Consider the following 144,179-nt stretch of genomic DNA (forward strand, 5'->3'; position numbering starts at 1 on the left):
ATTTTCCCCCCATTTCTGTTTCTTTATTTGGTGTTTTGATGCAATAAATTGATTAGATAGACTAGACATAGTTTCATAATCCTGTTCTGAGCTTACCAGAATTAATTATCATTCACATAATACTATTCAGGAAGTATGTTTAAAAAGCAGAATCCTCATTATGATATAATTTTCAAAGATGCCATCCACATGGTATAATTCTCAGCAGTTATGGGGACTGGTTCTTGCATATTGCAGAAGGGCAAGATAGTTAGCAGGTGGGGAGTTAGCCAGTAATGCCAGTTGGTGCAATGTGTGAGGCTGTCACAGCATAGTTCTTCCTTCTGCCCCATTAGATTAAATTTCACCTGCCCTGGCTACAAGTACCAGTATTACACCAATGAATGTTGATGAGGTTAAATAGCTAAATAACAGCATTTCCACTGTCTTTAAGACATTTGGTGCCTGTACTTCAGCACAGTCCTTTGCACAAGGCTTATGACAGTTTTGATCTAATTCCCTAGACTCAAATAACACAAAGTCAAAATAAAAGGCATATGAAAATGTATTTATCTGGAGACCTCTTTAGTGTTGCTGTTTTGTGAACAATTCTCAGCATCCACAACTGAAGTAAAGTGACAGCTGCACTTACAGACTGTGAAATTGTAGTTTCCAATTCATCTTGTCCAGCTTACTTTTAATACTGCACTTTTATCTGATGTGTCCCTCAGCTAAATAAGGGAAAAACCTCTGGTCTTGTTAATATACAAACACAAGCACATTCCACAAAGCACTTAGCACACTCAAATCTTTATGATGGCTAAATTTATTCTCTAGATGAATGCAGAAGGGTTTTCTTTCACTGAACTCTCTTTATGCCCTGAAAGGTAGCCATAGCATCCTTTCTATTACAACATTCTCACTAAACTTATTATGTTTATCAGTGAGTCAAGAGAGTACTTAACGCACCAAAGCAGTACAAAAATTCTGAGGTTAGTACAAAAGGAATGATTCCTCAGGATGATCTTTCTACAACAGATGGATTTAGTGAGTTCAGAGAACCATTTCAGTCCTGCAATTACAGAGATAAACTTATCTAAAGCTTAAGCTTGAAGATTGGAAACCCTTTTCTAGGGTTTCTTCTTCTAACACAATTACATTTGCAGACTTTGCTACTCCTCATACAGAGAAGTGATCATAGTTGTCCCTATATGGACCCTGCTGTTGTCCTTGCAATGTTTTGGTTTCTGTAGTAATACACCTGGAAACACACCTGTTACACACCTGAAAAACTACACAGCCGTTAAAGATGGAAACACTTTAAAATCATTAGAAGGGATGGGGTATACAGATCACTATTGAAGGTGAAGTCGTTCTCGCAATAGTGGTGCATAGATAAATGTAAAAAGATTTTCAGAATATAGATGTTGTACCATAGAATCACAGAATCATAGAAACACGAGGTTGGAAAGGACCTACAAGATCACCTACACCAACCATCAACCTATCACCAATACTACCCATTAAGCTATAAAATCGTATCTTGTAGCACCTTTTCTAGGTGCTTCTTGAACACCGTGAGGGATAGTGACTTCACCACCTCCATAAGCAGGCCATTGCAGTGCCTGACCACTCTTTGAGAGATTTTTTTTTCCTGATCTAAATCTCCTTAGGTGCAATTTGTGGCCATTTACTCGAGGCCTGTCATTAGCTATCTGAGAGAGAGGTTTCATCACAACCTCCCTTCAGGAAGTTATGGAGTGCAATGAGGTCTCCCCTGAGCCCCCTTTTCCCCAGACTAAACAATCTCAGCTCCCTCAGCCACTCCTCGTAAGACTTGTGTTTCAGAGCCCTCACCAGTTTTGTTGCCCTTCTCTAGACATGCACCAGGGCAACCCATATTGAACAAAAGTAAATATGTGAGTTTATATTTATAAAGGAAATATCACCATATTGAAGAAAGTAAAGTTAGACAGTGAAGATTCATGTCCTTTCCATCAAAACTTAAGAAATGGATACAGAAATTATATTGATTTTCATGAATATGCCAGTAGATCTGAAATCTGAAAATTTAATGAAATGCACATGTAAATTATGGAATAGAGAGCATGTGTGATGATCTTATAATAGGAGGAAAAATCCATTATTTAGAGAAAGTATGCTAGACTTTGAAAGTTTATTTTTACACATTATCACAACAGGGTTGCTTTTGTTAAACATATGTTGACAAACTTATTGTGCCATTAGGATTCTCTGAAGTCTTCACTCTAACCATAGAAAGCCCTAATGTGGAATATCTAATTTGTCACAAAGAAAAAATTGTCATTGTGAAAGTAGTAATGTGAGAAAGGTAACTTCAGTCAGTGCAACAGAATGAAGAAATATAAAAGAAAAACTAAGTATCTGCAGTTTTTAAATAAGAAGTTGACAATCAGATTCCAGATTCATTGCTTTTAGAATCATTAGGTGAAAACAGTTTTACCAAAAGAGATAGAGATTTTCTACATAATAGTTCCCTCTGAATATATTTATTTATTTATTTATTTTTAGACAATATGTCTCCACATATTGCTATTTCTAATAAAGATTTATTCTAACAAAATCATTTTGTTTTGTTATAAAACAAACATGAAACCTTTCAAACTTGTAACTCAAATACTTTCGTTTTGTTTTGATTTTGCTTTATTTTACAAAAAAAAAAAAAAAAAAAAAAAAAAAGACAATATTTTTCCAAAGTTACTTTGGTTAGTTTCTATAACTACTATGATAACCACCACAATATATTATTAATAAAGGTCTGAAGATGGAAGGAGACCATCTTGGTTATTTTTATCTATGTCATAGAGCCAAGTCACAAAGCTTAACTATGGAAAACAGTCAAGCATCAGAAATCCAAGTGTTATGTAGAGGTCGAGAAGATGCAAAATGGTGCTTAACAATCTCCTTGTTTCTTGAACTCTGCAAACTGGTTGGAGAGCTCAAGAAGGAGCTTTTCCATCTTTTGACAACAGCTTGTTTTTTACATTGAAGTTTTTACATTGAAGTTTTTACAATGAAGTTTTTACAATGAAGTTTTTACATTGTTCATTTCTGTTTTATTTCTCTTCCCTTCATGTCCCCAGAAGATGGCAGTATAGGATGCTTAAGGAAGTAGTAGTAGGTCAACGTTTTTGTCCAATTTCCATCAGAAAATGTGTATTTTTTCCATTTTTTTTCTTTTTTAAATTAGATTTATGTCATGAATAAATTCATATGAATTACAGAGGAATAAATTCATTTTCCAGAAAGCTTTCCTCCATTCTCCAGAACCTTGGAAATTTCATCTACCCATACACACAATGTGCATTCACCTGGGAGCATCAATGAAGATATTTGTGGAATATTACTTCTGGTAGTTCAGCTCTCCTAGACACTCACCCTATATTAATGCAGACCACACAATTAAGACTCAGCTTCCCTCAAGTCAACAGGCAACTCTGGACAGATCATGTGACTCAAGACAATCCTGGTTATGGCTCCATAGGCTCATGGCAATGTGGGACTTATCTGAGATGTCTGGGGATTGTTTGGTTACATCACATCAATCTAGATCAAAAACATATGGAGTCAATGTTATTTGTAGAAAGAAGATTTGCAAGTCTTGCATCATTCAAGTCACCATGGAATCTCTCATTGGCCTCAAGGCAAGTAGGATAAGATTTGCAACACACATGAGATCATAATAGGATACTTTGAGAATTTGCAGTTTTTCTTTGGATCAAAAAGTTATATTTAAACTGTTTGGATGCTCAAAACTTTCTAAATACAGTTTCTCCTATAATAGACAACTGAACAACTCATTTCTAACCTTTTATTTCAAGATGTGGAGTGAATAGACAACTGGGGCAGAACACTTAAGGAAAAACAAGAAAAATAAAATTTTAATTAAAATTCCATTTCCATTCAGGTATTCCTACAGTACTACTTGCAAACATTTGCAAATTCTCAGTGATTATAAAGATGGCTTGTTTTTAATTTATTTTCCTTAATATGCTTGGGAAAATTTTTGAAATACAGTGCCTTATTGTAATTTAGCTCACAGCTTTACTGATGGCTATTAACAATTAGACCAATCCTTTCCTGAGCTAATCCAGCACCATGACATAACTATAGACAATTCTGCAAACTAAGACCACAACTTCTAAGACAGTTGCAGTGCAGACACTTGGCTGCAATCCCTTTGTCCGTTTCACTAAGAAACTCTCTCATGTTTTCTGTATTAGGCAGCTGGAACAGCCACAAACACTAAGATGTTTTGCATTTAATGCTTTCATCAATTTTGTTCCCTTGTCAGAAAACAGAAATATACACCTTGTATATGCTAAATGTTTTTCTTTCGTTTATGGTTAAATAGCCTCATATTTTCAGTGCTGTTATAAAGGAGGATGTTGTTATTAGCATTCCCTTGCTATAAGGAGGAAAGAGGACCAGAAAACTGCATGCAACAAACACTGCTGGAATAGAAGTCATAACAATAGAGGATATTAAAAACAAACAAAAACAACAACAACAACAACAAACAAACAACAACAAAACAACAACAACAAAAAATGGTGTCTGAAGGAAAAGAATCAACAAGTAAGAGATTATGAAGTATTGGAATGGAATCATCTTCTTCTGTGGAAAATTTAATCCTAATCAGAAGAATGGTTAAGCAGGATGTATGCAATAAGGAAAATCAAGAAATCCCTAGATAAAATCGGATGATTTTGTTGGGAGTAGGATTGGTCAACTTTATTGAATAACAGAAGAAGACTGGTCTCGTGGTAAAATCCATGGAGAATCTACAAAGGAAAAGGAGAATCTACAGAGAAAGAAGAGCAAAATAGCCTGATATTCATATTTTTGGATAAATAGGGATGGGAATATGGTAGCAGTCGTTATGTAGTTAACAATCACAAAGATACATTCCTGCTCCATAACAGATACATACCCCATACCCTGCCCCAAAACAGACACATTTGTCATCTTTTAATAAATCGTTTAATTGTATGTTCTCACTTTTCAGCTTTCCTCCCCCCCCCAAAAAAAAAAGCAACCAACCAACCGAACAAACAAAAACACTTAAAAATTTGGCAACTACTCACAATTAACCTCTTGGCTACAGTTAAGTTAGGCAAGCTGTAGCAGCCTAACATTCCTGATTGTATCAGATATGTCTTTAACTCTCTCTAGATTCCAGCACAAAGACAGATATATGACCTAAATGAAATGATCAAATTTTTCAGTTTTATGACTGTAACAGCTTACATGTATACAGAATATAGGAAATAATAGTTTTTTTTGTTTGTTTGTTTTTTGTTTTGTTTTGAGACAGGTAACTGTGTTTACAGCACTTGATTACTTTATAGCTACCATCACTCTACCTGGATAGTAGGGTGTATTATACTCTAATATCTAACATATATATATGCAAGTATATAATTTATAACAAAATATTACTTTATATTAACATATTAGTACAAATATGTGTGTAAGTATATATATGTACATATAATACATATTCTATAACTCTTGTGGCAGCTTAGGTCTCCCTAAAACAAAGTATTAAAAAAAAAACACATATTTTCAATCTTTTTCTCCTACTGAAAAAAAAAATTAATTAAACAACAACTCTAACAGAACATATAATAATAATGTGATCTTTCAGAGATGAATGTTTTTTTCTTGCTGCTCTTAGGAACAATCCCAATTCATATGAGCAGTCCTTCTGAAATCTGAGGCTTTGCAAAGTGCTAACCTGCATGAAGTTAGTAAACTCCAAATAGACTCACAAGTCTGATTTTATACTCACTTTTAACCATTTTTGTTCTATTTTAATATAATTACTCATTTAATTTTCTTTCACTGAGCTATGAAAAGTAGCTAGCTTTTAGTGTTGGTTAAGTAGTATATTTACTTCACCAATGTGTTTGTTAGCAGGATTTTGAGAAAGAAGAGAATCCAAACACATTCAAGAGATTAAGTGTCCTTTGGGAAGGTGATTGCAAAAGGCTAAGGGTAATCATCAATTATCTTGCCTTGTGGACTAGCGACATGGTGAAAGCTTTGTCAGTGAGACAAACTCTGCAGTTTTGCTATATATATTCCATAATATCTGAGTTGTTCTACAGCTAGTTTAAAAAACTAAAAGTTAAGAGTTTACACCGCATGCAGAAGAATAGCCAGGTGATGTCAGAAGGAACAATAAACACTGAAATAACTTTTTCTGAAGTGAGTTTCCTCCAAGAGGACATGAAGTATTTTCCATCTCATCCACTCATGGATACATCCTGTCATTTGGCATTCAGCCCTGGTTACCTGAAGGCATTCCAAGTTTGGAAACCTACAAAGCCATGGGTCAACTCGTGCAACACAGATTTTGACAAGAATCATTTTAATGAGCAGATATCCTTAAGGTATTCCACATATTTAAAGTCAGTGTATGTATCACATAAGCTTATTACATAGAGCTTAAATTGTAGCAAGTGTAACTGGCATTCTTGGCATGCCAGTATTTGTTTTTGCTTACTTTTAGCTAAGACAAAATCCCCAAATATTTGAAGTATTACCCTGGGTGACATACCCTCTTGCAATAAAATAACCTTTGCCAAATATTCTCTAGGAACAGAATCCTGTCTTCTTTCTTTCTATAAAGCTATGCAGTTCTTTCCAAGATTTTACCAACCAATTTTCCTAATACAATCGAGGCTTTAATTCAATGACATAGTTTTGTGAGATTATCCATTGTTCTCCTTAAAGATGAAGTAAAATCTACTGATCAGACTTTCTAAAGGATGATTTTTTATTTCATGTTATCTATTAAACTTGTTGTTTCAGTTTTTTTTTTTTTAATTATTTTATTTTATTTTATTTTATTTTATATTTATTTTAAAGAGATTCTCAGTAAGAAGTTGCAGGGAAAAGGGGAAGAAAAGAAAGGAAGAAAACAAAACTATTTAGAGGAAGTAACATTATCAGACAGTATTTCTGGCTGAAGCTCAGCTTTGGACAGAAGCACGAGAGCCAAGACTTCAGAGTTCCTGGCATCCCCCGTATTGATTAGGCCTCATTGGGAATGCAAGAACTGTAGTTATATCTGGCATTCCTGCTTCTGCAACGTAGGGAGGATCACAAGATAGCTTAGCTATGTGAAAAAAGATACCAGTATATCTTGAAGAAAATGAATTCTGCTTCCTGCTGAATCAGCCACCTTACCCCCGCAGAGTCTAATTAGCAAAACATTTGACAACTGCAACTGAATTAATCCCAGCTCTCCAGGAATTAGAGTCATGAAACAGTGAGGAGTCACTGACACCCTATTACCACCATCTGAATTACTGAAAGTTATGAGTCCATGGTAGTTCTCTGAATTGAAAAGAGATCTATGACGAAGCTACCGCTTATTGGAGAAGTAATCTCCCAAGGTATATTTAGCCGTAATAGACCTCGTGTCTGGAAAACACCACTACCTCAAGAGAACAAATCCATGGAGATCACTTTTTTTTAGTGTCATATGTTAGGTTAGAATACCAATACCATGTTTGGTTCAGCCTCTTCCAGAGCTTTAGCATCACAGTTTCTTTGATTCTGGTAAGAGAACTAGATCATCTTAATGGGCCACAATGTCTCATGTTTCAAATGAAACACTATAAGGCCAGTAAAGGAGGCAGGGAACACCACAAGTATGGAAATGTATGCCAGAAATGGAAGGTGATCATCTTACTGTGGAAATACTGAGCATTTTCCTTAATCAGAGCACAAAAGTTTAAGTGTGTTTGGAATAACAAGTCTATGCTTTTGCCTTATTTGTGGCTAGCTCCCAACCAACTTTTGCAAGACTTCTGGTTAGAACAAAGCCAGAGCAGTGAAGGACAATTTCATGAAGGAAAAGTGGTGGAGAGGAGGGTTGTGTGAATGAAAGGGACGATTGGAAACAAGGGTAGAACCACCTGTTAGTCTTCAGTACTGAAGCCTGAGAAAGAGGATATGGGAAACTTCTCATAGAGAGGAATTAAAGATCTAATGGGAATGAAGTCCCTAATCTTTATCCTTCATTTTCCTGGGGCTCTTGTCTACTGTTTGACTACAGCCTGCAGAGTAGAGATCTTGGCCTCTCTCTCCCCAAGGCTGGCCCAGAGAAGTCATGCTCCAGAGTATCATCCTTCCTCCCAGGAATAAGCAGAGTTCTTTCTTAGTGGAAACTTGGACTCAAGTGACAGAAGATCAAATCAGATGCCTGCAAATGAGGATATCATAAGCTGGGAGGCAATGTAAGATTTCAAGCTACCAGCATTTGAAACACCAATAGGGAATTGCAGGTTAGAGATATGGGGATTTCTGACTTTAGTTTTTATATTAAGGACATAGGCCTTGCCAGCCTGGAACTTCAAGCAAGATTGACAAATACTTACTGCACCACATGATTGTAAGGTGACCTTCTGGTGTTAAGCCTCTTCCTCTAAGGAACTTTGGACTGACCCTTAAAGAAGGAAAACATTATTAACTCAGGAACCAGTTTTTTTTTAATTTTTTTTTTTATTTTTCCCAAGTAATATTGGTATTGCTGGCGAGAATGTCTGGATCAGAAAGGCAGCAAGAAAAGCTTGAAATATCAGCTGCTGACAACCAAATGCAACAGCATCTGGAGCAACACAAAACAATTTACGCATATGTGTATTTCTGATTTCCCTTTCCCTTTGCTCTTACATTTCTGCTATATATGATCATGACACTCCATAAATGTACAGTCTGCACAGTCCAGCCAGCAGAGATGTAAGAAATCATCTCTGCATTCACAGGCATGTCTTGCACAGTGACTGCATCCAGCCTGACTTTAATTACAGTTTTGTATGTTTTGAGACAGTGTGCAAGGTCTCCTCATTTTCCCTCTCTGTGTCATAGGCAAAGACATTGGGTAGGCTGACTAAGAGATGTGAGCTGAACTGTCCAAGCTAGGAGGAACAGACTGAAACTCCTAGTTTTGGAATTACAAACTGCCAGCATCATCATTGTCCCCTTCTTCTTCTGCCTCCTGGAAGAGACAAAAACAGGTGCATTACAAGCTTCATAACACAATGCTATAAATTTGGTGAGAGTTCTTCCTAACAAACTAAGTGTTTTGCTCAGAACACATTAAGAAGCAGAATAATGCTGTGAAACAAAGGTGGCTTTTTTTTTCTTTCTTTCTTTTATTTTTTCCCCCTTCCCTTACTCCAGTGAAGACATGCATTAGAGTTACTTGGGTCATTACAAAGTTGAGACATTGACAAAAGCAGACACTGAGTGACGGGCAGGATTTCTTGTTCTACTTAAGAAACACTAAGTCCCTCCCAGAGAAGGGGAGGGAGAAGACATCCTTACACTCATGGCTGCCTGAGTACTCCCACAGCTTCGGCTGACAAGTCAGGTTCCATGTCTCAGACCTAGGAAGCAGCAGATCTAGGAAAGGAAAATAGGTGTATTGGTGGGCTGAGATGAAAAAGAAAGGTGTGGCAGGGAACAAAAAAGGTTCTGCACTTGGCCATGTCATTGCTGCTAAAAGGAGATCAGCCTTAAGGGACACTACGTAATTTATTTCATATCATTAAAGGGCATATGGAGTGCGATTCAGATTTATCAGGCAGAGTATGCGCTGCAGCCTGGGTATCAGTAGAGTTAGTGGACTCTGGCACCGAAAGATACTTGTGTTAATGCTCACAGAGTTATCACATTAGGGTAACAGGATAAGGAGCAGAAGAACAGAATAAGCATTAGTAGACCTGAGAAAAACAGAAGTACACTGCAAGAAGGTGCTTAAAAGGAAACAACTCTGCATGATCAAAACTAATATGTGGTACAAACTTTGCCTCTGACAGCCTAGACAAGCCTTTCAGTTGTGAGGTACAAATAACTCCATTGGTAAGAAATAACCGTCAAACACAACCCACAGCACAGTTTCTGCAAGTGAAATATGGATGTGGAGGCTGCCAGGCAACCTCTATTGTTGAGCAGGCCTAATAGCACTCAACCTTTAATGATAACCAGATCATCCTTGAGTCGCATTTTCTTTTCAAATGTCTGAAAGCAGCTGAAAAAGGGAGCACGAGTGTGTTTGCCTAGCAGTCATGCTTGAAGGAATAGATAAAGGTGTTGGGGAGAAATGAGACTGTGACTAAAGAAGTATAAGATAAAATCTGTCTTCCCTCTTGCATGGTTGCAGATTTACAAAAGCATTTGATGGACATTCCTAACAAATCTGTCCCACTCAATTGTTCTTACAATAGTATTTAAGAGTAAGCAAGAAAAACAAGGCCTGAAAATTTGATGAGTAAATCCTGTGACATTTCTGAACATACTTGCTACCCAGAAAGTCTACAAAACTTCCAAACTACGAAGATTTTGATAAAATACATGAGTGAAAGATGAAATTAGACAGTCAAAAGGGTCATAACAAAACAGAAACGTGTGGTTTGATTCTGGGCATGGCTTATATAAATAGTTCTGGTATCTGTGATATATATAGAGACTCTAGCATCCAAATGAGGTCCCATCTTTGTCCCTGATACACAGGGAAAACAGGATAACACAGTGAAAGAACAGTATTAACCTCAGTACATCTATTCTCACAAATTTGCAACACAATAATAATTAGGATTTAAGTTCTCATTCAGACAAATCAAGTCAAGACATATAGAAGCTAGTGTTCACTCAAAGATACATAACAATTTCCTCTAGTCGAGGCCACCAGGTCTTTGAAGCTGGACACTTGCTAGGCACTAGCTGCTTTCTCTGAGAGGACAGAGGAAGAAGTGGCTAGAGATTTGATTTAACTGCAGATTCTGATGAACCATTATTTTTAACCAGAAAGACAAATTTTCTAACAGTTTTTACTTACCTCTTTGCCTTGAACATGTTTTTACAATAAAGCTTTGAAGCTATAAAAATACTCATCTAGGTAGTTTAAAACAGGACTTACTGTCTCAGTCTGGGACAGAAATACTGTTCACTTAGAGTTGATATTTTGCATCTGGTTTGAGAATCAGGCTTAATTAACATGCATAGAATTTCATTCCCCTGTTATTCTGATCTAAATCCAAAAAACATTAATAAATTAGGTGTGTAGCCATGAAGAATTTGCTGTAGAAAAGCATATTACTTTTCTAGATACAAGATATAACAATTTAAGAATTTAAAAATTCTGGGAACTCACAATTTTTGTGCTAATATGTAAAAATATTTTGTGGCCTTTAAGAATGTCTGTATATCTAAATGGTTTTGTTCATTTTTTAAAGCTACTTCTGCTATATATTATATCTAAATGGATTATAATCGAAGGAAATTAAATTACTTTGGTCCTCCTTGGCAGGACTTTGTGTAACTGTCAGTCGTACTGCATTGCATGTACAACCACGATGGTATTTTGCACTGTGCTATGCAGAACTATGCAGAAATACCTGAGTTAGCACTGAGTTAGCTGGCTTCAGAGCTGGATAGATTAATGGGGGAACTGTGGCATTCTAACTGGGCACTGAGTTATCATAGCACAAGCTAGCACCTCTCGCTGTCCCCAGCTGTGCAGACTGCTGTCTCTCAGGAAATTCTAAACCACACTGGATTGTGCAGGGCAGAGGTACACTTTTGCGCACTTGAAGAGAAAACAAAGTACATTTTTTTTCTTCTCCCCTTTTCTGCTCCTCTTTTTCTTTTGACTCACATCAGCTTCAAGGGAAAATGGTACACCGCATGATAATGAAGGGGCATAAATGAAGTTTAAGATTTCTCTAATCCTTTCTCCCCTGTAGTACATCTTACATCTTCTCAATCGTTTTTAAGTTCTGTACTGAATTATTTTTCCATAACTAAATAATAATAATAATAATAATAACCATTAAAAATATAATGCTATTATACTACCAAGAAAATTGACAGGGGAAGCTAAGTAGCTTAAACTGTTTTTGGAAGCTAATGGAATATCAAATTTATAGAGCTCTAGCAATGTTATTTGATAAATTGTCCACATGCAAGCTATTGCACAGTAAATGTACAAATGTTTTTCCTCCTACTTTCACTAGTACACTGGATCTCTATAAAGACTGCATCATCTGGGATTGTGGACAAATGGTCAGAAGAATTTTAGATATGAGTGGGTAAACTAAAAAGAAAATGAAAATAATTACTGATGAGAAATTAACAGTGTATAAATGTAACTCATAGTTTAAACTGTACTTCAGGAAACTGAAGTATTTCCTTTCACTACCACTTTGATTTTGATGAAAGAAAGGAACTCATAAACCACCTCAAAGGGATACTATTCCAATGTAGCTTCCTTTTTTTTCCCCTTCCAGGCTTGTTTGAAAATTGATTAGTGATACTAAATAGTACCTTTTTATTTTTATTTATTTTTTTATTTATTTATTTTAAGATTGGCCAAATCTGGTCTTTAAAGCGTTTAAAAAGCAATAAGGAGAAACACATCAGCATTTTTAGATCATAACTATTTACAAATTCATATGCTGAATTTATCTCATGATTTGACCACATTATGGAATATAAACACACAAGCGTACCCATTTTCTTCTGTGATAAGGCATTTAATTTGTCTCAGACTAAAATTTTCTTCAGAAAGATGCCTACCTCTGATTTGAATATTTTGAAACCCTTATGTGCAGCTAAACTACTTTCTTTCTTATTTTGTTTTCCTCCGACTAGGAAATAAAACCTTGCAATGTGACTAAATAGTGACACAAGACAAATGAGACTCTACATTTCAAAAAGTTGTTTCAGGTACATATAAGGTATTAGGATTTTACTCTAACTTTTAATTAACTTATTTATTTATTTATTTATTTATTATATTCTGGGTACAAAACCCTTGAAAACTGCATTGTTTGTTGTTGGTGGTGGTGGTGGTTTTTGAGTTGCAATACTTTCATAATTTGTAAAAATTCTAGGCTGCTACTTGACAATGCCACTGTTGTGCACAATTCTGAGATGGGACATATGTTTAGGATGAAACTGGAGTATCAACAGAATGAATGTATTATGAAGACCATACTTCTGGTCCCAGCATTGAACAATCAACTGTTCCTCTTTTCATCATTTAGAAAGCCCAGATGAATGATGCAAATTATGGAGTTGCCAGGTCTGGAAAGTAATTTTTTTTTAACTGAAAGTGGAATCACTCTTTCCTGAAAAAAGAAATACACTTCAACTACGAAAGAGATAAGGAGACATAGACAGATCAATGAGTATTTTCATACTGATGTGAATTGGTACTCTTAAAGAAAACTCCTCTATGCAGCAACATAGCGCTCCATGCTTTCTTTCTGCAGAAAAGAAAGGAGCAAGTGACTGAAAGAAGGATGAGGAAGAGCCTGGAAAGTTTCTGCAGATAAGAACTATGAAAATGCAATCTCACAGCACAACTGTCTGTATCTTTTTATTTATTTATTGTTAATTTATTTATTTCCTGTGTGATGAGAAATGCAGCAAATATCAGCAGAATGCCAGGAACTGTGACTGCATATAACATTTTGGCTAATAAGCCCACATAAAGCAAGTTAGAAAAAGTGCTGCATAATTCACTAAAGATAGAGCTTGTTTTATGCTTCCCTCTGCATGCTCTTAATTCTGCTGGAAAAGAGATGGTGGTGTGTGTGCCCGAAGAGTTTCTTCAGCTGTGCAAATATACTAGCATTCCATTTCAGTGTTGCTTTAGGAAATAATAATTTAAGACATTTTTGAAGAAGGAAGATCATTTTGGTGTCTATGGCAGGCATTCAACATAAGATTCCCACAAGTGTGTGTGTGTGTGTTCATTCCTTACTATATAATAATACATATAATTTCTGAGACAGTCAGAGACTTTGCACTCTAGAAAACCTTTAACTTTTTTTCTCATTTTCCCCACCTCTTTTGGTTGAGCATCACTTGAGAATTGGGGCAATTCAGTGAAACTTGAACTCCCTCATATTTGCAACACTAGTGTAGGTTACAACCATATGGAGCTGAAAGGCTTTCATTACCAAACTATTTTTTTCAAATTTTTCATCACATTTATTATAAGTTTTTGGTTGTGCTCTTCTCTTTCTGCATAACAGCCTTACATAATGAAAAGGCTGAATCTCAGATACCATGGAGATCTCAGGTAACTTCTCCATTCCAGAACATATTTTTCAGTATGACCAGTCTGATGACGTTGCCCAACATACCTATGGATTTAGAATAAATAAATAAATAAATAAATAAATAAATAAATAAATAAATAAATAAATAAATAAATAAATAAAAATAAATAATGGCATTGGATTGGAAGCCTAAAACCCATGTGAAAAAAAAATATTAAAAAAATCTCATCAGTCAAACAATAACTTTGTTATTAGGAAATACAAAAAGCTGGTAGCAAAGCATAGAAGAACTGGAAAAAATTTTCCATTACTTCTTATAAACTTCATGTGGGTTTTGTACTGGGGACCTGATCCCAGGTAGCTTCAAAGCTGCTAGGAAATCCCTCACGTATTTTAAAATCCATAGTAATCTGAGATGTATTGACTTCAAAACCTGGCTATAAACATCTGGAGAGAAAATGACTTACAAATCAGACGTACATACATGGTCTCTAGCTGAGTTCTGAGAAAGATGAAGTTGACTGGCAAGCCATCAAATAGTTTGCATACAAGATGTTTAAAACCTGTGGTCTATGATAATCTACCCAAAGTAAAAGCAAGCCATTCACAAGAACCTATGTAACAGACTGATGTGCAGAAAGAGTGTGTGACTTTAGAAATCTAGAGTATAATTAAACAAAACCCCTTTGACAACGGGACTCTGGAGGACAATGACTTCGGAGCGGTCCTTGAAGGGTCCCAAAGAGTTAGCACGGAGTGCCTTAGGCGTGATCGTTGCTGCTGTACCTCCCAGGGCAGGGAGAAAAGCGGACTCTCCAGCTCGTGCACCTGCACGTGGGCACACGTCCTCATGTTTAAGCTGTCAGCAGCGCGTTTCTCCTCGCGTCAGCTATCGGGAACACCTACAGAGCCTCCAACATCCCCCCAAATCCACGCCGCCCGGACGGCTGCGGGCGGGGCAGCCGCCCCAAAACCCGCCCCTCTCCCCCCGGCGGGAGCAGGGGGAGCCGGGGGGCGGCGGGGGACGGCGGGGGGCGGTGCTGGCCGCCCTCCCGGCCCGGCCCCCCGCAGGGGAAGGGATAAATCGCAGCCGCCCCGTCCCCGCCGTCTGTGTGCGGTGGTGGCGGTGGCGGAGGCGGGGTGTTTGGGGTCGGGCTGCCTGGAGGGGGGCGGCTCTCGGCGGGCACCGCCGGCATGGGGGCCGGCGGGGGGCTGGGGCTGGGGCTGGGGCATGGTTTGGGGCAGGGGCAGGGGCTGGTGGCCGTGCTGGCGGCCGTGCTGGCGGCCGTCGCGCTGGGAGGCACCAGGGCGCTCGCCGGGCGCGTCCTCAGCGGTGAGTAGCGGGGCCGGGGGTCGGCGTCGAGGGGGTTTCGGCGGCCGGGGCAGTGGTGACAAAGCAGGGGGGGTGCGGGAGCAAGGCAAGAGATACATGAACTTGCAGGCTGGCGGCCGGCTGGTGGGCGTGCTGGTGGGCGAGCGGCTTCGTGCTTGGCCAGCCCGGCTTCCCTGGGGCTCCCGCAGTAGTAGCCCAGCGTTTGGTGGCCCGGTGGTGGACTAGTGGCTGGCCGGCTAAGAGTGACCTCGGCTGGACCAGTGCGCCCAGCAGAGCCTGGACCTGCTGGGATCCCGGCTCGGCCGAGACAGGAGGCTCAGCGGCCAAACTTCTGCATTAGCCTTGAGTTGGCTCCTGGCACCATGGGGTTTTCTTGTACAGTTTTAAGGCTGCCTGCCTGTCTTGAAATGTAGGCACTGCTTAAAACCAGAGCGTGGACTTGCTATGTTGTCGTTCTGAGAAACAGCTATGCAGTGAGATGTGTTTCAAACGACAGGGGAATGTTTCTTCTTTTTGTAACATGGGTGGGAGGAGGAAGTAAACTACTAAGGATGTACAGCATATGTAATTTTGTTATGTGCGGGTGTATCTACAGCTCTCTCAAAGTGGAGAAGAAAACAATACTTCAGAAATCTGTGAGGTTAAACTTAGTGTAAAAGCTTTAGGATCCCATCGTATATTTCCAACACAGAGAAGTATATATGCTTGGAAGCTGCTAAAAGTAACAAAAAGGCTGTTCTCAGTTGGGCTTTGGGTCAGATCCTCCAAGCTAAAGCTAATGGGCTCTTGGAGGTGTGTTGGGCACACAAGCAAATCCAAACATTTATCTTGAAACAAAGATTTACACACTTGGCTGCACTTATCATAGAATAATAGAATATCCCAAGTTAGAAGGGACCCGTAAGGATCATCAAGTCCAACTCCCGGCACTGCACAAGTCTACTCAAAATTTTAGACAATGTGACTAAGTGCACAGTTAATAAGTCATGTGTAAATCTCTGTCTATGCAGGTACGAATGTTGTCTCTTCATAAATTGACTGCAGAACAATGCAATTTACTTTTATATGAGCTGTCTCACAGACTGTGATGGTAAAGTGTCAAGGAAAGTTGTAAGGTTTTTGGTAGTAAGCAGTTGGTTGCTGATTGCAGGCAGTTTCCTTCTTAGTTGCTAATGGAGTAGTCACTGCCCACTGCAATGATGTCCTATTTATTGCAAGTTCATGTGCACAGCTGAGGTGTGCTTTTGTGTGTGAGAGAAATTATCTTTCAGGAAAAATTGTTAAGTAGCAATAGTTTAAAACATTTTGAAAAAGCTTGCCTGCCTAGAGTGTACCCAGATGTTTAATCCCTTTCTGTTAACATGTAAACTGTGTAGTCATATACAGTAGAGCAAAACTCTTAGTTTAACAATTTGAATGAATAATGTACTGCACTTCATTGTTGTAAGTAATAGTGAAGGTGGCTCACCCATGAGATTGCACTTTGCTTTTAGTATTCTTAGTATGTCTGGAGGAAACCTGGACCCTTAATCTTCTACCTGAATCTTGTGCATTTAAGTGACACATACAGCACAATGAACAGAGGTCCAGCTTTTAAAACAGTGTACATAATGTGTACATAATCAAACAACTCCTAGGTGCACAAAAGACTTAAGGTTTTAGAGAGAATACAGGCTATACCCTGTATATCAGTGAATTATTTAAAAGCATGTGATGAGTCTCATGTTTCTCTATTATGCTAGCTAATGTTTGGCTGATTTAATACAGGAGATTTGAAGTCACTTACGGAAGAAATCCTTTATGTACTATTAAATATATTGGCTGAAGTTGTATTCAATAGACAAAGGGAATCCGTTCTAGGCAGTAACTGTCAAAGATATTTAGCATGCTTATTTCCAGAAATACTGGCAGGAAGGAGGACTGACTGTTTCCCACCTGAACCACACCCCTCTCCTGCCACGTGCACATGGATAGGTCTAGTGCAACTACTAGTCTGCACTCTTTCAAGCAAGAAATAGTACTGTTGAATTATTGGACAGTGTTTGCTGTCCACATCACTTCAGTCTAGCTTATCTGTATACAATAACCAACTGTTTGGACTTAAACAGGCTTCCATTAAATGTAGAAGTCTACATCTTATACAGAGCTGATTCTGAAAAATCAGTAACTTAGCCTTCAATCATCATAATCTACAGTAAATGCAAATCTCTCCACTTTCCTAATATGTTTAAAAATAGAATCCCTATCATTCACATTAAAAAAAAAAATAAACTGACATGAGTACTGGTTGAAATTTGTGGAAAGGCTCCCAGTAACTGCAGTAAGTTTCCAGCAGTCCTAGCAATAATCGCAAAATTGCAACCATTTTGCCCACAGAAGCAAGAGGGCACAGAAGAAAAGGTCTACACTTTCAAAATGCTATTTCCTTAGCTAAAGGTTTCCTGTTTCTTTTTTTCCAAGCATGTTAGTCTTCCTGTGGGTAGATTATTTGCACCAGGCCATTCCTATTTAGGCATTATTTCTGTCATCTTTAATTTGGCAATTGCTAAAGAGAAGTTATGCCAGTGTTTTGCAATTCTTAATGTCACTAGGCAGATGTATTGAGCAGTGCTCACAGACTCCCTATCAGAGTATCTAGTCTTGCCAGGGAATTGATTTTTAAAGAAAAGGATCAAAGCAGGCTCAGGAGAAACTGCTGAGTCTGCCTTGCTGTCCCATGACATCATGAAGAACATAAAGTGATGATAATGCAGTTTGCAAAGATGCAATTACTTTAAGTATCTATTGGGCAGGAAAGATGCAAGCTAATCTTATTACTAATCATTTAACAGCCTATGTATTAATCATAAAAAATATACTTTAATGACCACCATTTGCTGTCCTTTTATATTTCTAAGGCTTTTAATTTTTTTCTCTTAACTGTGGCAATGTATCAATAACAGGTTAAGTATTAGATACAGTATTTTAGAGCAGTATGTGTCTATTTTGGTGTAAAAGTAATTGAATATATAGAATACTGAATAAAGTTGAATATTTGTCAGGCCATGAAACAACAATTTTTTCTTAAACTATAGGCTCATTTGCTTCAGATGCCTTTGAAGATGTAGATGTGTTCATTTGCACAGTTTATTAACTGGATTTGAGATAGCCATAAAATCATTAAAGATATATTTTCATGGGTAATAAATTGGATAGACGTAACAACCCCTTTCTCAAAAGGCAAAATTTAATTTAGTTCAGCTGGCTTGGACCGTTTATGACACATGAGTTTTGTCTGGCTTTAATGTCTTTCAGTAGTTTTGGTAGGCAAAACCTGTTGGTTTTAGTAACATGGTCTGTTATTTTTAAGCTACATTGATAGTTCAGAATTTGGAACAGTGTTATTAGAAAAAACACTGCATGTTTCATCTAGAAGAGATATGGTGTTTGTTACACAGCTATCGCATGTGTACTTTGTTGCAAATGTTCAGCATTTGGTTCCATACTGGAAATATATTTTTTTTAATGGAAATGCATATACACGTGGTACAAGATATTTTTGTTTGATTGATTTAAACATAGAATCACAGAATTTCTAGGTTGGAAGAGACCTCAAGATCATCGAGTCCAACCTCTGACCTAACACTAACAAGTCCTCCACTAAACCATATCACTAAGCTCTACATCTAAACGTCTTTTAAAGACCTCCAGGGATGGTGACTCCACCACTTCCCTGGGCAGCCTGTTCCAATGCCTAACAACCCTTTCAGTAAAGAAGTTCTTCCTAACATCCAACCAAAAACTCCCGTGTTGCAACTTTAGCTCATTCCCCCTCGTCCTGTCACCAGGCACGTGGGAGAACAGACCAACCCCCACCTCACTACAGCCTCCCTTGAGGTACCTGTAGGGAGCGATAAGGTCACCCCTGAGCCTTTTTTTCTCCAGGCTGAACAAGCCCAGCTCCCTCAGCTGCTCCTCGTAGGACTTGTTCTCCAGGCCCCTCACCAGCTTTGTCGCCCTTCTCTGGACCCGCTCAAGCACCTCCATGTCCTTCTTGTAGCGAGGGGCCCAAAATTGAACACAGTACTCGAGGTGTGGCCTCACCAGAGCTGAGTACAGGGGGACGATCACCTCCCTAGCCCTGCTGGTCACACTGTTCCTGATACAAGCCAGGATGCCATTGGCCTTCTTGGCCACCTGAGCACACTGCTGGCTCATATTCAGCCGACTATCCACCATCACTCCCAGGTCCTTCTCTGCCTGGCAGCTCTCCAACCACTCATCTCCCAGCCTGTAGCTCTGCTTGGGGTTATTGCGCCCCAAGTGCAGGACCCAGCACTTGGCCTTGTTGAACTTCATGCAGTTGACCTCAGCCCATCGGTGCAGCCTATCCAGATCCTCCTGCAGAGCCTTCCTCGAGCAGATCGACACACGCACCTGCGTGTCATCTGCATGTCATCTGCGAGCTTACTGAGGGTGCACTCAATGCCCTCGTCCAGATCATCGATGAAGATATTAAAGAGGACCGGCCCCAGTACTGAGCCCTGGGGAATGCCACTAGTGACCGGCCTCCAACTGGATTTGACTCCATTCACCACGACTCTTTGGGCCCGGCTATCCAGCCAGTTTCTAACCCAATGAAGCGTACGCCAGTCCAAGCCAAGAGCAGCCAGTTTCTTGAGGAGAATGCTGTGGGAAACGGTGTCAAAAGCCTTGCTGAAGTCAAGGTAGACCACATCCACAGCCTTTCCCTCATCCACCAAGCACATCATTTTGTCATAGGAGATCAGGTTCATCAAGCAGGACCTGCCTTTCATAAACCCATGCTGACTGGGCCTGATCGCCTGCTTGCCCTGCAAGTGCCGCGTGATGACTCTCAAGATAATCTGCTCCATGAGCCTCCACTGAGGTCAAACTAACATGCCTATAGTTTCCTAAGTCTACCTTCTGGCCCTTCTTGTAGATGGGTGTCACATTTGCTAGCCAACAATCAACTGGGACCTCTCCTGATAGCCAGGACTGCTGATAAATGATGGTAAGCGGCTTGGCCAGCTCCTCTGCCAGTTCTTTCAGTATCCTCAGGTGGATTGCATTTGACCCCATCGACTTGCATACATGTAAGTGCTGTAGCAGGTCGCCAACAATTTCCTCGAGGATTGTGAAGGCCACATCCTGCTCCCCATCCCCTTCTACCAGCTCAGGGTACTGGGTATCTAGAGAACAACTAGTCTTGACGCTAAAGACTGAGGCAACGAAGGCATTAAGCACCTCAACCTTTTCCTCATCTCTTGTCACTAAATTTCCCCCCTCATCCAGCAAAGGATGGAGATTCTCCTTAGTCCTCCTTTTCATGTTAATGTATTTATAAAAACATTTTCTGTTGTCTTTAACAGCAGTAGCCAGATTGAGCTCCAGATGAGCTTTGGCCTTTCTAATTTTGTCCCTACACGTCCTTACAACATCCTTACAATCCATCTGAGTGGCCCGCCCTCTTTTCCAAAGATCATAAACCCTCTTTTTTTTTTCCTAAGCTCTAGCTACAACTCTCTGTTCAGCCAGGCTGGTCTTCTTCCACACTGGATCATCTTTCGGCACGTGGGGACAGACTGCTCCTGAGCCTCCCTGCTTGAATCTGTGGAATTGAATAGGGTTGTTAGCACCTATGAAGTGTTATACTTTGGGTAGCTTTGTAGATTTCTTTTAATAAGCATAATTAATTGCTGGGGAAACAGAAGAATGAGTATATATTGTAAAATGCCAAGGAGCCTGTTGCTTGCAGGAACAGCATTGCTAGACCTATGAGAGACAGAAGGGGGGGAAGTAGGTCTGACATCAGTCTTTTCCTCCTTCACATAAGAAAAGGGAAGGCAACTTGCAATTTTTAGGGGGTTGTCTTAGCAACTCTGTCAGCACTTTATGTGCATGATGAACCCGAAGGACAGTGCAACTATACACTGGCTCCTTATCCAAGCAAATGTCTGTCTGCCATGATCACTCCTGTGATATGTACCCACAAAGTTCACATGATCAGAAGAAAGGAAAACAGTTATTACAGGAGAAGCTAAATGGATCTCAGGCTTTAAATTTACAATGTGCTAGATATCTGAAACAGAACTGATGCCAAAAAGTAGGTATGTTTCACTTAAAAGAAAGAAAAACTGTCAGGGCTTTAATGATTTGATGGGGGGAGGGGGGGGGAGAGAAGTGCTTGTGAAATACTTAAAAGATTTTTGTTGCCTATATATCACACAAACCAGCAACTAAAACTGCTTAATTGTTTCATAAAAAGGGATATTTATTTTCTAGTTGAATGCATTTACCCTGTATTGATTCATATAATTGTAATTGTATGTTTTTCTGCATGGATAATTAGAAGCTAATCAACATTTCACCATCCATAATGAGATGGTGATATCAAGCTACTTCTTCACAGCTCTGTTAGCAGTGTACCATGTGTGCCAATGCTGTTAAGCTAACTAGAAGAAATAAATGTGTGTTATTTTCTTTGTAAAACAAGTGAATAAACCTATCACTGCTTGGAGAAGATGACAGCCTTTCATGAGGGCAGGTATTGCAATTCCCAGTACATCTAAAATAAGCTAGTGTCATTTTAATTGTGTGAGCCAGATGGAAAAATCCAGGTGTTAGTGAAGGGGGCAGTTATAACTAATGATCTTTAATCGCCAAATCAGCACTGCCCAATGCCATTTTACAAACAGAACTGTCACCTTCTGATGGCTTGTTTTTGTAAATGTGTAGGTCTTATTTTTCTGAGAGCAGTTGTTATTCAGAAATAACCCATTCAGCTCCCTGTCCCCAAAAGCACTTGGCAACACAACAGCATAAATAACAAATGCTGGTATTTAGAAATTTTTTCAGCAATAAATAAACCAAAAATCAATTCCCATGGCTATAAAGAGGAAAATAAGACCTGGATTGGACTAAGACAAATGCTTCTTCTGTTGCTCTGTATTCTGTTCGATTGTACTGAACTGCAGTGTGAACAGTGTAATGCAGTATCTTTTCTTACAACTTTCCTCTTCCCATTTTCTTTCTGTGCGTTAGTTCTAGAGATGGGTGTTTGGCAGATGTCTGAGGCCTTTATCATCATCTTTGATTCACAGGATATGGAATGGTTAATAGCTGAAGATAGACGCATAGGTAGCCTCTATAAAATGACAAGTAAATTCTTCCTGTTCTTTCTGAAACACAGGCCAAATAATCTATCATTTTACATGCTAAAGCATAAGAATTTGTCAAGAAACAGATTCTATTATGAAAATTACTGTAAAAATTCTGGGTCATAGATAAGTTTTGCTTAAGAGAAGGACAGTCTCTCTTAAGAATCTTCACTTATGTGATAATGACCATATGATAGGCACTTGGACTTTCTGCCTGTACAAATACCTCCCTGAAGTACAGCTACCTAAAAGACAAATGGCCCTCAAATATTTTATATAAATACTTAAAGGGAACTCAGAATCTTTGAAAGGTTTGTTTGTTTGTTTGTTTTTAAATAAACATCACTTTAGAGAAACTGTATTAAGGTATAATACAGTTAAGTTATAAACCCTAAGGTATAAACCAGTTAAGGTATAAACCCTAACCCAGGAAAAAAGCTATACATCAATGAGTGACTATTCTCTCTGCAGACTTAGATATGAAGAAGGTGGGAGGAAAAATGTACCTAATGTGCCAAAAAAGATTCACCAAAAATTGAATTCAGTAGACTGGATGCGTACAAGTATGATGCAGTAAAACATGAACAACAACATATCAAAACATGACCAGCAGCTGAAACAAATCAAAATATGACTAAATGATACAAGGGACAGTTGATGTGATGTATCAGCTTTGAATCAAACTGTGACTAGGAAATTTTCATTGCTTTTAGCCCCTACTGACTACATTCTAAAGTGGGACTTGTTGTGGAACACCCTCTGTCCTGCATACTGGTTACACAGCCTTTGAGGTCAATGTGCTCACACACACAAGTTTAAGACCAAGCCTGGACTTCATAACACAAGGAGAAAAATATATCTAGCCAGTGGAATGTTTTGGTTAATTTACATTGACTTCCATCATGCTATTATTTCATGATCTCTTTTGCAGAAGTCCCTATGTCTTTGTTACTTTATTTTCAGAGGCCTCCATCAGCCTCATTCTGGCCTTTGGGATTCTGGTTAATGTTAAATGTTCCACATTTCTGTGCACCAAATGTTCCTCTGCTTTTTTCTGCTGAATTCATTATCTAGTAAAGAAAAAAGTCAGTATGAAAACAGGGGACTTTCTACAGCAGGCTTTGTACATTCCTTTGTTCACTCTTTACACATGCTATGCACATTCATCTACTGTTCTCTGCAAATCTAGGTGAACACTAATGGTAGCTGAATTGAGCCATGGACTGTAGGTTATTTTATTAGGTTCAAGAGGAAGGGAGATGGGATTTACCAGCAGGGAGCTTGTCTTTTATCTGGGATTTCCAAAACCTCAAGCTGAGTCACGTTCATTACTCAAAATAACCTTTGTGCCCTTCTTGGCCAATGAGTTGTAGATGGAACTCTACATGGGTGAGATGGGTGAGATGGGTGAGATGGGTACTCTATTAGTAATTTTTGTCCTCAGTGACATCATCATGAATTCTGTCATGACGGACCTAAAGGAAATTACTGATTCTGTTTAATGAGGCATCATTATTAAAACATAATGGAGGCATAATTGATCAAAATACCAGCTGAATATTTGCTTGTTTCTCCTTTTCTCAAAGGATATATTTTTTTTTTCTTGCAAAATTACCTACAGAAATAGTTTAACTAAGTATCAAGTATTCGAACTAGATTTGGTTCAATGTTACCAAAACGTTATATTATGGAGCTGCTGTGTGACACCCAAGGATGAAAACTGAGCCATATGAATGCAAAGGTGGTTAGCACTTCTGAGATCAAGTACTTGCTTTCTTTAGCTACAGAGAAGGTGAGACAAAGTGAGAGAAAAGGAATTTAAATCAGATTCTTTGCACTAGGCAACTGGAATTGCTAAGGCTGAGCGGGCTGAGGGAACAAGGCCAGAGTTTTGTTGTATGGCTGGTGTATGCAGGAAAGGGAGAAAAACATAATCACCTTCAGATTTGCTCTCTGATGAGGAAACTGGGGAGACCTAACCTTGCAGTTTTGCAGTGAAAGAATGCGAGGGAAAAAAGGGAACATTCTGTCAATTAATGGTTGCTTCAACATACCACTCTTCCCTCAACAGACTTATTAGAGCTCTGGTGTTGATGAAAAGTTAAGATGTGGGTTTATGTCAGCAAGCCAAGTGCATGTTTTTGCTTTTATCTATGCCTTCTTCTGACTGGGATCTGAGCAGCCCTGCTTGGGAGAGTGAAGGTTGCTCAAGGATTAAGGAGCTAATACACTCCATGCAAAGAAGGGTATAAGTACTCCACATCTACAGATACGGTAGTTTGAAACATCAACTTGTCTGAGCATCTGTAAGGTATAACAGTGAGAATGAATTCTTAGATCTTATTAATTGCATTAGTTAGATCTTTGGTCTCCTGTTCAAGGGAGGAATAAACACATTTACATCTTTTTTTCTTTCTGGATGTGCTGTGATGAAACAATGTTTTCTTTCAAGTTTGTTTTTTCATCTCAGACAGCCTAGGGCAAACTGTGTGGAAGGGTTGCAAAGGCCTAACTTACTATGCAAAGTGAATAAATATAGGTATCTTTTCCTGATTCATCCAATAGACTTGCTTTCAAAACTATTTCTATTCAGTTGTGATAGAAAATTGGAATTAAAGTAATGTTGAAATAGCAAATGTTGCTTTAGGATTAACATTAACAAGAGTGTTGACTGCCATAAAGATATTAGAAAAAGTTTAAATAGCCTAGAGTTAACGTTTCCATACTTATCTCCTTTACAGTGTGGTGCATTCTGTCATTTTCACTAGCAAATTGTTTCTGCTTTGTAGTTCATAAAATAGTAGTGAGACAAAGCTGTAAAAAATGAAGCTTGAAAGCTTGACATCTCAGTGTGCTCTGAGAAGAGCACTAAAATGTTAACTGATTTGCCAGTTATTAATGCACAACTGCAGATTGCCATTAACACATTGAACTAGCTCCACAACAGCAGATAAAAGTCTCCTTTAAAAGAAGAAAGAAAAGATTCATAGAGGGTTATTACCTAAACACAGGAACTAAATTAACTGGAACAAAAAATATTCACAGCTTCTTCCAGAAAGCTTACTACTCTGCATCACACTTCATTCACGCAGGTTAGGTCTTAAGCACAAATATTTCTTGCTGTTTTCCCTGCTTGCTGTTTTCTGTTTTTGTTTTGATGTATATTCTTGCACAAATGATCAGCCTGTAAAGTGGAAACGCTTCTTAAATTTTATTTTATGCATATGTGTGTGTAGAGGGCAACAAATGAAAGGGCACTGTAACAGCCTACCCAGGACAGTGGTCACAGCACCAAGCCTACTGGAGTTCAAGAAGCCTTTAGACAATGCTCTCATATACATGGTCTGGTTTTTGGATTGTCCTGTATGGAGCCAGGAAATGGACTTGATGATTCTTGCAGGTTCCTCCCAACTTGGGATATGATTCTATGAAAGAGAAGTAACTTAAAAGTTAGCTTGTATATGAAGTTTCACTTGTTCAATTTTTTAGTTTTATAATAATGAATTTTAGAGTTAACAATGCACAAATACCTGCAATAACAATATTGTCTACAAAAAAATGGTTCAGATCAGTCTGAATTATATAGGAATAATAGCGTACAAATCTTCACACAGAGGTTTTCACTAACCATTTTAGATAAACCCTTGGGTACGGTCCAGGCATTTACTTCTGTATTCTGGATGGTGCCAAGAAGGCTCAGGGTGCATTAACAGTGCCAAGCTGTTACTGGGCTTCATGAAACAGCATCATACCAAGTGTTGCAGTAGCACCTATTACACGGTTTGCTGCCACTGTACCTGTCTTCCTCCCAGCTCTATACAGTCTCATGTTTTCTTCAGCTTGGTGTCAGTGATGGAGCTGTTAACACTGGTCCAATATGGAAGGTGCATCAGCATACAGTGCAACTTGGAGCTTATGGGCACACACTCTACAGCAGCTCAGAAATGGCACGTGCTAGTTGGCACCCTAAATTTCCTTGTGGCACATGCACCTGACTGGAAGACAAGTACACTGAATAAACCTGGTCAGTTGGCCAGCAAGGACCCATTTCTGCTGTTGGAGATATTTTGTTACCTGAATTTGCTTGTTTTGTTACCTGAATTTACTACTTAATGTCAAGGAGAACATGTGCACCAAATGAAAGATTTCTATAGGAGTTTTTCTAAAAATTGTCTGGGAAATAGAAACAGCAAGACGATGGACAAAGGAACCTCCTTAAATCTGCTTATACATCTTGAATTAAAGCTTTGAATTCAATCTTTAGTTACAGGGATGGGTGTGGTCCACTTCCTTATAAATGATTACTGTTTTACATAATTCAGTGCTAATCTTGCACTCTTATGTACATATGTGTACTCTGGCAATAAGCCATAGTCACTCACCCAGTGATGAGGATCAGAATGTTGAACAGCTCCTTCCTCATTGTGCGCTCCATCCTGTCAATGATACAAAGCTCCTGGGAAAAATAAAGTTGTGTTAACACTAGGAAAATTTGAACTGCAACATTATATATAAATGAGTTGAGCTGTGATTTCATATGCAGCTTTCATTCTTGTACTTCACACTTTTGAGCATTTAGACTTATCACTTTGTTACTTTGATAATAGGGGGTCTTTTTTCATTTTGTTCAAAGCAGTCTTATGAAGAAACACATTATTTTATATGCATCTGTAATGAAGTGCCTTCACCTTGATTCTTCAGCACCATTGCCCAGCTAGGACTATGGCTCTTTCTACATTCAATGTTACAGGAAAATAAATAAATAAATAAATAAAAATGTCTGGTTTATAAGTAATTTAGATAATGTCTAGTAGTTCTTATTACATTGGTATCCTTGAATAATTCTTATTTAGTTTGAAAAAATGTAGGAGAGTTTATTTTGCAATGGTAACAAAACAGACTGGAAAAACTGATCTTTTAAAAGGTGCTTAGTTTATTTCCTTACATACTTTTTAGAACCCTTCCCATGTCCTCCAAATAAACTCACTAGAGTCCAGCAGCAGCAAAGTGAGCTTGCTCATACCACATCTTGTATATGTTGAATAAGCTGTAGAGAATCTCTCTAGTTGAAATTCCATTTCAGAAAAAGGGCATCTGTCTTTCTCAGCCTAATAACTGGAAGGAAAAGACATTATTTCATCATTTGTCTTTTTATTTATTTATTTTTATTCTTTACAGACAAAACTCTGAAGGGCAAGAGAAAACCTTTGTGAATGCAGTAGATCAAGTGATTTTTGAAAGCATCTTAGGGATTTTTTGTGGTATCTGGATAGTACTGCAATATCTGCTAATGTCTGGAGCTTCTGTTGGCTGTGTTAGGAGTGTGGTTGTGTTAGGAGTGTGGCTGCCACCTCCAGCACCTCTTGTTCCTGCTCTTCTCCTGCCTGGTCCTTGGAGTCCAGCCTGGTGCTTGGGGTCCCTGCTGGGGCTGGGCGATGTGGCTGCAGCTGTCCTATTTACAGGTTCAACCTGTAGCAAAGCTGTGTCCCACAGACACACAGACAGGGCTGGTCACACAGACTGCTGCAGACAAGGCTCTGCCTTCAGCAGCACCCACATGTGGGACCCATGTTATAGATAAACAGACAGCTGTGTCCACTCCTCCTCAGGCTCACAGAGACAGAAGGGCCCTAGTGAAAACAGGTGTGCACACACACACACATAGCACTCTTCAAGCTCACAAGCATGCACACATTAGCAGATCTCTCAAGCACCAGTAAGACCTTTTTCTACCCAGCACCCTGCCGGGCACCTGTGCCCTCGAGTACCAGCACAGTCCCTCTGTGTATCTAGCACTCAGCCTGGATCCTGATCACAGACCTTACCCACTTCACAGGCATCCTACTTGCCAGCTGGCCCAGCTTGAAGCTCACTTTACACACTCGTCCCTCATCTACACCACATCTGCAAGTCCCCTTGGGCATACCAGCACTGAACCTCTGCCCTTGCCCTGGACCTAATGCCTCTGCTACTTGTTGTCTGGTTCAGCTTAAAGTTTGATGATGAATACATGTGCACACCCAACCCACACCAGGCTGGGGAAGATACAGACACTTGCACCCCCTAGCAGCTGTCACCAGGTGCACAGGCTGTGACCCGTGGCCCCACTCCAGCTGCCAGCATGTAGCCCTGCACTCGCCTCAGGTTAGCCTTCCCCAGAAGCTGTTTTTTTTTGGGACATGCGCCACTCCTGGTGGTGGTGATAGGGGCCTGGCTTAGAGATGCTGCCTGCTCCAGGAGCTGATGCTGAAAGTATACCTATGCACAGGACAGAGAGTGAGAATACATAGAGAAATAATTAAGGAAAGATTTAATAAGAAGACAGTACAGACTGCAGTCATGAGGTGCAGGGTTCAGTCAGGCAAGCATACTGACTGGCCCCATTTTACACATGACTAGCTGCTTTTATACCCCTTTCTGTTTCCTCCTTGTTCCTCCCCAGTCTCTAACCCTGCACAGTCCCTCCGCAGTGAGCATCATCCCACTGACTCCCTCCCTCCCCCAACATCCTGGTCACCCAGGTTTGCATCCTTATCAGTTGCTAAATCCTGTTTACAGGATGTTTACATGGAGTTTCTTGATTGCCCTGCAGCTGGTGTCCGACAAGTATTTTTTTCTTGTCTTTTCCTCTATTACATTTGTCTGCCAGTTTTGCTTATGTATTTTGTTCATGTCTCTCTTTTTTTTTTTTTTTTTGTTATTCCTTTTTGCACTGAAGAAGTAATTGATCAGGTACCCTTATAAACCAATGCTCTCTTTCCATATACACTTAAAGGTTGTATTTAGAGATGCTATAGTAGAGAGTAGCTATGAAGTCCTTGTAAAAGCAGCCTCTCAAGGTCAGAACCAAGAATGTGTTAGCTTCTTCCTGCCACTAAAATTGAGAAGTTTAAACTTTTTCCTGGTCAAATAGTTTTGATTACCAAATAGAAGTGGAGCTGGCACATTTCAATGAAATAGATACAAAAAGCTACTTTCCAAATCTTAGCTTTAACCAAAGTACCTGATGGTACAGTCATTAAAGAAGAGAATATTTTTCTAGAAGTCGGTGGGAGTTTTCAGTTTCTCAGAGACAGTTTAAGAAACCTTGGGAAGAAAGCCATAGATTCCTATGTACTAGTGGGATATGAGCTATGTTACATTCAAGCTAAGGTTTCCAGCAGTGTCTCTGTATCACCATAAGTCCTTCCACAGAGGTGCTCAAGAAAAAGTCTACTCTCCTTCTACATCACTGTATTCATGCTATGCTGTACTTTTTTCTTCTTCTTCTCATTTGTCATATTTGTTAATATACTCACCCACCCTTTTTTTTTTTTTTTTTTTTTTTCAGGTCAAAAGGTGTGCTATGGTGACTTCAAACATTCTTGTTACAAGATAGCTTATTTCCAGGACTTGTCTAGACGTGTGGGTTTTCAGGAGGCCCGCCAAGCTTGTGAAATTGATGGCGGGGCCTTACTGAGCTTAGAAAGTGAAGCTGAGCAGCAACTAATAGAGAACATGTTGCAAAACCTCACAAAGTCAGGCTCCGGGATTTCTGATGGAGATTTCTGGATTGGGTTGTGGAGAAGCAGTGATGGACTAGCCACCTCAAGTGCTTGCCCTGACCTCTACCAGTGGGCTGATGGAAGTATTTCACCATTCAGGTAAGTCTGTAAAACTGCTTCTTGAGAAGGTTTCATGGAAAGAAATGGAGGGTGAAATGCCTGGCAAGTCTTCGGTAGAGAAAGAAGCAGAAAGACTTGCTGCCCCATGAAGTTAACAGCATGACTCCTTAAATTCTCCAAAGGGGAGCTGGCAGCAAGGGTTTTCAAATTCAATCTGTGAAAGGATAGCATAGTGTAGGTCCAGTCTAAAATTGTCTTTATTCCCATTTCAGACAAATTCTGCAAGACTGGCCTCCTCAGATCAGGCAGGCAGCCAACAAGTAATTTAATGCATGTTATTTAATTCAAATCATTCCAGTTTTACCCTGTCTTTTGATAAAACTTTCATTTCCTTAAGAAAAAGTCCAGAATAACAACAGCTCAGAGGAGCAGGTAAGAGTCAAATGGGAATGAAAATGGGCAAGAAAACAGCAGAATGTTATGCCTGCAGTGATGATTTTGGCCAGATTTTTATTAATAATATTTTTAAGATCCAGGTATTTGTAGCCTAGGCCCTAAACTCCTTTCACAGAGGTGTTGTGGGAAATGCAGCTTATCTTTGTAGATGGTGGGGCCACTGGGGTTGACATTTCTTCATTGATATTAACTGCTTTCCTTGATGTTCTGATGAAATTTATCATCAGCTTTTAACATTTTTATTTATGTGTACTGCCAGAAATTGGTACACAGATGAGCCTTCCTGTGGAAGTGAAGCCTGTGTTGTGATGTATCATCAGCCAACTGCAAATCCTGGTCTGGGAGGGCCATATCTTTATCAGTGGAATGATGACAGATGCAACATGAAGCACAATTTTATCTGCAAGTATGGCCTAGGTAGGTGACACTAAAGTCATATTTCATAAATGTGACCCTTTCTTAGAAAAACAATGCCTCTTGTTTTATGAGGGAAGCTGCAAATGTCATGTGATAACACCATTAGACCTGCCCATGATACTGATTCCTTTACCGTGTGAGTGGTGGAGTTGATATTAATAGAGGATGTTATGTATCTATTTATTGATAATTTAAGTAAAACTACCTGTATGCAATAAGAATGTTTTCAAGGTTAGCTTCACTATCACGCCTTCTCAGGTTTACTTCAACTCATTCAGTAGTTTATTCTCCATTAAGTAAATTAAATGGCCATTTTCTAATTCCTCTGCTTGCTATCAAGTAGGATGACAAGAGCATCTCTTGCGCCTATTGCAAAAAATTAAACCTCATACCTCTGATATTTTATACCAATGTATGTATATGAGAACTATTTCTAAGAGTTTTGGCTTAAAGAAAAAAATAGCAAGTCCAGAACAGCAGGAAAAAAAATCTGCATTTACACTTGTAGATTTGTAGATACAAAAAGCAGATGCACACTAGTTCAGATAGTGACAGAAAAAGACAGATCTTAGGCAATTTGGCTGTACTTTCAGACATGACATAGGTTCTGTATAAGTCAGCAGAGGAAACATGAACTATAACCTAGAACACAGTGCAATCAGAACAAGGACATGAAAAATAATAATTTGTGGTGTGCCTGCTTTTCAAAAACTAAGCTGGAAGTCAGAATGCATTTGAAATCATACTCTTAGTAGCTATTTAGCCCACCTAATTCGGCAGTATTTCCTACTGTTTTCTATATTAATGATCTAGCAGTGATCACAGTCTTTGGAGATGATACATTTGTTTTAGAGATTCAGGTTATTTTCTTCCACCAGCTTTGGTGGATAGAAAATTGTGTCACTGTCTATTGTCTTAATGGTGTTAATAATGGCAATTAATATTGCAAGTAAATACTGAATACTTGGAAGGTTTGATATATTCACACACTTAACACCCCACTCTCTTTTGTTTCTTCTAAAATTATTAGTGTCTATTATTTGTCATTTGTCTTTTGGTGATTGGTGATCATGGTGGTCATACAGGCCATTCAAGGAACTGTGATCTGCAAAATTCTATCATTTCCACAGCTGATCACAATTATTTTGAAATAAGAGAATAAAATAAAATAATAACAACTTTTATTATAAAAATAGCAGAATAGCAAAATTATAACATCCAAAAATGTAAGTTTGATTAAAAAGTCTCAGTTTCAAGCATATTTCAATCTTTAAAAACAAACAAATTTAAGTGGAATAATCATTCTACAATAGCGAACTACTGACCATTCCAGCTGTGATCTGATAAAGACATTAATTCCTATTGCTTTCTCTATCAGAAAAAAAAAGTGTTGGATATTTTGAGTTTCCAGAAAACAAACTGATAAAAGTAACAATGAAAATGAATTTGTTTTTTTTTTCACCATGTATAAATAAATCACTAGTGTATAATGAGGAATGTTACATCAATAAGGCAAACAATAGACAGATTATTATTGACATTATTATGTATCTAAATACACTAATGCAAAATCCTAGCTATTTACTTTTCATTGGAATTGTGCTTGTCAGCAAAAGACTATTCTCCAGAAATATAGTTTTGTATCACATGGAAGAAAAGAATAGATGTATACATGTATATAAACAGGTACATAACATTTCTTTCACTACCTAAAGAAAATACCGCAGTGTAAGAAAATTACATTTGCCATCTAAAACCCAGGAAGACTTAAGAAAGACCCTCCTGTTCTCTCCAATAGCTTCAGTAATAGCTTCAACTTCAACTATTAGTAATAAAAAAATGCAGCCAATTTACTAGGACTGTTATGGTGACATGTGGACATTGAATTTCAATTTATTATCTGAGCGTGTTGTTTTTCACAACATTCCTGTCTGAGTATGATACCAGTCATAGGCCAAAATGGAGAGGTTGTATGTGTTCATGATGTAGCTGCATCTGATTTTATCAGTAGCAAGTTCAGAGTAGTCCTTCATTGGGCAGTCTTACTCAAGCAGCAACTACATTTCTGGTAGTCACTTTCATGTTTAAGCATTTAAGCATTGTTGCAATGTCCAGTCTGGCTTTAAATCATATTGTTCATTCACTGATCTTAAACTTAATTATAGGTTGGTAATTGCAACCACTTTTAGTTCCTGTCCAGCTCCTGTAGGTTTGATTATACAATCAAATTAAAAACTCATCTCCTTTTCTGCTGTCTAGAGTGAACAGCTCAGTTCTTAGTGGTATTATTGTTATCTTTCTTTATATATGGCCAAATGTAGCCAGTTTTTACCAGAGGAGATGAAATAATTGCTTTTGTTCTCTTAGGCATTAATGCCTCTTTGATTTCTCTTAGCATTTTTAGTTTATCAGGACACCTGGAACTGCAGGCTAGTAGCACTATTATATTAATAATAGGATATGGTATTCAAAATATCATGCAGATTCTACTCCTGTGCTCATCCTTTCAATGTGAGGTTATTATTTTTGTAATCTTTATAATTTTTTTATTTTTTTTTGGTAATAACCATAAGTAAACTTATAACCCTCTGCAGTACAACTCAAAGCCATGATTTGGTCCTTCAGTTTCTTATGCATTACAAGGAATATGATACTATCATTCCTATTTTGGTAGTTTCACTTCCGTATGTGATACATCAGAAACCACTGCCCATTTAGGGCTGCCAAATTACATGAAGCTGACATCTGACCTCAAAAACTTGAGCTTCTTTATTATGCTTTATAGCCAACATTCTTTAGGCATTATTTTAAAAATCTGAATAAGACTTAAGTATTAATCAAGAACACTTCCTTTCTTGTACTGTTTTAGTATCAACTGCATAAATGAAACTTTGGATATGTTAAGAGTTTTATTTAGCACAAGAAATTAAGAGATTCAGTGATTAAGCCAATAACCTAGCAGATGCCACTAGGAAATAGAATTTCAATTAACTATATAGCCCTTTTCAAAGGGGAGGGGGGAAGTATGAACTAGAATTGAATTGACACTAGTATGCAAATAGTCTTTGGTAAGAAAACTGAATGCTGAAAAAGGTAAGTAATTATTATTTTGGAGAATATATCTATTTCTGTGATACCACAAGCAAAACAATGAAAGTATCTGTTTTATTACACATTTAACTCTTTAACTATTAATTTCAAATATTGATTTAACAGACAATGTCTTAGAAAAAGAATTAGGAGACAGAGCAGAGCAAGATTACGGTAAGAAATTCTGATACACTGAATTGAATTGCAATAATAAATAACTATAAGGATAATTTACCAGACGCTCCAAAATTACTCACGTTTAACAGACATAGGTTAGTACTGGAACATGTGAAAAATGTATCTTATAGAAACTAATAGCTACAAATATATGGCTATCATTTTAAATACTGCTGGTCATAATTCTTGTTCCAGATACAAGCACAATTTTGCAATAAAATTTACGCACTTATATGCAGCAGTTTAATCCTGGGAAAATTATTTTTTCCAATGTAAATGAAAATGTAATTATGATTAATTTATTAAACAACATAAGAGCTATATATTATACACACAGTTTTCCTAAAAGTTCTGATATTCTTTCCAGGTATTTTTCCAACAGTGCCAGCAGGAAATCCATATGACACACAGAAACCAGAAGATCAGTATCACATTATAGCTACTGAAACAGGTAATGTGCTCATAAGAATTTAGAGATATGGTAAAAACATTAACAGAGGACTCAGTTAATTATTAACAACTTCCATTATTATCTATGGGAGGAAGTAATCTGTTGCCCCAGAGAGTGCCCTGAAGAAGAACACTTTTGAGTTGATTTCAAGAGTCCTACGTGGTTCTACTTGTAACTGTGGAAAGAAATATTTCCATGTCCCCCCAGATTTTGATCCAAGCCTGCAGTTTAGCAGTCCTTGAAATCTGCACTGCTGTCTCTGACGCAGGTGAGTCTCTGTTAGGATGTAAGATTTCACCAGCCCTCATCCAGCTGTGGAGCATTTCCTTCTAGGGCTGTGATAGCCAATGCCTTGTCTCTTCATCTCCTTCCATCTTCATACCCCACATGATAAACAAACATATGGTGCTTATCTTTTTATATCTGATGCCTGGGGATCACAAAGACAGCACAAAGGAATCCTTCCTAACAGACACAGCATGAAGTTTTCAGTTATCTGCAGATTAAGCACCATGTCATATGTCCTGAAATACCCTGTATTTTAACAAACATCACACAAAATCACAGGATGGTTTGGAGTGGAAGGGACCTTAAAGATTGTCTAATTTCAACCCCCCACCATGGGCAGGGACACCTCCCACTAAACTAGGTTGCTCAAAGCCCCATCCAGCCTGGCCTTGAACACTTCCAGGGATGGGGCATCCACAGCTTCTCTGGGCAACCTGTTCCTGTGCCTCACCACCCTCATAGAAAAGAATTTCTTTCTAATATCTAATCTAAATCTAACCTCTTAGAAACCATTACCCCTTGTCCTATCAATGCACTCCTTGACAAAGAGTCCCTCTTGCAATTTCTTGTAGGCCCCTTTAAGTGCTGGAAGACTGGTATAAGGTCTCCCTGGAGCCTTCTCTTCTCCAGGCTGAACAACCCCAACTCCCTCAGACTGTCTTCATAGGAGAGGTACTCCAGCCCTTTGATTATCACTGTGGCTCTCCTCTGGACTCAGTCCAACAGGTTCATGTCCTTCTTTTGCTGGGTGTCCCAGAGCTGAACAAAAGGCTCCAGGTGGGGTCTCACAAGAGCAGAGCAGAGGGGAAGACTCACCTCCCTTGTCCTGCTGGTCACACTTCTTTTTATGTAGCCCAGGATATGGCTGGCTTTCTGATTTGCAAGAACACATTGCTGGCTCGTGTTGAACTTCTCATCAACCAAGACACCCAGGTCTTCTCATCAAGGCTCGTCTCAATCCACTCTTCATCCAGCCAGTATTTATGCTTGGGTTTGCCCTGGCCCAGATGCAGGACCTTGCACTTGGCCTTGTTGAATCTTAGGAGGTTTGCACGGGCCCACCTCTCAAGCCTCTGGATGACATCCCTTCCTTTCAGTGTGTCAACTGCATGGCACAGTTTGGTGTCATAGGCAAACTTGCTGAGGGTGCACTTGATCCCACTGTACATATCACCAACATTAAACAGTGCCGGTCCAACACCAACCCCACATGCCAAGAGTGGTTAAATGCTTTGCTGAAAGTAGTAAAGAAGGTGCTTGATATTTTGCAAATGTATGCCTAGGAGCTTACTATAATGCTCTCAAGTACTTCATTTAGCAATTTATGTCCTGAATTATGTCCTATGCCCTGCAGTTCTTGAAGAGTAGTAACATAGCCTTAATTCAAGGAATGGAACAACTCTAAAAAGCAACTCAGGATTTTACAGGATTACAGCACGGTATTATAGAAAGTTGGCACTCCCTTTCCACATTTGTTGGCTGGATTTGAGTGAGTTTCCCAACTGATGTTCCCACTGTTTGCAACTCCAGAGGAACAGATATATTGATGAACTGTGTTTTGAAATTTATATTACTATTAAAAAACAAAACAAACAAACAAACAAAACACAAAGATTAATCTAACACTAACAAACAAACCCAGCCTTTATCCTTGCTAGTGAAAATATGTTCAGAAGAGAACAATGGGTAAGAAAGTCTTCACAATATGTACCCTATCTGTATAGTGTTATAAAACACAGGTATACACTTATTGAAAAACAGACCCTTTCTGGAAGCTGTAAACCTCATCTTCTATTCTAGGCAGATAATAGAGTCCCAGCTTGTACCACTTCCCACTCCTTTTGCCCAGGAAACTGCAGGGGAACATCTTCATCTCTCTCCACGTTATTCTGGGACAGTTTACATATGTCTTTTAAAGGGAATGGGAAGAGCACAGTTTGTTCCTCTTGTAGTGCTGTGTAGTCAGGAAACCATAATTGGTTTCCTCACCCGGAAACTCACAGCAATTGAGTAGACAGGTTATATGCACTGTAGAAATCATTTTAAATACTTGATTTTTCAATCACAAAATTGGAAATCTTGCATTGCTGCATAAAGAAAATGTCAGAATTTAAATTGTCAAGGTATGCTTTGCATATCATTGGGGAAGTAGTATTTTATTATTGATATTGCTGAGTCATCTTTTTGGAGCTCTTCCTACAGAAGAAATGCATAAATGCTATTCTTCCTTCCTTCCTTCCTTCCTTCCTTCCTTCCTTCCTTCCTTCCTTCCTAAATTCCTAAATTCCTAAATTCCTAAATTCCTAAATTCCTTCCTTCCTTCCTTCCTTCCTTCCTTCCTTCCTTCCTTCCTTCCTTCCTTCCTTCCTTCCTTCCTTCCTTCCTTCCTTCCTTCCTTCCTTCCTTCCTTTCTTCCTTTCTTCCTAAATTCCTTCCTAAATTCCTTCCTTCCTTCCTTGTGTGTAACGTAATGTATTTCTGATATTTTATTCCAGATTTTTATTCACGTGGTCAAGTGTATATCAACATGGGAGGCATTAATGAGAACTTTTTGTCTTGTAGGTATAATTCCAAATCTAATTTATGTTGTAATACCCACTATACCACTGCTGCTGTTGATACTGGTGGCTTTTGGGACTTGCTGTTTCCAGATGCTTCATAAAAGGTAAAATATACTAATTCAAAATGGTTCTATAATGCAAAATTCATGTTTCCATTGGCAAGCTATTCATACTGAAAGACTGCTTACATCTGTTCCCAAATATGCAAAGCACCGTCTTTTCATCTATTAAAATCCAAGTAGTTTACAGCTGTTAGAGCTGAACATTCACCTTCAGACTTTTCCACAGATAAATTAGAATAGTTCCATTTCTCTCAAAGTAGGTTGCCAGTAGGACTTTACCTGTTTCTGAAGATTTGCTGACCAATTGATACACCGAGCTACTGTCAGCACTTTTATTTCACCTCTTCCATCATGATTACCTCCTACATAGCATCTGGGCTTTAGGTAGTAATATTGGGGTCCTCAGTGATACAGGGCAAACTCAAGAACTCAATTCACTTTCTGACAAAAAGGGACGATTGTTCTGAGCAGGACTAGCAGCTGTTTAATGATGTTTCAGTTCACATCCCATATGAACATGATGGGCTACAGGAGCAGTAAAATTGAAAACAAAAAGCAAAATTTAGTTTTGAGCCACACGCCAGTGCAACTTTTTTGTACGTCATGTATCTGTCAAAGAAGACACATAAAGTTAAATAGATAAGCATACACAAATATGTTCAAACAGTCATTATTATTATGCAAATAGGAAACATTTCAGCTTTTGAAACAGGATATGTTTTGATTCACACTTAAATACTTTTGACCTTTTTCCTTCTCAAAATGTGTTGTACCAAAATATGACAATCTATATGCATTTTTTTTCTGAACTAGTCTTTCTGTAACTTTCAAGGATATTTTTCATTCTGCATTCATTTCATAGAGTGTTCTCAAGTTATTGTAGTCAGAGAAGTTTAAACTGAAATATATTTTATGGATAAAATTTATTTTTACAAAATAAAAAGAGTAACAGATTCAGAAGCTTTGTTATCCCTATTCTCTTGAAGTGCAGAAACGCTAGCAGGGAATTTGACATCACTGTTACAGAAAATTAGAAAAAAGATCTTTTCCTCTTTACTTTTAGTCTTTTAGTTTGTGTTTCTCATTTAACCCTTCTTAGTAATATGTCTCATTGAGAGAACTGAACATATAAAAATGGTATTATGAAGTCTGCCATATAAAATACATGTAGATTGTGTCTTAATGATACACATTTCCCTATAAAGAAAAGGAAAATGCATGCTTTCCAAACTCTTTATGGCAGGCAAATTCAGGCTAGTGAAAGGTTGTATGCACTGTAGAAATCAGACCTTGGCAGCTGGACTATAAAAGGCTGGCAACTCAAAGAAAAAAATAATAAAAAAGGAATCTAATGTATAACAATAACAATTATATAAATAACCTAAATCTGGAACACATGTTATAATGGACCTGGATTTATTGGTAAGTATAATGACATATATGTTCATACCGTTTCTGGAAGATTTTTCTGCCTCTGAAAAAGGATTGTGGAGGCTAAGGCTCTCAAACAGTCTTAGGAAGACAATGAGAGATTCACGGCCCACTGAAATCAATAGAAATAGTAGTGTTGACTTCAGTGGGCTTTGATCAGGCCTTTGATGCTATAGCAGTTCATACAGAATTAATTAATCTGAACTTCCAATAAGTAAATATTGCATGACACAGGTATTGGAAATTAATCTTGGAAGATTGTGCTGTTAATTTATTGGTTTGAGAGACTAAATGATACAAAAATTAGGAAGAAAATAGATTGAACCAGAACAAAAACATTTTTTTTTTTCCCCAGACATTTTTTTTTTCCATTTTGAGTTATACTAAAGCTTTTAATAGAGGAAGACAAAATCTTTTTTTTTTTTTTTTCCATTAAAATCCGTCTGTATTCTGATATCATCAAACATTTGTTTGTATCTGTTGAAACAAATCTTTCTTTTTAAAAAGCGTTTCCATGGTTATTTTCAGTTATATTTCCACATATGATCTACCTAACAAATCATTTTGGTTCATCCCAAGTACACAGTTCTTGGGCAAAAAACAAATCAAAGAAAGAGTCAACCACTTCAACTGATCAGCTGCACAGTGCGGAGCTTTAAGAAAGGGATTCTGTCCTGCCGGGAAAGGAGGGATCCCCAATTTTCTGAATGAACCTGATTTCTCATTCTTTTTTAGGCTTCTACAACATGGTGACCTTTCTTCTGAAAGCCACAATCCATGGCCAACCAGGACATGCCTAGCTTGAAAGGTCATGACTAATTTTGCCTGGCGTTGGGCTCTTAAAGGGTAGTAATAAGGCAAAGCAAATCATCTTCCCTGTAGCTAGTAGAAATGATCAGCTCATTCATGCTTAGATGCTCTCCCTTTCATTTCTTCCAGGGAAGCAAGGAGAAACTGCTTCAAAGACCCATCTCCATTATCATCTGAATGCCTTGCAGAAAGTTTAAATTCCAACCTGGTATATGTCTCAGTTTCTATGATTGCATTTGATGGTCAAACCAGCAATATGCTCAACCTATTTATTGCACCTTTCTTACTAAAACCTGTTTCCTGAACCAGATGTATAGCTGTTGGAAATCAGTGTAGGTTCACTGAAGATAAGCTTGTATTACATAGGTATAGTTCTGGCCCAAGTTATTTAGAAATTGTTCCTACTCTGTGGCAAGAACTCTCCATTCAAAGCATTTCACAAGAAATTTAAAAAACATACCTGATTTTGCTCTATTAATCTGAAAAACAGTAGTGAATCAGTTTCTTAAAGAAAGAGGTACTGAAACTACTTGATCCATTGCAATTACTTTGTTTATAGCATTGTGGCCTGATCTAAAGTCCACTGAAATCAATAGGAGTCTTTTCAATTACTCCAATGGGCTCAGGTACATAATGCATTACTTTGTAGGACTTCAGAGGTAAGTCTGGAGGGACTGAAAACTGTTCATCTCTCTCAGAGTGCATTTCAAATCAATTCTGACTCACTTATATTTATATACCAGTAACTGAGTAAAACTGAATGTATAGTACTGTTGGGATCTTGACTCTCAGGTTTCCAACTTACAGAATTACGTGCTGGCGTAAAGGCCACTTCTCCTCCTCTGCTTTTTACTTAATTGGAAAACATATCAGTGTGAAATATTCTGTCCAGTGACTGAAATACTTTTACCAAAATGCAGCTGCAGAGGCTCATAAAGTGCCTGTTCTTTTCAGCAGACTGCAGCGCACTGTCCTCTAGCATGTAAGTGAGGGAAGGTGGTGCACTGTAGAAGTCAGACCAGAGAAGATGCTACCTGTATGGAGAGACTAGCCTCATTTTACAGTGTGCTCCAGGGTTCCCTGTGAAGATTAGAGTGAATGGTTTTGCAGTGTTCCAGAGCAAGTATTTTGGGACCGGTTTTATCTTTTTTACTCAAAACAAAACAAACAAAAAACACACAAAAAAAACTACTATCGAAAGTGTCGAATGAAAACTATGCCTAAGGAAGCTTTCTACTGGTCATTCATTGCTAGGAATCTGACTCATATCCCATTATTTCATTAGAAATGAGGTAGAGCTCTGAAGGGAAGAGGCTTTCTGGTTTACCTCTACATGCTGGCACCCATTAGCGTGTCACAGTCACAGGGGTACAGCTCCAGGATGTGTGTGGGCATGGTTGTGGTAGTCACCCTGGGTGGGTGGGCTTGTGCGTGTTGGACACAGACTTGGGGATGCGTATACTCCTGTCCTCCATGCATCCTTCTATACAAGGGAAGTGATCAACCTTCCCCTGCCCTGCTCAAACAGTGGCCACACAGTCATCCACACCTATTCCTACAGAGTAGTCTTCCAGAGGGGTTTTAGTCTCTGGCCAGAAATGGAGAAGACTATACTGTATGAGTAGGTGTGGATGAATGTGAACTGAAAAATAAAAAATAAATGCTATCCAAGTCACTTCATTGCATGGGAGGAACTCCTTAAGAGGGTGGTCTGGTAATGTTGGTAACAGTTTCTTACCCCTTGACCCCACCACTGTGGCACTGTGCTTGATGCAGCATGGGCATGACCCTTATGTGGTTGGGGAATCTATGGCAACAAAAATGGCCATCAAACAGGGGATGATCCATGTGTGATCACAAACTTGATTCAGGGCCTGTACAAGTATACATGAACTGAAAATAGTTTATATTTTTATTTTTCAGTAAAGGAAGAACAAAAACAAGTCCAAACCAGTCCACACTATGGATTTCAAAGACGCCTAGGAAGGACAGTAGCATGGAGGTATAATGATTTACTGACTGAAAGCAAAGCAAAAATAACATTTTGCAGTCAGGCTGTATTATAATGTCATCTAAGAACATTAGCTTGGAATGGCTTGAAAATGCAAAGGATCTACGAGAATGAACTCTAAGCTCCCCCTTGAGGCAAATGTTCAGATCATTTTTATATACTGTTTGATTATTAATTCAGTAACAAAATATGCCATGCTAAATAAAGGGTATGTGTTTATTTTGCTAAGAGATGTAAGTTAGCTAGTTGTGAGTAATGAAATGAACAGAGCATCGAAGTTTTTATGAGGACATATCTACAATGTGCATCAGTTTTAAGATAGATTGTTTGCAGTTAAACAAAACCTCTTTGTTTCCTTTAGTCTCTCATGCATTGTAACCTAGTTGATGTACTGTAAATGGAACCGATAATTTTACAGTGTAACAATTATTTATCTTTGCATAAATGTTTGATACAAAATATTTGTTTAGTATTTATTTGCATGCTTAAGACAGTTTTTGATCCTAAGGCACAAATTATTTTAGTATTTATAAACCATTCGCACTGGCAGAGACTGCTGCCATGTTATGACATTGATCTGCTGTGGCAAAATTCAAAGATTAAAAGTTGTTTAATGTTATATAATGAATCCACATTGCCGAGGAGTGACCATATCTTCTTGACATATGGTACAAGGGCAACTTAAATCACTTGGCAAGCGATAAAACATTAGTGAGGTGTCCCTTGAATTCAGCCTTTGGTTGTAACTAATTATTTCTTTTTTTAGTTTTTCTGAGGGAAAAAAAAAAAAAAAAGTGTAATTATCCCAATAGGAAAGAGTTTAAGAATAAAATTACTTGTTTCAGTAAGTCTATGAAAAGAAGACATTAAAGATTATTTAAATATAGCTAATAGTTTGATATGAATAACATAACGTTGGATCAAAGAGAAGAAAAATGTCGTGTCTTGGAAGTAGTACTAAGAAATTGATCCCAACATTACTCAGACTATTATCTAGAAAAGTGTTAATTATGTTAATTGATAGATCTAGAGGTAACCACGATGCATTCAAAGTCCTTTTTTTAGAGATATTATTAATATCACTAACATTCATTCTCTCTGGTTCTATAAGAGCTTTCTGTGCCATAAAATGGTTTTAGCAGTCATTAGTACTGCATCTCAGGGTGCTAGTAAAAGCACTCTGGGTGATTTGTTAGTGACAGTTTGGTGATGTAGCAGAGAGGCTAAAGGGTCTTGCTGCACTTTGCAGCAAGAGTTCAAAAGCATGAGTTCACACTTGTCAGGTTTTCTGTTAATATAAATAGAAGACTACTATTGGGTGGAAGTTGGGAAGAGATGGACAGAACCAACAGCATTGGGATGCCTATGCTGTGCTAGCTGATGTTTTTGAAGCTTTTGAAGTAGAGCTTTTGAAGGTCAAAGAGAAATTTGTATCTCTTTTTTTTTCTGAGGAAAAAAAAGCATCTATAAATATTCACTGCCAGTAATACTGATGGTACAATGCTATTGCATTGCTGAAACACTTCTGGAACCATCTTAAAGTTGCAGTTATGCCATGATTTTTACTTCCTCTTTGAAGAAGGCTTTTTCTGTAGTTCACGTTAAGTATTGCCACTCCTCCTACTTACAACATTCTGTATCTGTTTTTCCAATCAGCTTTAACATCTTTCTTTGCGCAGTCTCCTAATTCAGCTCCCTTTATAGTGATTATGAACAGAAAGAAAACTTGATAACCAAGTCCATATATATATATATATATATTTTATTTTTTTTTTCTGACCTAATTATTGCTTAACTCACCTGAGGCCAAGAGCTCCATCTTTCCTGGGAACATCTGGGGTAATAAGAACTTGGTCTTTAAACATTAACTCCCTTAAGGAAATAGGGAGGGAGGGAGAGTGAAGATTCACATAGAACTACAGAGCTACCATTTCTTCATACTTTGAGCTTCTAAAGTACATTGACAGTCAATATTGGGATTAGTATAGCAGAAGTGTCAGGAGTAGTTTCCATGTAGCAATCAGGAGAACTCAAAAACCTTCAGATTTCTTTCCTAAAGGGAAAAGGTGATTGCTGGGCATTTATCAGTGTGGACCAGTATCATTTATGTATCATTTCACCTTACCAAGTGAAGGAAATAGTTTCTATGCATGTATTTCCTTTGCCTAGGACTTGGGTTCCTAAAATACAAGGGTAAAATCTGAACAGTTTTAAGAGTCCTATGTTAAAAATAACAAATGTTGCATGGAATGAACTGTGTAGTCTTGCACCTAACCACAGTTAGTCCCATCTTTAAACTGATGATTCTCTTTCATGAACAATGTATAAATTCTATACATACACAATTTCTTTCACCTTTATTTTCCTATTTCCATATGCAAAAGGGAGATAGGGCTAGTAGTAATAGAGGAAAGGGGGAGAAATAGGTGATTTGCACTTGCAGACTGAACACCTTGAAATTAGACTTTGTGTTGGTATTTCCTTTGGATTTTTGGGGAGCTTAAAGAATCCAGGAAAACCAAAGCTATTTATGTGAAACGGTATAGTAGTGATAACAGAATTGCTATTAAAAAAAAAAAAAAGGCAAAGAAACCACCACTTTTCTGTCCTTCATATTCACATTAAATTCTACAGACTGGAGAAAGAAGCAGTTTCAGGTGTCAGATTTCATCAACTACAGCCACTCTGAATCAGCTCCTTGGCTTCTACTTACAGCTATGGGGTCAGCTCATGGCGACCACATTCCCTTCTGATCACTGGTTCCCTAAATCTCTTGCAGACAGCAGCAGGAGGTGTGAGGCAAGGAACTGAAGGACGAAGAAGAGTAAAAACTTAACTAGGCCTCAGATGGACAGCATGACTTCAATATGGCATTCTAAAAAACTTTGTATTTCCTGCTCCAGTCATCCCCAAGGAATGTAATTTTTCTTTTTTTTCCTTAGTGATCTCGGTCTTTTGCAAGCAAGAAGCATTTCGGAGAGAAAGCTCTTATTTTCTTCTTTAACCTTTTAATCATTTTAGGTGCAAGCAAGTATGTATCAGCATACCCTATTTTGAAGCATCTCAGGCCAAACTCAAATCAAAAATAATCCATGCTGCCCACATATTTTATTTCAGTAAAAACTGGTTTCACCACAGGCTAATATGACATGGGCATACTAAAGTAATGGATGCTGAATGAAGGTTAAAATGTGCTTGACTGAGAAGGTTATGTTGATTTCATCTAGACATAACTGAAATAAATTTTTTAAGTATACTAGTCTACATTATATATATATGTTTCTGTATGGGATTTTATAATAGGAAACTTTTAAGTTTGATGTAATGATTTATTAATGTATACCTCAAAATACATCTGTGCTTTGCATTTTGGGAAGCAAAACATACACACAGAAAGATACTATATTTCTTGAAAGCACATTTACTAGTAACTGGATATGCTTTGAGTTGGCTCTTGTATTTCATTAACAGAATGAAATGCTATTTACAATAGTGATGTATGGTAAATAATGCTGAAATCATGTCACATTTTAATTGTTTTAATGTAATTACTTCATCCGCATCAATTTATACTTGATTAGAGAATGCACTTTATTTTTTCTTTTTATTGTTTTTTTTTTTTTTTTTTTCCAGTGAAGGAGAGGAACAGGAGAAACAGACCACTACTAAATATAAGGTTTTGAACTCTTAATATTTTAACCAACTTTCCACCCCCACATAGTTTAAGAACAGATTAACAATAAAAGAAATATCTGTAGCCAGTTAATTTGCAAAGATAAAAACACTACTTCCTTTTACATATATTTAATCTTGCTTGCTTTGGACATCTGGAAATGTTGTGTGAAGTGGTGTTGTAGGTCTTTTCTGATAGGAGAAGAGATTTTTTAGCATCTCATTTTATTACATTGATTAGCATGTTTAGGTGGTCATCTGGAAAATTAAACATTTCTACAACAGCTGAAGAAGAAAATGTTTGCCTATATTCTAATCACTAATAGATTGTAACTAGTTACCTCTGATCCAGATAGATTATTTCTACCCAGATGGTTTCAATTTTTTAAGGGGAAAAAAAAAAAAAAAAAAAAAAAGAGGAGAGGGAAGCAGCTACTATACTTGGCCAGGGAGAATTTGTAATTTCTGGGTCTTCTTCAGGAATCTTGACTTTTTTTTTTTTTTTTTTTTTTCTCAATAACTGCCAACCTGTGTTTGTAAGCTAGCTTCTGGGCACTTCAGATCAGCATTTAGCATTGTAAACACCGAGCATTGAAACGTCTTACAAAAATCATTGATCTATGTGTATACGTACAGATACATATATCCAGTAAATTAGAATGCATTTTGTATTTTCATGTGGTGCTGCAGAATTAAAAGGCATTAAATTTCTATGCTAGGTTATAAGCAGAATACGTATCACCTTACGCCAACATTCAGACACCACTGAATTTAAGGCATTTTAACAAGAAGAGTAGTGTTTTAATAGAACTATATTTAGACCAATAAGATCAAACAGATTTTTTCCCCATACTTTTTACAATTTGGAATGCTGTTAATAGGCGATCAGGACAGATTTTAAACAAAACACAAAATCAACATTAAAAGTCCCCAGGACAGAAAAAGCATAAACTATCATAAAAGAACATTTTATTCACCATGATCTTCATTATTGTCAGGACTTTAAAAAAATATATTGTATTTTATGAGAAGTTGTAGTACTGTCAGTCAGTGCCAGGGTCTACACAAGTACATATCTGTAATTATTTGAATAATTACCAAAACACTTGCATAAAAAGAAAACTAAAAAGCTATATTCCATCTTTATTTAACTATTAATTCCAAACAAATTGCACCGGAGATAACTTTAATCTTACATTCAAGTTTGTTCATTATAAAGCAAGATGATACAGGATTAACCTTTATGCACAATCTACTAATATCACATCAGAGCTTTTTGTAACAGACAAGTTAGAAGAACTCCCATGAGTCCAGTTTCAACAGATAATGTATACTTTCATTTCAATACATGGCAATTATTGAGAAGAATTGACTATGCATTGAAATAAGAATGCACCTTGGGAAATAGTGTAAAATCATAAACATAGTTAATGTCTGGCCTGAAATTAATAATTTAGACCATTTTTCAATAAAGCATTTGTGATTTGAAAACTAATTTTCTTCCTTCTTTCCTTCCTTCTTCCCTCCCTCCCTTGCCATGCTTTGTAAAGCTCTCTACTATGCATTTAATACACTGCTGTTCAAAGAAACCATTTCCCCACACAGTGGATAGACAGCAGAATTACCTTTCATATAAAGGAAAAAGTAAAATTATAAAACTATTAAAAAGTATAGAATCTGTTTTGATATATTCCTCTCAATTTTTTATAAAGAAAGTAATTTTCAATTATTAATATTTCTTTCCCTAAATTTAAATCCAGACTGAATTTTGAATTATACCTTTTCAGTTTCTCTAATTGTGAGTTTTGAATGCTAGTCTCTTTTGCATTATTATACAGGCTTACTTTCAACCTTTAAATTCAATTTCTATCATTAAAAAATATCAAGGTAATAGATGGTATTTTGTATCCAGTCCACAAACATGGTGACTCGAGTATACACTCCTGGTCGTTCGGGAAGTGCACATTTATAGCCAAATGATGTTACACCTACCAAAACCCACTTGTTACCATCTTCAAACATCAGAGGGCCTCCTGAATCTCCCTGCAATATGCAATTCAAAAGTTAAAAGTGAACAGTGTCAGCTGTTAACCAGAGGCTGTTGGTTATAATGTGTTTTTTTTTTCTTGATGATCTTTAATCATGAACACTGTATCTTTTTATGCCTTGGACACCAGAAATTAGAGTAATGTGGATTCTTCCATATAGAAAACACAGAAATAATCTATTTTAAAAAGTTTATATGTAATCTCTCTATATTTATAATCTATAAATAATCTATGATCTTTTTTTTTTTTTTTTAATAATAAAAAAGGATGTGATTTTAAACTCTCATCAGTCTTTTAGTAGAGGACTGAGTTTCAAAAGATTATTATACATTTATATGTATATATATATTTGTTGGTGGTAAATACCTTCATTTTTCACAAAGCTTGGGTAAATGTGTAGAATTATTTTCCAGATGAGTCTATTTAGCTAAAATACAGTTCTATTTTCTGTCCCCCAACCTTTGGCAATTTCAAATTCAGAGAAAATGATGGCAAGATTGCCAGAAGAGGAGATGTACTTTTCTGCCACCTCTTTCTCAATGGGTTAGCAGATGCAAGAGAGTGCAGGAGATAAATTTAATTCATCCCACAGCCTGAGTGACCTTTCATGTCTTGTTTTGATGAAAAAGAAAACAATGATTATTTTTTGTTGTCTATTCTGGAGCTAGTCAGTTCAACCAGTATTACTGTTGTCTTCTTTCAGTTCTTTGAAGGGAGCTTTAGGGAAGAGTTCTGTGGGGACTCAGTTATTAAAATACTTCTGCCCATAAATCTAGAGCATCCACAAAAGTTCAAAGGCTGTGACAGCAGCCTAAAGGCTGAAGCAGTATCAGGAATCACTTGTTCCTCTTTGCTCATGGTTGAATGGCCATAGATCGCAATGTTGGTCACTTGTACTCTTTATCAACCTACGGCGCTACACTTTTTTTTTTTTTTTTCCAGTTGTAAGGGCAGGAAACAAAAATGTGTTGGCCTACTCTGACTATGCCCTCAAGGATATGCAGTGCATTAAAAGCAGAGCGGGAATGGACAGAACTGAAAGCCCCAGTAAACAGCCTCTCCAAAATACTGTGATGTTCACTTATAAAACATCTCCAGAGCCTACGTATTCTGGGGAAAAGCATCATTGCTCTCTCTCTTTCCATGGGTGAGGTATTTTTGAGATTTTGCTTTATTGGTATTTATTTCTCTGTACCCTGCTTTTTCCTAAATGTGTTCCTTTTTCCTCCATGGAATTACTCAGAACTAATTATTCAAAGTTTTGTTCAGAAAATTTCCAGTCCTCATAGTTATCTCTCTATAAGGTTATGTCAAGATGATACAAAACAGATTTTTATTATAACATGTATCCTAATAAAGTACTAAATAGGCAAAATATTGTGAGTAGAAATTATATTCACAGTGATTCACAGTCCAGGTTTTAATGACTGGAGGATCACTTTTTCCCATAATTAAATGTACCGTGTGCTTGCAGTGAAAATGAGTCACTTATCCTTACCTGACAGGAATCTATTCCTCCTGTGTCATAGCCTGCACAGATCATATTTTCAGTAATACTATATTCTGGCATCCATTGCTGGCATTTGTCATTTAAAATGAGAGGGACCTCTGCTTCTTGCAATATATTTGAAGAGGAACCTGATGAACATACAGACTGCGTTTACTTCCTTCAATAAATACGTACAACATGCTCAGAATACCAATAATTTTTTTCTTGATCCAACATGTTGGGTGGGCATGTTTCCAAACAGTAGGAAGCCCTGCTGCACTGCTGTATTATTCAGGTTTATGCCCCTGAAACACAATCACTGATTAAATGGTGCTCATTAACCGAATCCTGTCTTTCATTTGTGCAATGGGACTGAATTTGGTTATAATTGAATCAAGGTTATTAAAATCAGTGACTATGAACTTACTGTGGATAGGTCTGAGAGCTAATTAAAGGCTTAGAAGCTTAGATTGCCCAATGTTTCCACACTATTCATTGTATAACTTTGACTGGGTATTTCTAGTTTTGATAAAAATTTCTGTTACTGGTTTCCAACTGAAACTTTAATTGCAATTTTACTCTGAAAATTGAGGTGCAAATATTTATAAGCAACCATGGAAGTGAAATGGCATGTTCATTATTTTACAGAGTTTCCAAATTTTGAGAAGGGGATATACAAATAGATTTCACACTACAGTCAGTATACGTGCTTCTGAAGAAAATCATTTGCACATTTTCAGAAACACTGGGCTTTCTTCCCTTCCCCTTCCTTTCCCCTCCCCAAATATCTTGAAATAAGATGTTCATATTTCATATTGAGAAAAGCAGTAGTTGTATTCTCCTAAGTGGGATGCAGTAAACTTTTTCATAATTTAATGGTTGTAGATATGTTTTTTGTTTGTTTGTTTGTTTTGTTTTGTTTTGTTTTTCATAATAAATATGTTGTAACTCTTCTACTTTGTTTTGGGGAAGAAAGAGTGGGTGAGTGGGATAGCTCCAAAAATTCTGTATGGAGTACATCTCTAATCTGTTTTGCTCCTGTGGAATCAGGAGCAGACTTTCCCTCATGGCTTCATGCCTGTTATAATTTTCCCACAGATGACTCACCTCCGCTTGTAGTATCACCCCAGCCAGCAATGAAGCAGCTAGTTCCTGGCAAAAAGTGTTGATTTTTTTCTGGTAAGCAGACAGGTTGTATGTAGTCTGTGAATGTGAAATAAACAATCAATTTCAACCTCTTTCCTGTATTCTGTTTTTTATGGAGTCACAAAAGAAAATGTTCATTAACTCCAATTCACTTTGGGGAGCAAAATAACCAGGAAGTACTGGATTGATTTATTAGGTTGTAAAAAATGTACAGCCATTTCATCACCTCATAGTTAAGAGCTTAGCATAATAGAATAAATATATTTTTTATGATAAAATACCAACTCACTTATTTACCTGTATATTGCACTTTGTACTGAAGATGCATCAGAGCAATATCACTGTCTTTTGTAAGCTTATCGTAATGAGGATTTATAATTATTTGATTGATGTATCGAACTACTGTTGAGGGGTGTGTCATATTCAATTGGTCATGCAAGCCAAGAACTGCCTTCCATTTGGATGGTTGTAAATGCCTCCTAGAAGTTGCAAGGAATATTCACAATTTTAAATGATTAATGAAAGTTCTGAAAAATACGTTAGATAAAATGCTAATCTTTAACCTCCAAGCAATTCATAGCATGTTCACATTTTCTCAAAATAAATATGAATATGTAGTGGCTGTGCTTATAATTTTGTGATAGTAATACCATTTTAAACATCCATATAGTAGAAATATGTGGTTGATTCTTGATGTTAAGCTTATAATGCATTATTTATAAGAATTAATCAGATAGCAATGCAGTGGAGGAAAATACATCAACTAAATTGCTATGGCTTTTTAAACATTGGGAAGAATACTGCTGGCTGCGCATAATGCAATTAATATTGGTCCCAGTTAGAAAATTATTTTGGAGTTATCTAAAGAATAATAGATTTACAATGTTGTAGATAATGCTTCAGCTCACTGACTCAGAAAATTGGTCTCTTAATTTTCTTATCTAAAGTGAAAACAATATGTTTAGACAAACTATGGCATAATCTTACTTATTTATTTATTCATTTTATTCATTTTTTTTTCCCTGGGTTACATATTTGAGACTGTATCTAAGTTAGAGAACTTATATATATTTTTTTTAATCAACCAGTTAGTATTTTCAAAAATATATTTTCAGCCATATCGCATGAAATTGGTTTCTGCTTATCTTTTAGTCTGACAAGAGGTTATCTTCTTCCAAATTTAAGCATTTAAGTTAAATATTCAGAATTAAGGGATGCAACTGGAAGCTTGCACTTAAGGAAAACTACAGCAAAGTCAAGGTGATAAAATGAGATTTAAGTGAAAAGAGAAAGGTGATATAAGTGAAAAGGAAGCACCAAAATACATGTGGACTTATTGTGTGCAAACTAAGAGGGCTTTATCCTCCTAATTTCAATGACTTTGTGACAGGAATATGGCTCTTGTCATACAATGAGGAGGCACTCATATATTGGCATAGTCTGTACAGCATTATTGTTAAGCTATTTATAATTAAAACTCTACTGTAATTTTGAACAGAAATGTTTCTTTTTTGCCATTCCAGTTTCTGGGTGTCTTCTACATAATGTTTCTATGATAGACGTTATGGAGGCAAACCTTAGAAACTATTTTAATATGTATCACTTCTTTGAATGGTACAAATAACACCAGCTAGAGAGCATCCAGTATTGTCTAATCAATGCACATAAATCAAGATTCATTCCAATTACACACAGCTGATCTTGATCAATGAATAGCAGTATAAAAGAGGGACAGGCAACACTGAATATACCTTTCTGAAACACCTTGTCCTTTAGAGCATTGACAGAGACTGAAGTAAGTAATGGGGGCCCAAATTGCTCATGGTTTAAGTGCAAATGCTTGGTATTAATACCATATGTTCAAAATGTAATTCTTCGTTGTTCAGAAAATGTTTCTTAGTTTCCTTGATTCTCTGCTTTAGAGTACAGATTGAGGATTTCCCAGTAGGCAAAAGAGCCTTTAGTCAAGCTCCATGAGCTTCAAAACACAGTAATTAAACAGTGAGCAAGATTTTAATTTTTTGTATCTGTATCACAAGTTATTCATTATCTGATGCCCCCTTAGTGAACCTGCACATAAAAAAAAAAGTGTTTCACCATCGTTCTTAAAATCAAAAAGAAAAGACATGGCATGGATGTAATATGACAATCTCAGCTAGTTGGCATGATGCCCCGTAGTCAGTGGAGACAAAGATACACTTGTGAATTTATATTAATTTACTTCAAAACATCTAATAAGCCTCAAAAAAGTGTAATTCCTGAGTGTTTTCAGTACAATCCTTTGAAAGTATGCTTTTCTCTGTATAGGACTGACTGATGGCTCAGGACTACACTTCAACCCAGCTTTACTGACAGCCACTTGCCATTAGGATACTTGCATGTTGAGGGAGTAATAGCATGTGCTAATTTATGAGTGCATTGAACATTACCCATATACACAGTGTGCTGCTGTCACCAGCCATTCCTCGCTGACAAGGGAGGCTCCACAAAGATGCATGGAATTAAAATGAAGTGAGACTACCCAAGGCCAAGCTTCTCTTCTGGCATCACTTCCACCTACAATCCTTGTTCTATTGTTCTGAGTTACCAAGCGTTGTCCACAAGCTAAAATAACAACAACAACAAATAGTGGTTTACATATGTTTGTAGGGTAATGTGGTACATTTTATTAGAATAGTTAATATTCTTGGAAAAATAGACTTTGTACTACCTGACCTGCTATTCAAAAATGCTATTATCGTGGAGGAAGTCATTTTATAGCTGAAATCAAAATGTAACTTTGTAACTTGGATTTAGATGTATTATCTTCTGAGACCTTGACATTTTTATATATATATATATATATATATATATACACACATATATATATATATACACATATATATATACGTATATATATGTATATATACGTATATATATATGTGTATATATATACATATACGTATATATATGTATATATACATATAAACATATATATATATATATGATTTCTGTATAGACTCAAATGCAGTGTATACTTAACTCTGAAAACAAGTGAAGATTATAAATTTTTCTGTTTATATAATTATAAATACAGCTTTTATAGTCCATTCCCTAACCTTTCAATTCAAACTATAAACATTATGCTTTATGGACTGAACAATCTGATTTCTGTGTTAAACATTCCCAAGGTGTTTGTACTTACGTTTAATGTTACATTGCAGATGAATCACCTGGTTGTTCAAACAGTGTTCTCTAGAATAAAAGTATAATTAAATCACAAGTATCTGCACACCAGGTAACACTCTCTCTTTAATATATATAAGCACTTTAGTTTAATTAGTTTATCAAACTGTTAAACATAGTATTTTGGCTACAGTCCTCCATGCTTTAATTTTTTAATTATAAATACAAAATATTCTTTTATATATAATATTACATGTATATGTTCTTCTTTAATGGACACTTAATTGATGCATGTTTTGGAAATAAAAGTAGATTTCACTTGTGATTTAAGTGAACAAGTCATCTGCTTATGACAGATTCTCAACAACATTGTAACAGGATATGGCAATTTTTTCTGCCTTTTGAGAAGTTTTCAATAACTAACCACTAGAGATCAGTGTAACCAAAGAATTTTTAAAAGGGGTTAGTTTGGTATCAATGTATCTTCTTTACTAAGATTACAGTGCACTATAAAATACATAGCTGCTTATAGAGGGTTAGGAATTATTTAGCAGAGATAAAGCCGGAGCCTGAACAGCATGAGACCACAGATCAAAACAACTTGAGCATTTCTGATACCCAGAGGTTTTAAGATTATCTTCATAGCTTGTAATGAATCTGAACACTTGGGACAGTGTGTGTGCCAGCAATTTAAATCTGATGCACACAGAAATATATCAGAGAAAAATAAAAAAGACTGCCAAAGGCTAGTTCACAGTATCTCTTTTTAAAAGAGAAAAAGGGAAGGATTCTTTAAACATGATGTGATATTATGCATCCCTCACTATGTTTACACTAAAATTTGAAATCTGTTGTGAGGGGGTGACATGACCCAGCATTTTCACAATGGCATAGTGGTGCAAGAAGGGCAAGTGAGAAGAAGTAACCCTCTGCTCCACTACCCAATTAAATCTGCACCATGGTGAAGGTGAGCGAGTGAGATATGCCTCTAGCCTTGTATTGTATCATATGAACTACTTGACATGTTAGATTTGTTCTTTTTTTTTTTTTTTTTTTTTTTTTACACATTGAAGAAGGGATTTGCATATAATTGGGTCAAATGTATCTCCCACCATCACTGCCTACTGATTGCTTTCATATAAGGTATTTATGGGCTTCTGCTTTATCATCTTTTTGGAGTGAGCTCACAGTATGAAAACCACTTCTTTGCCTGCACTTCAGTTTACTAGTCTTCGGCTACCTCTCGGTAAACTCGGGAGACTTCAAAAGGCAACAGAGGCATTCCATGGGCGCTGCATACACATCTTATGTGACCCTCTGAGTGCAATCTAAGGAGCATGCAAGGCAGAAATCTAAAATACATGGGACATCTGTGATTCTAGTCTTCACTTAGGAATGGCAAAAGCAATTATGCCTGTGGCGTCTGCTCATGTATCTTCAAGTCATGATTTTGACCTGTACAAAGCTATTTTTTGTACAAGAAATACATTACCTAAAGGCATCAGAGAACAGTTATACTGTCTGCACCACAGCTGAGGATCTGTGCTCTCCTTTACTTTTATGGTAGTTATGCTTGAATATTACCAAAGGCAATGTGAGCAACACCTTTTATAATCTGATTACGAGCATTTGACTTTTTAATTATCAAAACTATGTGACCTTTCTGTCATTCATTGTATATACCACAAAAGCATAGGAAACTATAATGGTGTCACCCTGTAAAATTGATTTCTGTCGGCTTTCCAGGTGAAAAATGGTGGAAGACATATCTATTTCAGCAACAGAAATACAAATAAGATGAACAAATTTATTCCATTTCCTCCCGCATTAATCACTTTTTAGTGCTTAGCAGATATTAGCAGAAGGTATCTTTAAATCACTGCCACTGTTTGTTGGCTATCCTTATTTAGACATGTAGTCAAGAAAAAAATGAAAAATAGGTTGTAATGATATCCAATAAGTTAAAGATACTTTTACTACTAATGAGAATGATAAATGTTTAGGATTAACAGAGTACAACTAGAAGATACAATGCTTGCTTTTTGTTTGTTTGTTTGTTTGTTTTAAATTTAGATAAAATACAGCATATTGAATTGAGAATTCCCTCCTGCTTTGTTACTATGTGGTATGTTCATAAAGGAAACTTGAAAGAATATGGACTCTTTCCATCCTCAACATCATTTCAGCATTTTAGCAATTATACAGTAATTTTCTGCATCAGTATTTTTGGTAGGATTCCAGGAAAATGTGTGCCCTCATAAGCAGAAACACAGTAATTGAAGTCATGTATTTTATTTGATGATAGAAAGCCCTTCTCCTTTTGGAGGTGTACTTTAAATCCCATAATCTCCTGAGAATATAATCTTGTGCAAATGTTACCATTTCATTTAATCTACAAGAAACGCTACCTGTTTGTAGGACCCTTCAGAATCACTTCAAGTGAACTGAAGTTCATTTGGAATGAGAAAGGTTAAGGGTATAATCAAATGCATCTCACCTAATTATTCAGTTCTAAATATTGAGACAAACCCAGAAGTCATTTTTGGGTGAGATTAATTTGTCTAAACATCTGTCTGGTGCCCTAAACTTATATCAGTAAAGTCAGTGGATTACAGATGTGATTCATTTTATTCCAGCAAAGATAGCTTAATGAATCACAATTTGGAAGTGCGTATTTTTGCTACTGATTTTGGAGAGAACTTAGTGTGTTATCTCTTATATAACAATGGGGGAATACCACTCCATTTTAATCCTTCTATTGGTGCTCAAAGTAATGTAGTATATATTCATAGTTTAGAGATCTATACATAAGAAATACTTTGTAAATAGGATTTGCAAATGAGGTGTCCATGTAAAAAGAAATATGTAAAAATAATGGTATTTATCATTTCCATGTTTCCACATTTCAATGTTTAAAGACTTCACATAAAACTATACTGAATGCTGGCTAAAAATGCAGAAAGCATCTCTTTCCTTTGAAATTCAATAATAGACAAGAATGGAAGGGGGAAAAGTGAGTTGCCCAGTGTTATATAAAATTCATCAGCAGATAGAGAATAAAACCTAGCTATTTTGATACTACCTTGTACAGAACCATGTTACCCCTCAGAAAAACTTGAGGTAGAAATTACTGTATAAGTGGCAGTCACCATACGTACAGTTATCCTTTGTATGAGGAAGAAACTTCACTCTACCCACCTTTTTGTAAATATGAGGCTTTGGTTAGCTGTTTTGGTGATGGCAGCAAATGGGCCATCTCCAGTGAATAATACAGTTGATGACATATTTGCATCCCTAGAAGAAAAAAAAGACACACTTGAGTGTTTTTAGATATTTAAACTATTCCACCGGTGGAGGACTGTTTGGGAAATTATTATGGTGGTAGAATAAACTTCAGCATTTATTTTTTATTTTTTTTTATTTTTTAATGAAATAATGACTATCTGGATATTTGTGAGATTTTGAAACTTACATGCATTAAATTGCTTCTTGCCTACTTTCATTCTCACACCTTCTTGTAAGATCTCTAATGCTACAATTATATTGAAATAGATAGAAATAATTATTTTAATGAAAGTAAATAATTAATTTGTGCTTTTTGGTGCCACACTGAATTGTTTACAATGCTGATTCTAAAATATATGGAACTAAAACTTAGAATGCAAAATTGATGAGGAACAAGATGAACCTTGGAATATCACAGTTTTGCAGTTTTGCAGGATGTAATTTCATTGCTATTTTACCTTTGTACCTAGAGAAGAAATGAAAATTAGATTCTTTCATGAAGAATCTAATGCTACCTTAGAAGTTAAGTTTCACCCCACAGATATGTTGAAATAAAAATAACAGAATAACCTCTTCTCAAGGAGAGGTTTAGACTGGGTATTAGAAGGAATTTCTTCACAGAGAGGCTGGTCAGGCATTGGAATGGGCTGCCCAGGGAAGCGGTGGAGTCCCTATCTTAAATACCCAGAGGTATTTAAGAAACATGTGGACATGACACTAAGGAGCATGATGGGACTTGGTAGGTCAGGTTGATTGTTTTATGTGGTGATCTTGAATGTCTTTTCCAACCTAAATGATTCTATGATTCTAAGATTTGTGGAATAAATCAAGGGTATTGTGTCTTCCACTGAACAGGTTAGTTCATTTGAATTAAGCTGTACTCCTAGATGCCCTTTTCTACAACAATGGCATTTTGAACACCAAAGATTCTGTGAACTATTGGTGAGATGAAGTGTTTTGATGTTTACAACCCATATCTAGATTTCGTTCATAGCTTATTCTGCCCCATATACTTTGTGATACTGCATATAGCCGGCTTGGAACATATACTCCCTGGCTCTAGAGGAAACCTGGGTAAAAAAAGACAGCTGAGGTCAAACTACATAATTGTTTTGGGGGTGACAGCCTACTTCCATCTGATCCTTTAGCCATAGATATTTCAGGAGTGAAAAGACAAACATTTGTGCAGGTTTAGTACACAGGGAGCACCTATCAAGGCAGTATGACTTCAAGTGCACTCACTCTCCTGGGAAGTATGCAGTCTACTATTTGCCTGCAAATCTGCTGTGTGTGAAGAGTAAGATTAGGCATAGGAAAAAGGAGGTTTTCAATAGCCCTGATGTGCCACTAGGAAAACTGTATGACATGCTCTATGGAAAAAGTCACTCTGAGAAAACCTTTGATAATTACATTTGATTCATTTGTTTTCTTACTTTGACTTCCTGAAGTGCACACAGCTGGAGATTCCTAAATCTTATGTGACTGCAAAACCAAGCTGCTACTCTTTTAATTAAGTTATTGGTAAAATGAGTCTTAAGCATTTCTGTAAGTATAAAAAATCATAGAAATCATCCGCTTTTCCTGGAGTTTCTCAGATTAATAAGAACATGATAGTTTAGCAGGTCCAGAAACTCTGGACAACTCTAGACAGACATAGTGCCACAACTCTTTAATTTTCATTGATTCATGGCATCATTCAACACATAGATTAGGTGTACCCAAGATAAAGTATTTTGAAAAGATTACTTTTCCTAGGACTGATTAACATTCAAAATAGAACTAGTTTTCAAATGGAGGGAATGATAATAGCATATTATGAGAGCTTTTATCTCTAATCATCCAGACTCTTATCATTTCAAAAGGAAAAAGGATTAACATCATAGGCCAGATTCTAAAAGTAAGATGTATCTTGGCTTTTCACTGTGGGTCTTCTGTTATTGAAAATGATCTGTTAGAAATTTTGAAGGCTGTGACAGAAATGGCCTTTAAGAAGCTAATACAGGTGTTAAGTTCCTCATTTCATTCAACATGTTCACTAGCCAAAAGTCACAAAAGAATATTGGATAAATTTCTTACGCGCAGATCTACAGCGTTATGTAAGGTTTCAGTTTCTAATTCCGTCTCAGATGTGTTCAGTAACAATAAGCACTATATTGACTGTTAGGAAAGATTCAGATAAAATGGTATATTTCAGAAAAACTATTCAGAATAAGGATAAGAGTGACATTTGTCCAATAAATACAATTCCTTTTACTAACTAAAAAAAAATCCACACACATTTAAAATAAAAATAAAAATATACCGATATATATATATTCATACATTTGTGATTCACATTTTGTAATTCATTGCTTAGTTTTCAGGCTGCAAGGATGTTTACAGTTTGTTTAATTTGTGTTTAAGCCACACAGCAGTGTTTTTGCTTTCTGCACTAATTTTATGACAAACAGGAGAACAACAAACACTAAAGAACAGTAGCAAATTACAAACAATGAACACATTCTTTGGCATAAAAAAAAAATAATAATAATTTAACATTGTCATCAGATACACATGAAGTGTAGGCTGAGCAAAAGATTCTTATTCAGGTTTCTCAGTTCCACCAATTAGTGCCTCTTGCACTCTGGACTCATTCTGAATATAGGTTAGGCAAATAATTCGCAAACATTTTGTAGATGAACACACAGGCATCACTCCACATTTGCTTATTTGGCACATATCACAAACATGACAGTCACATACTTGAAAAATAAAAGTAAAAGGATTCTGCTGTGTGATTTATCAGAATCTGTGTGGAACACTGCATCTTCTAGCTCAGCTACATAAATAGTCAGGATATGCTGCAGGACTCTCATTGTTTCCTTTTCATGAATTAAACAAGAAACGACACTAGAAAATGTATAACCAATTAACAGCAAAAGTAATTCATCCCAGATGAACTTTAGCCTCTTTCTCTGATAATGCAGGATTCTAGGTAGTTATTTCAGTATAGCAGCATGAGCTATAGCCTATCCAAGACCTGTTATTACAACCATCCATTTACTAACAAATACAGTGCCAGTTATATACAAATATGCTGCTACAGGGAGACTCAAAGGCAGAAATACATTGATGCTTAAGGGATTTCTATATACATATGATAATTTTATCCTATTCTGCAGGATTTGTAACAGAAAATGCACCCAAGATACCAGAATGTGATACAATGTCAGATTAAAAATACTATATATTTTTTAAACAATGGGTATAAACTAAACAATGGAATTAAAAAGAACTAATTAGGAAACTTAATAGGATTATTTATATATATATATATATTTTTAACAAGTGTATTTGACTCTATTATACAGACAAGCTCTGAAATATATTGCCATAGAATAGTATGGAGACAAAAGAATTAGTAATTTTAAAAAGCTAATAGAAAATACCATGGAAGACAAAGTTCACTGAAGCCTATCAAATATTAAAATGTAAACTAAACCATTACACCACAAAATGACCAGTGTCCAGAAGTTACAGAGGAAAAGGAGGCAGGAGAAGGCAGGGAGAGAGGAAGAAGGCTACTGGCCATCATAACAGACAAAGTTATTTGCCTGGAAGAACATTTAGTCACACTCTGTATGTCCTTATATGCATGCATAAATTAGATAATTATATAGATAAATTAGATAATCAGGTAAATAATAATTAGGTAAATAATTAGGTAAAACAGATAATACATATTATAATCAGGATTTGTGCATGCAGGTATTTGATATGTATATAAATGCAGTACCAACCCAAAAGAAATAAAAATAAAAATAAATAGAAATAAAAATAAAACAGCACACATTCTCTTATCAGGTGATTAAAAATACTTTCAAACAACATTTAGTCATTTTTCTACATCTTCCTAACTGTGTGGTTTCTAAAACTGATTTATGAGACAGGCATTTGCAGGCTTCCTACTTTGGTTAGAGACCGTGATAAACTGCAAGATAGAATTTCATTTGGTTATTACTTGAGTGAGTGACATTCCCTAAAAACCTCAGCACTTTAGGAAAGACATATATTATTCAATGGATGGCAATGAAGTTTCATATAGTGTAAGTGAGGTCAGAATTCAGGCCATAAATTTTACCATAGTTGCAAAAATACAACACTTCTGCACTCGACCCTCCTCATCCCTTCCCTAGAAATTCAGCTAATCAGTAGTAATTGAAGCCAAATCAATTTTTTAAACCATATGCTTCCTTTCTCCCTCCATCCTCAACCACACCTGAAGAGAAATATAGTTTCCTAACTGAACAGCTAAGGTCTGATGGTAAGTATGAAATGTACTAGGAACCTAATTGCAGGATACCCAAGTGGTTATCTTGAATTTACTTGAGGTGAACATCAATATGATAGTGGAGCAGCCAAGGCTGCTGTTTTCTCCAGATTTAATCTGGAGCAATCCTCATAAAAAGTGAAGACATAAATGATGACATAAAATGATAAAAGACTAACAACTCCACATTAGTCTCACAGTGTTCTCCAACATATATGCTCACGCCTAAGCTAACATATTCAAAATTTACAACACTGTGATGAATGCCATCAAAACAGGCACTGTGACACTTATAAATTTGTTGGTTGACCTCACAATTCATTTACCAGAGAAAAGTAGACTTGTTTGTTTGTTTTGCCTTTTTTTTTTTTTTTGGTATAGACACCAGTAAAATGATGAGGGAAACACAAATACACAGACTCAGAAAAGCTTCAAACAACGTACAAAGACACTGAATATTCTGAATATTTTCACTCACCCTAATCCCAGCTGCTGGCAAACACTGTCTGAAATCTGCTCGTTCCAATCATCTGCACATGCCAGGTGCCATGTCTTCCCAATCCTGACTTGTACCAGCCCTTTGGTGCTTAAAGAACCATTAAGCAATCTCACTGTAGACCAAAATGGATAGAAGCATTTTAGGCAGGTGGTAAAAAAAAAAAAAAAACAAAAAAAAAACCACCATGAAACACAAACAATCCCCCCTCCACACAATGCAGTATTATTATTGCCAGCAAAGAAAAAAAGTAGTTAAGGTACATTACAGCAGTAATAAACTCAGTATGTAGAAGATGTATTCCCACAGGAAGTAAATGCTTTTTCCTTCTATATTTCTGTGACAGGACGTTTTCATAGCTTGTGTTTTGCAAGTCTCATTAACAGACAGTAAATAGTACATTTTCCATGTACTCTAACAACTATTTCTTCTTAGCCAGTACCATGCAATTTTGAACTACTGTGGTGAAGCTTTAGCTACATGATACTCAGTAACACTGACTAGAAGTAAGGTTAAAACCCGAGCTGACAGAAAAATTGGATTTTCCAGTTATAATCACTTTGAGAACTTTCAGTGTTTGCTTTCATTGCAGCTTAAGTTAAAATGATAACAATAATAATAAAAAAAAAAACTCTCTGAAAACCAGTAGTTCTATCAAAGGTTTTTTTTTTTTTTTAAAAAACAAAACAAAACAAAACAAAACAAACAAAAAAAAAAAACACAGAAAAAAATTGGAAACTCTTTATGTGGTAAAAAATCTTATGCTACTGTCATGGTGACTAAGGAAGCTGGAGCAGAAGGTCAACAGAATTCTGTCTATAACTCATAGGCTACAGCTGAACTTGAGACAGATAGCAGTTATTGCCAGCATGAAGCAGGGAAAGCAATATAATTCATTTGCAATTTACTGGTTGCTGAAATATAGTTTTCACGAAAATACTAGTTCTGCAGAAAACCTTTTTGCAACAAGTATTTCCATAAAAATTAACATTTATCCACTTTATTAAAAATAAATAAATAAATAAAAATTCCTCTTTGACATGCAGAGCACGTGAATGAAATAAGTGACAGTGGTTAAATTAATGGTAAACATCACTCATACAAAATTTTGGAGCAGTCTGTAAAATCTCAGAATTGCTTGCACTGTGAGATTTCTCCGAATCACTTTTGACACCTTTCCTGTCTTCTACTTTAACTATAATTCCTTTTCCTTTCTCCTCATCAGATCTACATTAATCTCCAAATACACTGCTGGTAAGCAGTAAGAGACTTACTGAGCACTCAAAAAGTGGTTAAGTGTAATGTCATATATTTTAGAATTTTTAAAGAAAGAGATATCCTATGTCTTTTCTTTGGAGTCCCTGGGAAGTTTCATGAGTTGGAGTATTTGAAAATAGCAGCTTGTCTGGTCTAAAATTGTACATATGATAAGAAATTGAAATTGGTTTCAGGAAAATGAGCAAGTATTTTGGACACTGAAAAGACTCAATATGAGGGTGTCTAATTGAATTTGCATTTTATTTTAAAGGTTAGACTGATTCATCCAACTTTTGGATTAAATGGGTTTTTGGAAGCAATTCTCCCTATCCCTTAATGTGAGGTAATTGGTTATGAAGAAATAGACAATCTATGGCAAAATAAATCTTTGGGAAAATGTACATAATGTTAATTTAGGTGATGGTTACCTTGTTCACATCTTTAGCAATGGCAAAGAAGAAGCTGAAATGAATTTTATTTTGTGCATTTTTAAAGGCAGAATATGGTTGCAAAAAACAGTTAATTGCATTAATGTGGACACTGACACTGCTTTTTCAGACATTATATACATATACATCCATATAAAAGATGTTGAAATCAATGAGAACTGTCAGCCAGATATATCCAATGATACATCTGAACCCTATAAGTCTTTCTTAAAACAAAGGAAGATGATGATATATTGAGCTTAGAAGTGTGCTTTTAACTTTCCCATTAGTGTTTCATAATACATTGTCAGAACAGCACTTTTTCAGAAACAGCAATATGATTTCTGTGCTAGGCCCAATGTAGTTTTAACAACAGTTTTACACTGAAGTTGTTGCTTAGGGAACATTTTTTCCATGTTATGCAAAATGAAACCATATGTTGTACACCTAAATTTTGAAAAGAACCATTCTATGAGATGATTAAGCAATTGCAGCTATCAATTTTCTTGTAGGAACCTGCACATCCACTGAGAGCAATAGATATTACTTTTTCATTTGTGCCACACCTTCATCCTATGGCAATGCCAGCCATGAGTTGGAGTGCAGGCTTGCTGGGGGGTGCTCTGTGCCACTATTAAACAGTTTCTCATTTATACTGCTGTGAAACTGAAATTAATAACAGGAAAAAATACAAAATTTTGGAAATATGAAATGGATACAGAATGAAAACATGTAATGAGTTTTCATTTAATTTTGAGGTCACTGTAAATAGTCATATATTTAAGTACAAAGTAACTTCCTACCTTTCCTAGAGACTTACACAAGATTACACGCATTGTCTCAGAAATGTGACTTTACTTTTCTGTCCCTGACAAAGTCAGGTACTGCTGTGTAAATCTGCATGGCTTGCATACAGATGCCACAGTTTACACTAGATAAGGTTCTGTGTCTGTTTGCCTATGAAACTCCTATCAAATACTCATGCATTCCTTCTCTACGTATGAAATAAAACTTACTGCACTTCGCTTCATCAGAGCCATCTTCACACTGAGGTAGGTTATCACAAAGGTTATGCAATGGTATACACTCTCCACTACGACACTGATATTCCTCGAGTGTACACGCTCCTGAAGGAGAACATGAAATGAAAATGAAACCACAATTACTGGAATGGTAAAACTGTAAACATCAGTTTGGTGGAGATCATCCAGTTTACCTAAAAATAAAATTGGGTAGATAGTATACAGGATTTTTTCCTAATGCCTTCCTCTTATGATTCTTATGATTTCCCTTTACTTTCCCTTTTCTTTCCTTTCTTTTTTTTTTTTTTTTCCAAAATAATTATGATTTTCAGATAAATAAAAGCTAATTAAGTATAAAATGTGGTATTACACCTTACAGTTTCTGCTAAAGTTAGCATTGCTCAGCTACTAGTGTCCTTCTGCTACACAAATGAATCTTTGGGGTGGATGAGAAAAATCAAATCCTGATTAAATCCTGTTGAAAGTGACTAATAGTCACTTTGGATGTTCAACACTTTCACAGAAGTTTAGTGGCTTTAAAGTGTGTCAAGTCAAATGTGCAAGTAAAGAGGCATTGACAGACAAGAGTTTCCTTTCAAAACCTAGCTGGGAGGAAAGGGGAGACAAAAGTAATAGAAATGAATGAGGACAACATTCACAAAAATAGGATTAATCCACTTCAGTATCAGCTGTGTAAAAAATGGAGATCCTATATAGAGTAAATACAAAGCTGTAATCCTTGCTGTGTGGGGACCAGTGTATTTAATGGCACCATTTGTTATATCTTAAATCTTATTTAAGGCAAGACAGTTGCTCTCTTCCTAAATTTTGAATATCCATATAAAAAGATTAACTTATCAGCCAATATGGCCTGTTATCTAACATGGATGTAAAAGAGTATGATTTCTGTAATTCCTGAATCAGATTTTCACACATTCACTGGCCACAACTGATGCCAGATTTTCCACAGAACTTAGTTCCTACTTCTACAGCTAGATGAAAATAAGATTTTCAAATATGCTTTTCTTATTATATTGCATATCATCAAAAAGTTTTTATTGTAAAATTATTCTTCCTTATGAAAATCTTAGTATCTCATGGAAAAATAAAATGTGAAGAAAAATCTTCTTTACTTACAAAATTTGCTTATTTACTTACAATATGATATCAGTCTGCGTTCTTTGGCTGCAAAGATCGTGATAACTTAACTCTTCTGCAATTGCCAGCCTTTTAACATATTTAACGAGACCTGGCAATGGGCACTTTGAGAACTCTGCCTTTATAAGCACAATAATTTATTTTACAACAAAACATGGGCAAAACTTAATCTTTACTGAACCAGTTAAAAAATAGTCATAGTGTTGTTGAGCTGAACAAATGTGATAGATAAGGAAGAAAAAGAAGCAGTAAAATGGTCATGTGCCCATATAAACCTGCCCGTCAGTCTTGCAGAAGGTGAGTTAATTACCAACAGTAAATCAATGGTTATGATTTATCAGATAAAATATATATATATATACATATATCACTATTACTATATTATTATATCATGTTAATCTATAAAAAAGCTGACCTTCTGATATTAAAGGAAAGCAAAAGAGTATAGATTCTTGTTGACTTTCTGCTCATTCAAGTGAATGAGACTTCACACATCTCTGAACACATACTGCTTTCTCCATTCTCTCTTTTCTGTTGTCAGACTTCCATAAAGTAATACAAAGCCTTTAATTATTTTCAATAAGGTTTGACCTAGAGTTAGTGTAAGGATTTGTCCTGTTAAGCACATTGGTATTCCACATACTTTAGCATTTGGCTCCAGTTTACATGTTTTTTTAGATTGCAGGTGACAAGTCCAACTGCAGTTCCCAGCACAAACATTACTCTTTCAGCAGGAAATTGGCTGGGATCAGACACATTGCTGTCTAAACACGTAAAAGTAACTCTTCCCAAATCCTTCATACATTAAGGATCAAATTTTTAAAGCTGCAAGAAACACCATATTTCAAACTCTAATCTGAGTTACCATACACATTTTGTTTTTCTAGTGTGATTGGTAAGAAGTATTTTACAAATGCATTTGAGCACACATTAATGATACCACCAAATGAGTGACAAAATGATGTTCTTTTTCCAGAGTTTGTATAAATAATAGTTCATATTTGCCCTTTTAGGATTTAGATGGTTCACTGGTCAAAATACTGGGTCACTTTTTCCCATCCTATTGAACAGAGCTGCAGATGGTACCAACATCAGCCAACTGGATACTTTGTAAAGTAACAAAAATGTCACATTTCCTGCTAGAAAACATAAAGTCATAAAGTGCAAATGAGTAACTGTTAATCTTTTTAACTTTTTGATATTTCTATTGATTAACGACTGAGAGTCACCTCCTACTCTCCACTTTTTCTCAAATGTATTTGACCTTTGGTATAACCTCTTAAAGACATGAGACTGTACACTGACCTAGATGATAACCAGTAGTGAAGTTTGCAAGAAATCCTTGCTTCGTTACAGTCGTGTCCGTAAAAAGGATTACCGTCATCTGGTTTGTTGTAGAGAAGACATCTGGCAATGGGCCTTGTCCTGTATAGACAGCTACTCTCCAGGAGAACATGAATATAGGTTATTTTGATCTTATTTATTTCAAAATGTTTTAGAACTCAGTGCAAATATTGCTACCACATGAATACAGTTATTTCTTAAAGACTTACTGCTATCAGATTGTGATGCCCAAAGCTCAACCCCAAATTTGATATGTCAGTATAGAAAATAAAGTTTGATCAACACACGAATATTGTTCTGTTTCTGCGCATACATGAGCAGTCTTATTTGTTGAGAAGTTAATTTCTATTGGATTGTATGGAAAGCCGTGTGTGTGCAAACATTTGGGAAACATGATGTCACATACTGTATGTTTTCTTGAGTTTTCCTGCTTATTTATAAGATGTATAAATCTGAAGAAATGTAAAAGAAAGAGAGAATTGATTTCCTTTACATCAGATCAATCAGTTTGCTCCAGTGGCCTAATTGCATTCATTTTACCCAGCAGTTTTACTTGCCCAAAAGTGAAGAATTTGGTCCTCTGCCATCTCTGACTTCAACTATATCATAAATATATTCCACATCAAAAACCTGAAAATGAAGTTGAATGTTCTTCCCTATTTCGGCATTTAAGTACCATACACCTAGAAAACAATAACACACAAACACCAAAACCGACTTAATGGTTGTCACATTTTCTGAATCATTTTCACATTGAAGGAAAAAAAAATAATCTCTGTTAAAATATTCAGAATTACCCACGAGACTCAGAAGTCTACATTTCAACTTTAGAAGTGACGTAAGCTGTCCAGATCTAAAATCCCATTTACTCTGATTTTCTAAAATGCTTTTGAAAATTATATTTATTTTTCTAAGACATAGAAAATTGTGTTTATTATCATTCATGGTGCCTGCTTGTTTCCCTGCAATAAGAAAAGTAATTGTTTTGTAACTGTGAAAACATGACAGCCTTGTCACTTAAGCCCTATGCTATTGGATAGTAAAATAATTTCTATAACCATTCACAGAAACCTGTCTTTCAAATTAGATCTCTTTTTACAGAAGAAACATTTGCCTCTGTTTAAACCACCTTTATTATATTTTTTCTAAGTGACTGTGGGTACTATGGAAATCTTGCAAAGAAAGTTAAAAGTAACAAACAACACAAAACACTTTTTCTCTCATCATAGAATGAAAAGTATTTTCCTACTAGTAACAATCATGTCTGGGAACTTGTGAAATTAATACGTGGAAATAAGAGCCATATCTCAAGTGGGACAGAAACACAAAATAAGTTTTGCTATTAACATCGCAGCACAATTCTCCTGTTAAAGGTAAAGTAATAAATAATTGAAATTTAATTAAGAAGCAACAGCAAAATTCTCTTCCTTGCTTAATCCATCAACAGCACACAGCATATACCACCTTGAAACATCATAAATCTCATTTTCTATTCACCTTTGCAAGCTGTAGCTTCATCCAAATCAAGTAACACTAATTAATGCTGTCTTTTCACTGGTACGTTAAGAAATATTCAATAAAGATAATCCCTTGCAAAATACATGCATATATAATTTCAACTTTAAAAGGTTTAAAAGGGTTATTTAACAAAAAGCTGATGACCAAGCCACTAACCCAACAAATATGTTGAGGTGAAATGCTAAAAGTGGACTTTCAACATCTTCTCATGTGTATTGATATGAAAATATCTGACATAAAAGGCATAATGTATCTGGCCTGACTGAAACCACTTCAAGGGATTGTGCTTATCAACACCAATTTTTAATCAACTGGCATAAGAATCCCTAGCTTCTGCTAAGCATCATATAGATAGACTTCAATTAAAAGAGCCCAAAGTATTTAGCTTGGATCTTTTTTTTTTTTTTTTTCTTGACAACATTTGAAAACATATTTAAAACCTTTATCCAACTAAACTTTTCATGAAGACTTAGAAAAGAATGACTTACATGATGCTTGATTAGGATAATAGTTTGGAAAGTTTTTAGAGCTGAACGTACTGTTTGGCTCCCAGAGTTCAACTGGTCCTCCACAGTCACCTGAAAAAGAAAACATTTCAAAACATAATTCATCTATTACTTTATTTCTACAATCATCTGTCTACAAAGATAATATAGAAAAAGTAATTTTATGAAGAAGATATTCACTCCAACTGTAAGGGGCCAGCTATATTCCTATTGTTATAAAGCTTGAACAATGAACTGTGATAAGCCACCACTCCACTTCCTTTGGGGAAGGAAGGTGTGGAAGAGCTTTACTGTCCTTATCAGCTGCAGTGGCAGACTTGCAATTCATGCCATCGGTCAGCTGCAGGTCAGACAATGCTGATTATGAAGTGCTAGTGCCGAAGTGCACAACTGCATTCACAATGGTGTTATGAGAAGTCTACCCCACATAGGCAGGAAAGGATATTATTTGTTTCATTTGGTAATTACTGGTCTTCAAGCTGCACATATGACAGAAAATGTGAAGAAAACTGTATAATTTAGTAGTGTATTAACATAAAAGCTAGAAAACATCTGTATAAGACATCCTTATGTCTTTGGGGGATGGGCCTCCCCATCCCCCAAACATAAGCATTCATGCATTTAGCATGCCTTGCTTATTATCTAATTGATTTTCTTGAAGCACTGGCAGATATACTAAAGCCCATTTTGTCATCTAGAAAATAAACTTTGTAGCAAGACCATATGAATCTACAATGGAAACCATTAGAATTTACCTGAAAACTTATTGGTAGCAAATTTTTTAGTTGAAAAGCATTCAAAAAATTATAAAAAAAAAATGTCAGGTGGAGTTTTCACCATTTTGCAGTTCATCTTGGCTAAGAAATAAAGAGCAGTTTATTTTCTCATTCCATAAACTTATAAAATGTATTTAAAACAAACAAACAAACAAACAAAAAAACCACTATTGTTATTATTGCAATAACTATTGTTTAACTCATCAATTAAATATGAGACTTTCAAATTAAGCTTTTATGCAAGGAGGTTTGAAACCCATATATTTCAAAACAAGTATGTCTACTAGCATATCTACTATTCTCCCCCTTCAGGGAAAGGTGATATTGTTGATGTGAAAAATCTTTGAACTTCTATAATGATAAATGGAATAAAAATTTCCACTACAATTTCAGAATATAAATTCATGAAGATGAGCTGCAGATTTTGAAAGGAGGGAACTTAGAAAAACACTAAAGAGGTCTGATCAGGTACTCAGACTTTTCCAAACATACTCTAATGCAGTATGTGAAGGCATCAGAACTGTGTGCGAATACATCTATAAAGTGATGTTATATATTGTTAATGAGCTAGGAAACACTAACTAGCACACCTAGTATTTGTATATTTAATGAGAGAATTGTGAAAGGGTCAATGCTTTCAAAAATTTAAGACTTTAATTTTTTTAATTTCCAGTTTAAGTCTATATTGAAAAGCCAGATGACATCTTCGATGCTTGGCCTGAAAAGATACCTTAATAGTTATCTAGATATATGACAACAACAAAATTGGCACTTACAATGTCTGCCTTGATAAATATGATTTTTTACTCTAATGACAGCAAAACAATGTACAAAAGCTTGTATATATTCTGAAACAGAACATCAAAAGACTGATTACAGCGAGATTCATTATTTCCCTATTATGCAATGTTTTTAGAAAAATGGGTCTCAACGTGAGCAAAATACTCAATGTGAGTATTTGAAGAGCTTATACTGTCATTTTGAATTCATCAGGAGTCAAAAAGCTTTTAGTTAAATCTTTTTAAATAGTAAAAGTAGCCATTTGTTCTTTCCCCAAAACAACAGCTCCAATAAAAAAATATCCTAAACATGTACTTGCACTCAGATATATAAACATAACGTTTTATATAAAAGCAGGTAATTTAGATATGCATATGCACACATATGCACACACACAATTAACTGTGCTGTATATACTCAATACTCTCTTTCAATTTATAGTACAAAAAGGTGGTTTACATCCAGAATATATCAGCTTCATATCCCCAAATTTTACTACATGTTAAGAAATGTTATTTATGTTACTTCAGCTGTACCATTGGAAAGAAATCTGTTTTACCAATTCTGTTGTTCTCTAATACTTTTTTCAGAAAAAAAAACACTGCTCTTATTTCTATTATTATTATTATTATTATTATTTATTATATTATTTCAATTTCCAAGAAACAGAAGTAAAGATAGAAGAATTCTACCATTTGTTTTTCTTGTTTTATTCCTTTAATTAAACATGATTTTGTCAACATAGTATTTGGTTAAACATTACCCCCCTATTGGTTTACATTTTGTATTTTGGTATGTCTGTCAGAATTTTACACTGTGAGTGTCTAGTATTCTAGAGACTTCTTTATATACAAGTCTTACTGAGGTTGTCCATTGAATTCTACTGGGAACAAGTTCCACTAAATACATGAAAGATTTGAACTTTCTCATTACAGCATTTTTTTATTTTATTTTGTTATTTTATTTTATTTTATTATTTTTATATTTTATTTATTTCATTTTATTTTGCTTTGTTTTATTTTATTTATTTATTTTTTAAATCAAACCTGTCAGGATAGATTCAACTCTCTGAAAGGCAAAGGAACTGTTTAAAATAACACAATATCACTAAAAAGTGTATTACGTTTCAGATATATGGGTTACAGTGACAACTAACTTCTGTCAGTTCCATTAACAACAAATAAAACTTACATTGGCTTTGTTATGGAATATTAATGCACATAGAAATAGGCACAGAACTATTGCAAACATGGACAAAGAATTCTTAGCCAGATTCATCTTATGACATTAGCAGAGCAAAACCAAATTTCTCAATGGCTGAACTTCAGCAACTTATGATGAAATCTGATTTGGTGTTGGCTACATGTAAGACATCAGTAATGATCTGTTCTTTTTTGTCTTGCATGGAAAAGCACGGAAAGCAATTGATTTTGTTCATGGAAAAATATTTTAAAAATTTCTTGTAATCTTTAAAGATAAGTTTATATGGAGTAATTCTGGATTGTATTCCAGATGCTCATTAGAGAACCAAAAAAAAACAATCACCACTAATAACCTCAGTCATTTCATGAAGGATAATGAAGGATTTTCTCAACACTGTAGACAATGATATATGATCTTTACAGAAAAACAAACAAACAAACAAACAAAACAAACAAACAAACAAAAAATCACTCTGGCTTTGACCAAAACCTTACTTTATATTAACATACACAACTAAAGGATGGAATATACACTGCAATTTCCACACTGTGATTTGTGTTAATAGACGTTATGAATGAATAAGAAGATTAAAGCAATCCTTACTTTAGATGAAAGTGTAAGCTGTCAGTCTCGTGTAAATGACAAAAGCAAATCCAGCTCCCCTACCCCATGCCCCGACAAAAAAAATCAGACTTTTCAATGAGCTTCTTTGGCACTGTGAATGATGCAAATGCCTCTCACTGAAGCTCTAGGTCTAGCAAAGGAAATGAGCTCAATGTAAAATCTTTCATCTCTTGTTTATAGATGTGACATTTGTAGTGAAACTGTCAGTGTTAGTAAACTTGCACCATATCCATCAAAGTAATATCAGACTTCTTTGAAAATGATTGATAATATCCACATTTTTCAGCAGGTTGCAGACAGCATATATGTATCATGTCTCAATGAGGTAAGAGTGCAACCAAGTCCGTTTTTACACAGGAACTGCCTAGCCTGTACTTTTGTATCATATTGAAGGATAACACAGATTCTCCCTAATTCATTTTATACAGATTTATACAGCACGTGACCACTTCATTTTTTGAATATTTAAATTTTCTCACAATACTTTGGGTTAAGATCTACAATTTGAAAGCTTTGGTGTTTCAACAGCAGAACTCAGCTACTACTTACTACAGAGACTTTCTGCCACTAATCATTTGCCTGAAGTTAACTTCCAAGGTGTGTTTACTCAGACCCCATGAAAAAGGACTGGAGGTGGCAGCTCATCTCCTCACACACCAGAACTGCTAACTCCATCTTTTTTGTTTTCCTATTCAGATTTTTTTCAGAGCAAATATTGTTCTATTTTTCTTTTTGAATGTAATCAGATATAGTATGGAAAACAATATGGCCAAATACATTTTGAAAATAACTCATTCATTTTGAGCCTTGTTCCAGATAATACTTCCATTTTGGGTATCTGGCATTCATACAGATTTTGCTCCATTCTAAAAACCATTCTGACACTATTATTGTTTCATTCCCCTAAATATGAGATTTTTCATTGTGTATGTATTCTCAGAGCTCAGTGAACATATAACTATTGAGACATCTGATGTCTCAATTATTATGTGTTTTTGCTAACTCTTATCCCACTCCTGTATTGTTTATAATTTTAAATATAGAAGTTATAATCCTCCTCCTCTTTTTAACTCCCTCCTCTTTACTGGATTCCTGGAGGCTTTTACTAATTTACTAATAACAGATTTTAGAAACAAATTATGAATTCTTTACTTATGTACTGGGTCTAGACCCAGTATTTTCCCAGATGGGAAAGTAAATTTCCCCACAGCAACCCATATAGTGCTCCGCTCTGCACTTGTGGATGGAACAACACTGGTATCACACCATTTTTATCTATTTATGAACAGAGCTGGCACAGCCTTCAGATTCCCTCCAACCCTCCCCAAAGATTGGGGTGGGCAAGTGGTGGGGAGGGGACATCACTATGGCAGCTGACCTAAACTTACCAAAGGGATATTCCACAGCATGTGATGTCACAATCAGCAATAAAACATGGGAAAGGGGAAAGAGAAGAGTGGGCTCTCATTATGAAAATGTTTGACCTCTCAAAAAAACTGCTACACATATTTAGGACCAATTTCACAGTTCATAGCAGAACATTGCTTGCTGATGGGAAACAGAGAATAATTGTATTCTCTCTTTGCTTCTGCATTTCCTTTACCTTTTTCTTTTAGTGTAATTAAACTGTCCTTAGCTCAACCCATGAGCACCCTCCCTTTTTTTTTCTTTTTTCTTTTTTTTCATTGTATTTTCTCCCCCGTCCCATTCCCCCCCCCCTTTTTTTTTTTTTTTTGAGGTGACAAAGCGTGAGAGCAATGTGGTAGAGTTTAGCTGCCCATCATTGTTAAATGACCACAACTTCTCTCTCACTCTTCAAGTTTGGAAGACAATGTACAGAGAGCTTAAGATGTGAAACTACCAGTACTTTTGCTATGAATGAAGCCATGGACAGGGAATATGATCCCTAACATATTATCCTGAAGTTAATTTTATACTTCTGAGGAGGTAATTTCATAAAGCTGAATGGGTTTTATTGCAAATCTTGAATCACTCAAAACCAAACACAATAATAGGGAATGACAATCAACAGTAGTATTTACTTACTGGGACCTGAAGGAGTAGTAATAACAACTGGAAATGCAGTTGGTTCTACATAATTACTTTCGTTACATTTTCCCTTTGTCAGGCCAATATCATCCAAGGCAATATCACTTGGACCATTTTTTTTAATGGCATCAATGATAACCTGAAATTCATTAAACAAACAAACAAACAAACAAACAACAAAAAAAACCCAGAACGTTATAACTTAATGAAACATCTTCCAGCCTCCTATACCGAACCATTTAGTCTTCTTTCTCAAATGTTCTTATTTCCACTGTAATCTACACTGGTGCTATACTCAGAGGAGAGCATCAGGGATGAGACAGGACTTCCTAGAACACAAAAGCTATGCAAACTGAACAGATCATTCTTAGGAATGCACTAATTTCTTATAAATGATGAACATAATTTAAAATTATTCAAGAATTTTACTTTTTTATATAAATACATGTAATTTTTAACACACAACATTCTGTATCACTTATCTGTCCAGCCCTTCTGATCTAATGGCATATCTCCATGTACAACTGCAATTTATCATCTGATGGCTTGTTAATGTGTTTTAATATTTAAGGCAATCCTGCTACCAAGGAATTTGTGCTGGCATAAATCTTGATGACTTTCAATTATTAAGTGTAAGTATATAGCATGTGTAAGTAAACTATTACAATTAAGTATAATTCTCTTCTTGATATCTCATAACACACATTTCCTGGAAATGTGATGCACCCCAGTCAAAGATGTATTCACTTTCTCAGATGGTAAATGCACCTTTCTGGCAGTGCTTTTGCATCAATGAAAACTAGCATAAAAATACAAGCCAAACAAAATACCTATAAAAATAAATTTAAAGCTGTGGATCATTAGAATAAAACTTTGATGTCAATTAAACTAAAATAATTATATGAAAGACTAATAGTTTAACAAACCTTAAAATCAGATGTTTCATTTAAAGTTACTTGTCCGTAATTCCAGTAGTTTCCATAGTTTCCTTCTTTCTCGAAAATTATCTTTTCTACACCTTGTTCATCACTTATGCTAACACTTAAACGGTAAACGTTAGGACTGTACATGTAATACCTAGAGGGGCAAGAACAATGTTTTCTATTACTATATTGCAGTGAAATTTCATGAAAAAATATCAAGCTTTTTATTTTTTAAACAGTTTTATGAAATTGGAACTAAACTTTAGTGAGCATGAAAACAAAATGAAACATTTTATACAATTAAAACTGGAAGTTTTGCTTGCTCTTTTGCTGTATCTTCTGTGTAGGCCTAGTTAAGCTTCACAACAAAAACATTTCAGGGATGTATTTCAGTACAGAAATAAATGCTGGTTGCAGAATGTAAAAGGAAACTAAAGCTAATTGCAAGACAAATCTATAATGGAGTAAAAATGTCTGGAATCAAGATTGGCCATGGAAATCCAAACAGACATGGTTTGTATGATTAGCACACTGACTTGCATTAATATATATGAAAGAAAAATATTTTGTTTTATTCTTAAACAAAGTATGTGTTTAGGAATGATTTAATCTGCAGAGGTTACAAAACAATACCAAAAGCTTAGACAAGATGGATCTGAAGAGACCAAAGGCAAACTCTGAATCCGGACTCTCTCTTCTCTGTATCCAAGTCCTATGGGTGTTGAAATATAAAATCCTGCAAAATAATGAGCACATTTTAGTCAGTAGAACTATTGTGGTTTTTTTTTTGTTGTTTTGTTTTGCTTTGTTTTTGTTTTTGTTTTTGTTTGTTTGTTTTTCCTTTTTTGATGAGGACAAGTTTTTGTGTTTAAAAATGGTATCAGTAATATCAAGCACAGATTTAATGACTTGGAGGATTCCTGACAAAATAGAAGTGAACAATGATCCTGAGTTATATTGATCAGTCAAGAACATTAAAGTGAGCTTCTAAGCTTGTCAGATGGTCCTCCGATTTAGACATGAAATCAGAAACTAGCCCTTCTGAAGTCAGTGGGAGATCCGCCTTTTCTTCAGTAATGTCAGGAATTTACCTGAGTGATTTCTGGTTAGTTTATAAAAATGTCTTCTTGTTTGACATTGCTTGTAGATTTGCAGTAGAATTTCCTGACATGCTATAATTTTTATCCACATAATACGGGGTGTGTGTTGGGGAGTGAGATTACATTAATTAATATTAATATTAATATTAATATATTAATTTATTATATTAATTTATATATTAATTTATTAATAATTAATATATTAATATTATAATTAATATTAATACATTAATATTTTTTAACAAGGGGAAGCAATATAAACAAGAAAGGACATTATTTGTTTATCTTTTAATCCTTTTCTGAATTTTTATTTTTTTTCCTGCTGAGAATCTGGACTTCTTGTTGCCAAACAGAAATGTGAGGACAGAGGACAGGCTACAGATATTCCATTATGGTTTGTCACAGGAAAAGTAAATTAAGCATCGTTAAGTTCTAAAAGAAAATTCTTGCTTTACTGAAATCTTGTCTGTAATCTTAGATTTTATTATATCTATTTATGAACCTATATACCTAATATCTACATATGCAAATATTATACACATTGAATTTACATTAAGTATAATTAGGTAATGCACACTATATTATATTCTTTTATTTACACTTCTAGATTAACTAGCTTTTTCACATAGAAAGTTCGAGTACATGAAAAAAAAAAAAAGTCTGAAATGGTATTTTTCCGTGTTGTTTTAGAGAAGCACACATTAAAAGATACATGGTGTCTAGCTTTAAGATGAGGATGGCATTCATTTTAGAGCCAATGTGACAGGTCCCTGTTTTTGTTTCATTCATTCATCCTGAGAATTCAGAATAAATGTAGGAAATTTTGTCCAGTAATGAATGTGCAGTAATGAATTTCCTTTGGCACTTTCACTGTCAGAATATTTATTATATTGCCTGTATTATTTTGGTATGAAGTGTACAACACATCTGTGGAGAAAGCAAAATGAGGTATAAGCTTAATTTGAAATGAAATAAATATTTTCTAGTGGAGGTCTACAGTATTACAGAGGTTTAGTCTTCAGGCCTTGAGGTCTTTTAAGTATGTATTAACTCTCCTGCTATTCAAGAGTAGTGAAACAATACTACAGTGTCTAATACTACAGTGTCTATATAATACCATACCAAATTAACATTGCAGTTTGCAGTTTTACTTCAAATGCAGGTAATAGAAATATGAATATTCAACATAAAGGTAACAATACATACAGTAACATTATTTGTGTCATCTTAGATCTAGCACAGTTAAACATATCTAGAATAGACTAGCATTTTCAAAACAGCTAGAAATCACTGTCAAGAGTTTTATTAAGTAAATTTTACTTTTTTTTTTTTTTAATTTAATTTATACTCTAGGAGTTGAGAGGGAAGACAAAACAGTGTTCTGAAGATTATTTAGAAAATGTTTATTTATTCAGAGAGAATAATTTGTATGCAATAACATACTGAACGATATTTTTATTTTCCCATGAGTAACTTTTGCCAGAATAATTTGCACTTTTTACAGTTATTTGTCACTGCATATGTTATTTGTCTTGCATAGAATATATATGGTCATTGTGAAATTCAAATTTTCTTAACTAGTTTTAATTGGACTGACAAATCAGCTGAGACAGATTCTGTGTTTTTTCTGTTGAACAAGAAAAAACTTTTGGAGCCAAGTTCTTGGAAAACCATTCAACATACACATTCAAAATCTGATTCCTAATCAGTATCACCTGCTGAATTAAAATCCACGCATGATATGACTGCTCTTCCAATTAAGTTACTTTGCTATAACTGTTGGTCATGTGTTTGTGTTCTGCATGTGTGTGCTGATAATTAGTATTCTTGCAGTGCGATTGTAACTGGGGTCACAGGTACCCTATGTACATTTCAGGTCAATCAATTTTACATAAATATAAATATAAATATAAATATAAATATAAATATAAATATACATATACATATATATTGATTTTGAGTGGTAGATCGGGATGAAAAAGAAGTAATTTCAGTAAAAACTACTTTTTTTTTTTTTTCCCCCCTTAGGCAAATGGATAAGTCACTTTGAATAGAGTCCAAACTCCTCAATACTTCACACTTCAATGAATGTATATATTCCTTTGTTTCTTCTTTTACTTTTGGTGTATTTATACAAGATGATAATCAGTTGCATAAAATTTTTTGTACAGTAGTCCAGATTAATTTTTATGGCAGATAAAATTACATCCTGATAATACCACTATGAAGAAAACAGCTTACAGTGATATAACTAAAGCATCTTTTTCTTTAATCTGCAAGCAATTTATTTTTGATCTTACCTGACATGTTGCCAAATGTATGATCAAAATCAGGACCACTCATAAGGGGAAAAGTAGGGCCCTGAACTCTCTCCCATTCTGAATCATCATCTGAATCTTGCCTCCAATAACAAAAGCCATCTTCAAAAGTGCAATAGACTTTCTCATAATCTGTGAATAAGAACCTCTAGTATATAAAAATGACAAAGACATTAAGTATTTTCTCAGAATTTCATAAGAATTAGTGACAGTGTACGTTTTTAAAATGTTTTTGGAAACTGGAGCCCATGGTGAGTCATTTTGCTCTTCTAAGCAACTCAAATAAATGTGTCATTTGTGCTGTAAACAATGCATCACTGAAGGTGGCTTGACTTGCTTTTGTACTTATTCATCAAACTTCTTTCTTGATCCTTCACCAGTAAGTGGTGGGAAAATGAGAAAGTAAGAGAGCCTTGAATCGCAGTTCAGCCCGTAACAAGGATTTCCACGTGACAAGAATTTGTTGGCATTCTGAATCTTTTCTTCAGCAGAATGTCCTTCCTAGTCACGTGTCCCATCCATATCCTCAAAATGTAGCAGCTGAAGCAGCCTTCACTTGCCAAATCTGCCTCAAAATTTTTTCTTGACTACTGAAGAATACCAGAGCATGAGTCACATTGCTGCATTTTGTTGTCACTGTAGATTTACTGGATTTCATTTTATATATATATATATTTTTGTCATGTCTAGTCACCGAAGCAGGTATTTTTCTGAATGGTAATTTGGTAATTTTACCACTTGGGACTGCTATTTGTGGCAATTAATTAGATTATTAGAAACTCTGGAGAACAGGTATGACCTGGAGATCACAGAATAGTGATCAACATTGGTGATCCCACAGTGTTCATCAGTGAACAAACTGATAGTGAGGAATCTGAAGGCCATCTGATATCGCCAGAGTTTTACTCTTTTATTTTAACAGCACAGCCTTTGTAAGGCATTACCCTATTATCAGATCTAGGCCTGTAGGGCTGTGGACAGTCCTAATGAAATCAATGATATGATCTTTAAAATAGGATGAAATTTCTCAATGTGGAGCAAATTAAGGGACTAAGGCCAGAAAATACTGCTTCCCTGTTCATCTCCATTTTATCAAACTGAAAATATAGTTTCACCAAGCATTCTAGAAAACAAGCAAACAAAAAAGAACACTTACTGTTTAGCTCATTTGCATTAAATGCAGTATACGTTGCATTAAAGCCATTGTAATTTTCAGAATAATCAGATATAAACTCAGCTGTAGCCTCATGAGAAAAAATGTATACTGTCTCAGCATTAGACCCTGAGAGAGAAGCTGAAAACAAGCAGAATAAAATAGTCAGAGAAAAAAAAAAATCACATGTGCCTTAATATCTCCAGTGCTATTATAAAAACACACTGGATTAGTCTTTTGAGTCTTAAAGAATGCTGTCTCCTTTGTACTGTGATCCTGTCTATAAGGCCTTTGAAACACTGAAGCCATTCGGTTCATCTGCCATATAATTATTTTGCATATCCTATCTCACTTATCTGTCAATATGGATATCAGCTAGTGGAGAAACATCTTTTATGTTACACTGTGATTATATTTTTATTTTGTTATAAAATACCAATATATTCAAAACTATAATCTTCTTATTCATGCTTATTATGCTGCAAAATTTCTTGAGGTTTACAGATATGCATGCTGAAACTCTAGAATAACAATACTAAGTGTTTTTATTATATGTACTTATTATCTTACATAATTACTATATATGTTTAAGGAATTTCATGGACTAAAGAAATTTTAAATTACTGTAAAATTGTTTTATTTACTTAAATGTAGAGTCTGCTGGAAATGTACCTTAGAATGTTTTAGGCAACACACCGAAGGACAGTGTTTAACATTGCCTTTACTTCTTTGCAGTATCACCAGTCACCCCTACAGCAATCTTTCAAAATACGCAAGTTAATGGTTCCTACAGAGAATATTATTGAAGCACTCTCTCACATGGAAATTTAAATCCCAAAGGGGTATTATATTCAGAGCAGTACTGGAGGGGTAAAATTTCTCCATTTTGTATTTCAGGTGTCTTTTACTATTCTATATTTCCAATCTCTACCTGTTTCCAAAAATAGGAATATACAATAAAGATCTTTCTGAGTTAGAAATATTCCTTATCTAGATATTTATCTCCAAGTATGTGCATTCCACCTGTGATGGAATTCAGCTGGACAGACTGAGTCATGAAAAATGGCAAGAATCCCAGTTTTTCAGAATAGAATATAGACGCAGTAACGTCATACATATAATAAATTGCAGTACCATAGCACTTCTTCAGCTTCAGTTTAAATGCCTTAATTTTATTTCACTGTGTGCAATGTTAAAGGATCTTCTGACAGCGTATATCCAATGAAACATAAACCCAGAAAGACCATGGCACTGTTCAAGTTATCACGATTGTTCAAATAAGACCTGTAGTTCAAATAAGACCTGTAAAAATATTGTGATTTTTTATATATAGGTAAGCATACTTCTGGTTATTTCATAAGAGTATTTAATATATATATCAAGATCAATTGTCTAATGGAAAACTGTATACAGATGCATTCTTTCACTTAAACATACACACATAGTTGTTTTTTTTTTTTTTTTTTTTCCCAATTTTTACCACTTATTTTTACCACTCAAATGTTATTAATGAAAAACCAGTATCAACTGAAAAATAACCTTACCTCTTAAAGTCTTGTTTTGTCCTATACCTTCAAAAATATCAAGACTGTCTGCAAATTGTTGTGTATCAAAAGAAGTGAAGTTCAGTTTAATCGACAACCCTTGAGGCACTCTAAGATAACAGGAAAATAAACCAGAAGAAAATAAATTAAGAGCCATGTTCTCCAGTAATCTTGTTGTTGTTGTTGTTATTGTTGTTGTTGGTTGTTTGTTTTTGATTGTAGTAAATTCATTGTGTGCTTGAACAACATTCAGTTCAGAAGCAAACTGAAATTATACCAATCAATATTATTAATCAAGATTAGTTATTTGGCTAACTTTTAGTTTGTGAAATTACTGATGGAATAGGGAATTAACTATCTGTAACAGTAGAACTACTCCTTTACTCATTGGAGTCACGTATATTCTAGGAACTCAATTTTATTAAGATCTAGAATATGCTATTCAGTTGGACAGTCTTTTTTTTTTTTCTCTGTGGATCATTAATTTCAAATCTCTTAGTGCATGTTATTGACAGATGATAACATCTAACTGCTCAAGCAGAATTCACCAAGTCAGAGAAGTGGTATAATGGTATCAATATGTGTATCAAGATCTGTCTTCCAAAAGTAAAAACAAACAAACAAACAAAACAACAACAACAACAACAAAAAAAGCACCTAAGTTTCTGACAGTTACTGAGTCCATATAGATACCTACTCAGTACAATGCCTCTTGCCACTACATCAGCCTTTGAAGCAAAATTAACAGCTCAGAAGGCAGTAGTTCACTTGAGACAAAATTATTTATGATGTTCAAATTCTGTAACACCATGAACTGAGAAACAAGTCAGGCATAAAACACACTAACTATATTTTAACATCATCTGTGGCCTGTAATTATTGGTGAATGGTACTGTCGAAGCTGAGAAGGAATTAATATATTAAAGAGAAGAAAAACTATGACTTTCTCCTGAAGTATATAATACTTCTCAGAATCAAAGAACAGCTATTATTACAAAGCTACTATCAGAATCACTGTCTCTCAATGCAACAACTTTTGAACTGGTAACCATTATGTGGATTTTTAGGAGCTTAAAACTTGTGAGTACTATGGCTACCTTTTTGTTCTCCCTGGGATATAAAGAGGAACAAGGGAATTCTTGAATACTCCAGCTGTTAATAGCAGTGATGTCTTATACAAAAACAGTATCTAAAGACTGGTATGTACTGAGACACTTTGAAACAGATATCTTGCCATTATTTTGAATAGTATAATTTGTTGTGAGCTTAAAAATATGTTCCTGTTCAGGCATGTAACACACAAGATTTATCAAAATCATGCCAAGGAATCCTTACAAGTGGGAAAATTTGTGGTATAGTTATGGGTTTTAGGCCTGCAAGTCTTTAAAGAAAAGCTGTGTAAATACAATGGAGAAAATGCCGTTATGTATTATATATTTTCTATTCTGGGGTATTTGAGAATAGAAATGGCATAAGGTACAGGAAACAACAACACCTCATAATCAAATAAATCTTAGCTATAAAACTGTTGGAAAATAGCTTACAGTATAATCCATCGGCAAACAATATTTGCATTATATGGTTTTGGATAATTCATAGAGTGGAAAGACCCAGAGGAATCAGTCAGCATGTATTTTCCATCACAAACTGCAGCTGTAAAGATATAATGAAGAACAGTTGTCAGAAAATTCCAAAAAACAGAAGCAGAGCCAAAATGAGAGTGACCTAATTAATGAACAGAGAAAACATTATGGTTATCTTTCCAAAGTCAACATTTATAAAACATTCTGAAATAGCAGACAGAAAGAAGAAATCATTAACAAAGACATTAAATGGAGACATTACAAAAAATATCATTTATCTAACATCCAACAGCTTACTTTTCATTTATACCAGAATGAAACTCTGGCTACACTCCAGGGATGAATTTCAGGTGTCAGCACGCCTATTTCCACATGCAGTCACCAAATGGAAACCAATAGGTATGAGGAACACAGAAAAGCATCAAAGACAATAAAAGATACCATGAACAGGAACAGCAAAGCAGCTGACCCCAGTACAAGATAGTCAATGCAGCAGTAACAAATGATATGAACTCAAGTCCTCACTCTTGGTGTTACTAGTGTTGAGAGAAGAGTGAAATTAATGTTAGCTTCAGTTGTTCTAATAAGACAGGAGACATCTTTTGTAGGAACTACTTTAACTGTTTCCCAACACGCATGTCTGTCCATTTCTATTTACTGATACAGGGCACATGAGGAGGACTTAATCCTGTTATCTTTGAATTCCAGGGAGAAGCTCCCCAAACCGGTCAGATGAAGCCCAGATATTCACTCAACAGTCCCTTTCTCTGCCAAGGGCAGTGCATTACTTTCTCGCTTCCATGTGATTAATCTTTCTCAATACTATAGTAATGTTGTGAAGTATATAATCACAAAATGTTAGCCTAGACATATAATTGTAAAGAAAGGATGGAAAGTGAACACATTCAGGGCTCTGCCTCCAGTCTCCCCTTTCCTTACACTTACAGGCTACGTGGCTGCTTTTCAGCATTGCTGGATATTAATTGGTGCTGTTCAGACTTTCACACTTGCCTAGAGACTCTTTTATTGAAATTTCCTCACTGCACTTTTGCAATGATCTTTTGTTACTGCACTCCATTGCAGAACCAGAAATAAACCTTTCAAGATAATTTTCATCAATAAATGCAAAAAATGAAGGTGTTCAGTTGTCTGAAACTCTGCTGAGATTCTTAGATTTTTCTGAGTTCTGTCTAATACAGGAAGAGACCATTACAATTCACACTCATATTCTGTATTTTAAAACCTCTAACATACTATAAACTCAGAAGTACTAGACAGAAAAATTATCAAGATGAAAAAACAAACCAAGTTGCTTAAACAGCAAGTCCACTGTGTGCAAGAACACTTGTAGCAAGAATCATGTATCACTTGTAAATCTCATTGTAAAACCCTGAAGCACTTCTGAAAATCTAAATGTTTTTAGCTTTTATGTGACTGTATTGTTACTCTAGGCACAGGACATAGTGAAAAATCAAAGAGATGGAAAAATTGGCAGATATCCCAAACGTGCATATGGCTTATTGCCATTCACTCCATTGTTTTTGCAAAGTCTGCTAAGAAATCTGAATACATACATTTAGAAAAACTCTCTGTTTTTTGGATGGAAAATTTTAAGACTGAAAATATAAAGTAAGGGTGATGGAGCAACAATTTGTTCCCCAGACAGAATTGCATTTCTTTAAGGTTATGAACCGAATCTGTCAATCTAATAGCAACTGAACAAATTGCTTGGAAATACCAGGTATCAGGGAAAATGAACAGGGACGACCCACCCAGCTCCCTAAAGTGAATTATAACTACAGTTAGTTTCTTTATGATTTTCTGCCCATTTTAAGTTGTATATATATTCCTGTAGTTTTCAATTCAGTTGTGCATATTCTTTACTGACTGGTGAAATTTGGCTATGATCAAGAAATAATATACTCAGTTGAAAGGAGCAGGGCACTCACAACTTTTATGTTTCAGAGAGTCAGGGAGAGATGTAAATCAGATCCAGAAAAGCATGTGCATCAGAGGCTATGCCTCAGCTGAAAAGTTCTGCTCAAGTAGAATTCATCTGCAGCCTTCAAGGCACAGCTGAGTCATAACTCTGAAGACAAGCAAGTGAATTATCAATGTATGAATATCAATTAAATTCTCTCTTATGTAACAGGTGTGATTGTAGTATCTAATAAATCATGAGCAAAAATTTTAAAATGAAACCTAATAATTAATACTAACTAAAAAGCATTTGTTTTTATAAGATGTATGCTACTAATTATTAACCATTATAAGGATATGCACTTTTTATTTAGCTCTACCCACAATAAAACCAAAAACCCACCAGAATACCAAAACCCGCATCTCAAAAAAAAACAACAGTGTGATGGTAGAAATGAAAGACTGAATAACTCCTTGTAGTTGTGCTACTTCAGCCTCTCCAATGGAACAAAGGTCTAGCTGAAGCTACACTAAGACTTTCAGATTTTCCCAGTGTAGAGCAACCTGCTCAGAGCCCATCACTGTTATGATCTAGCTGGATGCAGCTGTTATGATAAAGATTTGGATACATTTCAGTGGATACCAAAGTATTTTGATGGATATTTTCCTTAAAGGGCCTAAGTCTCCCTTCTGAGCTGGCTGCACTCAGAAAAGTGAAGGTAATGGGACAGGTCTGCAATTCACCTTCTTTCTAAAGAAGATTCCACTTGCAGCATGCCACCAGACTTCAGAAACAGGCTTGCAATGACTATATTTAAATTCTTAAAATTATTTCAAATTCTAAAAAATATTTTTATTTGTTTTTGAGTCCAACATTGAACATGCTTCTGAAAACTCAAAATAGACTGACCCCACCATTTTTACCAGGAGAGCTCAGAAATGTGTTCTCACAGAAGAAAACAAATAAGCATTCCAGATTCCTTTACCAGCAAATGAAATATTAAAAATAAAATGAATAATAAATAAAATAAAATAAAATAAAATAAAATAAAATAAAATAAAATAAAATAAAATAAAATAAAATAAAATAAAATAAAATAAAATAAAATAAAACAAAATAAAACAAAATAAAACAAAATAAAACAAAATAAAACAAATCAAGAAGTTCATTGCTCCAACGTCTCCCAGAAAATTAAAAAAGTTCTCATTGCAAGAAAACTTTAGAAACTGGAAGCTGAGGCTGTGAAGAGCAATGCAAACAACATTAACACATGTGCCTCCCCAACAAAAAGCTGCATACACAATTTGGTAACCACCAGCACAAACAGAATCCTTGGTACAATTTCAGTGCTCATTGCTAAATGGAGCATTGGCAGCCGCATGAAAAGGCACTCAGGAAAGCTAGGCAAACAAGCTCACTGGTGGTGAAAGATGCATTTTTATGTTTATTTTTTTATTCACTCATATACAAATCAGGTCGTAGTTCTGTAACATTTTCACAGAATCACAGAATAGCTGAGATAGGATGACCTCTATAGGTCATCTTGTCCAATCCCCTGCTCAAACAAGGTCTCCTAGAGCTTTTTGCCCAGATGTTTACATCATTGTCTTGCATCTCTCACTGTGGTGCCACCAAATCAAACATTTGTGTCAGATGTACAAGTGCATGGTTAACAAACCAAGTTACAGTTTGTGCCACAGCAGGAGTCACACTTGACATCTGTGGCTGCAAAATGCAGTACACACTCCACCCCACCTAAGTCTCTGAATATGGAGGCAGGAGAGAGTAGGTGTTTCTTTGTGTGCAACAGACTGCTGATTTTGTTAAGAAAAATAACTTTTCTGATTGAACAGTAACTACATTTTCAAAAAGCTGTCTCATTGTTCTAAATCTGTTCCCACTGAAATGAATAAAATCTTTTTCTATTTTGCCTTATGAACAGTTTTAAGTTCTCTTCAAAATCCTCAATGGCATCTAATTATTTCTCAAAGGGCAAATTTCAGTTATTATTTAATTTAATTCATAATTTTAATATAAGCACATCAAGAAATTACACAAACCTATCTAAACATGTAGTACATTCAGTATAGCCTTAGTATTAGAGAGTACATTTTTAGTTGACGCATAGGGGATTTTAGCAGGAAAAGCCAGATGTTTTACAGCTAACACTGCAGAAATTTAAAGATAGACCCTGGTATATTAGCTTATTCCTTGCCCGATTTTTCTATGTAGGAATCTAAAATCAATTATCTCATAATAAATTAGTAAGAAGAATACATTGTCTATATGATGGAGTACACCAAAATACAATATTATTGTATCAGAGTATATGTTATTCTGAAAAGTTGTTTGTAGTAGTATGTATGATGATATTTCTAATGTTGGAATCAAAAGCAAAACCTCTCTTCTGATTGCAAATATGACAGTAAGTGGCTTCTGTTACTGGGCAATGTGATTTTATAACTGTATAGAGTCAATTTTGATGTGTTTGGAAAGTACATTTTATATTACTAGTACACAACTTCATATGAAATTTTGACATTACATTTTATATTTATTTATAGTTTTAAACATTTATATATTAAATAAGAATTTTTATATTATGCTATATTACTATATCCAGTTTTTGATGTTCAGCATATTCTTTATTAATGAGAATTTTAAAGATAAAAAATCCATTCACAAGATAATTATTATAACAATCCCTCTTGTTATTATTTTTGCTAGACTTGATTTAGACTTCATTATGCAATTTATTGGATATAAATTATTTACAGAATACTGACAGGATTAAGTATGTTCAAAAAGACTGTTCTGAAGGGATTTACATTCTTACCACATCTTTTTTCAGATTCATCTGAACCATCCGGGCAGTCCAAGACTCCATCACAAAATAAATCTTTTCTAATGCAGGTTACACCATCAGCACAAACTTCAGCAAGTGGCAAGCACTCAACTGAAATAGTAAGGACAACAGCAATAACAACAAAGCAGTAATGCAGTTACACTACAATGGAAGACTGACTTACCCTTGGTTACTCTAGCACAAATCAAATCAACCAATCTATTGTGTTTTACAAAACTGCATTTTTAAAAGTTTGGAATAAATATAAAATACTAAAATGGTAAATTTTGAACAGAGTGAAGAAGTTCTCAAAAGTTACATATTTTTTAAAACTAAGTTTGGAGTAGGGCTGGAAGAAAAATTCTGTGAATTCCCATCTTCTTCCTCTACCTAAGTATACTATTTTAGGCAATATAATAAACATATTTTCCAATTTCTTATACTTGAATAACATGAGAAAACTGTCATTTGGTTTAAATATCAGCGAAAAAAATGTGTTCTGGGTTAAATAAAATTCGGTTTAGTATTTTCAATCTCAACACATCACAATGTTGAACCTTGTGATAAAAAAGCTTATTTTTGACTAGCATATCCTGAAAACTAAAGCCTTTAAGATTGTATTTGTAAATACTGGAAATATCAGAAATCTTATTCTTTTCAGATTTAAAAATAAAATTCATAAGCTAAGGGCAAATTTCTGCAAAAAAAAGAATACATGGGCTGATCCTTAAAACTGTGGAATCTATGGATTATGAAACATTCCATATTAGCAAACATAAGGGCACAGCTCCTCTGGCAGAGAGGAGAGCCCAGCAGAAAGTGCAGGGAGGGTGATGAAGGTTTGACACAGATCCAACTTTTTTTTTGACCCTCCAATTAAGCTCTTACAGTTTTTTTACAGACACAAAGAAACCAACGGTGCTAGTGAGCATGCAAAAATGACAGAGTTGGGAGTTGGACTCGACGATCCTTGTGGGTGTCTTTTCCCCCTTCCTCTGGCACCTTCCCCTCACTCCCATTTTCTTCTTGCTTTAGACCTTAGGACTCACAGGCACATTGAAACAGCATATCAGAGGAAGGGATAGGTAGGAGAAAACCAGTATATTATCAGTCTTCAGCTGTACCATTGGTAATAAGGAGCAGTAATGACTACTCAACAATGACTAAATGTTAGACTACTGAAAAATACTTTGCTCATACAAACCAAGTATTAAAACATCAAGTATTATCTTTGCTTGTCATAAGATTTCCAGACTGTCAGTGGAATGAAAGTCTATTAACGCTGCTCAGTATATCAGTAACCATAGCATGAGGTTGGGCAGCATCATCCACCTGTCTGAATCTGTGAAGACTTCAGTTTATGACTCAGCTGTTTGACAGAGATCCAACTTTTGTTTTGACCCTCCAATTAAACTCTTACAGTTTTTTACAGACTTTAGATCACTGGTTTCTCAAATGGTCAGAAATGATGAAGATCAGCTAACTATCACTGAATGGACTCTACCTGTCAAGACTCAATTACAGTCAACGCAGCTTTGCTAAGTTATACCAACTGAACAACAATTCTTGTTTCTTCTGTTGTACTGATAAGAAAAAATAGTTTCTGTTTTATGAAGGATACTGACCTGATGAAGTTAAAGGCAACATTGTAGTAAGGTTTTCAGCAAACTCTGGAAGAAAGGAAGTTCATTATAAACTCCTTTTATAGTGCAGTATCTAGTTTTATACAACTCAGGAAAACGAAGGTTAAAAACTGTTGAATCTCACTGATAGCATTTTGTTAGAATGTAAATGTTCATCTAGAGATTATAAGCTATATGTAAAAGTCTTAAATATCTGTAGAACTCAGTAGTAGGTCATATTAAAGTAAACAAAAACATGCAGCTAATATCAGCTTTGGATAAATAGGATAATTTAATAATTCTTGAACATTCTATTAAATATTATGAAAATGCACAATTCTCTACATAGCTCCTTTTCTTTACTTCATTAAATGCTCAGAGGTAGAGGCTAAAATTTCTTATGCTAGCAGCAGAAATATTAATTTGTAAAACAGCAGTCTCTTGCATCCTCTAGACATTATTGATTGATTTATTTTTCATGTAACTCTTTAATCAGATTAAGTACATATGTGTAAGATATTCAGTATAAGTGACAAAGACTGGAATTTGTTTGGATGTACCATAGCGTTTCAAACTGCTTTACAAAATGCTTTACATGTTAGCAACACAAAGAGTGTAAAGCAAAAGAGCTGCCATTTTGAACCCAACTGGTACATGAACTAAACCAAAAATATTTAAGACAACTGTTGGAGGTGACCAGAGATGGGACTGTGCTTTCTAGACCAACAACAAAACCTCTACCAATAATCTCAGAGTATGTTTTGTACAGCCCAATACACAAGAAAACATTGTTTAAAAATGACATGATCAATTCTAGTTTTATTCTTCAATTCATAAAACTATACAGCATTGCCACCTACTGGATGTAAAGAAATTAACATTTTCTAGTAAAATATTTTGACTTCTTTTTGAAACAGCAAATTACCCTACATTACAATATGATTTCTGTACTCAACTAAGAAATGGCAGTAAATACATTAGACCGGTTTGAAAATGCTTATAAATATCATATATAATTCACCATTTCATGAGACTGGAGGAGGTTTTCAAAGATTTGAACAGCTTTGTCTTTCCATTATCAAAGGCAATGTGAGAATTTGCTATCAGTTACAGATTTCCCAAAACCATGAAGAAATATTATGAAGCAAAAAATAGCATTCAGTATGTGTATCAATATTGTGATATCAATATTATCATATTAATAATAATGATAATCAATATTATCATATCAGTATGTGTATAATATATGAAGCATTTTTTGTAGAATGTACAATCTAATAAGTTCCCTCTTTTTTTTTTTTTTTTTTTTTTTGACTAGGTCTCCCTAGTCAAATAAAAGGCAAATCTGCATATTGTATACTTGCAGGAATGGGATGGGAGAATTCATATAAGAACAGAATGTACAAAAACAGTCTAATTCTAAGATCTCAGACTGTTTCATTTAGCCACCCTGCTTTTCCCCATATGAGGTTACCTACCTGGAGTTGTGGACTTAGTTGTGGACTTGCTTGTGGTGAGTTGTCCTGAACCTGGGCAAACACAAACCCTGTGTTAGAACTCTACTTTGTGCTCTCTTGTAGCCCCTCTGATTTTTTTATTTTTTTTTATTTTTTTTTTATTTTTTTTGGCAGAACCAAGAAGCAGATATTCAGATCTTATGAGATCTTCACTATGTTTGGTATCCCCAAACCCACAGCTTAGGTAATGATACAGTAACACCACCTTAATTGGTTTGATCATGATGGCCAAATGTCAGAATAAACATAAGAAAATTGATATGGAACCCTAGTGCATTTTAAATATCATTCTTCTATATGTAGTCCCATACAGGTCACTAACTTGAAAAATAAATAAAATAAAATAAAATAAAATGAAATAAAATATATTAATTTATTAACAAACAAACAAACAAAAAGCAGTAATGCTTGATTGGTAAACAAACAATTTCTGACCTGGATCTGATGTCACGGAGTTTGTAATTAGACTCACAGGATCTGCTGGAAAAAGACAGGTTATGACTTTATTAGAAGTACTAAATGTATAAGTACTTTTTAATATAAATAACATTGCTTAACACATAGGTTATCTCAGCATTCGAGGAGACAAATCTGTCTAGTATTTGTACACTTACATACTGCAAATATGTGATATTTCCAGTATATGTACATAAATGTGTTCATCACCGAATCATTAAGGTTGGAAAAGACCTTCAAGATCATCTGTTCCAACCATCCACCTACCACCAATATCACTCACTAAACCTTGTCCCTAAGTGACAGGTCCAACATTTCATTAAACGCCCTCAGAGATGGTGATGCCACACCTTCCTGTGCAACCTGTTCCTATAGCTGACCATTCTTTCTGAGAAGAAATGTCTCCTAATTTCCAACCTAAACCTCCTCTGGCACAACTTGAGGCTGTTCCCTCTAGTCCTATCACTGGTTACCTGTGAGAAGAGACTGATCCCCAGCTCCCCACACTAGTCCCAACTACTTTCAGGTAGTTTTAGAGAGCAATAAGGTCTCCCCTGAGCCTCCTCTTCTCCAGACTAAACAACCCCAGTTCCCTCAGACACTCCTCATAGAACTTGTGTTCCAGGCCCTTCACCAACTTCATAGACCTAATGTTTATGCATATTTAGAAATAATCAAATGCCTAGGTACACAAGTAGATTTGCATTAATGATAGTAAATTGAAAAATGTTCTGGAAAAAAAAAAAAAAAAAAAGGAATTCTTGTTCCAACACACTTTCCCACTAGTGATTTTTTAAAAATAATAATCTTCCTCTTACTGAGGATGTCTCTGGAATTTCTGGTTCTCAAAAGGTCACTTTTTCCTCTTTCAATTTGCATTAGTATGCCTCTGTACTATTTTTACTTAATTTATTAAGACTTAAATTTGTGTGTCATTACAGTCAACAGATTCTCTCAGAAGATGAGATGATGGGCTAGAAGGAATAGTAGGAGGTACAGTAAGGACTTCTCTATATTATACTACCAGTTTATGACTTTTGCTGGCAGAAGTTGCTGATCATTGGACATTACAGACAGTTACTTTTGTTAGATGTTCCTGCCTTTCAATACCTACTAGTGCAGAAACTTGCAAGAAGACTTCCTAGTAATGTTCTATCCATGTCAGCAAACGTGAGGGCACAGCTCCTCTGGCAGAGAGGAGAGCCCAGCAGAAAGTGCAGGGAGGGTGATGAAGGTTTGACACAGATCCAACTTTTTTTTTGACCCTCCAATTAAGCTCTTACAGTTTTTTTACAGACACAAAGAAACCAACGGTGCTAGTGAGCATGCAAAAATGACAGAGTTGGGAGTTGGACTCGACGATCCTTGTGGGTGTCTTTTCCCCCTTCCTCTGGCACCTTCCCCTCACTCCCATTTTCTTCTTGCTTTAGACCTTAGGACTCACAGGCACATTGAAACAGCATATCAGAGGAAGGGATAGGTAGGAGAAAACCAGTATATTATCAGTCTTCAGCTGTACCATTGGTAATAAGGAGCAGTAATGACTACTCAACAATGACTAAATGTTAGACTACTGAAAAATATTTTGCTCATACAAACCAAGTATTAAAACATCAAGTATTATCTTTGCTTGTCATAAGATTTCCAGACTGTCAGTGGAATGAAAGTCTATTAACGCTGCTCAGTATATCAGTAACCATAGCATGAGGTTGGGCAGCATCATCCACCTGTCTGAATCTGTGAAGACTTCAGTTTATGACTCAGCTGTTTGACAGAGATCCAACTTTTGTTTTGACCCTCCAATTAAACTCTTACAGTTTTTTACAGACTTTAGATCACTGGTTTCTCAAATGGTCAGAAATGATGAAGATCAGCTAACTATCACTGAATGGACTCTACCTGTCAAGACTCAATTACAGTCAACGCAGCTTTGCTAAGTTATACCAACTGAACAACAATTCTTGTTTCTTCTGTTGTACTGATAAGAAAAAAATAGTTTCTGTTTTATGAAGGATACTGACCTGATGAAGTTAAAGGCAACATTGTAGTAAGGTTTTCAGCAAACTCTGGAAGAAAGGAAGTTCATTATAAACTCCTTTTATAGTGCAGTATCTAGTTTTATACAACTCAGGAAAACGAAGGTTAAAAACAAACAAAAACAAGAGCTGTGACTATTTCTCTTGAATCACTAGTAGTGTCCTGCATCCCTCCGTCTGAACATTTTACAATATTCCCAGCCTTTTCAGAAACTTTGATCTTCCAGAGAAGACAAGGTCTCTTAATTCCTTTCTATCTTTGATCCCGATTGATTATCTCACACCTAAAATGTCTTCATCTGGAAAATGTCTATCTTGACACAAAGGAGCTTTTCAGAGCACCTGTGTCATAAACAGTATTTACATCAGATAAATGAGTTAAAATTAACCTGGGATGATTTGCAAGAAAGAAAGTTACTTTTAGTCACTGTGGAAGTTGATTTCAAGCAAATCACACCTGATTACAGTGTTATGATTACAGGCCTGTTTGGATGCTTATTGAAGTCAAAAGAAAGATTTCCATTGATTTTGCTGGGCTTCTACTTAGGCTTTGAAAATTTTTCTCATACTTGCATAAAATCACTATATTTGCATATTTGCTGAATTTAAAATCATTTACTCTTTAAATTTACACTATACTACTCGCTAACACTAAAACATTTAGTCTTTAAATTTACAGTATTTAGTCTGCACTATATACTAATTTAGTTTTTAGTATTACACTAATTTAGTCATTTACATTTCACCTAAGTATCAGAGAAATTTGAAGTCAATTCCTTGGGCATGCTTCTCTGGAAGATACATTCTGTATTTGGTTTGTTATTCTTTTTGACATCTTTTCAATAAATGAGTCCTCACGTACTGTGAGGCTGAGCCCTTTTCCATATTCTTTAGCAAAACAAAATGATAATTGCATTTACTTAAAGAAACACCACAGTTGGGGCTTAATTGCTTTAATTTGAGGGGCAACGGAATTACAAATGTTACGTTACGTAAAAGAGATTAAATTCAGTGATTATGACTTGGAAATCACTAATTTGTCCTTTGTTCCTTCCTTAGTCAACATATGCTAAGCTGATTCATACCTTCTAGGTGACAAGGTTCTTTCACCTGCTCATATAGGTTGTGTGGTGGAGAGGGAGTACACCCATGTGCATAACAATCTTTCTGATGGCTGGGATCCAAAGATATTGCACATGTTAACTGTAGTTCTTAAAGTTTTGTATCAAGATAAATGTTTATTAGCATTACCTGTAATTTGTATGCTGTTCATATCAATTTTCAAAGTCTGAACAAGATCAGTTGTATTTGCGTCAATACCCAAAAGCAACTCATTTTTTATTTTCTCAACCGTTACCGTCTGGGTAAGATAAAGGTGGAAGATCACAACAACACTAGCAATATAAAACAGAGAAGATGATTAGTTAAGCAAGATAATGCAATAAATCTGAAATTTTGCTAATTAATACTTTGATAATATTTCATTCCAACACAGGTTCAATTGTGGGTCCCTTCTACCTCAGGATTCTATTTGAAAACTCAAAGTACCATAAAGTGTTGGCTGGTCAACATAATACTTGAAGAAATAGCTCTTAATTATCAGGTCATTTAAAATGTTAGAGAAACATTTATTCTTTCTTTTGCAGCTCTTATATTCACTGTGGGAGAAAAAAATAATAGCATTGATATCAATTGCTGCAATGGAGCTGAATTCAAGTCAACCAAAGGAGATGTGGGTTTATTAATTATTGAATAGGTGTCCTAGTTTAACCTCTAAAATACTAATTGAGAACCTTGAAATGTTTACATCATAAAAACATAACACAAACTGATCACTTCTATATATCAAACATCATGTATGGATTCTGCATCCATAAGGATCCTGTGTGTGATTATTTGTATTCTCATAAGGAATCATTAAAGGCTGAAATCACAGATATTTTGAAATAAGTGGTTAAACTATATTTAATTTCCATAGGCCCTGAATTTTATCTAGAATTCAGTCTCTTTCCATCCCTCCTAGACACTATTATAACATTCTGTATTTGTAGCTAAATTAAGGTAGTGTCAAAAAATGATTGCTGTTTTTTTTTTTGTGTTTTTTTTTTTTTGCTTGTTTGTTTTTCATTTACTTAATTTTATTTGTAATCTTTTTTATTCTTAAGCATTTATAATACCCAATGGCATCAGACTCAGAAGTGTTTTTTGATACAACCTCTTTTGATATAACCTCTAGGCCATGCTGAGTAAACAAAAGCTTTTATTGCTATCCTTGTGACTCAGCAGAGTCTCAAGGGTAAAATAACGAGGTTGCCAGAAGGGATATAACTTTTTCTTTAATGAAAAGAGTCAAATAGAAAATCATTTATGGGATAAACAAGTATTATTTTAAAGTAAAAATGAAGACAGATACTTTCTGATTTATTAAAAGTAAGATCTAACTTTCACAGACATCAGATTTTGTGTGACTTCTGTTGTTTCAGTGTCGAGATACAGAGGTAGAATTCATTTGACCAAATATAGATATTTACAGTGCAAATATCTAGATTTTCGTTGTAGTTCACGGAAGGAAATGAGCTATTCTTTGATCTCTTCCTAAAAAGGCATTTAAATATACTAGATGAGAAAACTCTAAAAGTAACCTTTTTTTTTTTTTTTTTTTTTTTTCCCCATTGCTTATAAAGTGAGTCCTGAGCAACTAGCTCAGAGATATCTTTATCTTCAATACCAAAATTTTTAGTATGTCCTACTGTATGCTCAGAAACCTGAGAATTTTGCTACTTGGATCTTATCCACTCAGGGGCAAGAGCCTGGGAGGGACTTATTCCTCTGTTGTCTACTTCTTTCTTGTTATAAAGCCCTTCATAATGTGATCATACTTCACCTCTTTCTAATTAGTTTTATGCCCTCACTGTTTCAATCAAATGATTGCTCTATTTCAAATCTGCTTCTCATTTTCAGCATACATATGCTTGGCAAATATCTCTTTTTCTTTTGCCAGAATGGTCATTCAATTGAACTATCTCATCTAAATATTTGTCCATTTTATGTTTGTACAGAAAACAATTATATCACAGTTATAGAAAAAACAACTGATATCACAGTATTACAGAATGTTTTAGCTTGAAAGAGACTTCTGGAGGTCAACATGTCCAACCCGTCTTCTCAAGCAGGGCCACCTAGAGCTGCTTGCCCAGGACCATGTCCAGATGGCCTTTGAATATCATCACAGAGGAAGATTCTACAATCTCTCTGGGCAACCTGTTCCAGTGCTCAGTCACCCCTACAGCAAAAAGTGTTTTCTTTATGTTCAGATGGGTCCTCTTTTGTGGGCTTGTGCCCACTACCTCTTGTATTGTCATATATAGATTTCCTCCTTTTCTCATATTTTCTACAGAGAAAATGTCTATTAACATCATCAACTGTCATGTAATGACCACTTTTTAATTAATTGCCTCGTCTTGCATATAAGGTAACTAATTTTGTCATTCATTCCTCAAGGTCTTTCAGTTCTCCTATAGTTCTGATCTTTTCTGTTTTGTTCCTGCTTATTATAGTGTGTCACCTGACCTTTCTTTAGCAGAAATACTTTTTCTGCTAAAAACATATGTAACATAGGTTACATATGATCACACATAATATATAGATCAGTCCCCCTGTATAAGTAGTTTTTCACAAGCAAGCGTAGCACAAAACAATATACCTTCTTTTCTAGCTAGTTTCTTATCTATGCCACTGTTCTTACTTTTCCCATTTTTCTTCTGAATTGACAATCCCAGAGACTATTACATTTTCTTTTGTTCTAATCTTGAAGGATGTTTTTGGAGGAAAGGTATGGATTATATCAAACTTCATATGCTCTTCAGAGAGCATATTGACTCCTAAAATACATTTTTTAATTATTCATTGTCCCACAGAGTAATTTTCTAAAGTAATATCCTTTTTCTTTTCTCTTGCCTATGTATTTTGTTCTAGGTAGTTACCCAGTCTGAGACTTGAAGTTTTCATGAATTTCTTCAGGCTTCCTGTAGGTGGAAAAAAAAAAAAAAATGTTTATGAAGAGTGTTCTGGAACTGTTAAATAGTGGGAGACAGCATTACACTTATTTTGTAGAATCAAGACCTTATGAAGAACAGTACAGGTGAAATTAATACCACAGATCTCACTCCATTTACCAGATTTATTTTTTTTAATATATATATATATTTATATTTTTTTTGCCAGATAGCTTTCTGTAGGACAACCAAAGTAAGAAGATATTGAAAAAGTATTTCAAAAAAATTTAATAAATGAAGCAGCTCTTACTATCTTACTGAATCTCTAGGACACACAGGATGCAGCTTTACATCCTTTACATGGTGTTAAGTGACAGCCCCTGTGCAAACACCTGAAGGATTATGAAATAAATACATCTTTGTCCATAGGGACATCTGAGCGCACTTCCATTCATCTCAGTTTATGTCAACAGGAGATCACTGTCCTGAACTTTCTTCTAGGTGGCAAGAACAGCAACCCTGCAAATGTAGCACAACTAACAAATCTTGGTGGAAAAAAAAAAAGGGGGGGGGGGGGGAGGGGAGGGGTTAGCAATTCTGTCACATATGGAAAATGTGACAAAATTGTGAGTTAGTCTTAGTCCTCAGCCTTATTTGGTCAAGGCACAGACATACAGGAATCTGAGAAGGAAGTTTGCCCAGAGAAACACAGCTGTGCCAAACTTTCCACAGCAGCACTTTGAAGACATAAGAAGTGAAAGGAATGCTATACAAACGATGACTTGAAAAGCAAGGTATTGTTAACTGCTTTTGGGAGAAATAGCTAAATGAGGACTTTTGACAACATTTATTTGAGAAGTATAATTTAACTGTACCTACTTGAACTGGAAAATTTCACATCTCTCAAATTCATTTGTCAGAATACTTGCTTGAAAAATTTCTTGTATCTGTACAAAGAAGAGAAATCTTGAACCAATACAGTAATGGAAAATACAGTGTTGCACAATGCATTCATGGTTTTAATACTGACTTTTTTCCTCCTTATATCTAGGCTACAGAAGCAACCATTTTCTTTGATGCTTCACAGATTTTCACTGATAAAGAATACATTGAGTTCTGAGTGAGCTTAGGATCTTAACTATCACATTTTGGAGAGAGTAAAAAAGCATCAACAGCAGGTTACATCAGGAAATTAATATAGCTATCACATACTCTTGGTTTAAGAGATAAATAGGTTCTTACCAACTGTTCAACATCAAAGGCAAGGATTTTGAAGTCAGCTGATGATCTATCATACAAAGAAGGAGTGAATGTTGTCCCAGAGACTATTTTAAATGTTCCCACATAGAGATGACTATTCCCACCTGTTTCAACTGGATAATTAAAAACAAAATTAAGTAATTTGAATTATATAGAAATAATAATCATCAATAGATTAATTTTTACCTGTTTTGCTTTGTATTGAGATATTTGCCTAGTACTGATTTTAAAAAACTTTGAGACAATTTTCAACTAAAGTACAGTATCTACAATTGTAAATAGATAGTGAAAACTATTTGTCCTTGGTTCTCATTTTCTATTTCATACTAAATGCTGAACTTTCTGGCAGCACTGTGAACAGATAAAGGGGAATGGTATTACATTGAGGGTGACTGAGCCCAGAGAGACTGTAGAGTCTCCACCCTTGGAGATATTCAAAAGCATTTAGGACATGGGTCTAGGCAAGCAGTCATAGGTGGACCTACATGAGCACAGGACTTGGACCAGATAATATCCAGAGGTCCTTTCCAACATCAGCTACTCTGTGATTCTATGAACCTGTGTAGCATGTCAATCTATGTCTAGCACAAGGGACAAGGAAACACTGGAAGCATGATGGTTTATGAATTTTTTTGTGTGTGTGTGTGTGTTCTTGATTAAAAATATTAAAAACTACTGCTTCACATTTTCTGTATTAAAAGTAGTGTTGCTTTTATATAAATGTAGATTGTTTTTGATGATAACACTGGAAACACTTGTCTCACATTAGTTAATGTATTTTTGACCTGAAATGTCCTACCACTACATAAATGAAATGCCAGGAGAATTTATACAAAACTAAATAATTGGTTCTTACTGCAAATTTGATCATGATTTTTAATATGCTATAGCACATGAGATATACATAAAAATATTCACTCTACATTAAAAATACATCCTCACTGTATAATATACTGGAAGTTTTTAGATTAAGACCTGAATAAGACATTAACATGTGGTTGACAGAAAACATCATTTTGCTTACCAGTTACATTACCAGTGGTATTTTTAGGTTGTTTTTAAAGATATTAACATCCCAAACGAGTTTTAATTAAACAAACAAACAAAAAACAAACAAACCAACAGATAACTGAGAAACAGCTTGTGATGGACAGCACAACCTAGTGACACCAATTTCCTAATATCAACCTGTAACAGTAGATTACTTTGAGCTTCTTTAAAGGCCACTTATCCTTTCATCAACTGCAAATCTATTTAAACAATTTTTTTTAAACAGTAAAAGTTTTTTTATTGTTACATGACATACATAATGTTTTAAGTGTTTTATTATTAGTTATATGTGATAAATCTCCTAGTAATGCATCTTCTAAAAGAAAGATACACGGGAAGCTCCATGTCTCTCTTGTACTAGGGAGCCCAGAACTGGACACAGCATACCAGGTGTGGTCTTCCAGTGCACGGTCAACATATACCTCAAAAAATCTTTAAATCAAATTTTCAGTTCCATCTCAAAATCTTGCTACGTAGATTTTTTAAATTTAGTTTACTTTGATCATAAGTAATGTGACTATCACATTGTGAGCACGGTCTAGATAGGAAGAAATACCTCCTATTAACTTTACACAAGGCTAGGAGCTGACTGTCTAATGCAGGATCTCTCTCACACCAATACATTTTAAAAGATGGAAAAAAAAAAATAAATAAAAAAATTGAGTTGTAGAACAGTAGAACACCTTAAAATTCCCCAGAGACTCCAGTGGATTATGACTATCTTTAAGAGTCAAACATTACACATGGAGAAAAAAGCAGAAATTCACAAAAAATTTGCAATATTATGTTCACTATTGGATAAATATGACTGAATAACCAAAGCCTTACAGTGTCAATTGCATTCCAAGAGCCTTTCCCAAAGTCTATGACATGAAAATTATTTTACTTCAGACATACTTCAAGTACTTATATTTTTGCTTATTTTGTTTACATCAATTTCCAGGGGAGGAAAGAAGGAAAGTGTAAAACAAACCAACTATCCAAAAGCATTAAAAGCATAGCATGAAATATGAAATATAATTACAATGACACTGTCTTCAAAGTCTGAACTTCTACTGATGAACTCCTGAACAGGTTAAAGGTTACTTACCTTGTTCTAACTCCTGGATTGTTAACCATGAAAGTACAATAAGCCCAACACAAACACAAACAAAAAGTGCAAGCAAAGAAGCAAACCAAATTTCATAGTAACTAAGAGGAACATATTTCTCATCAGATGACTTTTTCGGCTTCATTTCTGTCTTGAAAACCTGTTTCAACTAAGGTCTGACATAAGACACAAATAATGTGAAAAGGAGGGCAATAGTACACGAGAACATGTTTATTTATAGGAGACGCCTGTAGATTAATTACACCATAAAACTTCATTTACAGTTTTTTACAACATTGCTGAACAGTCATATTTATGCACAAGATATGCAAATGTGAAGAAATATCTTCAGAAAGGAAGTGACAAAGTTTCTGTTCCAGATAAAAAATAAACATAACCACAAAAATACAAGAGTGGTTACCAGATTTGCACTATTTCACTTTTTTAAGGTGAAAAAGTGAAAATTAAAATAAAAGAATGTTGTTGGATTTACAGTCTCTACGTGTTTTTTTTGGTAATTCTTTGCACTTGCAGTTATGAGAAAAATAGCGAAAGCCTTTTTTTTTTTTTTTTTTTTTTTAAATCTGCTTAAAAAGCTAACTTAAGTATTGATATTCAACATTTTTTCAGAAACTTTACTGGAGTCATACTGGTGAAATTTTAGATTAGGCTGTTAGGCTTCTGCCTCTACCTTTGCTGAGGTAGAAGCCTAACAGATTCACAATTTATTTGGTTTATATTGCATCCACATCTTCAGCTCCACACGACTTATGGCCTTATTGGGCTGCTTTTATTTTCTTGTTTAATCATTCTCCAGTACAGGGTGAAAAGTCTGCTGACATAGAAAGGAGAGAATGTTGTGTTCAGATAATTCCTCTAATATCCAGTCTATCACAAACACACCTAATGCCTGACATTCTATTAATGACTAGCAATTTGTGAGAAAATGTTTTGGTTACCTACAGAGACTTGCCCTCCACTGTCAAAATGAAATGGAAATTGGCTTTCTTATGGCAGATGTTTTTAGATGTTTGTGTGATTTGTCCCTTTCGCTATGAATACTTTCATACCAGGAGGCAGAAGAACAAATCAACAGATCTGCAGTGGAAGCACAGAAGCAGAATAAGAGCCTATTTTTACAAAATAAACAGAATTTTAAATAGGAGCTCATATAGAAACACAACTTTCCAGCAGTGTTGTACATCAAAAAAATAAATAAATAAATAAATAAATAAAAATAAATGCACATTGCTTATCTTTAACTCTTCTAACTGCACATATTGAGGATGAGGAAAATACGTGACAGTGTCAAACTTTGTATGAAATGAAAAACATCTGATTTACTAAATAAGGTATCAGTATTTACAGTAGTTAAAAACGTAGTTGTTTGTGTAACCCACTACTTAAAATTGCTTGATTTTGAATGTCATGATACACAACACTACTGTTTTTTTTGTTGTTGTTTTTGTTTTTTTTTTTTTGTAAATGTCATGCAAAACATATTTGCAGCAGCAAAATGTAGCTTGGCAGATGAGTTGTGATTTAACAGAAGACTACACAGACTTTGTACACACTCTATTTTCACTGATTTCCAGAATAATCCAGTTTAGTGGACTTGTTCGATCTTCAGTTGTCTTGGATGGGTATTTTTTATCCTGATGTTCTCAGAAAAGATCCAAAAAATTTAGAAGTGCATACTGTATTAAAGACACAAGTAACTTTTCTTTAAATTGGTCTAGGGATGGTCAAAATACTATGTTGTAGGTCACAAAAATGTTCAACAAATGACTGACCTGATTCCCTGAAGCAATCAGAAAAACAGCAGTTTTGGAAAGACTTGCATTTTTTAGTCAAGTGAAAGCTGTGAAGGAGGAATGTCTTCTTTTTCCCCTCTGAAGCCATACAGTTTGATCTAATACACAAATAAAGAGATTTCAGAGTCATGTAACAAGTACAACTTCCCAATGGCATAGGTGATATAGAGCTTCACTAGTTTAAGGTAGGAAGACAGAGAAGGCAGCTGAACACTGATGTCTCCTTTCAGTCCTTAAGCACTGCCCAAAATAGGGTTCTATGTTTATATTTGAACGACAACTGCTGAAAAATCTGGAGTTGAGTTTTGGCAGGTCTTCTCACATTGAAAGATTTTTTGGCAGTGTGAAGATCCGCTCATGGAGTTGTCTGAGACTACCCAAGAACTTTCATATAAACAGCTGACAAGAAATAAGAGTTTCACAGGGATGATCACTATAAAGACAGGATGTATACTGCACAAAATAATTCAGCAAAGGGCAACTGAATGAAATCAAATAACTGATACATTCACTTTACATGGAAGATCGTGCTAAGATTCTGGCAAAATAGATCGTGAGGTGTTTTAGATTACTATTTCATGAACTAATATCTATGCTGCTTTGTGCATTCATAATTTAAATTCTGACTTCCAATAAGCATAGAATCAAAATAAAAAAATAAAAATCCATAGATTTCACTGAACCCTTGAAGAGCGTTCAGAAACATGTATTAAAATTAACTGTTCAAAGAAATGATTTAAATGGATTGCTGGGAAACAATTTGTTTCCATCTGAATTAATCCATATCAGGAAAGTAATCAAAAATTAACTCCTGTCATAAACAGTTGTAATTCTTGTGGTGAAAAAAAATAAAATCTTCTGCACAGAAGGCAAAGCTAGAATATATTACCTTTCCCCAAACCTGGAAGACTTTTTTTTTTACTTTTTTTTTTTTTTTTTCTTTTCAAGAATCTTGTCAAGAATCTTCAACTTCCCCTTGTTTAAGCTGGTCCAGAAAGATTCTGCATGTCAGGATTGAATTTCCTTTCTGTATCAATCACTACTTTGCCTAACTTCACGTAGCTAAGTGCAACATTTATGTACTTTTCCAGAAGTTCCAATGTTGAATCAGAGAGTCCTATCTTAAGTCAGAATCAGAGGGATGAGTATCTCAATAGATTATAATAAAAAGTGGGGCAGATTAAGAGTATCCCAAAAGGAAATCTGTGATGAACCCAGTTTAATTCAGCAGAAGTGAATACAGAGCTAGCAGCAAGCACTGAAAGAGAAAGACTTTCATTTAACTTTAGAGATCTAATGGTGAGGGGAAGAATTTTCCCTCACTGAGGCAACTGTTCTTTCTTCATTGACTAAAGCAACATCATAGATGAAAGTTTTAACACAGACTCTAATTTTTAAGTAATTAAAACTAAGTGAGCTTCCCTTCTGCAAATATAGTCAATATTGAATTATTTAGTCGCTTTTGCATCCCTAAATAAATGTGTTTTCCTTATATGTCCCTTATTGTAAGGAGAAAAAGTAGTGGATCATGGGAACAATATCACAATAATAGCAATGAGAAACTAAAACACTACTGACAACTGAGTAATGGAAAGAACACACCAATGCAAAGTTCTCTGTGAGAACTAGGATAGGCTGAGGTAGGAACAGATATAGCACACAGGAAGGAATCAGACTCTTAACTTGACTGATAATGCTGATTGGCAAAATTAGTAGGTAAAGGACAAGGATCAAGAGGAAGCAACAACATTATTTCTCCTCTGATGTCATTAATGTAAAAGCTAGTATATTAATAATGGAGAAGTAGCTGAAAACAACAGTAAATTTGTCACAGTATAATAGTTCCTATGAATAAAACCAATTATAGCAACATTAATGTGCATTAATGTGCCAGATTTGTGGCTTGTAAGCCAATATGGAAATCTTGAAAGGAAAAGAAAAATGGCAGAGGAATGGTTTTCCTATTTCTTAGCTTTTATTCACAATAACAGAATAAATGCTGTCTCCTTTTTCTGTCCTAGGTACATGGCTTTTTTTTTTTTTTTTTTTTTTTTTTTTTTTTTTCAGAAGGCATATGTTTCCCAGGAAGTTTTGGAATAAAGACATCATATCTGTTTTTATGTCAAAGGGCAACAAGACATGGAAAAGAAAAAGATCTGAAACAAAGGCTTAGATGTAGGTTAGTCTAACCCTTTTTCATCCTATGTAAACCATATCAAGATATTTACAATTTCTAATCTCAAAAGTACCATTAAAAACACTAGCTTTAAATATATGTTTTCAGTATTTAACTACCCTTAAAAATGCATCCTCCTTTTTTTTTTTTTTTTTTGTGCAGTTTCCAGAGATCTTTACGAAGATTGTCAATGCTAGCTAGCAAAATGTTATTCTTGAAACATATTTAAAATTTTGTGACTCAAAGTAACAACATGAGAAATGGGAAATTTCATGTTAAAATAAAAATTTAAACATCAACACATGCATTTCATAGGTGTTTTTTCAGCTACTGAGAACTTAGTATTCCCTGTTCTGCAGATCAGCTAGCTGAAGATACTTAAAAGGCCATCAATTATGAAATACTGGAATAGCACTCATTTCTCCTAAATTCAAGTGCTTTTCAAGTTCCAGTCTCCAGATTATCTTCACAAGGCAATCACATATTTAAAAATAATCTCTTCTCTTAAAACTGTGGAAGCAAAAATTATCTCTATTTCTAACCTATATAATAAACACTACAAAAACTAAGGTCCATAAAGGCTTATCCCAATTTGGGAAATATGTGCAAAATCCAGTTTGATTTTATGAGACATTAGTACTCCTGTGTAGTTGTGTTGTGGATACAACAGCACTTTTAGCTGACCGAGATTCTAGAAGGCACACCATAAACCCTGAAGTATTTCTATTATTATGTTATGTTACCACCTCACAGGCATTACTGCTGGGTGACCACATTAGCCAGAGTAAAGGGAAACAAGATACACAGGTCAGAGAGAGAACACTTTATTTAAAAGATAAGATAGAAAAAAGGAAGAGGAGAAATCTGAAATCCCTGCAGATCACTCATCTAAATTGTGACCAAAATGAGGAGCAAGCTGCGACCAAAGCAGCCAAAGAAGAGCTGCTTTGAGAGAAATAAATATTTACCTAGTGCTCAATATGTCAAATGTAAGACTGCTCTCTCTAAATACAGTTATTACAAAGCAAGTTAACAGTGAGACTTTTTTTTTTTATGTTAAAGATTCCCTGGCATGGCCTTTGAAAAACAGTCAGCCTTAGTCTTGGTCCTTTCTTTTTGAAATCTACCGTAAATCTTTCAGTAGAAGCTGAGCTGGACTGGTAGAAGAATTACATCAGTGCAGATTGCCTTGAAAAATCTCACTTTACACCTAGCCGTAAGACAACAATTACATGTTGGCTCAATGTATTTCTAATTGTTTTCAATGAAAGGTATGATAAGAAAATGATTGTGTGGCATCTTTCAAGATCCCCAAATAAGATAACACAGATCAAAAGTTTGATCACTTATTTTTTTGTCCTCTATTTCACCCTTTTTGTTCTATACTTGACCCTTGAAATGACTACTGAGCAAAGATAATTTATATTCTTTTAAACACATGTTAAAATGCATCCAGGTTAGGCCTTTGTGGTAATGCATCTAGCTTCTTGCACCAAATTAACTTTTCACAGCAGACATTTGATGAGACAATGGAGAAATAGAATGTACAGTGGGTTTCTTATTTTTTTTCATGATAATTATTTTAATAGGAGCTGACAGATAATACAGAAGGATGAGGAAGATGCTCATGGATTTCAAAAATGGAATCAACTTGTCATATAATTACTTTCTCAAAGGTTCATAAAATTGGACTGAACTATTTGAGCAGGAGTTCAAATTGTGGTCACTATGTTCATATTGTTCATCATTACCCATTGTAAGTGCTACAAAAACAAAAATATTTCTCTCTTTTTGAAATGACATAAACACTCTTAACATGCTGAATAGGAAAAAAAGGTTTATAACTTGTATTATTAAAACAATTGCGACTTCTTTATATTAATGTCTACCCAAAATGGGGAAAAACACACAGCATAAAATAGGATGTACTAACTAGCACATGATGTACTAACAATGATATTTAAAATTATATAGCTTTTATTGATGAGAGACTTTCAACCTCACTTTGTCTTCTTTAAAAGTAAGAATTACCACTGGAAAAAAAAAAAAAAAAAAAAAGATGAAAACTTGTCAACCAAGGCACAGAACTGCTCTGCATGATTTACATACAAATGTAAATCAACTGACAGACTTGATACTCTCTGGAGGGGGAAAAAAAAAATCAAAGAAAAACAGTTGCTTTTTAGGTCGTTTTGAAACATGGTAAAAGATAAAGCATTGGTAATGTTAAAAAAAAAAAAAAAAAAAAAAAAAAAAAAAAAAAAAAGAAACTGACCAAACGGCAACGCAGCCAAAAATAGGTCTTTTAAAATTCCCTGTATTTCAGATCTCATACAATTTTCTCATGGGAAATGAGAAAAAGGCAATGAGAATTGGATGCTTCAGCTTCAGCATAATTCCACAAGGCAAAATTCTAAAGTTTACAAATAAACCAGCATTCTAGTTTGTATTTATCTATCTTACATTGCAAAAAGTACAAGTATAAAAGTTTCAGCATTTACAGCTATAAATGAAACATTTCATTTGTTTCAATAATAGCGTCTAAATGCTATAGTCAGTATACTATGAAAACCCTGATTTTTTTTCTCATATTTGTAGAAGCAGCTAATTTTGAATCTATTCTCTCTTAAAAATCTCTCTTAATAGCTAGCTTATTAGTCTTGCAATTGGATTAGAGATCTCTGTTCTTTTCCATTTACACGTATAAGTGATAAATAATTACAGAAGGCAAACCAAACTGGCAATTCTGTTGATAAAAAAAGAATGCCATTCCATCTTTCATACTTCTGTCAATTCTTTAAACTATGAATGGAAAATGGAATTATTTTCAGTCAAAAATAACCATCTTTAAGTTGAAATACATACTTTCTAAGGCATTATTTTCGGGGTACAATTATAATTTAAGGTTTTCCTATTACTAACTGAAAAAAAAAAAAATCCATGTAAATTTAGTTATTAGAATTATTCTTTAGGGAACAAAAAGACTTCAGTACAGTCTGATAGAAGCAAGCCTCCAAGACTGCTCTGGAGGAACAAGTATCCTAATTTTCAGACATTTAAGGTGGCAGGGCAGTTTAGATGTAACATCCAAAATCTGTTTATTTAGAAAAGTCCTACATTTTTGTAACAAAAATATTAAGCCTGAGTTTCTATTTTTTTCCAGAAGCAAAAGGAATAACCATGATAGATGATGACTCCTCCTAAAAGAACAGGTATGAAAAACATATCATGTTAATGTACTTTTTTCCTTATTTCTTAAATAAATTGTTTGCCTGCACTGTAGGAAACATTTGAGTTTCTTCAACAGGCTTACAATTTCATTTTGATGCATTAATGTCTTGCTTATACCAGCAACATCAATATTTGGTCTTACATCTTTCTGAATATTTTTGAGATCAAGTTTACCCAAGAGGAAAAGGAGACCATAAATTAGAAAGTCAAATTATCACCTACATTTTTGTAGTGTTTTCAAAAAAAAGAGTATATAGAGGCTGAAAACAGCATAATCTTCCAGAACAATGATCTTCATTACAGTCACATGTGATTTCATGAATAGTAAAATATAAAGGGCAATTTTTCAGGGTGAACCAGTCTATCGAAATGCCTAATAATACTACGACTACCCAAGTAATAATATGTGTACAACCTGTAAAAATTTATGAAATAAAAGGGCTTTATAAATAGCATTTATATTTCACATAAAACTACAATTTAAGTTGGTTTGGCAATTATGTGAAACAAAATAATTAGAAACATCTTAATTTCAAAATTATTTCTGAACTATTTTCTAAGACAGCATGAAAAAAATGACAGTTATGAAACAGCAAAGGTGGGATAGTTAGTAGCACTCAAACTGCCCCGGGGAAAGTCAGCAGAATACACCTGCTTGTTCAAAACTCACCGAGAAAAAGACAGACCATTTGTTAAATAAAACTAATAAAGCTGATTTTTCATCTGATTTCAAATAAATAACATCCTCTGAAAGGTTCAGTTTTGCAGTAAAAAATAAAATAAAATAAAATAAAAATTACAGATAATAAGAAAACATTCTGCCAAAGCAAAATTCAGGTTTATCAAAATCAAAATTATAGGAACATTTAGAAAGACATGGCAGAAACCTGTAAGAAACAGAAAATCCATGTGAAAACCCTTTAAACTAAGATAAAAAAAAAAAAATAATAAAATTTAAAAAAAGCAAGCAAAAACCACAAATATCAGAAAAGTTTAAAAAAAAAAAAAAGATTAAAAAATAAGAAAAAACAACAACAACAACATCAAGAAGCATAGACATAGGTCTGGCATGATGTGCAAAGAATGTTTTCTCTCAAGTACCAGTAATTCAGGTATTAAATATTAATGTTTTTCTTTCTTAAAGGAACATACTGGTTTCTCTTTTCTACAGTAATGTGAAATTTTGTCTGTAACAGTGATTAAATAATCTTGGTAAACATGATTGTTAAAAGAAACATTCTGCTGAAAGTAACTATGAGTGAAAAGTCATGTAATGATAGATAAATTCAAGGACATAAACATATGATTTTTGTTTGAAAGAGAAATATTATTTTTTTAAATGGGAATTTAAGCAATTAGGTTCAATATTTTTTTTTAACATCTATATTTCTGGATGAACAAAATGTATGCCGTTTGAACTCAGCTTTGCACAGCATTATATTGAAGAATACTTTGGAAATATGTGCTGGTTTTCTGTGAGGGTGCCAACAAGCATTTAGATAAAAGGATATGATGGGCATACTTTGATTTTCAACATTTTTTGACAAGATTCCATGTGGAAAATTATTAAAGAAACTTTGCCACAATAGAGAGTTGCCACAAAACAGAAAGTTGCCAGAGAACTAATGGATTAGTCCCTTAATGGGATCTCAAAAAGTCAGTTTACATATAGAAAGCAAAGAAGAGAGCATAATTATCACTTTTAAGAGTAGAAAAGAGCCTTTTAAGGACCGGCGCTGGAACTGTTTTTACCCAGCTTCTTCAACAATGACCCAAAGAAGGGAGTAATCAATGAAATCTCCAAATTTACTGCTGAGGTTACGATTTAGGTAATTGTTAGACACACTAATGACAAGGAGCTCTAGAAGGATCTCTCAATTCTGAGTTAATGGGTAAAAGAGGTTCTAAGCTTGGGGGCAGCCAGGCTTCTGTATGCTTCCTAAGTTTTATCTCCCATTGAGACAGCATACTATTGAGATTATTTTGATATATTGACCATTGGCCTTACAAACTTGTGCATGCCCTGTGCCGTTTAAAAGCCTACTTTATATACATATATTATTTTGCTTTATTTTTTTTCAATACAAGTCCAGTAATGATCCCAAGCTTATGGGTTTACTAAGTCTTCAACTGAACTTGGATCATCCTGACTTGGTAAAGAGTGAGAAACATATTCTCCTCTAAACTTTTGTATGGAAAGCTTGGTACAACTACTAAATGTGTCAGATAACATTTGCCAAGAATGCTTGGGCATGGTTCCAGTGATCTAGTCCCTTACTGATGATCTATAGATGATCCAATGATCTAGTCCTGGCAGTGAAAAATAGGTCATGATTTCCTTTTCTGAACATGACTTTCTTGAAATGAATACCATCTCTGCAGTATAGTTGGATACGAAAAAATACATTCACACCCAGTGCCTCATCTTGACGCACAGAGATACCATGCTCTTCTGTTGACACTCCCAAACACTTTATTTCCAAACAGCAGCAAGGAAAAACAAAGGTTCAAAGGTATTTTCTCAGTAAGCTTACAGCCATTTACAGTACTAGATGTTGACTCACCATGGTCAGCAACCAAGCACCAGCACAGCCACTCACACACTGGCCCCATGGGATGTAGGATAAAATAAGAACAAAAGCAAGAAAACTCCTGGGTTGAAACAAAGACAATTTAATAGGTGAAGGAAAGAGTATAAAAACAAACAAATGATGCAAAGTCATTCATTTACCACCTTCCACAGGCAGACCAATACTCAATCATTCTCCAAGCAATGTCTACCTTGGAAAGATCAAGCACCTAGTTTTCATTGCCAAGCACGATGCTGTATAACATGGAATATCCTCCCTCTGGCCAATTCATGTCTGCTGTCCTGGTTGTGTCCTTGTCTAACTTTCTTGACCATGCCCGGTCATTGGGGGGTTAGGGTGGAGGGGGAAACAAACAAACAAAACAAACAAACAAACAAATTGATACTGTGCAAGCAGTGATCAGCAAGAGCCAAAATATCAGTGAATTAATACCACTGCATTATCCACAAATAGAAAACACAGCTTTCTTCATAGCAGTTTGTATGGTGCTATCTCCACACCCGTCAGACTAGTAAAATAGAAAGAACAAGCATTAATCTAACAAGCATAAATCTAATGATGTAATATACTGAGTAAATAAATAACAATGAAGTAGATATGAAGCACTGGTGACAGGTAGTGACATTGCAAAGAAGAGGAAAGATTTTGTTTGTTTTTAAAAGTATTACTTTAACAACCAGGGTAGTAGGTAATTTTATTCTCCTACGACATAAAATCTTTGCTAACAGCTCAGTTATGAAAAGGTTCAAGACGACACAAACCCCTTCATTAACAGATCCCAAAGTCATGTAATGACAGATATTTCTTTTATTGTCTTAAGCAATAAATCTGTCCAAAATATAAATATAAATATAAATCTGTTCATGGAATCATATAATTTTATAGGCTATAAATTATTAGCTACTAGCAGCTAGGCTATTTATTCTGACCTTTTTACCTGTGAAGAGCTCCAATTCACCTCTTCCAGATATCTCTAGTATTTCCTGGTTATCTTGCTTCCAGTTAACCCAACCTAATGTGGTCGACACATTGTTGCGTACTTAATGTTGCAGTGCTTTATATGTGCTGAACTACTCTTGATTCACTTATTTATTCTTTCATTTTGTATAAGATTATTTGTACAAGATGCAGGAGTTTTCATAAGATAAGCGAGAATATGAAATAACGTTAGTATTTGAAAAATATGGTTGTCCATTATTTGGAAATAATTGCATCATAGAATTTTCTACATTCTCCTACACTAGTCTGCAAGGCCTGCAGGTAAAAGTTGTGACCCATATCCATATCATGGTTAATATACATTTTGTTATTACCAGAGCTTTAAATCTGATTTAGTCTCAAAAATTAAGATTTTTTTTTTTTAAATAAAGTTTTGTATTTTTTTCCTGAGTAGGTTCTGAATCACCTCCATCATGTGCATCAAAAGGTAATACAGAGGAAACAAACAAACGTTATCAAATATCATAAAAATCTGAAAAGCAGATTGTTGTTTTAAGTGCTTCAGATATCTCTTACTTGCAAAATACTACTATGGCATGTTTTCTTCTTAATATTGTCAGAGTTGACAAAGATGTACCATGAAAGTTTATGACAGTGGTACTTAAATTATTTCAGCTTCCAAAAAAATCTGAATTTTTTTAAATGTAATTTTTAGAAACATAAAAATATTTGTTTCTGAAGTATTTTCCCTATGTTCCTTTCCCATTTTATTTGCCTCTCAAGCATTCTCCTTCTTTTTTCTTTTTGTATTCTACCACAGTGAAGAGTGGACATGATGCGGGGAAAAGAAAATCAAATAACCTCATTTAACCTTTCTTAAATCTAAATTTGTGTAATTTTGCTTTCACATTTTACAAAGAATAACATCATATTCTTATTTCCATTATCTATCTCACTGTTAATGAGTTAATTAAACAATCACTTTATTTACTATTTGAAGCAGTCTTTTTGCAAATTAAGAATGTGTTCATTTCCTATTCTCTAAAATAATACAGATCTATAGTCTACATGAAGCTTTCTGTGACTATTTATGGAGATGTATGTTTAACATTTCTGAAATTAATTTTGCTAGTATAGGTTATAGAACACATACACTCTTTGCTGTGTTAAAAACTGGCTGGAGAGCCAGGCTCAGAGAGTAGTGGTGAACGGAGTTAAATCCAGCTGGCAATTGGTCGTGAGTAGAGTTCCCCAGGCCCATCCTATTTAATATTTTAATTAATAATTTGGATGAGGGAATTGAGTGCACCCCCGGTAAGTTTGCAGATGACACCAAGTTGGGGGGAAGTGTCGATCTGCCAGAGGGTAGGAAGGCCCTTCAGACAAGAAAGGCCCTGGACAAGATAGGTCAATGGGCAGAGACCAATGGGATGAAATTCAACATGGCTAAGTGCCGGGTCCTGCACTTTGGTCACCACAACCCTATGCAGCGCTATAGACTTGGGGGAGAGTGGCTTGAAAGCTGTGTAATGAAAAGGATCTGGGTGTGTTGGTCAATTCTCACCTGAATATGAGCTGGCAACTGCTAAAAAGGGGCATGAACTCTACCTAATCCTCTTGCCAATAAATGTAGGATTATATATACAAAAACAGAAAAAAGGTCTTTATCCTAGCACTTTCCCCCCACCTCCCCCATTGTTATATTGAATAAAGTAACTCAACCATTTTTTTTTGTAAATAGAATGTATTGCCCAATTCACATCATGTACCAGATGTACTTCACATGTTAAAAAAATATTCACATATTTGATCATAATATCCAAAAAAAAGATTTTGTATTTTGCACAAATTTTATTTTGTACCAATTGGCAGACTGCTACTAAGAAGAGTAAAAAATTGTATGTGTAACTTATCATGTTATGCAATTGCCAAACATTATTTTACCTCTGAGTAAAATCAGATTTTACTGAACTTCTGTTCAGCAAAGAAATGCAGGTTTGTTAGGTCTTGCAGATCTAAACCACACAGCCCTGGGTAGTAACTGCTCTGTAATTGTTTGCTTTTAACTGCAATTTCCATGTTATCAAAGACTGTTATGAGACTGAGTAAGGGGTTACGGGCTGTCTCTTCACATATGTTAAATCAGAAGACAGTTTTCAGACCCTGAAGACAAACTGACTAAACAGAAGGCCATATACTCCTGGTGGCATTCAGGAAAATTGAGTGAAGAACAGACTGAAAAAATATAATATTAACCCTAACCTTGTGAATATCTCATTGTAACAGAGAGAAGCCAAATATTCCTCTTTGTCTTGTCTAGATGTGTCAGAATAGGAATCTGAGGAACTAAGTGTGGTCTTAACATTTTTAATGCTTCATGTTCATTTTTCATGAAGTGCCTCACGTGCCTCACTTACGTGCCTCAAGCTAGTAAATTCAAAATATATTACCTGAGAAGTCATAGGTTAAATATTGATTCCACCAATGTTGCAATATATATATATATAAAGATCAAAAATCATCACTCAACAGAACCCCCACCCCGCAAAATAAATAAAATCCTGAAACAAAATGCTCTAACAGGGACAGAAGGGATTAATTAGAAGTCTTTCACACAGGTCAGTATGTGCTACTGAGAGAGCAGCACAGGTGAAGATAGCTTTGGGTAGCAGAGTATTTGCAACTAAAAGCATTCTCACATTAGCATAGCTGGTGATAACCAAAAATCATTTTCATTGTGTTCTGCTAGCACTGTGGTACAGCAGCAATAGTGGGAACCCAGGCATAGTAGAGTTAGAGCCTAATAGTTAACGGCATTATTATAGCTGCAGTTCCTTTGCTTGGGAACTTCTGTTGTGCAGTTTTAATCAGATCATTTCAGCTTATTTAGTGGTCTGGAGAGAACTGACTGGACTTTTTTTTTTCTTCTTCTTTAAGTTTGTGTTTTTGTACAAGGCATAAATTACTTGTTATTCTCCATTCTCCTTTATGGATCTCAAATCAGACAGGAATTTCATTAAGTCAGTGCCTATCTATCATTATGAACAGAGTAAATATATAATGGGAAGACCACAGTTTTGGCAATCCTTAAGGATTGTTTTGTTTAACTAACCCCATGACTCTCTTTTTAGTTACCTTGATTCATTCACCTCTTCCCCCAGGATATAAACAGCTTCCATCAGCTATGAAAAGAAAAATTATTTATTAAGATAGATTTAAATGAGTCTAGGTAATTATTTTTTTTCCCCATGCCCACAGAACCTTTTGGTATAAATCCTTAATTTGAAATATTAATGTATTCTTAGACTTGAACTTAGAAGGTATAAAAATCTGAGGTCACTTTTAGGCCACAAACCACAACTAGGAAAACCATTATTCAACAAGCACAGAATGAAAAACTACCAGAATTTTTCAGTTGAGTCTGTACCAGAGCAAGAAGAGAAAGGCAGCTACAGTTCCATTAGTTTTACTGAGAATTCCCATACTGTCTACACTCTGAGACAGGATTCACTGTTGTGAATCAACAACTACAGTTGTACTGTTAACAATTGTACTGTTGCATGGCAAAACGCTTCACTAAGGTTGTGTGGGAATAGTTTTTATATTTGTACATATACATGTATCCATAATACACATACAGATGAATAAATCATTAAAGTTGTATACATTTTTTTAATGAATCAAATAAAAACATACATTCGAAGCATTCTTTAAAAGTCCCTTCAAACATATTTCTTACAAGCCAGTACCTACTCCCAACCCAATATAGTTTTCACTGAAACTATTTATTACAGCTGAAGATATACTTTCTTTTTTTAAACGTATACATGGCATTTCTAATGAATTGAGAACAACACTTATCTGCCTATGATAGTGCACATTCAACCTTCAGTATCTTTTTTCAGCAAAGACTTCAACAATTAATCACATTTGCTGTGAGCACAGAACTGTGTGCCCACAGCAATGATACTATATGGTTCCATAGATCTGATTGCTGAAGCAGAGTCTAGGACCTTAATTTAGAAGAGCACATAAGCTCACATCTATCTGCAATTATGTCCTTGAGCCTCAATGACAATGAAACAAAAAAGATGAATAGAAATAGTTTTGTGACCTTGGACATCACAATTCAACAGCACAAAACAAGATACCACCTTAATCATAAAATTTCTAGACATTGTCATAATAATAAAAGCAAACAACATAGATCTCAGACAATGGATAGCAATTGCTTAGTTACAAACTAACTTTCTTTTTCAGTATGCAATCTGCTCCCCAAGTGAGCAAAAGATGAATGTGGAAAAATTAAAGGAAGCCTTCTACACCTTCAACACAGTACCTAATTTTGTTATTGAATGTTTGTTCTTAAGGATATATATATTTTTTTTTTGTAGTTTGTCATTTTTTGTTTGTTTGCTTGCTTTCCAGGTTAAACAGCATATTGAGAGCACAGACGTTTCTGAGTACAGATAATAGCAATTTTAGCGCAAAAGACAACAATGAAAAATCAGTATCTGATAAAAACAGAACTATGAAATTTGCCAATAAAAACAGCTAAAACAAAGAACAGAAAAATCAAGGGAAGGTGGTTCAGGACATTACAGAAGAAATTAGATAGTTCAGAGCTTACATTAGACTACACTGACTACATAAGGGAAAGAAATGTTAGACAAAGGTGACTGAATAGCTTGATATGAAAACACAGCCAATACACCAGGAGTAAAACATATCCAGTTACGTAGGATCAATTTTAATATCATCAACCAAAGGAAAGGAAAGAAGACAATCAAAAGAAAGAGGTAGATTCAGATGTAGTGAAAAGGTCACTCAGGCTTCACATTAAATATTTACTCTTATTTTTTTTATTTTACTTTTTTAAAGTAAAATAAGGCTTTGCTTCTGTATATTAAATGCTATCACCAATTTTTTAGTAAGTAAAGCACTTGCAAATTTAGCCTTAACCTAGCTAATCACCAGAAGAGCACTGAAGTATTTTACTATGCAACTCTGGAGCAAATTTGATAAAAAATGCAAGATACATGCCATGTCTCTTGGAAAATGAGCTACTGCAGTTCTGGATGATATTCTGGTTATGAATGAGATGAGCCAGTTTGACCTTCTGTTAGAATTGCAATGATCTATTTTTAAGTGTATATGAGGAAAAAGGCACTTCTGTTTATCCCTTTAAAAGCCTGTAAATGATAATGCATGGCTTTATTATGGATTTGTAATGTAAGAAAGGAAAAGGATGTATATTATAGCTCAAACATTTACTACCAAACACAAAACTTCTAATCTTTCATTCTTCCTAAATTAGTCCATAAGTGCTCACCTCAGACTCCAGCCAAAGTCTGCAGACTGAACTGCCACTAAGGAAACTGGAATTTATTGAGTGTTGACTGCTCTGTGAACTTTTGACTCTTAAGATAGTCATGTTTGGACTTTGTGCAGTTTTTATTTCCTATAATATACAATTATAGCCCTTATCTATTCCATTAGACCCAAGATTTAATTGTATTGACACATGACCAGATACGTTTCATTAATTGTTAAGTTTCTTGAAACACCTATGATGGAAATTAATGTATCAATGAAAATAGTATTTTATTTTTTTTTACTTATTCATCAGAATCAGTAAAGTACTGTCACTTATTATGGCTCTAAATTGCAGGAATATTCACTAAGATAATAATATTTTTTCTTAATCATACTTCTTAACAACTAATAGTGAAAAAATATATTTATTTTTCAACAGCTGTTAAAGGATGTAAGAGTTAGCAGAGAATACTGGAATCGTCATAGCCTGTATACCTATGGATCAGTAATCTTCCTGTGTTTCAGGACATATTTTTCACTGTCACTTTCTATCTGTTACAGATTACATAATTTATCACAAAAATGAAAATATAACTAATGATATAAAATTAAAGCAAAAAACTCCCAGATGACAAAATAAGAAAAACAATTTCTGATTGGGTTTAAAGGCAAAGTGCGTTATATAACAGAAGAGTTTATCTAAACTTAATCAAACAGTTTCCCACGATAAAATGAAACAGAATTACAAGTGGATGGTAGCTGCTTATTTCTTCTATCTTATGTCATTTCCCTACCATTTAACATACAATTAAAACAGGTAACACAGGATGAGAGGTAGTTCTATGACACCACAGGACAGGAATATTATGTAATTCTATGCAGCACCTTGGTCATTAAAATACACTTATTCCTTCATGTTTTATATGCCAGGCCTAATTTGAATTAGTATCTTCTGTGTCTTACAGATTGCCTTTTTAAAATATTTAATTATACAATTTATATCTAACAGCTAATTTATCCCTGTTCTTTTACTGTTAGATAGCTCGATAACGTTATTCTTCCCGTAGGACATTACTGATGGATATATATGAAATATCTTCATATGTGGACAGTAAGTGGAAGAGTGAGGACTGCTACCCAAATTACACAATTTTCATCTCTTCACGTCTTCAGCCAATGCTTCCTTTCTCCGTCCCATAGCCTGTAGATATATATATGTAATCATTATGTTCCACTTTCCAGCATTGAGTGTAACCCTTACCATTATCTAAAAAATAAGCAAATCCATATAATATTATTTGCTCTAAGACATTAAAATCCAAAGTGTTATGGCTAATATGTGTCAGACGTTCCTCATAATTTCTTAAACAAAGCTATATTTCATTTCTCAGAAAGCTGTACCAAAACCTTTTAGTCCCCCCCCCCCCCCTCCTTGTTCTGGAAAACAGAACTACTAATATCTCTTATGAATTGTCTTCTGCATCTTAATGCAACTCCAAAAGAGTACTTAATGCTTCTTGCAAGCTAAAATATTTTTATTTTTCAATTTCAGAGTCTCTGTAGTTGAGAATCACTCCCCTTTCTTGATTTTTCATGCCTTAGGAAAAACGTATTATGCATCAGGAGGCAGTCACCTTGATTGTCTGTCATTATTCTTTTCATATGATTCCTATCTCAACACAAATAAAGTAGTTTTATTCTCCCATGACTAGAAAGCAAGATTTTTTGAGTCTCAGTGATGAGGTTTTATACTACTGTGTGAATCACCAGGATTTCCGCTGTTATGCTACGCTCGTTATGCTGATAATCTCTTCTAACTTTCAAACGGAGTCTTCACTAGACAGTGATGTTAATTACAGAAGTTTAACAGCTACTTTGCTGTAACATATACGCTCTGCTCACTGATGACTACTTCAGTAGTCATGTTTTTGAAACCTGACCAACAGCAGTCTACTTTCAGTCATTTTAAGATGTGTCTTTCTAAAAGCTTTCTTTTATAAGAAACAGTCTGCACAGATTTGATGCTTTTCCAAGAACTAAGTTTCTGAACATTTCTGTTACCATGTATATAAAAAATTAAGAAACCTTTACGATCTTCCCAGAATAATGCACGCCAGAAAGCTTCATGTTTTCCTCAAGTTTTCTGTGTGTAACTACCACTGACCTTGTCAGCAAAGGCTCTTAATGCTTAATAATGCTTAACTCAACAACTTGTTAAATTGTAGACATGTTTTGTATTAATCAATAAATAATTGTTAAACCTTTGAGCTTTCTACTTTATATTTCCAGAGTTTCTTTGTACCAGATACCCGAAAAACATGACACAAAGAGGCCTAAATACCAAAAGCGATATTCATCTACCTAGCAACGAAGATTAACCTTGTCATAGAGACTAAATCAGTGCCTGGTGTCCAAGCATCAGTGATTGATCCACACCAACAAACTGTCTGACGAGGTCTCCCTATTCAGCCAGCAATAAAATAAGCAGTAGCAGCGCTGGAGCTTAGATTACTTAAGTGCAGTACTTTGTACAGCTATGTCTCCTCAATGGACTACAGAAGGGAATCCAGGGCTGGCAACCGTGCAAGCACTCTGAATAATTCATTGCTCCTTTGAATGTAGACATCACAGTATGCAAAGTGACTAAAGTAATTGCAGAGTGTGCCCTCCATCCACTGTAACAGAAGATTTTAGCCTTTGGTAGTTCAGAAATTCCTGTAACATGTCATTGGAGTGATTCTGTCTTTCATACTTCGTGAAGGAAATATGAAATTCTAGCTAAATAAAAAGTTGAGGAAAAACAACATTGCTAAATTTGTCTCCATTGATCTCATTCAGACCTGGCTTTTTGTCTTTTCATTTCTTGGTGCCCAGTGGGAAACATCAAGGAAGGGTGATACATCAGCTTTCACCATCTGCAAAATAAGAAGGAAAAAAAAAAGACTCATTTCATTGCACAACAAGTCTAAAGTGAAGTGAAGGCAAAAAGTTCAAAATGCCATTACTTTCCATCAGAAATGGATCTTTAAAAGCAGATAAAAGCTGATCATGTCCCTAAAGTAAAATAAACCAGAAAATGACAGGAAAAGATATTTATAGGGAATAAAAGGAAAGCGCTTTGCTTTGGAATCAGGCCATAAGGGAAAGTGAAGCTAAGGATAATTCATTTCACAATCCTCCCCAGGCTGTATTAGTCTTCTGCAATTTTGCTGAATAATGGTCTTTCCTGAAATTGTGGCTTCGGGTTCATTTTATTTTTTTTGTATACTAGTATTTATTGTGATTATCCTAGCCTTCTAAAATATTTTAAATTTATATCCAAACACACCCAGACTCTTGAATATATACATTTTAAAAAAGTGAAACAACAATTTTCTAACAAACTGTACTTTATATTGTTCAGTTACTTCACTTATGAAAGTGTCAGATTATTTTTAAACTTTTAAGTCACTATTTAAGAAGTTAAGTCTCTACATTATTCCAATTGATCAGTCTCCCTAAAAAATCATTGAAATTTAGTCCCCTGCTTTAAGAAGTCTTTAGATGGGATAAGCCTGTGTTAAAATTACAAATATGTTTAAAATATCATGCATATTCATGAATACCACACAAATTGTTGTTGAGGGAAACATTGCCACAGCAGCTGGAAAATGATAAAGAGAAAATTTAGCTTTATTCATAATTTGAGCTTTGATTCATTAAACATGGGAATACTTAAATCTAAGCATTTTTTGTCATACTTTAATTATCCTGTCTGTAACATGTAGCCAGCATGCACGTGTAAATTTTAACAGAGAACGTGCTAGGATAAAGGATGCTGTAATGGACTTTAAGTATAGCTTTATATCATTTAAGAAGATGGTTGGGGAAGGTGGAATTCTGTCAAAAAAACTAAGGTACCAGCAAACAATATGATATGATAATGGCAGATCAAAAGATCCACTCAAAAATTAAGATAAAATGCAATGTGTTTATTTTTTCTTAAAGTAAAACAGATGGCATATGTATGGACAAGAAATGGGTGTTCACGTCACGGTTGGGAAAGCCATCCATCCTTCTGCTGACATGGGCCCAGTAAAGTCCAGTCAGTCTCTAAGTGAAGAGGGGAGCTAAAAGATCCTCTCTCCAGGGGATTTCTGTTGAGCCAGGGAGATTATACAAAGGTAGAAATGGCATAAAAACTTGAAAAATACATTTGGAAGGATAATGTGCCAATAAAGGAGCAAGTGAGTAATTATTAATCTTTTATCAGAAATTTCAGTCATGTTTATGGTGTACAAATATTAATAAGAGAAGGTCAAAACCTTAGCCTGAAGTATAGGAGGAAAAAGAAAAAACAGGTTAGAGAACAATTTAGATGAATCAGATGTTTTCAACTAACTGGATCTGAGGAACTTTTTAATGTACTTTAAAAAAAAAAAAAACCTGTAAAAGAATCTTAGAATTCTTTACATGACTTTTTAAGAGCCTGAGAACAAGTACTAAAAGTACTAAATGACTGCAGAAAAGCATGTATATAAGATTTTATAAATAAGGAAGAAAAGATGTCTGGAAACCAGAACTCCAGGTGTAGGTTCAGTTTAATTCACAGAAAAAATATCCAAGAAACAATGGAAAAAGTACTTCAAGTAGTTATATGCATCCTAAATGAAGTAGAGATTTTAGGAAAACAGACAGGTTAGAACAGAGTTTTACAGAACATGTAACTCAAAACAATCTAATTCCCCTTAGGACAGAAAAGGTTATATAGTCTGCCAGATATTTTGACTTAGACTTCTGATCCTGCTTTATATGAAAATTCCTCATAATAAAAATGTTGCAACATTTGCAAACAAATAAGAGTAATAATTGCATTATAAACATGTTGCAACATGATGGAAAGCATTTGAAAATTCATTCTCAGAAGGCTAACATCAATGGTCTGGTAACTGGAAAAATTCCTATGGAAGGGTGTCATAAGGATGACATGTAAGCAGAAACAACTCGGGATGTAACTACAGAATGAAGGACAACTAGCTTTGTTGTACTACAGGGTCTAGGGATTTTAGCAGATTACAGTCAGAAAGTCTGTGATGATATGACAAGCAAAGCATACCTCTCGCTCTTTTTGGCATTGTTAAGGTCTCTGTTTTGACAACTGTACATCAAATGTATGTTGACTGATGTAAAATAATCCAATTAAAAATCATCATGAGAACCTGGGGTCTCAAAATTGCAAACTACAGTGAAATATAGAAGGACCTCTCAAACACGAGGTTGGGGGACCACAAACTGCTACAAATATGAAATGCTGCTGTGAAGATAAAGCAAATAATGCATTCATAATATTGGTGGGGCAGAAAGCAATGAGCTTAAATGTCTAGCCTGAATTTTTCTTTCTGCGGTTGTTTTTTTTTGTTTTTAAGGATACCAGGGCACTAGAACAATAGTTTTAAGGTATGTTGAAAGAGACTTCAAGAACGAAATATATTGATCTTGTGCTGGGTGCAGATGTACTATGTAACCTTAGCCTTCTCTCATTTTCTATGATCTGATTAGTTGGTGAGGTGGTATTTAACACAGGTAGAAAGGATTAGGTTAACCAGTCTTCTTGAAATATAAAGAGGAGTTGAGTAACTTCTTCTTGACATGGTTTCTAAAGATGTCAGCATTAACATGTTATATTTTATTAAGGGAGATGTGAGCAGTCTGTAAATATATATGGAAAACAGCTTTTTTTTTTTTGCCTTTTTTTTTTTGTAAGCAGGAAGAGTTCAAATGTCCACTTGGAACAAGTGCAGCATTAAGCCTGTTCTGTAGTTGACATTTTTCAGGATAGGAACCAGGGACAAATCTGGTCTGTGAAATCACTGACATTAGCCTGCATAGAGTCAGCCCTGCTAGTCTTAATCACTGAGTGGAATCTGGCATAATACATGTATTCTCTCTTCACGTAAGACATCATTGCTTGGTGGAGGCAATATAGAATCAAAATTACACCAGACACATATGGGGGAAGAAATACATGCTTGTGGCATATCACTACCTGAAAAACCAGTTTACGATAAGGTGGTACTTAAATTTTTATTTTAATTCCATCATAACTATTTCTAGAGATGACAGACTAGTTTCAGTACTAGCTGGGTATCTTTTGGTAGAAAGAATCCAATATTCTATAGAATCCAGCTCTGAAAAATGGCCATAGAAATGTTTCATGAAAGCTCCAAATCTATTTGTTTTTACCAGGCATGATGATGTTTATGATAAAAATAAACTAGTGAACCAAGGAAAATACAGTATTATAAAGTTTATTTATCATATGGAGGTAAGTTTTCCAACATTGTTAGAAGGCCACAGTTAAAAACAGGAGCATGATAAACATGTCTATTAATGTTGTTAACAACAAGTTGTTTACAGAGCTAAGCCTAGATAACTGATACTAAATATAACAATTTAAACCACCGGAAAGAGTTCTTATCATGTAAACATAGTTGTACATACAAAGTTAAACTGTACACATTTTATTCACATGCTTCTTTCTGACCAGCATCAACAGGAATATTTTTAGACACCTGATCTGGTGTCTACTGTGCTTTGTTTAGTGACTAAAAGATTAGGATCTCAAAAATTTGGCTGTTTTATTCTAAACAGGTTATGGGAAAATCCTCATTAAATGCTTGAAAACTCATGAGAATTAAACATGAAGCAAAACCTTCACCAGCACTATACTGTCCACTAATAACAATTTTGTTCCACTTTTCTTTGCGGTGATTTCTTGTCTTGCATAGAAATATTGTATATATTTCTCTAAATATAAATATACAAACCCTGACCTGAAAGTTTGAGTCACATGCACATGATTTTGTTCACAGTTCAATTCTAGGCACTGCTTTTCAAATAAGCCTATAAACTATTTCAAGAGTTGAAGGAAAATCTGTCTTACCTCTGCGAAGAATTCATCTGGCCACCGGAGGTCAGTGCTGCTCTTCACCAATCTCATTTTCATCCTCGGTGGTATGGAACTGAAGAACGCGTGTCAAACCATGGTTTAAGGGTACAACACTGACAACAGCATCTTTATCGCTGTTCCTAATATTGCACTTAGTATCTAAACCTAAGAGCTCAGACCATGTAAGATGTACAGAAATATTCCACAGCTGTGTTCTGGATATAGTTTATCACCAGTGGCTAGGCAGCTATACATTAAGTGTGTATGGCTTTTAGGGGATGTTTAAATGATTTATTTTATATTTTGTCTTCTTTTTGACTATATTGAATCTATGCAACTCTAACAGAAACAATAGATTTCAGGTTGAGGTACAAAAAACAAAATTGAAGCATTTAACAATAAATTATGTTTCTGAAAGTGACAGCCTTGACTTCTGCTCCAGGGCTCTGTTGCTGCTGTTTTATTGTTAGTGTTACAGTTGCTATGAAATTTTAGAGAACCACTGCAAAACAGACTTTTTTAAAAAAATACTTCAGTTACCAGAAATTGTTCCAATTATGCTTTAAGCATTACATTTGTGTTGTTTTGTTTTTTTTTTCTTTCTGAGTAATTGCCAAAATTATTTACTCTTTCATTCACTTGGGAACTGATGATCATACATACTATGTGTGAACATTTCTGCTTCTTGGTAAAATGATTGCCTTATCATAAGGAGACTAGGAAAAGTAATGCATTCCAGACAGGTGCATGAACTTCCTGGGTACGAAGCTTTCAGTCTTGCATGTGCATTTGCAAGATTCATTTTCTACTCAAATCTCTGGAAAGGAAGTAACATAAAAATTCCCTCAAACAATTTACGGAAGTCTCTCAGATAAAGAAAGATGGTCAAATGAGTAAAAGTAGCCCTTTTCAGAAAAATAGATACACTTTTTTCAGCATCAATTCTCACCTGTAGTACTACATATTAAGATGAGACAAGCATCTTAGGTTCTGCTTTAGCACTGTGTGCGTAAATATTTCTATTATATCAACCTCAAATATGGGGGGGGGGGGGGGGGTTACAACAGATTACAGTCACTCAGTTTCTAATATTGAAAGATATAGCTACACAAAAACTTCATTATAAAAGCCAGAAAAATCCCCAAAGGCTTTCCTAGATGGTAACACCTCCTACATGGTGGCATTGTCATGCTCAATTAAATGTAGTATTCTCTTCATGATTTTTTATCAAAGTCCAGCCAAACTTATCAATAGCAGTAGATAAGAAACAAAGCTGAATATGATAGAGGAGACTTCTACCTAGATCATTATTCCTGGGCACAACAGAATGAGAGCTATCCTGGGGAAAAAACTGTGGTCCTGATACTCTGATCCAGGCACATAAGTTTCAGGAAAGAGTATTAATTACAAGAACATAATCTGTTTGCAAAACAATAGCCCCTACTTTTTCTTTCTTTTTTTTTTTTTTTAAAGAAGAGCAGAATTACATTTCTGCATGAAAAAAACATTTCTAGGGAGCATTTCTCAAATAAAAAATAAGTGAATCCAGTCGTACTCTGATTTCATCCGTCTATTCTTGGTTTCCACTTTGCTCATCTCTTTTTTTTTTTGAGAACTATGGAAACTGAAAACTGTAACTTCCTGTTGGATAACTGTTACTTCATGTAGGAAATCCAATGAAGAGGGTCTCTTTAGGTTTGTTTACTCCTTACTGGCATCACCTGAGCTTCTCACACATGCAGGAAAAAGACCTAATCTTACACTAATTAGGACAAGTTTTGCATAGTAATAACAAAGTCCAAAATTCAACTTTGTGTATTTCCCACAATTTTTATATTTATATATTTTTATTATTTTATATAGTCACCTTCCAGCCTGCTCCTCTCATCCACAGCTCAATTCTAATATGATCAATCTTCCAAATTAGTTATGAGGCTAACAAATCAGCAAATTCCACCCTATTTTTTCCATCTTTCTTTCCATTTGGATGTCTTCACATTGGACTGTAATTGGAAGCAAAAAGGAGAACAACAAATACTTTGTAAGGAAATATTCTAATCTCATTTTCTTACTACCAAGAGATTATAGTCATACAGGCTGGAATTAAATAGTAAATAAACTTCCACTCATTTCTCTTAACATTTGAAGAAGCACAGATAGCCAAATAGCCACAAGTTGCCTGCAAAGTGTCCTTGGTATTTTAGATGCTAAGGATATCATTAACAACAGATGTTTTAATCTGAAGCACAGTAAGAGGAAAAATAGACATCAGTTTATAAACTGTATTTCTAACATGTTTATCTACTTGTGTCTTTTTATTACTCTTTTATTGCTTCAGCCTTATTTTAAATTAGGGTTTATTTTTTCTCACAATGAAGGCAAATGAAATCTGATGATACAGCTGTAGGTTCTACAAGCTTGTGTAAATTCTTCAAAAATTTCATTTACATTCATCTCCCTATTTTCATCTCTTATTGTGCAAGTCATTAGCTATGTCTTGATTTGACCTCAGAATTTGCTGTGACTTAATAGATGTGTTAACCTTTTTCACTTATAGCTTTGCATATATCTTCAGTATGAATGGTGGCATACATTGTTAAAAATCTTTTTATGGGGGAAGAGATTACACCTTATACACAAAGCAAAGGATTTATTGTTAGCAAAATAAAATCTTACACTAATGAAAATGAAGCAAAATAGTCACACTCAGTTTAACCTACAGAAAAACCTAATTGTAGGTAATACCCTTAAAGCTGTTACACAGGAGGACTTACTAGTTTTCTATGCCTCTAATGCATTATGCTTTCCTCTGGCTCCTAGGGCTAATAGTGAGAGTTTACTTTAATAGCAGAGGGATGCAAGGTGTCAACAGCCTCAGAGTCTTCCCACAAGGAGACTGATACTGGTGGTGGATTTCCTTTTCACTGACTGCTCCCTGCCCCCTTGCCCTGCAGCCCTCCCCTGTACCCCCGGGGCTGTGTGTCCTGTAGGGGTGGCTTGGGGCTGTCAGCCACTTCCCCAAGGGCACTCACAGAGCTGAAGCTCAGCCAGACCAGACAATGGGCACTAGGCCAGAGTGTGCTGGAGAAACCCAGCTCAACCCTGTGCAGGCCCAGGGCAGTGTGAAAAACACTCACAAGAACAATGTATCAGTGATAGTTTTAAGGGGTCTAAGTGATGGACAGCTTATCCACTAAGGCTTACCTTAATACAGTTGAAAATACAGTAAATACAGTTGAAATTTTTTGGTTGTGCTTTCTCTATATAAGTATACCCCATGGTAACACATTCAGAGGTCATTAGAAAGATTTTTTTTCATTAACTGCATTAAGAAAACATTCCTGTTTCAAATATAAAACATGTCTGTTTTAATTACTGCAGTAACCACTAGAACACCAAGTCATTACAAAGTGAAGTAAAACTGAAGAATTAACACAGATACCTTTATATTGGGAAGTTGATTGTTGCTAAGTTAATAGCTAAAGGCATAAGATACAATAATATTTTTTCTCCTTTTAACCCCACTGTAATTAACTTCATTTTGAAAAGCATAAGGAACGGTTTTTCTTCTAAAGTCAATCTACTCCCATCACTGGTTCCACAATGTAAATACAGAAAACGATAGGTTATATTGTCTTTTTTTTTTAAATGACAGTCATTGGAAGAGAAGGTTTAACATGTATAGTCAGTAACAATAATGGGAGTATAAATTAGATCAGACTGGGAAAGGACATTACTTTGCATTCCTGTCATTTAAGTGACACTATTTAACTCCTCCTCTTCCTTTTCTCCTTCCCCCAGAATTATCCCATCTAACTTCAAATCTTCCCCTTCTTTGATAGCAAGATCACTAGGCTCTTGCCAACTACATAACAAATACTGACTTTGATCAGCTTGTGACTGCTGCAGGGAAAATAGTCTTTCATCCATATAAATAGATAGGTGTAAGCAAATAGATGTAAATTTTCTGTGAATACACATATACTAAAATTAACAGTTTTTGAGAAGTGTATACATTTGGTTTTGGGACAGTCTTCCAAAGGTAAGCAAGAGATGACACACAGAAATTGTTCTAAAAAGGTAGGTAGAGTAAACAGTCAATGAAAAAAAACATATACTGGCATTGCCCATCATAGAACACACCTGCAGCTCCTGTCACAGAGCAGCAAACTATTGTCCATCACTTTCTGTAGAAAATCTGGTACAATTTCCTGAGTCAGTTATTGAATACCATTTAAATTCTACAGCTAAAATATCTTTGTTTTTTGAAGAGACTGATGTGGCTATCTGGTGTTTAGACTCTTTGAAAGCATTTGATGCTACTAAATTACATAGTCTCCTCCTATGTGACCTGCAGAAGATGTCAGCTGAATGACATTCTTAGATGTCATTTGATTAGAGAATGCATTATAAGAACCAACAATCTCTTTAGCTGCTTTGAGAAGTTTTAATTCCATCACAATCTGTATGCACTGAGGATGCCTTTTCTTTTTTTCCCCACTAGAGTTTGGGAAGTGTGGCACTTTAACTGATGAACAACTGGAAGACAAAAACTGCTCATCTGTCACTGCAGTGAAAACAGGAATGTTATTTCAGGTACTCTGCAGGAATGTGGTGATGATGGAGCTACACTTCAATAAAGTACATTTCCTTATAATCTCTACTCCAAACATCATTACCAACATACAGTTCACAAGAGGTGATACAATTCACAAACAACTGCTTACATTTTTCATACAAAATGGACAATATAATACCCGCTGAGATAAACGCTTGCTAACTAGCTGAAAAGCCAAAGGTTGCCAAATATGTATTTGCACATTCATTACAAATTTAGTGAAGTTTACAGCATTTCATAACGCCCTCCCCCCTAAGTTGCCCCACAAATTCTTTCTGGAAAAGTAATGGCAGTAGAAATAAAGTGCACTAATGAATGCTATAGTCTGCTGCTTCCCCTTGACTAGTAATTTTTATTACAAACATAGTACTCAAGCTAACACACAAGTTAGCTTGAATAGCCTGATGATCTTCAATGTCAGCTTCACCTGCGTTCATAGAAATGAGGTTTCATACAAATAACTCGCTATATTTACTAAGATGTTCAGATGGATAGATAATATTAATAACAGTGATGTAACAGACTCATGAAAGATATAGGCTTTAGTGTTACTGAACAGAATGAACAGAAATTTAGGTTTATACAAAAATAAAGCTCATGTTAGGTGTATAGATATCTAAATGATGGATCTCAAAGAAATTTAACCTAACATTCTTAGAGATGATCTATTCTTTCAGGATACTCAAAGCCTTCTCTACATCTCTGCTAATGACAGAGATTAGACTGGTAAAAATACCTTTTACCAACTATAAAAAATATATCCCAGACATAAGTGCGTCTTTGGCACAAAAGTAAATGCTTCTCCCCCACCCCCCTTTTCCAAGACTCTGGATATAGTCTTTTTAATTATTTTTAATATTTCCTTTAATTTAAAATAACACTTTTGGACCATGATAGGAACTAGAAGATAAGGAGCCATCAGAACTGCTGCATTCAAGTTGTTATTGCCAAAGTTTGAGCAAAGGTTGGCATATTATGCTATAAAAATTTGAGAAGTTTCTCAATTATCCCATTAAACATTCTCATAATGCATCATGCTCCTTCATTCCTATGGAGTAAATAAATCTGTCCTTAGCCTAACAGGCTTTTTTTTTTTTCTTTTTTTTTTTTTTTTTTTTATTATTTACTCAGCCTTAAACCCTGCAAACGAAGAGGATAATCTGCTGCAGCCTTAGAACTTCCCCCAGCTGTCCCTGTCCTTGCTCTGGAACAGTCAATGTTAACAGTCAATGGGCTTATGTCCCCTGCCAAGTTTGGGAAGGTTAAAGCTGAAGATTAACTCCCAAGTAAGACCTTCTGAAAGTCATCATCTGTTCCATAACACAGTGAGCCATCCTACCTGTCCTAAAAATACATCTGTATCCTCCACCATTCCCAATCTGCTTTTAGTCAAGATGAGCAGCTCAGAATGAATTTGATGTTTTTAGGCTGGGCTGAGACATGTATTATTTGTGGATGCCTTAGCCAAGAATTTCTTAAATGGCCATGTTAAAAATAACACTGGAGTTCTTCCCCCAGCACACATGGTACACAGGTTATTAATGGGATTTCAGAGAAGAACATGACCTCTCATCATATCAATATTTGATCAGGCAATAAACATGGCTCATTCAGCAACTCAGGGTTGACTGAACTCTCAGTGGTTATGTTCTGTATGTTAAGATGATAGCAAGCCATTTTATTGTCTACTGATGATACAACAGATACTATGCTGTTCTCTTAGCCCCTATACATTCTTCGCATAGAGCTTAATAAATCTGAGCATCTTAAAGCATCTGTAATTTAAATCTTGAACCAGTGAAGAGTCGTATTTCCCTTTTTCATAGTATTTCCCTATGATCCTAGAAGAGGTATGTGTTTCTGGGACTGGTTGTTTTATTAGTGTTAACCATCACCTATTACTGCAGCTTTCTTAATCTTTATGTGAGCCAAGATCCCATTTTAGTGAGTATTGTGCAAATATATAAGAAGAGCTCTCAAACTCTATCAGCTCCAGGATAAGTATGAGACTGTCAATAATGACAGGCATATGAAAATGAAGAGAAAAGGACACATTTCAGTCAGCCTAATACATACTGATGTCAACACACTGAGAACTCAATAGTTCTAAACAGAGTTTCTCACAGATTTGGACATCAGAGAATGTGGTGCTGGGAGAGGAAAAAATCAGATATGAATAGCTGCTAGTCTAATAAGATCCTCATACAAATTGTTCAAGAAAAAAGTCTGAAAGATATCTGAAGAGCAGAAAAGAAACTGTTGAGACATTTTCTCCACAGTCCAACATCATCCTCCATTTTCAGCAGTGAACCTAATAGAGATTAATAGCATAAACAAAGAACTCCCATGATACCAGAATTTACTCTGGGAGAAATGAAGCAGGGAGAATAACCTGCAAAATGATGCATTGACCTGTGCAATGGCAACCAGCAGTCTGACAAATAAAAAAAAAATATGTATTTCCGCATATATTTCTGGGCCACACTTTGCCGAGAGGATATTCTGAAATACCACTCTGTAAAACTAAGTTGTGGGACCAATAGTGATTATTCCTTAATCCTTTCCTAGATCATCCTTGCTTAATAATCCATCAGATTTGAAATTACCATTCCTGCAGTTTCAGCAAAGACTCATACTGTCAGGATAGTGGATTCTTGGACCAGCCCTAATAAATGTATTTCTACATGTATGTTCAATTGCACTTATGCAATTTCATCCCAGCCACCTTCTTTTCAGCTGAAAGCACAGAAGGTTAACTAATAATGGAAGGTTCAAGAGACCAGGCATGCTGATGCTGGATTGAGCACACCTCACCAGGTGGGGCAAGAGCGCTCTAGGCAGTGAGCTATCTGGACTACTAAACAGAGCTTTAAACTACGTTCATTGGGAAAGCAGATATACTTCTGAAAGAGAAGAACTAGGGAACACCAGCTCTTTAGGAATCAACAGCAAAATACCTAAAATGGTAATGCAGTGCAACTGAAATGCCTCTACACCAATGCACACAGCACAAGAAACAAGCAGGAGGCAGCTTTGGAAAACACAGTGCAATTAGAAAAGTGATTTAATTGCCATCATGGAAATGCAGTGGAATGAATCATACAACTGGAACACTGCAACTGAGAGATACAAACATTTCTGAAGAGATAGTCAGAGGGGACTGCTTCAGCTACAAGAAGCATCATGGTTACAAGCTCTCATCCTGGTGGGGGACTTAAACCACCCAGACATCTGCTGGGAAAGCTACACATCAAGCAATCCAGGAGGCTTCTGTAGTGAGCTGAGGATGACTTCCTGGTCCAAGTATTACACAAACCAACCAGAAGAGAAGCATTACTGGACCTGGTGCTTATGAGAGGAGGCTAAAAGAATTTTAGCAGATAAGATAGGCTAATGAGCATGTGAAAGGAAGCCAAAGGAATTTCAGTAAATAAGACAGCCTAAGGGACATGTACTATATCTTCCTTTTATAAATGAAGACAACTCAATCTGAATTTAGTAATATTTATAAAAGGCAAATAAACAGCACTGGGTGCACAGGGAGTCTATACTCTACCAACATGCACACACGAACATCGAACTTTCTAAATATACAGAACATTGCTTTTACATACTAAACCCACCCGAGTACGCCTATACACATGTACAATCAGAAAACGGTATTGATTGAAACTTAAACATAGCAAAGTTTTAAAAGGCAAGTGTTTAACAAACAATCCTTTAAGTCTATTACTATTAACATCCATGACTGGAGGAGCATAGTTGGAGTTCGTAATCCCAGTAGAAGTGCTCCCACATCTTCCATGACTTCATTAATTTATCTCAGATCATATAACAGTCTACATTTTCCATTCCTTTTCTTGATTACAAACACCAGAGAATTCCAGGGCTAGTCATGGGAACAACATGTCTCACTTTAAGTTGTTAAGCAACTCAGCCTTTGGGCCCTATGTATCCTATTCCTCGCGGATCGAAGGGAAACAGATCCAGGCGATGGTGTAGCAGAAGTATCAGTAAAAATGAGCCCGTAGTTCCCCCACTACACTTTCCTGATTGTGGCCCCACATGGCTCCTTAAGGCCTCAGAGACTGCTCACCAGGTGCCAAGCAATCCCACCACAAACTTGTTGTTTCAGTAGCAGAGTCCCACACATTGATCTCAATTTGGTCCCATGTTTCAGAATCATTAACTGTCTGATTGTTAATAAGGAGAATAAGCTGTAAGGTTACCAGGGCAGTCTTTGTTTCTAAGGACATATGATTCCCCATAATGCGCAAGTGCTTAACAGTGAGGGGCAGCAGTTGTGTGCACGGCTCCGCTTCTCTCTGCTTGAGCTTCTTTCCAGCTCTGGTGTGCCTATTTCCATCAACTTTCTATACAAGCTTCTTTGAGCAGTTTGCTGATCTGGCTGAACCTATCTTCATAAGGCAATTAATGTCCCTGTTCCCTCTCCTGCTTCCTGTTCTGCTAGCCTGTCCCTATTCATCCCTTGTTTCTACTTCTTTATTGATGACAAAACTTCATTACATCATGTTGCCTTTCCATCTTGAGGACAGGCTCCCCTCTTATACCCTTCCTCCCATGGGAGTCCTTTTCAGAAAAACTTTTCATTGGTCAAACAGCTTTGCCTGGCAACCAGCAAACACATAGCAACTTCCACAATAATGGCCACACCCCCACATCTCCCCCTTCTTTATTAATATCAATCATCTTCTTGACACAAGTTATTACTCCATATATCAGAATTAAGAACACTCTTCAAAGTCAGGCTTCAGCTTTGAGGATTTTTTTTTTTTTTTTGGGGGGGGGGGGGGGGGGGGGTGGGGGGTGGGGCGAGGGTTGCAGGGGGAAGGGGGGGGTGTTGGGCTGGGAAGGGAGCTTAGAATCTATGTAAGAAATTTCACTGAAAACAGACAAGGTGAAAGAAATACTCAAACTCCACAACATTATTGAACTGTAGAACCCAGGAACACTTACCTGCCAGCTCCTGAACTTCTACGCACCATCTATGTAGCTAGCTCACAGAGTCACTAAAACTATTTCACAGAGATGGGAGAAAACACAAAGAAAAAGCAGCCCAGCAGGGAACACTGAGCCCACTTCACCACAACAGCAGAAAAGCACCCTAGAGAACCTGAGCCTCAAACTCCCCACCAGGAAGGCACTTCCCCACAGCTCCTCAAGCTTCCTATATAGGAAAGGTCAAATGATCCACACCTGGCAGGTTTCACTTCACAAGGGTGGAGCCAAGACACCTTGTGGAATAGGCTCATCTACCTGGCTTTAGTCTTTTAAGCTCAATTGCTCCTTATCACTAATAGAATTTTTGGGTAGACCTGTGTGGTGCCAGGAGTTGGACTCAATGATCCTTAGGGGACCATTCCAACTTGGGATAATCTATGATTCTATATCCGCCTTTGGTTTCAGTGAGAATTCAGGCCCTGAAAACAGCCAAAGTTTCTTGTGGATGGTGTTTTCTCCGAATAGGATAACTTCATTTCCCTTTTGAAGACTTACAAGGATGTAGTAACAAAAGCAAAGGCAGAAAACAGTACCTGAGGCATAGGCTACTTTTCAGCCTGCAGCAGACTATAGGTATGATATTATCATTTCAGACAAATATGATCTATGTAATGTGAAGCGTTCCAGCATGCTTACACTCTGCCAGGGGGCAGAAAATGGGACCTTCAGTTTAAGACTGTATGGAAAAGAAAACAAAAACAACAACGACACAGAAGGAACTTTTCCTTCACCTGAATTTTATCACTATTTTGCAACTCCTGCAGGTGTCCACAAGGAATTTTCCACTCCATTTCCCCTCCTGAAAAAAAAGACATTGTGACATAGAGGTATAATTTCAGTTCACATCAGAAGACTTTCTTCTCACTGCAGTGGGGTTAAGCCCCACAAAATTTAAAAGACTTTTAAATAGAGCTTAGTGACATGGTTTAGTGGAGGACTTTCTAGTGTTAGGCCAGAGGCTAGACTCGGTGATCTTGGAGGTCTCTTCCAACCTAGATGATTTTGTGATGATTCTGTGGAAGTGCCAAAAAAACTGCCCAAAAGTAAAGTATTTACAAATTAGTTTTACATGTTGGCATTATTTACTTGTCTGATCTTGCATTCAGGGCTTGATCTGTCTGGAGGGGAGCATGTAATGCCATGCAAGGTTGTTTGGGTGTATGACTGACAACATGACTTCAAAATTTTGAACTGTTTGTACAGAAGCAAAATACAGAAGAGTACACTATCCCCAAGGGAAACATAGAAACTACCTGTTGCTTCTCAGGTTTAAAGGTAAAAGGTGTAAGCATCCGTTAAGGTGTAAGAAAAAGTGTAATCTGCTGTTTGAGTACAATTCTTACATATACAGGAACATTTTCCTCTACAAGTTCCAACTTGGAGTGCAACATTTTTCATCATGCTCTTAGATCAGGATTCTGATTCTAACAATGGCTCCTAGTGCAAATTCCCAGAGAAGAGAGAAGCAAACCAGTCCTGACTGCTTTGAATCACAGAATCACAGAATTTCTAGGTTGGAAGAGACCTCAAGATCATCGAGTCCAACCTCTACCTAACACTAACAATCCCCACTAAACCATATCCCTAAGCTCTATGTCTAAACGTCTTTTAAAGACTTCCAGGGATGGTGACTCCACCACTTCCCTGGGCAGTCTGTTCCAATGCCTAACAACCCTTTCAGCAAAGAACTTCTTCCTATCATCTAACCTAAAACTCCCCTGGCGCAACTTTAGCCCATTCCCCCTCGTCCTGTCACCAGGCACGTGGGAGAACAGACCAACCCCCACCTCCCTACAGCCTCCTTTAAGGTATCTGTAAAGAGCGATAAGGTCGCCCCTGAGCCTCCTCTTCTCCAGGCTGAACAAGCCCAGCTCCCTCAGCTGCTCCTCGTAGGACTTGTTCTCCAGGCCCCTCACCAGCTTTGTCGCCCTTCTCTGCACCCGCTCAAGCACCTCCATGTCCTTCTTGTAGCGAGGGGCCCAAAACTGAACACAGTACTCGAGGTGTGGCCTCACCAGAGCTGAGTACAGGGGGACGATCACCTCCCTAGCCCTGCTGGTCACACTGTTCCTGATACAAGCCAGGATGCCGTTGGCCTTCTTGGCCACCTGAGCACACTGCTGGCTCATATTCAGCCGACTATCCACCATCACTCCCAGGTCCTTCTCTGCCTGGCAGCTCTCCAACCACTCATCTCCCAGCCTGTAGCTCTGCTTGGGGTTATTGCGCCCCAGGTGCAGGACCCGGCACTTGGCCTTGTTAAACTTCATGCAGTTGACCTCAGCCCATCGGTGCAGCCTATCCAGATCCTCCTGCAGAGCTTTCCTACCCTCGAGCAGATCAACACATGCGCATAGCTTGGTGTCATCTGCAAACTTACTGAGGGTGCACTCAATGCCCTCGTCCAGATCATCGATGAAGATATTAAAGAGGACCGGCCCCAGCACCGAGCCCTGGGGGATGCCACTAGTGACTGGCCTCCAACTGGACTTGGCTCCATTCACCACGACTCTTTGAGCCCTGCTATCCAGCCAGTTTCTAACCCAACGAAGCGTGCGCCAGTCCAAGTCAAGAGCAGCCAGTTTCTTGAGGAGAATGCTGTGGGAAACGGTGTCAAAAGCCTTGCTGAAGTCAAGGTAGACCACACCACAGCCTTTCCCTTGTCCACCCAGCGCGTCACTTTGTCATAGAAGGAGATCAGGTTCGTCAAGCAGGATCTGCCTTTCATAAACCCATGCTGACTAGGCCTGATCGCCTGCTTGCCCTGCAAGTGCTGCATGATGACTCTCAGGAGGATCTGCTCCATGAGCTTCCCTGGCACTGAGGTCAAACTGACAGGCCTGTAGTTTCCCGGGTCTGCCCTCTGGCCCTTCTTGTAGATGGGCATCACGTTTGCTAGCCGCCAGTCAACTGGGACCTCCCCCGATAGCCAGGACTGCTGATAAATGATGGATAGTGGCTTGGCCAGCTCTTCTGCCAGTTCACTCAGTACCCTTGGGTGGATCCCATCTGGCCCCATCGACTTGTGCACATCTAAGTGCCGTAGCAGGTCACCAACCAGTTCTTCGTGGATGGTGAGGGCCACATCCTGCTCCCCATCCCCTTCCACCAGCTCAGGGTACTGGGTATCCAGAGAACAACCGGTATTGCCGCTAAAGACTGAGGCAAAGAAGGCATTGAGCACCTCCGCCTTTTCCTCATCTCTTGTAACTAAGTTTCCCCCCGCATCCAGTAAAGGATGGAGATTCTCCTTAGTCCTCCTTTTTGTGTTGATGTATTTATAGAAACGTTTTTTGTTATCTTTAACGGCAGTAGCCAGATCGAGCTCCAGATGAGCTTTGGCCTTCCTAATTTTGTCCCTGCACAGCCTCGCTACATCCTTAAAGTCCTCCCTAGTGGCCTGCCCACTTTTCCAAAGATTATAAACCCTCTTTTTCCTCCTAAGATCAAGCCACAATTCTCTGTTCAGCCAGGCTGGTCTTCTTCCCCGCCAGCTCGTCTTTGGGCACGTGGGGACAGACGGTTCCTGCGCCATTAAGATTTCCCTCTTGAAGAGCGCCCAGCCTTCCTGGACTCCTCTGCCCTTCAGAACCGCCTCCCAAGGTACTCCACCAACCAGTGTCCTGAGCAGCTCAAAGTCAGCCCTCCGAAAGTCCAATACAGCGGTTTTACTGCTCCCCTTCCTGGCCTCGCCAAGAATAGTGAACTCCACCATTGCGTGGTCACTCTGCCCAAGACAGCTCCCGACAATCACATCCTCCACTAGTCCTTCTCTGTTTGTGAAGAGAAGGTCTAGCAGGGCACCACTCCTGGTAGGTTCACTAACCAGCTGCGTCAGGAAGCTATCTTCCACGCTCTCCAGAAACCTCCTAGACTGCTTTCTCAGGGCTGTGTTGTGCTTCCAGGATATGTCAGGGAAGTTGAAGTCCCCCACGAGTACAAGAGCTGATGATTTTGCAACTTCTGTCAGCTGCCTGTAGAATTCCTCATCCGTCTCCTCATCCTGGTTCGGCGGTCTATAGCAGACCCCGACCAGGACGCTAGCCTTGTTGTCCCTGCCGATCCTAACCCAAAGGGACTTGACCTTGTCATTCCCAGCCTCGAGTTCTACAACATGGGATGGAGAGAGCAAACAAATGTAAATGAAGAAAATAAACCTGTAGGAATGTTTTCAAATAATTGTAATTGTCCAAAAGCTTTAAATTGGTTGAATCCTTGAAAGTTAATTAATGGAAACTCAGGTAGCATCACTGAATTTGAAGTAGTAAGACAGACTTGCATCGTTGCAGAGCCTCAGTCAGAGTTTAAATTGGCACTGCCTCTAACTTCATGAGAACAAAAGAGAAAAGCATATCTTTCTACTGTGTCAGCTACTGGCAGACTTGGGGGGGAAAAAAATCGTTAAAATTAAAAAGAAATGTTTTTTGTTGTTGTTGTTGTTGTTTGTTGTTTTTTTTTTGTTTTTTTTTTTTAGTATATTTCACTCAATATGTAATATTTAGGAGTAACCAGACAACAAATGAAAGGGAAGAGAAAACACTAGAAGGTACTTGCATGGCCTTAATTTACATGGCAATTGACAACAAGGACAATCTGCAATGATTTATAAGTGCCTTACACCATTCACCCTTGAGACAGAAAAATGGAATTCCCATATTACGCAAGGGGAGTGCAATCCCTCTCAAAATATGAGAGTCGGGGGGTTGCTATTGAGTACTGAAAATCATAAGACTGGGTAGCACTGAACTGAACTGAAAAGGGAGGATGAATCTCTCTGGATGTCCACATAACAGAAAGGAAACTCTGATTGTAGTCCTAAGCAATGATTTTTAGAGACAGTCTGGGAACTAGTTCTTGTTAAGCCAGGGACCATTTCAGCATGTTCCAAGCTCAAGGAATGGTCGACTGCTTTGTCGAATCTTGGTCCTGCCGGAAAAATGCTGGTGGACCAGACCTGGTGGACCAGATGTGGGAGACCATCTTTTCTTATACCATTCACCCTACAGCAGTACTTTTCCACTAACTATTCATTGGTCTACAACTTTGCCTGGCAACAGCAAACACCCATCAACTTTAATGTCTTAACGGCTGGAGAACAAGCAGTCTGAGAAAGCAAGGTGTCTCCTGAATCACCCTTCTCTGTTCCTTCTAAACTCTTTGCATTCCTTAAGAAGGTCTCATCCTTAAGAATCCGATGATACCACCAACCATGGGGCTTTTCAACCCCCATGGCCACACTCCCACAGTTACCTTCTAATAAGCACATTTCATTCCACTTGCATATTTCCATTGCGGTTTGACCCCAGTGGGTGGCTAAATCCCACACAGCCACTCATTCACTCTACCCTCAGTGGGATGGGGAAGAGAACTGGAAGGGTAAAAGAGAGAAAACCCATTGGGTTGAGATAAAGACAGTTTAACAGTTATAGCAAAAGCTGTTGGCAGAAGCAAGGGACAATAAGAAATTCTTTCACTACTTCCCATTGGCAGGAGATGTTTAGCTTCTTCTCAGGAAAGCTGGGCTTCTATGTAAGTAATACATACTTGCAAAGACAAGCACCATAATGCCAAATATCCCCCAGCTTTTACTGCTATTTTACATTATGCCATATGGCATGGGACATTTTTGCAATGGCCATAAAATGGAGTACAGGAAGTTCCGCACCAACATGCGAAAGAACTTCTTCATGGTGAGGGTGACGGAGCACTAGAACAGGCTGCCCAGGGAGGTTGTGGAGTCTCCTTCTCTGGAGATATTCAAGGCCTGTCTGGACACCTACCTGGGCAACCTACGCTAGGGAACCTGCTTTGGCAGGGGGTTTGGACCCGATGATCTCTTGAGCTCCCTTCCAACCCCTACAATTCTGTGATCCCTTAGGTCAGTTGAGGTCAGCTGTCCTCAACAGCTAGTATATTTCTATAAATATTATATATTTCTGAATTTATGTAAAATAGTGTATTTCTATAAAATCTAGTATAATTCTCCCATTAACCTTCCATAAGATGTTAAAAATTCTATATCAGCTGTTTGAAGTTCTAAAATATGGTTTTGCCTGTCAGACAGTTCTAGCAGAAAGAGTAAGGTTAGGTGAGAGAGAGGATTTTCCATTTGGTTGCAATGTAAATTATATGATTATCAAAAGCAGATGGAGGAATTTAATTTCCTTTCAGCTTTCTCTCTTAAAACAAGTACTACCTTCCGACCACAGTATTAAAGAAACTGAGTGCACAAAAATGTGCATTTCATCCTGTGGATGGCAGTCATGGACTGTGAGAAAACTAGCGCCTTCTAAGACCTGTGCCTTTGATGGAATTTTAAAAGGGACATTCAGATTTGTTTGTTCTATAGCCACAATATATTCAGAATAGCCAAGGTATTCTTAGAATGGTTGCAAATGCTCTTTACTAACTGGAGGTAAGCAGCTTTTATAACCTCAGCCACCCACTCACACAGTCACAGGTAAGTTCAACAAATGCAATATTTCATCTGATGTATGAGAAATTAAATCCGCTAAGGAAGCAGCAGAGAGATATTACAATTCCAGAATGGTATATATTAAATACGTGGTATATATTACATACAGTTAAAGTATGAGTCCTGAGGCCAGCTCCTTCACTGCCCTATTGGAAGGTGTTTGACCACTCTTGTTTCCTCTTCCTGGTTATCCTGATACAATTCCCTTCATCTCCAGGAGTAAGGGCAGGAGGCGGAGGATGGAATAAAACTTAAAAACAGAGCTGCTAACTCTGAAAATGTCAGTCTTTCTAGCCTCAGGGTTTAATGTGCAGTGATGCATCTTTTATGATGGGAAAGGGAGACCAAAAAAAAAACAAGAAAGAATACCTGTAGACAGCCCTACGTTTGCTCTTTTGCATAACCTAGCATAAAATACCTTTTCCCTTGGGAGTCACCAGGGTCCCTATCTCCACCTTGGTTGCTGAAGAAAAATCACCCAAAGCCAAGGAAACTGAAAAGAAAGAGACATTTCCACAAGCTAAAATAAACAATGAATTTATGGAAGAGTAAACATAGATGTCACAGAAAGAAAATAGCTTGAAGATAAATGTTTGATATTGACCAGTAAGCAAGAGGTAGTGACTTCATCCCTGACCATATTGCTCAGGTGAATGCACAGAGAATAAAGAGTGCAGAAAATACTGGTCACTGTGGAAAAATATACACACGCTTCACGTGAATATAATTTTCAAGCCTCCTGTGCCTGTAAAGTCCTGGAAAAACACATGTAGAATTAAAATAAATTTGAAGCTGGAATTCCTTTCTTCACATATGTTCACAAATCCTCCTTCCTATTTTTTAACACAAACATCTCATTTAACAGCCAGTATTATTGGTAATTAATACCAGTATTACTGGTATTGCCACGTTCATTCAGAGCAGGTAGAAATATGTAGTTATGTTCTGCTGCCATGTTTTGCAATGGAGGACATGGAGCTTTCAGAGGTTACATCCCTCCAGCTCAGTCCAACCACTGTGACAAATAGGACCATTTACAGGAAAGCCAACAACCACACACTTGTAGCTATTTGCTGTACCTCAATGATAAATTTGAATGTCCTGAATAGAGACAAGCCTATAATCTATGTAAGCAACCTGTAAATCAAGATAAGAAGTATAAATAAAATTGTTATTCCTTTTGTGAGATGTGTGTTGAAAAAAAAGGAATGCAGAGAAATTAATGAGCAAATGTCATCTCTGCAAGGAACAGTATAAAACAATTTAATAATTAAGACTTCGGGGTCACACTGGCAGTACTTGACCAAGAGTTGTATTTTTGTGAGAGCACTGAGAATAAGTATGCTAAATCTCCTTGCTGCATGAATCAAATGGAGCTACTGCTGAAAGAGTTAAAGCTCAAAATGGTATGTATCCTCATATTCTACTCCCAGGGAAATCCCAGTTCAGATTCATGGCAGGTACTTAGTAAATATACTTACCAATACACTTAGCAGTAACTTTTTTTGTATAAGGTAACTATAAGTTTGTAAGAACTACCAGGTTCATTGTAGAAGTAACGATATTTCCTCCAAGTAAGGAGACGTAGTCAACGTAGAATTCCTGTACCATACTGTATATTCATACTCCAAATATAACTAAGCTTTCGATGGTTACTACATCTTATCTTTAACAAAATGAATTTTTTACTTAGATACTTGGTTAGGTAAAATGTGCTGAAAAAGAGATCTCAACAGGCAAGAAGTTTGTGACGACAAGTAATATTTTCTTCATGGAGATTTTTTTTTCCTTACAGCCAGGCTGGAAACCAATTTAAATATGCATATATATATATATATATATATCAGCAAGAATTGCTTTTTTTAACCACCAAAGTGAATTTTACAGGACAGTAATGACATCCAAGTACTCTTATTTTCATGTAAGGCAGTTTCTGTCAGTACCTCTGACAGAAATTTCCAGTGTACTTCTATATTACTGCCCAAATCAAATGGATCTTTCCAAATGCTTAAGAGACCTTCATGAGTGTATCAGAAGTATGACCTTTGTACAAGCAACTCCTAAAGCCCTATTTGCTTCAGTTCCTCATCTCACTGACAGATAATAGGACACATGGCTGTCCATTGTTGAATATCTATGCAGCCGGGGTGGTGCAAGCTCTCTTTTCTTTATTTCTAAAACATCATGAGAATAGCACATAGGATTCAGCCCAAATTACTTTCTTCTCTGAAAAATCTTTCCCCAAGCTGAGCTCATGCTATAATGTGTTCCCTCTGTCACCATGCAAGACAGGGCAGTTCAGAGCTTTCACACTTTCTCAAGACTGACAGAAGCAACTGCCCATGTTGGGGTTAATGTCCACAGCCCATGGCTGCCACAGCCAACTCCCACCAAGAAAAAATGTGGAGTTCACCAATGCCTTTAGAAAGCAGCACTTACATTGTGAGGAGATCTCTCAGGAGAATAGAACTGTTTGAGGCAGAGAACATCACTGCCATTTCTATGAATATGGAGCTCATGTTTGCTAGTCTTTGCTTAGAAGACCTTGCTTTCACTTTGAAAGGGCCTTAACAGGTAGGTTCTACACAGCAGGTGCAGTCCAGTGCCAATATAAAGAAAATGTATCCACAGAAATCAAAAAAGAACAACAGTACCTCCAGCTGTCAGTGCCAGGGACATGGGATATGAACAACAGCCAGGTGTATGCTACTCAGCATCAAGTTCTAAGCTTCAGTAGAGACACGGAATTTACTTCTTTGTGATGGACTGTAAATATCTTAATCCATTAAAGTTTTGAGGCTGTTTGAGAGGGAGTACCAAATAGGTCTATGAGACAAGTCTGTGATACATCACAGCACTAATGGGAGTTACTTTTATTGAATTGCATGAAAAACAAGTGCTTACTCTTTTTCCAGGAAGGAAAATAAATTTTTCCCAGAACAGCCCAGGCAACACAAATTTGGAGGAGAAAGCGAATGACCTTCAGAAATGAATGCATTTCCTCGGCAAACAATGTTACTACTTTTATTCAGACCAATCTGTGCTGACTGTCAGTGTGATGACAGACTGGTATTTTGTGATAACCATATGGCTAGGGCATTTTTACTCATGCTATCTGACAACACGGAGTTGTTAAAGAAGAATGGTCGTGCTATTTTGCTGAACTCCATTTCTTTTAAACTGACTAATATTTCCATCTGTCCACAATATGCTACGTTATGACTATAAAGATACATCCATGAATTTTGACTATGTCTACTTATATCATTAGTCTAAGCCTTCTCTCAATTGATTACTTTGAGATTAATGAGGAATTAAGACACAGTAGACTGAATCTGATGGCTTTGTAACTTATTCTGATGCTGTTTTTCTAGCTGTTACTGGGGGGAATGATATTTTTGTCTTCAGAATTTTGAACAGAATATGTAATAAAAAGGCAGATTAAAAGAGTCCATACTCAGATGGCCCAAAATTATTGTTGGGATTAGAGGATTGGGATACTATTCCATACTGTAGTCCTACTGTTGCAGAGTGGTGACACAGCATTCTCATCTAAACCTGATGGCTGAATCCCAACAGAACATCACAGGCGATTTTAAGAGATCATAGAAGCCCAGGAACAGTGCTATGTGGGTATCTGATTAAGAGAAAAGGAGATAAATGAAAATGACTAACAAAATATAACCTTTTTAAACATATGTTATTTCATTGGTACAGAAAAAAAAAAAAACAAAACAACAAAAAAAAAAAACAAAACTCTGGAGCTGAAAGAGAATAGGAGAAATCACAGCCAACTCACTACTGAGATAAACACTTGCCTTAAGCAAGTTGCCTTAAGTGTTTTTTTAAGCAACTTGCCTTAAGTGTTTTTAAGTGATTTTGCAAAGCTATGGGCTAATAACAATGAAAAAAAAAAAAAAAGTGGGATATTTTGCTAAAGAGTGTTATAAATGAAGTCTCAAATCAATCTGAATTTTGTAATATTTATACTTATAAAAGGTATAAAAGCTATAAAAGTTATAAAAGGCTAGGAAACAGTGCTGGGTGTGTGGGGAGTCTACGCTCCACCAACATGCACACACAAACATCAAACATTCTAAATATATAGAACATTGCTTTACATACTAAACCCAAGTATGCCTATACATACAATCAGGAAAGGTAACAAACAATCCTTTAAGTTCCATGACTTAACACTCTCCATTTTAGATTCCTTTTCTTAATTAAAAACAGTCTCCATTTTCCATTCCTTTTGAACAATATGTCTTGCTTTAAGTTGTCAAGCAACTTGGTCTTTGGCCTTATGTATCTCGTTCTTCCTGGATCGAAGAAAAGCATATCCATCTCCTTTTCAAGGCCTATAGTGCCTGGGTCAAAAGGCACGTCCAGGTCAGCAGGGGGCGTAACAGTAAAGGCCTTCGATGG

The 144,179-nt window shown here is 35.9% G+C and overlaps 2 protein-coding genes across 2 annotated transcripts; one reads left to right on the plus strand and one right to left on the minus strand.

Annotated features, from left to right (window-relative positions):
• Positions 1 to 15,299: 15,299 nt before the first annotated feature.
• On the plus strand, positions 15,300 to 41,953 carry CHODL (chondrolectin; the record flags this gene model as incomplete). Its single annotated transcript, XM_084291441.1, has 7 exons — positions 15,300 to 15,438; positions 29,929 to 30,241; positions 30,918 to 31,075; positions 34,292 to 34,339; positions 34,710 to 34,793; positions 37,644 to 37,746; positions 41,869 to 41,953. 7 exons carry the CDS (start codon positions 15,300 to 15,302, stop codon positions 41,951 to 41,953), a joined length of 930 nt encoding a protein of 309 aa, XP_084147567.1.
• A 5,547-nt stretch (positions 41,954 to 47,500) lies between these two features.
• TMPRSS15 (transmembrane serine protease 15) lies at positions 47,501 to 100,789 on the minus strand (the record flags this gene model as incomplete). The annotated part of the gene is given in 28 exon segments (XM_084291563.1): positions 47,501 to 47,671; positions 49,175 to 49,314; positions 50,273 to 50,368; positions 50,609 to 50,790; positions 52,741 to 52,915; positions 53,496 to 53,545; positions 56,675 to 56,770; positions 61,549 to 61,681; positions 64,268 to 64,378; positions 66,737 to 66,868; positions 67,333 to 67,458; positions 68,782 to 68,871; positions 74,229 to 74,370; positions 75,158 to 75,308; positions 75,788 to 75,890; positions 78,555 to 78,704; positions 79,729 to 79,866; positions 81,270 to 81,379; positions 82,814 to 82,922; positions 87,610 to 87,729; positions 90,719 to 90,782; positions 90,784 to 90,823; positions 93,231 to 93,279; positions 94,501 to 94,643; positions 97,233 to 97,274; positions 98,124 to 98,191; positions 98,487 to 98,617; positions 100,645 to 100,789. Coding segments are annotated over 28 exon segments (3,207 nt in total).
• Between the last annotated feature and the right edge of the window lie 43,390 nt (positions 100,790 to 144,179).

The sequence above is a fragment of the Netta rufina genome, assembly GCF_964035555.1.
Source record: "Netta rufina genome assembly, chromosome: 1".
NCBI lineage: Eukaryota > Metazoa > Chordata > Aves > Anseriformes > Anatidae > Netta > Netta rufina.